This window comes from Oryctolagus cuniculus, chromosome 1 (genome assembly GCF_051225735.1).
Source record: "Oryctolagus cuniculus isolate XC-2025 breed Fujian yellow rabbit chromosome 1, ASM5122573v1, whole genome shotgun sequence".
Lineage (NCBI taxonomy): Eukaryota > Metazoa > Chordata > Mammalia > Lagomorpha > Leporidae > Oryctolagus > Oryctolagus cuniculus.
The window spans coordinates 124212374-124335866 of NC_142867.1; the positions used below are offsets into that span (position 1 = coordinate 124212374).

Here is a 123493-nt window from a genome sequence, read left to right on the forward strand (position 1 = left end):
CCTCCACGGCTAAATAATGTTAACCCCTTCGGGCCGTCTCCGCTCTCCCACCGTGCTCAGGTCCAGGTCTGGGGAGGGGGCTGCTGGCGTGCAGAGCCCCCCTCTTTGCACTCTTTGGGAGTGCTGGAACACCAAGAACACCCCCACCCCCACCCCACCCCACCCCCACGGGAGCCGCGGAGAGCCTGACTCTGAACAGCTCGCGTTTCCAAGCCTCATCGCCCACACAGAGAGGCAGGAACTGAAGTGCATGTTTGAAACATTAAGTGTAGGGGCCGGTGCTGTGGTGTACGGGTAAAGCCGCCGCCTGCAGTACCGGCATCCCATATGGGCGCCGGTTCGAGTCCTGGCTGCTCCACTTCCCATCCAGCTCTCTGCTGTGGCCTGGGAAAGCAGGAGAAGATGGCCCAGGTCCTTGGGCCCCTACACCCGTGTGGGAGACCCGGGGGAAGATCCTGGCTCCTGGTGTCAGATTGGCGCAGCTCCAGCCATTGTGGCCAACTGGGGAGTGAACCAGCGGATGGAAGATCTCTCTCTCTCTCTCTCTCTCTCTCTCTCTCTCTCTCTCTGCCTCTCCTTCTCTCTCTGTGTAACTCTTTCAAATAAATAAATCTTAAAATAAAAAAAAATTTAAGTGTAACCTGGCATCCAGACCTCCATTACTGAGGACCCATTTCCGAGAGCTTTCTAACCCTATTTTTGCGAGGCCGAGAGAAAGCGCTCCCATCATCTGGTTCACCCTGCAAATGCCCACAGTGGCTAGGGCTGGCCTGAGCCTGAAGCCAGGAACCCAATTTCCTGAGCTATTGCTGCTGCCTCCCAGGCTCTGCATTAGCTGCAGTTAGGAGCTGTAGCCGGGACTCGAACCCTGGAACCTGGATGTGCGCATCTTAACTGCTTTGATGTCCAGCATCCTTGTGTTCTAGGCTACCTGCTGCTTACTGCATGCCAGGCGCTGGGGCTGCGGCGGTGAGCACACAGTAATTCAAGGAGGCAAGTGAGGACAAGGGAGGGTAAAGAACCCCAAGGAGGAGTTCCCACCACACCACGTCCACACGAGCCCCCGGGTCTGGTCTGCCTCCATCCTCCTCCGGGTTCGGGACCCTCTGCTTTGAACCCTGGCTGTTCACTTCATGTAGGGCTGCACTGCTTCTTTATCAACCCACTCAAGACGCTCTTAGGATGCCCCGTGGGAGCAGCAGGCTCCAGAGGGTCCAGGCCCCAAAGGTTCAGAACTGGGATGCAAGTGGTGTGCTTGTTGGAGCTGGTTCCCAGTGCAGACGGCTGCGTGTTCCACCCAGTCCTTCCACACACTTTCCATGGGAGGGCGAGGAAATCCACTGGCACACTGCGGGGTTGGGAGGAATTGGGGACTGCGGGGGAGGCCTGAATGGAGACAGAATCCACCAGCTGGGAAAAATCCTTCCACATCTGACACCTGCAAGTGGAGGAAAGTTAGGGGCTGGAATATTTGGCTCCGGGATGGGGACAGTAAGGGTGTGGTTTGGGAGGCTCAGCAGGGAGCACACCCATTTCAGAAAATGTAAAAGGGTCCTCGGGGCCTCAGGAGTGAAGGTCCAAGACCCTACAGTCCTAGGCAGGGAGTGGGCACTCAGGGCCACAGGGAGGACTGGGGTGCGTACGAGCCCCGACTAGGGAGGGCTTCTTCATCTTCAGTGGTCCTTGCTCTGCACCAAGAGAAACGTTGCAGTCTGGAGCAGGTGCACACAGGTCTGTGTGTCCCGGGCACTCACCACGTGCAAAGCAACCTTTAGATTTCATGCCCGGGGCCGGTGCTGTGGTGCAGTGGGTAAAGTCGCTGCCTGTAGTGCAGGCATCCCATATGGGCACTGGTTTGAGTCCTGGCTGCTCCATTTCTGATCCAGCTCCCTGCTAGTGTGCCTGGGAAAGTACTTGGGCCCCTGCACCCATGTGGGAGACTGGAAGAAGCTCCTGGCTCCTGGCTCTGGACTGGCCCAGCTCTGGCCATTGCAGCCATTTGGGGAGTGAAGGAGTGAACCAATGGATGAAAGCTCGCTCTCTCCTAACTCCCTTTCAAATTAAAAGAACAAAACAAAAAAAATTGCCCCTAAAGCTGATCTCCTGTCTCCTCCCCCTAGGACCACAGGCAAAACCTTATGTCCGACAGTCTGGGTCCATACAACAGACCGTGTTCTCATGGGTGTCTCACGTGGGCATGGGGAGGGGACTGGGGCCCCCGGAACCCCAACCCCGGGGAGAAGGCATGAATGTCCTGGCACATACTGGGTAGGAGTGGATGTACCCAGTGCTCAGCTTTCCCAGGTGGAGGCGCATTGCCTCCTGCCTAAATCTCACCCCCCAACACCTGCCCAGTACAGCTCTGTGTGACTCCCTCCCCCAACCCTGACCAGTCACGGATTCCTGGAGTGTGGGGAGCAACTGGGAGCAACTCTGGACTAGACTAAGTTACTGGAATTAAGACTTATGCTATGCATCTGCTTTCCCACAATATGGCGCTGAGAAGGGAGTAACACCTTCTACACAGCTGCCTCCAGTTCAACCAATAAACTGTAGGACTTGCTCCTGATTGGAGGAGAGCAGCGTACTCGGCGTGTGGGTAGCAGAGTTGGGATTGGTGGAAGAGGACTATAAAGGAGGAGAGAGACAACATGCACCAGGGAACATCTATCTGAAGGAACACCTGTGCAGCCCCCGAGAGAGCCGGCCGGCGGTGTGCCGCTCCCCCGCGGAAGTGGGGAAAGTGGAAGGGGGAACCGCCCTTCCACGGAGGTGGAAGGGACGGTAGCCAACCCGGGAAGAACCAGCAGCAAACCCAGGAAGGGCCAAGCAGACAAAAGAACAGCGCAGGGTCCTGAGTCGTTCCTCCACGAAGAGGGGGAGCGACATAATGGTGCCGTGACTCGGATATGAAGCCTAGGCAGGGTTTAGTGTCGTTCCTCCATGAAGAGGGGGAGCGACATAATGGTGCCGTGACTCGGATATGAAGCCTAGGCAGGGTTTAGTGTCGTTCCTCCACGAAGAGGGGGAGCGACATAATGGTGCCGTGACTCGGATATGAAGCCTAGGCAGGGTTTAGTGTCGTTCCTCCACGAAGAGGGGGAGCGACACTGGAGGAGAGAATAAAAACCACTGCATGTTTATCACGTGGACGGAGTGCATCTGGGTAAGTGGCCATTGGTGTGCTGTCAGCCAGTCTCCCAGGAGAAGGGCTGCCTAGGTAGGTGTTTGACAGGCACAGGTCTTTGAAATGGCATTTAAAAGGCTCCAAGAAGCCAAACACTGGGATATGCAGCCTGGGTTCATATCCTTAAAAAAAATAAATCAAAAGCATACGGCGGCTGCTGCTGGTGCCTGGCTCTCCCCCAGAGCACCCCGCTCTGTGGTGCTTGCTGGGGAAAAAGGGCCCCTCCGTTTGTCCAGGAAGACATCTCTTCCGCCCGGAGACAAACCTTCAGTTTCTGTTTCTTCTCTCCGGCCTGGGTGGGGTCCTGTGCACTGCCCTAGAGCCCCTACCTCCTCCTTCAGCCATTTCTTCCCCAGTGGGCCACCAGCACCCCCTCCCCCTGTGGCTGCTTTTCTGCCTTTGCCCTTCCGCCAGGACCCCCGATTCATCCCCTACCCCTCTTCGCTCCCCCACCAGGCATACCTGATCCAAGGGCAAGGGTTCTGTGCCTTGCCTCGGTCAGTCACTCACGTTTATGAGAGGCGGGATGGCAGGCAGTACAGACAATCAGAACAAGATACGTCTTTGTAGCTTTCGACCCTGCCAGCCTGGCTGAGAAATGGAATTCTACTAGAAAGCCGGTAACCAGCAAAGTTAATGGAATTTGCAAAGCTCAGCCTCTCAAGTGCAATTCTTGAGCCTACTTAAAAATTCACCTAATTTTTACCCTGCATGCTCTGGGGCAGAGCTCCACTTCAAAAACAAAGGGGAGGCTGCCCACCCATTTCAGTCACACATGCATGGTCAGACCTCAGCATACAGTGGGGGAGTGGGGCTTGGTTTAGTGGGGAAGATGCTGTTTGGGCTGCCCACATCCCATATTGCTGTACTTGTGTTCCCTACTCAGCTCTGGCTTCTGACTCCAGCTGTCTCCATGGGAGATGGCAGTGATGTTCCTATCACCCACCTGGGAGACCTGGAAGTTTGTGACTTTGGCTTTGGCCTAGCCACAGCCAGTGGACGGTGTGAACCAGTGGGCTGGAGTTCTGTCTCAAATTAAGAGAAGATACAGTAGGTATTCACTACTGTCCAGAGACGAGACCAGGACTTCAGCTCATAGGCCCACTTTTTTTTTTTTTTTTTTTTTTTAAGATTTTATTTTATTTGAGAGAGAGAGAGAGAGAGGCAGAGACAGAGAGGTCTTCCATCTGCTGGTTCACTCCCCAGATGGCCCCAACAGCCGGAGCTGTGTCAATCCGAAGCCAGGAGCCAGGAACTTTTTCTGGGCCTCCCACATGGGTGCCGGGGACCAAGGATTCGGGCCATCTTCCACTGCTTTCCCAGGCCATAGCAGAGAACTGGAGTGGAAGAGGAACAGCCTGGACTAGAACCGGTGCCCAAATAGGATGCCAGCGCTTCAGGCCAGGTGTTAACCCACTGTACCACAGTGCCGGCCCCAACAGGCCCACTTCTCACCCAACTCTCCCCAGCCGCAGCCATGTGGGCACCAATGCCACAGAACATTGATCCCACCTGCAGCCAAGTCTCATTAGCTCCCTCGGGGCTCTTACCTTGAGGGCTGACCGACTTCTCCCGGGACCCAGTTAAGTCTGTATGCATTCCCTTTTCCTGCTCTCGTCCTCAATCTGTACCTAGAGCTCTGATCACGTTCCAGTGCCTGCACGCGACAGCTGTCTACAGCCTACGACGCGCAGTTCCAGTCCTCAGGCCACCTTCTCTTCTGGCCCCATTCTCCCGCTCCGGGGATGCCAATGACGCCACCTGCATTCCCTCAGCAGTCACCTCTCAGCTGTGATGGCTCCTGGCCAGCCTCCCCCTTGGCCTCGTCTGCTTCAACCCCACCTCTTCAAGCAAAAACCCAGCTCAAGTGTCTCCTCTCCCTGGGCCTTCCCGGACCCGTCAGTGTTTTCGATTTCCAAAGCACACTTTTTGGGTGTTTCTGTCGTGGCAGTCTGTTTTTTCTGTCGGTTTCAGTCTTTACTTCAGAAACCACAAACTCCTTAGGACAGACTCCAACGGCCCTGGACCTGGGGACCCCTTAGCATGGCAGACAGGCGGGGCCCCCGTCCTAGGGGAGCTGCTTCTCAGGAAGCAGCTGTCCTGTTCCCACGGGACTGCTGGTGGAGGTGGTTCTGTGAACGTCCCAGGAATCTCGGCCTGGGGGCTCTGGGGAAACGCAGCTGACAGGATCCTCAAGGAGTCTAGGGACATTGTCGCGGGGGACAGCAGTTGCTACTCCTCCCTAACTCTGCCTTACAGTCCAGTTCCTCGCTTTTGATATGACTCTGATACATAGGCAGTGACAAATGGTGGTCCCGACCTAATTCTAGGATGTGAGACCTGAAGTTCTGTGATCAACACCTCTAAACTTTACAGTCTGAGCTCACAACCAATTCCGGGCAACATCCACTTGTTTATTCGTCAGCCTTCTCGGCTCAACTCCTGTGGCAGGTGCTGCAAAGGATGGGTTCACTCTGTCCTAACAACTCAGTTAGGTGAGGGAGACAAACCAGTGTGACGCCAGACTTGTGTCCACACACACAACTTCAAAGTGGTTACTGCACACCAGGTTCTGTTCTAAACATTTAACACAGAACTGATTTAATTCTAACTCTATGAGGCAGATTTACAACAATGTCCCCGAGAGGCGGCTTGGAAGAGCTGAACAGAACTGGTGACAGGAGTAACAGGAGGGGTTCTGAACTCAGAAGGCTGGAGGGGCAGGTTGGGAAGGGGATCTGAGGGTGAGGGAGACAGGGGATTGGAGGTAAGGTACCAGCAGTGGGACAGGCTAGAGGAGGCTCGAGTCAGGAGGGAAGAGCGCGTAGGCGGCTATTGGTGTTATCAGGCCAGAAGCAACAAAAACTAGAATTAAGCTAGGAGCAGGAGGGATAGAGTTCATGGAAAACAGCAACAGGGGAGGGAAAGAGACCCCAGTGGAGGTACTACCCAGCTAAGAGCACCCAGAAGTAATCAACCAGGCCACACTTTGAGAAACAGGCCATCAGCAATTCCTTTCACACAGTAAGAACAAGAACTAGACCCTGCATGGAAAGACATAATAAGGCCCATCCACGTAGCAGTCTCGCCCCAGAACTACCCTCCCTCAGGGGTCACACAAAATGCCAGGGTCCAGGAGGGAGCGTAATGCTGGAGCCGTCAGGGCTCCACAGTCCCTGGCTTCTCTGCCAGTGACTGCTGGGAGAGCAGAGTCCACGCAGACGTGATGGATGATCCAGCTGGAGTGCGTCATACATTCCCTGCTCATCTCAGCGGGTTTATGCACATCAAAGTGCTAGCGTTTTATAAACTGTAAAACCCAACGAACAGGAATCTTTGCTCGCTGTCAAAGTAGATTCATTTGCACTCAATACAGAATTTCGTCCTTGGACAAGTTACCGCACACAGGCCCTACTGGGTGTACCGCTGTTTAGATTGCCAAGGAGGACATTTCCGCCTCCAGCCCTAATTTAAAATGGACTACAAAGTACTTGGCTGTGATCTTTTCCTGTTACTGTCTACAGCAACCCAATGCAGGGTCCCTAGACAGCAGCAAGAGTCACCCGAAGCAATTCAAGGGAGGGTGGTGTTGCAATGGGGTGGGGGAGGGGCTCTGAGCCTGTGCAATTTTTTTAGGTCTTTGGTGAATGGGACTCACACACTCAATAAATGACTTCTAGTCAAATGCAGCCAGAAATGTCAGTTGTGGAAAAATTCGGCGAGGATGGAACACAGGGTGTGGGGTTACGCATGGAAGCTCCGAGATGGTTCTAATGTCACTTCCCCTCACAGCGGCTGCAGCGACTCGTTCCCTTATCTGTAAAGTGAGCAGGATTGAAAACCTCGCTACTTTTTGCAGGGAAAGTCAAGCAAACCAATCAGAATTTAAGGAACCAACAACAAAAGTCTTCCCTTTGTAACCAGGGGTGTTCAGTCCCTAGGCAGAGATCAGTTTGCTGAAAAAGAGCCTCTGTCCGGGTGGAGTATGCCCCATCTCACCCAGTTTTTCCATCCGAGTTTACTCATATGTAAGAGAATTACATTCATGTATGGAATTTTGTTTACAAACAGGTTCCTCTGCCCCCACCTTAAACTCTTGGTACTTTAATCGATCGATTGTGGTTAACTTTCTCACCTTAGTACTTGGAACATTCTTGATGAGATGTAAAAAAGCTCAAACTATTAATTTCAACTCGATCAGTTGAGGAGATACGTATTTTTTGATTATTACTTCTAGTATCACTCTCTGAAAGGAACTTTCCTGGTACATAATTCATATGCAAAGCAAACTGTGGGATAGGATTTCATTCTTTAAAGCTTTTTATTTACGGGGTGTGATGTGGCAAAGTGGGTTAAGCCCGTGACACCAGCATTCCATACAAGAACACCAGTTCAAGCCCCTGCTGCTCTGCTTCTGATCCAGCTCTCTGGGAAAACAGCAGAAGATGTTGCAAACATTTCAATCCCTGACGCCCATGTGGGAGACCTGGGTGGAGTTCCAGCTTCCCAGCTCTGGAACAAACACCTGTGGGCATTTGAAGAGTGAGCCAGATCTCCCATTTGCTGGTTCACTCCCCAAACGACCCCAACAGCCAGGACCTGACCAGGCTGAAGCCAGGAGCCTGGGGCCAGCCAGGTCTTCCACCTGAGCAGGGATCTAAATGTTCATGCCATCTTCTGCCAGAACACATCCCACGTGGTGTGCAGGCACCCAGACACGGGAGCCATCACCTGCTGCCTCCCAGGCTGCACATCGGCAGAAGGATCCAGAGGAGGAGGCGGGACTCTGATATGAGAGGCAGGCATCCCGAGGGCGTCGACCGGTTTGAGCAATCCCTGCACTTACTCTTTCCTTACTTGACCAGGATACTTGACACACGTTTACGTAACATTCTCTAGTCTGTATACAATGGAAGGTCACCTAGGTAATGAATTCATCTGATGACTTTTCTCATCCACTTAACCAAACCAACATCACCAGTTTTTCCTTCCAGTCAACAATAAATAACAACAGCAGGGATTTTTTTTATTCCATAAAGCATTAATAAGATATTTTAATGAGAAAAAAAACAAAACAAAACATAGTCTCATGTTTCTATCCAAAGACACTCAAAACTAGTTTTTCCCTGCCCATCCCTTCCAACTGCAACTTTGTGACCATTAATAAAGGCCAGTTTAAAGTTTTTTTTTTAAAAAAAGTTTAAACCTTTTTTAAAAAGATTAAACAATCAGGCTAGCAAAAAGGTACTCAATACATACTTTCCTTATATCAAACAAGCTAATATTTCAGTACAATGTAACTATACAGAATATATACAATACACATATATTCACAAAGCAAACACTATAGGCTCAGAACAGATTTGAAAAAACATGATATTCACATTGATTACAATAACTCTAAAAATGATTGTAACGTTGAAACGGCACTTAGTTTACAAAAAAGTCACAAAAATATATGTGTGTGTGTGTGTGTGTGCGCGTGTGTAGTCACCAAGAACTATGGTTCCTGTAAAATACTAATAGCCAGGTACTAGTATATAAAACGTGGATTTCTGACATTGTATACATTTTTAGGAAATAAAACAAAATCCAAAACCATTTTTGCTATTGTCAAAAGTCAAACATGCCAAGTAACTTAGCTGTGGCCACTGTCACCGAGGAAAGCCACATTTGAAGGAGATGACGACTGGACACAAAGCTGGTGAACTAGGGACTGGCACAGGGTAAGTACTGCATCTAGGAGGGGCAGAAGACATGAAAACCACCCACTTATGTAAATCAAATTCACATTTTCTCCCCAGAATTACCCTTCCTTGAGGGCGTCACAAGATGCCAGTGCCCCAAAAGAACCATAACGCTGAAACCGGCAGGGTACAAAGGTCCCTCCCCAGCCCTGACTTCCTTGCCACTGGGCAACAGGCAAATATGAAAGCATGCATCAGCTACACAAAGCAGTCACCTGCCCACCTGGAAGAGCCTGGTGCGGGGTTTCCTCCTAGGCTGGCTGCACTAGAAAAGTACTCTGGTTTTACATGGAGCCAGATTTATGTTAGCCCTGTGAAATACTGAGCTACTTAAAGCAGCAAATGTGAAATTATAGAAACAAAACCACAATTTTATTTAGAAATTCATTTCTGTTACATCAAAGCAATTTTTTCCCCCTCAAACTGACTCCTTAACCAGACATCGATGTTTTCCATCGCTGAATTCTGGTCTACTATCTCAAGTTGACTTTCTCATCATGCTGCTCTGGGAAAAGACACTTCCTAATCAGGAAAAGTTTAAATTTACTTTTAAAAATGGGAATACAGGAATTTTAAAGTTTAAAAAAAAGTCTGTTCTAAAAGTATCTTTCACAAATATATATATATTTAAATATTAAAATAGGCTACCTAGGATTTTTTATAAAATGGCTTTTGAAAAGACAGCAGAGGCACCAAGAAGCCATCTACTATCCTCCAAGTTGGACATAAGGTGCCACAGGGGTGCCCTGTAAAGAGGCAGGCAATCTCTATCTGATGCAACAAGAGGCAGCAGTAGCAACAGAAAAATTAAATATATCACTAGGAACTGGGATCAAAACCAAATTTTACCCTACTAGGGACTGCTGCTTAAAAGAAAAAGAAACACAAAATATAAGCATTACAAGCCATTTCTTTGCACAAGGAAGAAAATGATTAAAGTTTATGACCTTACTCCTTCCAAATACCCGCTGTGTCATTCATTTTAGGTACTTGAAAGATGAAAGAAAAGTAGTGCAACTTTCCAAAATGTAATGGACTACTCTCAGTATGAGAGACTTCACACAGCATCTGCCCACTAGAAAACCAAGTTGGTAACTAACAAGAAGAAATCTAGAGCAAACACACATGGCCTAATACAGAAAAGGCTCTCCGTAGCAAGCAGGTGCCTGAGAACCGCACCAAAGGCTTCCCACCTTCAAGGGAAGCCAGCTGCCACTGGCACCCAGGAGCCGACGTGCACTGAGAGGAGCCGACGGGCTTCTCTACAGGCAGGGCTTGAGCCTTCCTCAGCAGGAGATGGACTCTGGTTACCCAACATTCACCTACAGGATGGTTTTTAACTAATTTACTTGAATAACAAAATCTGGAAATGTTTAGACTGGCATTCGGGAAAATGACCACAATTTAACACAAGTCACGACATTAGTGTCACAACTCCCTAAACCATTAAGCAGTGATTTTATTAATAAATCATCACAACTGACCCCAGGACTTCAAGCTGAATCAGTGAAATTAGCCATTTTTAAAGAGAAAGGATACAGCACGATAATCTGATTTTATAAGCCAGGTACTTCAAACTAAAATTTAAAAATTGTATTAAAAAAAAACCTAAAAAGAATTTTCTGGTTTTAATCCATGGTCTGAACTCTTAAATTCTTGTAGGCTATTACATACACAGGAATCTTGATATTAGCTAGGACTGGCCTGGGTCCTTTTCAGAGGGTGCTTACTTAACTAAAGCAGCATAAACATTTCAAGGTAGTTTCATTTTGGATACTGCCAAACCAAGATTCCAGTAACAGCTGGAAATCCACAGAGGCTATTTGCTTAACATGGAACTATTTCTCTCATTGTGATACAGTGGAAATATCTGTGTTTAGGACAAAGTAAAATAAGAAACGAGTATGACTACTGATGTGACTGGTCTCCTGACACAAGGCTTCATCCACCATGAGTATGATGAAACATCTCAACAGATCTGCAGTCTGAATTCAGAAACCACAGGGTGAGCTTCCTTAACTCGAGGCTGGCTCATTGTATTTCACTGTTTAATTTGAATCATTATTGCTCTTGGCTAATTTATCTTGCTGAGGACTTTTCAAATAAAAATACCCTATATGCCACCACATTTAGTCAAGCAAAAATGACACTGAAAGATAAAAATGGGTCTGGACAAAATAAGGAGCAACTTAATTTAAATTTGGTGATTCTGGCCTAAAGCCTATGAGAGTATGCTTAGCTATACACAATTCTCATAGAAACATCTACCTCAAAACAGAGCTTCCCTTGTTCTCTCAATTTGTTTTACTGCTTCAGAAAAGTTTCTATGCATTCTTCTCTCAGTAACTTTTAAGATCTAAATGTACTGTAAGCAAAGCATCTGATGTCAGTAGCTACAGTGAAAGCCACAGTTACTGCCTTTTGGCCATTTTGGTTTCTTCCAAATGTAAAGTTCACTAGTTTTTCTGCCAGTTAATAACTAGAAGGTTATTTTATTCTTCATTTGGATGCATATTTCAGCTATAACATGATATCTTGGAAATAAATGAGTGAAACAGAAAATTTTTAAATTTTCTTGTTCATCAATGTACAAATCTCAAACTTTCAGTGAATATACACAATTTTAACAGTTCATTCTGTGTGTCTACTAGTATAGAATTATATAAAGTAATATACTTTTCAGGGATATAAAGCTGAAAGTGACTAAAACATGATCAGAGTGTCTTCAAAATAAAAGCCACTAAGCTGATAAACTGGTCTCTGTTTAGATTAGGTTAATAAGCAGCGAAAGGACTCAGGCTCGCAGGGAACCATTTATAGACTGGGAGAGTCTGGCTCAGTGTTAGAAGGTTAGTGAATTACTCATGATTAAGTATATCAGATGTGCTGACCAGTCTACTCCATTAGGTAAAATATTTGAACAAAATGGAAGCTTTCCTGTTTGTAAAACCAAAGGACGTGTGTCCCTGCATGCGACCTCCCTGCTATATGTCAGAAAGGTTGCTCAAGTTTTAAAATGTAAGATGGATGAGGATACTTAAGTATTTTACTTTATTCTGTCTCACTGAAACTGAAAACATAAAAAAACTGACAGTGTAACTAACTGTTTAATTACTTAAAATAAAAATTAAGATGATTGGCAATTCAAAATAAGAAAAATACATTTAAATATATTTGAGGATGATAACTTCCATCTGCACCCATTTATAGAAAACTCAGGGTGAAAACACCCGATCCAGTATTGATCTCTTTGTTTCAAATCAGAATTAGTGACATGCTGGATGCTTCTATTAGAATACACCATTAAAAATTAAAGGAATGACTATAGGAGCTATAACATCTAGTATTATGGGTGAACATCTTTGTTTGCTTCTGAAGTATATCACATCTATTTGGCAGTTAACAAATTGAAAATAAAAGATTTTCTTGTATAAAATGCTTGGTTTTAAAAAGGTAACTAATTTTGCATTCTAAAATTTAAGCCCTTTAAATATCACAAAGTTATCCTCTTGGGCCCTAAGGAAATAGCTATCCTTATATATTCTAAAGAAGAGTATTTTAATGTTTGGTTACACAGGTAATTTCTAATGGATGGGATAATGTAACTGGCTCTCATCTCTTTGCAATGTTTTCCCTACGTTCTGATACAAATTATATATCTAGGCATTCCTCATTGAAATGAGTTTTAAATAAATCTAAATACTACTATATATACAATTATCCTTTGCAGCTTTGCTTCCTTAAACAGATCCATAAACTAAACTTCCTTAAATCATATATCAAGAAAAATGCAGAGCCTTAATGAGACAGGAAAAGGCTTTTGTTTGTACAATTTTATGTTAAATAGTCATTAGTCACCTTGAATTGATAGGTTTGGGCAACAGAAAACTTAACCAGACATGTGTTTTCACAGTATATTCAAATTTCCCATAAAACTTGTAGATATGTGAATTTGTTACTACCAATTAAGACCTAAAGTTTGCATTTGGGAAGAGCACCTAGTGATAGGTGGTCTTTCATCCTGAGAATATGATCCGAGTACTTCAGAGCTGCCAAAATTGTGCAGGGCTCCTTCTCATCACAGAGTTCTCAGGACAGGAGATTTGCTACAGCATTTCCAACCAATAAACCTGCTAAGGATTCTTACACTGCTCTTTATTCTTAGGTCTTTCCTTCCTTTCATTCTGTCTTGTTCTTAAAAAAAAAAAAAAAAAGGTAACTCTTGAAACTAAGAGCAACAATGATGCTTAATCACAGATTTTACCTCTTCTTTGTTTTGCCAATACAGGATTTTTAAATTAATTTTGAGATTTATCTATTGGTAAGCCTAAGTTTGCATACACTACCTATGAAATAAAAAATAAAACTTCCAAACCTGCTCAGTTGAGACACAGCAGCACCATAGTACCAGTCTGTTGCAGAAAATAATTCAGCCCTACTGTAAAAGAAGTCTAAAAGGTAGAAGCCCATCACAATCTGCATATGCTGATCCTCTTGAAAGCAACATACCTATGTTTAGGAGGAAATGGGTAAAAAAACCAGGTTCATGAATGAGGTAAAACACTAGAAATAAGTACAGCAGAGTATGGGCAGAGACAGAAAGAAACTTAACTTTAACAAAAAATTCCAATGAGTTCACTTTTGCTTACTTTATATTTTTTGAAGAAAAAAACACCCTAAATTACAGAATTAGCCAATTTAAAAAAAATGAAGTCATTTATCATTAAAAAAACAATATTTAGTAATTCCTGGCACCTGAACCAAATTCAGATCTGTGTTTTATCTAGAGAGTAGTATTTTGTTTCTCTTCCCTAATCTAATCTGATGCTTTGCTTTCTTAATTATTAAGCTCTGGGTAGATAAAAAGAACAAATGTTATTCAAAAGCCTATTATTCACGAACTCATCAGTACTCAGGGTTAGAGGCAGAGATACTTCAATGGCATCAGAGGAAAACGTACCCCAGTCTACAGCATCTGATAAATTTCAACTAGAAAACTACGAAGTTTCCTTTGAGCAGCACAAATGCTGATATTCATTAATTTAGGGTTTTTAGTTTTTTGTTAGTATAAACAATTTTCTTCTTTCCCCCAGATTTATGGGTCATAGATGATCGTTTTATAGCTTCTTATCTTTTAAATTATTGCTTACACTGTGTAAAAACTATAGTAACTGCTTTTAACAAACTTGGCAATGTCTAAAAATATTCTGGAAGAAGGACATGTCACGGTCATACAGGGCTTTGTAAACAATCTTAGTTAAGAATGTCGCCTCAACAGAGAATTATTCTGTCCAAAAAAGCACATTAAAAACATCCCTGACAATACACAAGCCTATATATAAAATATAGAGTATCTCCAATATTTTTCCTTTATATGGTAGCACATCAGTATAGTAAGGTAAAGTACCCCTGATGGAGCAAGGAGAAAACTCATTTGGGTGGTGCCCTAATTGGACAATCACATTCGAAGACCAGATAAACATCAATTTTAGTCAGAAGAGCAGGATTTAAACCATTCCCGTGAAGCTGGGGTTTACCTACTTCAGCTTCCAATGCTGGCCACTTCATCCACTGCTTGACTATTCTCAGTCATGGTTCTTTGCCTTTCGAGTGGCACTGTAATGGTACAAGGAATGTCTACCCCATTCCCACCTTTCATCAAGAAAAATTATAATAGAAATGACAAATACTAAAAAAAGAGAGTATGCTGGGTCTCAGAAGTATTTACCCTAATAATTTTAAAGAAAGCTTACCATAAACACTTCAAAATCAACAGGCTTTACAAAATATTGTACAGCGTCCTGTGTATAGGAGTAAACATCTACTCAGGCCAACTGTCAGGTAATTTGTCTCTGTACACCCATTCATCTCAGGAAAGTTAATAACCACCTCATTTCTTCTTACCGAATGGTCTAGCATTACCCCACTTTTAACAATGGAAGAAGACACTGGTAAATGTTGTAAAAGTCAACTGGTTCTTCTTAATTCTCATAGTTTCTACTGTGTTCCAACATCATGTTATAGTGTACTTACAGAAACAATCTCTCAGTTATGAAAAATAAAATATCAGTTGCAGGGCTTACAAAGTAAAAAGGGAAATTCTTTCCCAAATTCTATTTTTGTTTAAAAAATTAAATTAAATTTAAATGTACAAGACCAAGCACAGGCACTTTCCAAAAACCAAAAATGAAGCCAAACCACAGAATTAGTCAATAGTTATAGAAGACAGCTCTGACTTTGGGGGGTCATCTCTGGTTGCCTCAGAACAAGTACTGGTCTTTGGCTGCTCTGGCACTTCTTCCTCCTTTTCTGCCAGCCCACCAAGAGACCCCAAGGGAAAAGTGCTTTCGCAATTCTGGGTGGAGGAGACCTGTGAAATTACAGGCATTTGAACAGAGGAGTTGCTTTCAAAACTGTGTTCTCCAAGATCATACTGAACAAGGGTCTCTTCTTGCTCCTGGTTTAAGTAGTCCGGTACTAGGAAATCACTAGATGAGAGGCAAAGGATGAAACAGAGAGTTAATTTTAAATCAGTAACAGACAGACTACAATAAAAAGATAGGACCTGTAAAACAAGATTGGGCTTTTTCATTTCACTAATTCTTCCACGAAGATAAAACTCAGAAACTTTCAACTTAGACATTTTCTTAAATATGAACTAAAGCTAGTAATTAGGACCAAGTGTCCCAACTCCCTACCACCAATGCATGAAGTTAATTCCTACGTTCAGTGTCTCTTTAGACACTTAAGCACCCTTTCTTCTTTGCAGAGGAGTACCTATACATGAAGCAAATATAAGCAGCATGCTCACTGTAAGCAATCGTCTGAATCATCAAACGCTTAGCCTTCCTTGGACCACACACTGAGACATATATAAACCCAGTTTCATGTTACTAACTGGATATATGTTAAGTAACCAAGTCCTTATATATAAATGACTTTATACATCATTTACAATACAAAGTTGAGAAATGTAGGAAATAACTGATGTGTCCTGCTATTAGATTAAGTAAATTAAAGTAAATTACTTTTGAGTCAGAATTTGGAAATGAATATGTTGAGATTGGTTATATATGCTAATTCTCTAGAAGTATTTCATTATTGATCTTATTGGAAATATGGGCAGTAGAATACACAGAAAATTTGACAACAGTGGATATTTTCCATGAGTGGTAAGATCAGAAAAAATTTTAATTTGTTCTTTATACTTTCTGTATTTTCTAAAATGTCTATGGATAAGCACTTTTGGGGTATTAAAAGAATAAACTTTATAAAATACATCATCCTAAATGCTTTAAATCATTATTATTGATCTAAAAAAGTTCCTTACATTAGGACTGTCAAATTATAGTTGGTGAGGTTATTTATAATTTGATTGTTATTAATAAGAAATCTGATTATCTGCAAAGGAACTTAAAATATCCTATGTTATATATCCTAAAAAAGTCTTCAGTGATAGAGAAAAGGAGTGGGGGATACAGGACACTTAACAGGGAACATACAGATGATAAGAATGGTTAACCGCAACACTATTTTAATCATAAGCAGGCTATGTTTAACATGATATGTGTAACCAAGATTTAATAATGTGACAACCATACATTCAGAATTAGATGTGATCACATTAAACAAAATGAATGTATGGTTTGATGGGAAAAGATTTATGAAGAAATAATTTGTTATTTATTGAAAAAGTTTCAAAAATACAGGTAACTTACAACATTATGATTTACAAAGATTTCATTTTGTAAGAAACCAAAAATTCCTACAGAGGTACAATATTCATAAAGTATTAAAAAACAGACAACAGAATTTTCTATCTAGGAGACCTTAGAAGCCATCTGTTGAAAGCTTACACTTTATCTTATGCTAAGTTTCAGGCTTCTTCATCTGCAAAGTGACATGCGTAATCAACAGCAGTCAATGGCAGAGCTACAACTAGAACCTGATCGCCTTGGAAACCCTACAGACCAGAAAGGCAGCTCTATTATAAATTATTAAAATTAAAAGCATGGAGCTCTGAACTCAGGAACACAGGAAAGACTTATTTGATCTAAACAATCACATCCGCTACAGCTGCACCTGCGGTTCCTTTTGTACTGCTAATGGGACATTGCTCAGATAGAATTAAAAAAGAGACAGAGAGAGAGTGTGTTTGAGAATTTTAGTCCTAGCCAGAGTCTGTAGTAACCCTGGACTACTGAGTATTATCTGGCATGGTATATTTTCCAGTAAGATATAATGATCTACTATAAAATTATTTAACATTAGGTTTTTTTTTTAAAAAAAAAAACTAAGAGTATACTTCTGTAAGAAAATATTTTTAATACTACCAACTATAAAATATTTATAATTTTATATTCTTAGAAAAGATTCAGCAAAATTTTATCAGATTAGAATACGGACAGTGGGGTTTTAAAATGAAGACTGACTAGCTGGCAACCTGATTAAAAAAAACACAGCAGGCTGCCCTAAAAGCAGGAAGAGAGAGTTCAGAAAGCAGTTTTCCTGGCTGGGTTTTCGCTGTGCACCTCACCTGCTCTGGAAGTAGTTTGCTAGCTCTGATGCTTCATGGTTCAGACTCCTCAGGTGCACGATTAAATTTCCAGAGTTGGTGAACATGGCGCCACATGTTTTGCACTCGTAAATCCGAGGCTTGCGGATAATGTGCCGGGAAACCCTCATGTGGTGTTTATATTCCCCGAAGGAAGTGAAAGTGGCACTACATATCTGGCACCGGAAACAGCGTTTACCTTCATGCTTTAGGCGATGCATCTTTAGCGAGTAAGCCCTGGTGAACTTTTTCCCACAGCGGTCACACTGAAATGGTTTAATTCCTATAAAACAAAGACAAACAAAATACCATCTAAAAACAAAATGAACTAAAAAGTCATAAATCCCACAAATTTCTCAATTATAATTTTGTAGTAATCATTTAAAAAGGCAAAAACGCCAGCAAAATGTATTCTAATGTATTCTACACCATTATCTCAGAGAAGTTACAAAAATCTGAAAAGCCACTAAAAAAAAAAAAGGCAGGACATGGAGAGGCAAACTAGGTGATACATGCTGGAAATGGTTTTTGAATACTCTTCTAAATCACTGATTTTACAAACTTCAAAACAAATTTAAACAAAAGTATTGAAACAGAATCAAAGCCACCGTGTAAAATCACTTGTAGCTTCATTTCACTAACAAACAGGTTTATACTAAAAAGGTGTGAAAATGATCAATACCTCCTTCTCCATTTCTTATCTCAAGGAGTAAAATGAGCGGGAAAAAGCAAAATTCAAACATCTCTTGAATGTAAGGATCATGATACAACGATCACGTGATGAACTGGCTCTTTGGGTATTTAGTACAATACTGATAGAAAATTAGTGAGTTATAAAGCATATTAATGGTCTCCTTAAATTATCAGTTTCTTTTTGGGAAAAAGCAAATTAAAAACCCCATAAAACATAATCTGTGGATTTAACAAAGTCAGAGGGAATTTGTGTTAGGACACAGACTATCAGCCTTATTTATGCACAGAAGGAGAAAGCAGGGCACTAACAAGCTGAAGACGGCAGCGAGGATCTCTCACCCACAGAGGTCAAGGTTTTACCCCTAAGTATCTGTCGCCTTTACACGATCACTGAACTTAAAATTTCACTGAATCTGTTCTACACATTCATTGAAAATCTCTTATACTAAAAACAAAAAGCAAAAACCACAAAGCTAACTAATCAGGGCACAGAGAAATTTAGAAAACAAATTTTAAAAGCTCATTTTTATTTGGAAATAATTTCAGAGAAGTTACAAAGAACACGATACATGCCCTTTTACCTCACTAGCTTTACCATCTGTGTCCATGTCTCCCCATCTCACAGACACTCATCTAATACACCCAGTATCTTAATTTACATATTAACTCTAAACGTCTTAATATTTTAATCTATTTAATACAAATAATGGCATTTTAAAATTTTATTAATTTGAGAGAGAAGCAGAGAGAGAAAGCTCCCATCTGCTGGCTCACTTCCCAAACGCTGCTGGGCTCAGGGAATGCAATCCAGGTCTCCTAGGTGGATGGCAGGAACCCGACCCATCAGTGCTGCCTCCTAGGGTCTTGCAGCAGCAGAAAGCTGGGGTGAGGGGTGCAGCCAGGCACTGAACCCAAGCACTGCGACATGGGATTCAGCAGTCTCAAGCAGGGGCTCACTGCCATCCACTCCTGAGTATTAATCAGAAAATTTAAGCCAGAGGCCAATGCACAAGCAGACAGATTCTAACTGCACCATTTCAGCTACAGACTTAAGCTAATCTACTCATATTTGATTACACTTCTTTTTTTCTTAACTCAAAAGTACCTGTTTTTATTTTAACTAGGATTCCAAAATTAAAATGTTTTAGAGCACTCACTCACTTAACAAGGAAGACAGCATTACCTGAGTGGATGAGCATGTGCTGTTTTAGGTTCTGAATACGGGTGAATCGCACCCCACAGGTTGGACATTGAAAAGGTCTGTCTGGACCATTTGGACTTGGTCGTTCTGTACTGCTGGTGGAAGGAGCAATGTAGAGTTGGTAGGGGTACTGAACATTTTCCAATCTAAAAAAATAGACCAAAGAAGGCAACCAGGCTCTGATTTTTAAGTTGAATAAACATTTCTGCAGGTCAGTATTACATGAACGAAAGAAAAAACACTAAAAAATACTTTTGAAATAGTTTAGCTGTCAGATTAACTGGTTAAAGAACGAAATCCTGTCTTTTGCAACAAAAAGAATGCAACTGGAGACCATTATGTTTAGTGAAATAAGCCAGCCCCCAAAAGACAAGTATGTTTTCTTTGATTTGTGGTAGCTAATATAGAAACTGACATCATGAGATCTGATTATTGTTTATAGCCTTTTTTATACTACTGTGGAACAGTGGTCTTTCTACTTTCTACTTGTTGAATTCTTTATTTAGTGGAGGATTATGGCTGTGACTACAAAGTAAAATGAAATTATGTCATCACCAAAAAAAAAAAAAAAAAAACCTAAAAGAAGGAAGAGGGAGGGAGGGATGAAAATATCATGAGCTTAAAATCGTACATATGAAATACATGAAATCTGTTCTCATTATATAAACTTAAAAAATACCAAAATGTTATTGTCCAGGGAGTCTAGCATCTTAATTAAGTATGGCCATTTAAACACAGGACATATCATAACCTATTTTACCTTGCTAGCCTTCTCTCTAATCCCTCCCTGATTACCACTGCTTTAATTTAGGGCCTCATCAGTATAAGCCTGAATTAACAGATCTCCCTTTACCTCCACACCCCTCTAATTTATCCTTCTCATCGTACCACAGTGATCTGAATAAATCAGCCACCTGTATAAAGCCTACAGAACTGCTATCTTCAGAATAAATCTAAACTCCTTTGGAAGGCTTGCCAGACTCCTTCTGATCTGGGATCTGTGTCCCTTTCCAGCCTATCCCATAGCCTACACCAATACTTCCCCCAATGTGCCATAATCTCTCTGAAGGCTGTGATTCTGAGCATTTAACTTCACTGCCTACCTTGTTCTAGATGATGATCATTTTAAGAAATCTAGCTTAGAAGTCACCTTGTCCTCTGGGAAGCCTTCTTTGACTCATCGATTGCTTATGTTGGTTCTCTCCTATGCAGGCTGCCCATGAGAACTCCCTGTAGATCGCTTATGATGATGTTTATTTCTCCACTTTCAACCTCTCTCCCTCCCCCCGTAATGAGACAACTGCGTCCTTGGGAAGCGACAGACATCTAACCTCTATCCCCATCACCCAGTACAGTATTTCATAAACTACAGAAGACCCAACTTCATATCTAAAATTAAGAAATGTGGGTAATTAGCTTATGCGTTCATTAATTCACTGAAATAAGTGTAGTTCATAATCTCCTCTCTCAGACTTAACTATTCAGGAATCATATACCTTGTTGAGTCCCGTGATTCCCTCCAGGTTTCAGCAACTAAGTTGTTTTTTTTTAATTTTTTTAATTAATTAATTTTTTTTGACAGGCAGAGTGGACAGTGAGAGAGAGACAGACAGAGAGAAAGGTCTTCCTTTCCCGTTGGTTCACCCTCCAATGGCCGCGGCGGCCGGCGCGCTGCGGCCGGCGCACCACGCTGATTTGAAGGCAGGAGCCAGGTGCTTCTCTTGGTCTCCCATGGGGTGCAGGGCCCAAGCACTTGGGCCATCCTCCACTGCACTCCCTGGCCACAGCAGAGAGCTGGACTTGAAGAGGGGCAACCGGGACAGAATCCGGCGCCCCGACCAGGACTAGAACCTGGTGTGCCGGCGCCACAGGTGGAGGATTAGCCAAGTGAACTGCGGTGCCGGCCCAGCAACTACAGCTTTAACGTTGTTCTGGGCTCTCTTTGAGGAGGCACTTAGTTGTTTAGTGAAGTCTGTATTCAGTGACGAGAGGCATATAAATAGAGAAGATTATCAAAACAGGAGGGTCCAACAGTGATTGGGCATTGCTTTGGACTGGTCAGAAAGGCCTCCTTGCCAACTGACACTAATATGGTGATCTGACGGTCAACAAGGACCCACCAATGTGAAAGTCAGGGAAGAAAGCAGTTCAGGCAAAGGCCCTACAGTGACAAAAAAGGCCCAAAGACAGGAACAAATATGGAATCTTCCAGGGGCTGAAAGGAGGTCAGTGTGGTGGGACTGTAGTTTGCAAGGAGCATGGTCTAAAGGGAGTTCAGAAGAAGTCCTGTCACACAGAGTTTAAGATTTTAAGTGTGAATGGAGAATGTCAACCAATAGCTTAGAACAATGATATATAATCTCACTTTAAGAAGCTTCTGGCTGTTATGCGGAGAATGGAGTACAATAAAAATGAACGAAAGAATGAAGAAGCTGTCAATCAGTGGCCAGTTTGAAGGTTATTGCAGTAGTCTATACAAAAGATGGGGGTGACTTAGACTAGGGTTCCCTTGTAGGCAGACTGGGATTACATTTTTGCAGGCAGAGTTGACAGGACTTAAGAATTAATTTAAATAAAGGGAGGGAGAATGGGGAGTTATATGGGAAAGAAAGATCACAAATAGTTCTGAGATTTTTTTCAGAAACTGGGGGATGATGATACTATTGACTGACATGGGAGAAAGACTAAGATGGGGAATTAGAAATCAAGAGTTCTGTCCTGGCCTTGTCCAGTCTGCAAATGATCTTTATATATCTTTGTGGGAACACTTTTATAGAGCAGATAGATTAATATGAAGATAATGACTTTATGGACACACAGATAAAGATCTGGCAAACACTTTTTGTAGCAGGCTAGGTAGTATTTTGACTTTGCAAGCTATACACTATTTCATTCTGCCATCTATAAACACTATGTAAACAAGTGTGTTTGTGTTCTAATCAACACTTAATTTACAGATAAAGGTGGTGGGCTGGAATTCACCTGTGGCCCAAAGTTTGTCAATACTCAACAGATACCCCGAGAAGTTCATAGAAAATAAATTAAAATAAGTTTGTTTTGGTACAAAGAATGTTTTTGAAATCTACAAGTACAGGGATCTTCAAAAGTTGTGGAAGATGTGTACTGTGAAAACACTAGGCCTAAATTTCAAAATTTTTCTGAAATAAAATAAACTTCTTTAAATTCCATTTATCATGAACTTTTTACCCTCATATTTCAAGCAATAGTATTAGGTTTGTAAATGCCAGGAAAAAACCTGTACAGGTGGTCAAATTTATAATAATGACAATGCTATCTGATTACTCTGAAAAGTATACTCAAGTGAGATCCCAATCAATGGCCTTTACAATTCCTATATAAAATACTTGACTTTTTAAGCACACCCTCACAAGACGACGACATGCTTTGTTAGTACTAACCGATCATCATCATCTGCATGAGTATTCGTGCTGGAAGTGCTTTGAAGTGTTGGTAACCCCTCGGTAACACCTTCGTCTACTGAACCTGTAAACAGGAGAAAGAAGACAGCTGTCAATACTTTGTTGTAAATAAGCCAAGATGTTGATTGTAAGCTATAGATATCCAAGCCTCTAAAGAATTCATATTTTGAATTATTAATCAAAAGTGGTAGGTTTATCTGAATTAAAAACATGTGAATTCAGATAACATCCTTATATTACTATTCAAATTCTTTTCAGGATACAAATTTCAGAAATCAAGTGGAGCAATCCAAATGCAAACTAAACAAAAATAAAATAATTAACAATTAAGGAAACACTGAGAATTCTTCTCTTTAAAAATGTATTTTATTGTAACAAACATTACTGTCCCACTTCTCCATGGAATTTACAGGACAAAGTGAACACCTGGGCAACCTCCACGCAAGCTGTGTGAAAGTACTGCCAGGGTCCTAGAAGTCCCCACCCACCCTTCTCATCCTCAACCTTCACCTTGTAAGCCTGATTTTTATTCAAATACAGGTCCCCATAAACTAGGAACTGTTTTTTGCAAAAACAAAGCACACACATGGTCAGGGCTACTTTTCCATCATGTACAGTGCCAGAGCTGAGTAGCTGTGGTTGTGATAGTGAGTTCAGCCCAAACTATTTACTGCCTGGCCGTTAAGGAAGAGTCTGATAATGCCTGCCATAGACAATCAAGTTCGGTTGTTTGGTTGTAAACTCTATATAAACTGAGTCATACAATATGCATGTGTCTTCCTTCTTTCCTTTAACATCATAGACTTACTCATGCTGTTAAATGTAACAAGTTTATTTTCACTGCTGCATCATCTATCCATTTTACACCCGATGGACAGTTTTAGGCTACTACAGACAGTGCTGCTGTGAATATTCTTGTACAAGTAACTTAATGCACATGTGTAAGATTTTCTCTAGGGCATAAGCTTAGAAGTGGAATTGTGAGGTCACAGAAAACACGCATTTTCAATATTATTCACAAATGCTTAACTCTTCCAAAGTGACTGTATTAAATCTGCATTACTGCCAGCAGCACATACGAGCTGTGTTGTTCTGCATCCTCAACATTTAGTATTGTTGGGATCTTAAACTTTTTACCGATTTGATGGTTGTACAGTAGTTTCACTTCCCTTTCTATTAATGAGGTTGAGTTCCATTTTACGTATTTACCAAGCCTAGTCTGTGAAAAGCCTCTTCAAGTCTTGCTATTGCGTTGTTTTATCTTTGCACCTTATATGGCTTGTCTTTCTAATCTTTCATGGTTTATTTGGAAGACCACAGGTTTTTAATTTTAACTTAGCATGATTTGTAAATCTTTTCCTTTATAGTTACAGTTTTTGGTCTTGTTTATAAATGTAATTCCCTTCCCAGGGTGGGCATCTGGCCTAATGGCGGAGCTACTGCTCAGGGTGCCTGCATCTTTTATCAGAGGGCCTGGTTTGAGGCCTGGTGCTGCTCCTGATTGCAGCTTCCTGCTGGTGCAGACCTCAAGAGGCAGCAGGTGAGGACTCCAGAGGTGGTCCCTGCCACCCATGTAAGATGTGGAGAGTTCTTGGCTCTTGACTGAGCCCAGCTCTGGCTGTTGTGGGCACCTGGAGAGTGAACCAGTGGATACGAACTTTATCTACCTGTCTCTAACTCTCAAATAAATAAAAATGTAAGTTTTGGTAAAGTCTTTCTCAAGAAAGAAGAATCCCCATTTCAAATTATCTCATGAAAGACTGATGTTGTTGCCTTTGGGATTTAAGTCTTTAATCCACCTTGAGTTGATTTTGTGACCAAATGCATTTATTAAGGAATATCGCATTCTCTGCTTAGTAGTGCCATCTGTTACTTATCAAGTGTCCATAAACACCCGAGTTGGTTTCCAGATTTTTCTATCAGCTCCATTTGCCTGTCTGTCCTTGCATAATCTTTGGTTACCGCACCTCTAAAATCAATCATGGTATCAAGCAGAGTAGGTCCTCTCACCTGTTCATTTGTTCCCTGAACATTCTGGCTTTTTCTTGGCCCTTTGCATTTCTATGCACATTTTAGAATCAACTTGTGGAATAGAAGTGGTAACAATCACTTTTCCCTACTTTATTGGTTTGGGATCGTGATATATTCCTTCCCTATCCTGTTTCCCACAACCAGAGAAATTGGACCTATACTTACCAAGTCTCAAGTTAATCAAAACCTTCATTTCCACCTGAATCACAAAAGAATTTTAGAAACTCATTTCCTACCTACTTCCATCCTGGAATGTATGAATTACTGTTTCTTTTTAAAAAAAAGATGTATTTATTTATTTCAAAGTCAGAGTTACAGAGGAAGGGAGAGAAGAGCGAGCAAGCTTTCATTCTCTGGTTCACTCCCCAGTTGGCTGCAATGGCCAAGGCTGAGGCAGGCCTTTAGCAGGGAGCTGGATCAGAAGTTGAGCAACCAAGACATGAACCGGCACTCATAGGATGATGGTGTTGAAGGTAGCAGGTTTACCTGTTATGCCACAACACCAGACCCGTGTCTGATATTTTCTTTGTTCTGATTAAAACCCACAAGCCATTTTTTATACAAGAAATGTTTACTGATAATCTGTTCACATTTCTACCTCTTCCTATAGCTCTTTACATGTTCTTGTCTATGAGATCTTTCCTCTATGCTCACTTTAATTCTGCCTTAAGTCCTTCCCTAAGAATTTTCTTTAGCGATAATTTGTTCATGAAGTCTATTTTTGTTTGAAATGTCTATTTCATCTTCACCTTTTTTCTTTTTTAAAGATTTACTTTATTTATTTGAAAGACAGAGTGACACAAAGGGAGAGACAGAAAACCACCTTCCATCTGGCTGGTTTACTCCCAGAATTACCCAGAACAACTGGGGCTGGGCCAGGCTGAAGTCAGTAGCCTGCAACTCCATCCAGGTCTCCTATGTGGGTGGCAGGGGCCCAAGCACTTGGGTCATTTTCATAGTGTGTCTAGCTTGGCAGTTACTTTCTTTCAGCAAACTGAGGATTCCCATACCATGATTTCTAAAGTTAAAAAGTCATATCTTTGAAAGCTGTAGTCATTTTTAGAAAACATTTCTCAATTTTCTCTGTGCTATGTCTAGTTTGTGTTTATTATTTCTCTGAGATTTGCTGGCTTTAGTAGGCTAGCACCTTTCATTAATTCTGAAAAAATTTCATTCTGCCTTCTCTTTTTAGGACTTACATTAAACTCAGATTTTTCTCTTCCACACAATTCTCATTCATCTCTACCATCATTCTTTTCTGCACAGCATTCAGGCAATTTCTTCTAATTTAGTTTCTGATTCCCCAGTTTCCTCTTCTGCTAGTTCTAATCTCCTGCTAAAATGTTTACTGAGATTTTAATTTTGGTTTTCTTTTGTAGAGGTGATATTTTGTGTTTCTTGTTTTTAGTTTATTGTTCTCTGCAATTATTGTCCAAACTCATTAATTGTTAGAGTTAAGTATAACCTGTTTTACACCTGTGTCTGAAAACTATGCCAATTTATTTCTGTTATTTATTTTTCCCCACTGGTTCTCTCTGCCTGTTCCTTTATGTTCCCTGGTGATTGCTAACAGCGGTTACTGCCCTTGAAGATTATTTGTAGGGGACAGATTTGCCGAGGCTAGGATGAACAGTGACTCTTCCAGGGAAGCTTTATGATTGCTTCTGCTAGGTTTCTGAGAGCATTACCTAAAGCAAATTCATTGCCTCGGACTCCTTGGCTTACCCATACCAGGCATAACCAGAATATAAATCTGAAAGTGGGGACTCAGGACCACAGCTTCTCAGGGATGTGTTTTTCTTCCGTTTTCATTTTCTGTCTGTCTACTGCCAAGACAGTTTTCAACAGCTCTGGAGTCTGGAGAATGAGGGCAGGTTTAATTCTAGTTGTACAGTCCTTCAGGGATCCTACGCAATGTGTGTAACAACTTCTTTGAAATGTCCTTTCACATTCACATCTGGGCTTTGACTTTATTCTCCTTCCATTTTGGTTTGATGAATAAAAGCCCACCTTGTGTTGGCAAATGTTTTACAGGCAAAACTGGCTTTAGCATTCTGATAATCTATTTACCTTTCTTGGTCAGGTGTTCCCCCTAAAGTTACCTGGGGGTTCACTGACCATCTTTTCAGCTTTTCAAATACGTTCAAAGAGACTTTCGAAACGTCTGGTACATGTAAAACAGTGGATCCAAACAACCTAGGCTGTTCTCACTAGATAATGAACTTTGCTAATTTCTTTACTATATGCAAACAAGTTCAACAAATGAGCCAATCTGAGCTTCTGAAATTGTTTAGTTCCTTAATAGCAAACAAGCTTGGGTTATAACATTTTAGTGAAAGTTATGATGAATTTATTTTTAACAGTTTGGACATTATATACATGCGAACATTTAATAACTATTTGTTAATGGAAACATAGGATGAAATTTCTTTTTGATAGAAATTTAGAATCCAAACCTTAAGTTTCCCCTCTTTGGAACTGAATTAGCTGAGACAGGTAAATTTCCCATTTAAGTTTTCCCCCAACAATCTAATCCCTTTTAAGGTATCCAAAATTATTTAATCATTTGTGCTGGAAAATTTGTGACAGTATTAATTTTTCCTTGACTTTTAAAGAATATTAAACATAATTTATTTTTTGTTTATGATTCACAGCCACCATTGTGGACACCAATTCTTACACTGCATCTGAATGCAATGATACGCTCAGGCTCATCAGAGCAGCAGACTGTGTGCATTCACATTTATCCCCAGTGGCACCTCTATTCTTCCTGGACTCCCTCCCCCTCCCCCACAATCCTACTCCTACTGAGGTGTTCAGCATTTCTGCACATGCCTTTTCTCTTTCCCTTACCATAAAATACGCTTTTGCTTTATGTCTATTTATCCAAACTATCCTTGATCTTTCTGATTTGTTTTTAATCTAGACATGAGACAGAAAACCAGATAATGCTGCATTTTATTTCAGAAAGAACTGTTCATTTGTCAGTATCTTCCCATTTTCACTTTTTTTTCCTTCAAGAAAAGGGACTACACACTAATATTTCAGTCTGTCCTAGAATAAAGACTGGAAAATTCCCAATATTTGGACCACTTGACCAACATTGATATAAAAATTTATTTTAATAGCATTCTGAACTTTATTCAGATTACAAGTAATATTAAAGTTTATAGGCAAAGGTTTGCAAAAAACACTTGGACATGTATGATAAGGGCATGTCAGGGAGATTCATCTATTTGACATTTGCTTCTTACTACCAGGCAGGCTATATATGGACTATTTCTAGGAGATGGAAAAAAATCATATCGCTTTGGATTGATTCTAGTTTTGTCAAGGGTTTGTTTGAGGGGCAGGCACTTGACCTAGTGGGCAAGCTGCCATATGGGATGCCTACATCTGATGTATTGCTGAGATTCGAGTCCCAGCTCCGCTCCTGATTCTAGCTTTCTGTTAAAGCATGCCCTGGGAGGCAGCAAGTAATGGTTCAAGTAGTTGGGTCCCTGGCAGTCATGTGGGAGACCTGGATTGAGCTCCTGCTTCCTGACACTGGCATGGCTCAATCTTGGTCATTGTGGGCATTTGGGGAATGAATGAGCACATGATGGCTCTGTCTCTCAAATTAAGAAAAAAAAATAGTGCTCACTTCAGCAGCACATATACTAAAATTGGAAAAAAAGAGCACAAGATACATCTAAAACAAAACACTTTTTTTTTGGGGGGGGGGACAGGCAGAGTAAGACAGTGAGAGAGAGTGAGAGAGAGAGAGAGAGAAAGAAAGATCTTCCTTCTCCGTTGGTTCACCACTCAAATGGCCGCTACAGCTGGCGCGCTGCGGCCGGCGGTCGCACCGATCCGAAGCCAGGAGCCAGGTGCTTCCTCCCGGTCTCCCAAGCGGGTACAGGGCCCAAGCACTTGGGCCATCCTCCACTGCCTTCCCGAGCCACAGAAGAGAGCTGGAATGGAAGAGGAGCAACCGGGACAGAATCCGGCACCCCAACCAGGACTAGAACCCAGGGTGCCAGCGCCACAGGTGGAGGATTAGCCTAGTGAGCCACGGTGCTGGCCAAAACACTCGTTTCTACATGCTAAAATGTCATCTAAACTTTGCCTTTTAGGTCCCCAATTCAGGGGATAGTGAGCACACAAATATTAAAACAAAGGTGCTTTCCCCTCACTCAGGGCTATTAAATGCACCAGAAGCTACAAGTGAAAAACCACTCCAAGCTAAACAAAGGGTTAAAACCAAAGAGATATTTAGAATTCTATCCATGCCATTGATATCACAACACAAAAACAATTTTACTGCTTATGCAATTATTAGCAAAAAGAAATTGTAACTTTTTCTCTCTACAGATGATGGTTTTTTTCTACACAAGTAACAGTGAATTGTAATTTCAACTGAACTGACTTAACAGCAGGATATATAAACAATATTACTTTCCAGGTGTGATATTCACGTTTCTTAAATTATTAAAATGAACTTCTCTTTCGACACTACTGGCTAAGAATTCAGTACAGACCCTTGCCACTGATGAAACAGGAAAGCTGAATTTTAGACAATCTTTCACCAGTCTGGAGTGCTGTATGACAGCTACTGCTGCTGCATTACACACAAGCTGCCACAACCACGCTTCAGGGACTCACAAAAACCCTCCTGGCAGTGACAACTACAGTGGTCATTTCCTACTGAGCATTACCATGTGCCAGGCACTGTCTGATTTTCAGTCCAGTATTTCACACTTAATACTTGTAAAAGAGTTAAGCAGCCCCTAACATTCAGAGACTGGCCTGGCAGTTGTGAATGGGACAGGCACTCACACACAGGCCATAATGGTCTTCTATTGGACATAAACAAGCTCATGGAACACCACTATCAGCACAGGTCACTCTGTGACCCCATATTCAATGGGACAAACAAAACAAAAACCACCATTGTATACACGGACAAAAACAAGGTCACTGTGTATATACTACCAAACATCCCTCTCTTTCTAGCTAATATGACTGATTGCTCTTGTAGGTTCACTTTTTTTTTTTTTTTTTTTTAAGATTTATCTTATTTGTTTGAAAGGCAGAGTGACAGAGAAAGAGGGAAAGACACAGAGAGAAAAAGACCTTCTTTCTGCAGCTGACTCACTTCCCGAATGGCCACAACTATTAGCTGTCACAAAACACACTGAACACTGGAGTAAGGGAAAGGGTTTATTGGGGAACACCCAACAGACCGGACTGATGGGACGGCGAAGGGAAAGAGGGAAAAAGAGAGAAGGAGACTGTAAGAGAGAGACAGAGAGAGAGAGACGAGAGGAGGAGAGGAACCAAGAGAGCAGGAGAGAAGCCAAGAGAAAAGAACCAAGAGGGTTCATATTCAGGAACAGGCCCTTTTAAAACTGCCTGAGGGCGGGCAGGGAAGCAGGAGCAGCAGCTAATCCCATTAGGATGGGGGTAGAGCTTGACCACAGAGGTTGGGCCATGTGGCCACCTGACTAAAGCTGCGCCAGTTTCCTAACAACAACGACTGGAACAGGGAGAGGCAACCTCTTACTGAGCAGCCCTAGTTCTCAAGATATATGATCTCTCTTGTTGCAATAACCTCAATTGGGAAAGCCATCTTAAAATGTCACATGGTGGGGCTGATGTTGTGGTGCAGCAGGATGAACTTCTGCCTATGACGCCAGCAACCCATATGAGTGCAGGTTCGAGTCCTGGCTGCTCCACTTCCAATCCAGCTCCCTGCTAATGCACCCTGGGAAAGCAGGGGAAGATAGGCCGAATATTTGAGCCCCTTCACCCATGTGAAGGACCCTGATGAGGTTCTAGGCTTCTGGCTTCAGGCTGGCCCAGCACTGATCACTGTGGTCATTTGGAGAGTGAACCAGAGGATGGACAATCTCTCTCTGTCTCTCCCTCTAACTCTGCCATTCTATTAAATAAGTCTTAAAAAAAAAAAAAAAAAAAAAAAAAAAAGAAAGAAAACTTCACATGGCGTGGCATGAATGAACCACAGAAGCCATCAGAATAGACCACACATCTATATAATCCCATTTACATGAAATATCCAGAATAGGCAATTCTATGCACACAATAGAGTATATAGAAGTGGTTGTGAATATACTAAAAACCACTATATACTTTACATGGATGAATTTAAGTTGGTGTGACATTTCAGCAAATATGTTCAAAACTTTATTTATAAGGACTTTTTGAATTTTGTGTCTTCCTCAGAACTGCTCTGCTTGATTTCATGTGCCCAGAATCAGGAGGGTGTTCTTGTTTTTCGTCTGTACCCTGATTCACGACAACTGACCTTTAGCCAAGGCCTGGAAACAAAAAAATTACACACTATTCTGACAGACTGCTGCAGTTTTCATGGGTTGTCTCATTCTAAAACTGCGTCTTGTCCAGGCCAAACACCTGCTCCCTTCATGTTTTCCTCACTGTAACACTAACTTGTACACTAATTTCCAGGCCAACCTAAAACGGCAAGTGGCCATTTTTGGAGAGCTTATGACATGAACAAGATTGTGCAACTGAGATGATCAATGCTATCAACATGGAATGATAATTTTAAGTATGGCTCTGGATGTTTCCAATGCATGATCTTCTTGTCAACGTATAGTCTACAAGGGCAGGAACCAAGCACTGAGGTTTTATTTATTTATTTATTTTTATTTTTAATAAGATTATTTGAAAGGCAGAGTGACAGAAAGAGACATAGATCTTCCATCTGCTGGTTCTCTCCCCAAATAGCTGCAATGGCCAGGCTAAAGCCAGGAGACTGGAACTCAATCTGGGTCTCCCATATGGGTGGCAGAAACCCAAGTCTTTGGGTCATTCTTTCACTGCTTTCCCTGATGCATTATAGGGAGCTAGACTGGAAACCGGAGCAGCCAGGACTTGCACTGGTGCTACAATATGGGACGACCACATTACAAGCAGCAGCTTAGCCTGTGGCCCCACACCTCAGCTCCAGCACTGCTGGTCTTTTTAAGTTCCTTCAGGATAGGCGGTTGGAGCTGCTGTTAGGTTCTGCTTGGGATGCCTGCATCGAAGCATACTGGAGTGTTGGTATCAAGTCCCAGTTCTGCTTCCGATCCCAGATTCCTGCTGATGAACACCCAGAGGGGCAGCAGGGGATGGGCTCAAGTATCTGGGTTCTGGCCACCTATGTGGGAGACATAGATGGAACTGTGGGCTCTAGCTGTTCTGGGCATTGGAGGAATGAGCCAGTGGATGAAGATCTGTCTCTGCCTTTCAAATAATAAAAATCAATTAAAACAATAAAACAAAACTCTAGTGAGCTATGTAGTTTGTTCTGGTTATTGTGTATTCTCAGGGTATGCTGAAACTCTTTCAGGCTTTCAAGTCATACTATAAAAGAAGGAAAACAATTGTTTTTATATTTCTCACTACAGGAATTCCAATTTGTTCCTCTACTAATAGGACTACATATTACACAAATATGGTTGTCAAAGAACTCCCTAAGTTTTATCTTTTACACATATTTTCCACTGACTTTATCATCCACAAACTTAAAAAAATTCTAAAACTAAGAGTGGTCTTCAAATAGTTCATAGAATTTGTCTATTTTGAAAAAAAAAAAAAAAAAACTAGGTACAGATTTCAAAATAGTTGCAGTGAAATAAACTTTTAATTTTCCATGAACTTTTTGAGGTACCCTTGTGTAAATATCAAAGTACTTAAAAACTCTCAAATTTACATAGCCAAAGTACTGTAAATCTCTAAGAAGATAAATTGTAATAACTGATAATTTTACTTTAAGTTCAACCCTATTACAAACTAACATAACTGAATACTACAAGAGATGTCTTATATGATGTCTTTGGCACTGTCACAGTCAAGAGCTGTATTTGAAAACATTGATTTAGGGCCAGCGCCATAGTGCACAAGGTTAATCCTCCGCCTGCAGCTCCAGCATCCCATATGGGTGCTGTTTCTAGTCCCGGTTGCTCCTCTTCCAGTCCAGCTCCCTCTGTGGCCCGGGAAAGCAGTGGAAGATGGTCCAAGTGCTTGGGCCCCTGCACACACATGGGAGACCAGAAGAAGCACTTAGCTCCTGGCTTCGGATTGGCATAGCTCCGGCTGTTGAGGCCATTTGGGGAGTGAACCAATGGAAGGAAGACCTTTCCTCTCTGTCTTTCTCTCTGTCTGTAACTCTACCTGTCAAATAAATAAATAAAATCTTAATAAAATAAAGAAAACATTCATTTAATGACTTAAAATTTAGAGTTTTGGTCTTTTGGAAGATACATCAAAGGAAAGGAACTTATCATGTACCATTCACTGAGTTAGTAAAGCTTCAAGGTATAGATCATTGGCTTCCCACTTTCTCAAGTTAAAAGACATACATCTTATCTTCCTGACTAGTCTGTGTCATTCCATGGTACAACCTTAAACTATGGATTCTGAGACATTCCCCAGCAGATCCTGAGCTTCTACTCAAGATAACAAAACCCTATCACTTTCTAATGCTTCAGGACTTTCCTGACCCTTTGCTTTGCTACTATTCTTGCCAACTAGTAGGACCACTCACCTTCATCCTGCTTTTGACTGCCAAAGATCTCCTTTTCTCACTTAAGGAAAAACTCTTAAATGTTTTTCCCCAAAACATAGCAACTGTGCTGAATTTAATAGATCACTGCATCTATTATCCGTCATCTGACCTTGGTGACAGGAATTTAATAGCTGTCCCTTTCAACGTTTCAGAAGGGAGATCTCCTTTTATAGGCCCTTCTGGTTTTAAAGTTTCCCTTACATCAGTAATCCCAACACTCATTCCTGTAAAAATTGGACCTTGAATTCACATCATCAAAATGCTTCTGCTTAAGTCATTACAGTCCTACTGGCAAGACCAATCAGAAAGACACTAATACCAGCGTTATCCGATTATCCTGTTCTCTTCAGAGTTGCTTCAGTTTGCTTTGTAGAAACAGTTTAATTCCTCAAGGAATTTGTCCATGGTAAGGGACACAAAACTGCCTTACTCCTGTTATTACAATTACAGTCCTAACACTTTCACCATTAGAATAAACCACTAGGATACATGTTTCTACTAGAACGTATCCTGTGTCTGTTACTGATTTTCTGATAGTAAATCTACCTTCCCACTGGTTCAACTACAGGTTGAGTCCGTGGGAGTATCTGGCTGGAAGAAATTAACATAATAAACAGGCACAGGGGATCCGCTTCAAGACCCTTGGGTGGACACCTGAAATCATGAATAATACTGAACCATATATATATATATTACACAGTTTTTCCTACACATATATATCTATGATAAAGTTTAATTTATAAATTAGGCACAGTAAAACAATAAAGTACAACAATTAGAACATACTGTAATGACAGTAGTGAACATGGTCTAACTGAACCTCAGAAAGTTCCTTGAACACAAGCACTCTGACAGCCAAGATGGTTATCTGACAAGACACTCTCTGACAACCAAGATGGCTTCTAAGTGACTAACGGGTGGGTAGCATATATAACATGGATATGCTGGAAAAAGAGATGATTCATTTTTCAAGTAGGATGGAGTGGGACAGCAGGAAATTGCATCATGGTACTCCAAAGGGGTGTAATTTAAAACTTAGGAATTGTTTATTTCTGGAATTTTCCAGTTAATATTTTCAATATTACTATTACATTTATGGTTACAGAAACTGGTGAGGTTAAGTGACTTGATCAAAATTACATTAAGTGCCAAAAAGTAGTAGCAGTACCCAGATTTGTTTGAGTCCTGGGCCCGAACTTCTAATCATGTTACATTGCTTTTCCATATGATCATTGTTACAATTCAACCATTCCTCTAGCTGCTCACCTAAACAAGTTTACTCAATTTTCAAATTATGTACCTTGAGACCAGAGCTGTGGCATACTGGGTTAAAGCTGCTGCCTATGGTGCTGGCAACCCATATGGGCGCTGGTTTGAGTCCCAGTTCTTTACTTCTGATCCAGTTCTCTGCTATGGCCTAGGAAAGCAGTAGATGGCCCAACTGCTTGGGCCCCTGCACACGGGTGGGAGACCCAGAAGTAGCTCCTGGCTCCGGATGGGCTCAGCTCTGGCTGTTGTGGCCATTTGGGGAGTAAGCTAGCAGATAGAAGAACTCTCTCTGTAGCTCTTTCAAATAAATAAAATAAATCTTCTAAAAACATTATGTATCTTAACTAACCTTTATATCACTTTAATAAAAGAAGACTTTTAGAGTCTAGAATTCTTTAGCAAATGCAGTAAAGTGCAGATTATCTAGAACTATTTATGTGTCTTCTGGATTTCCTGATAATTGAAAATGGCAAGATAGACAATGAAGTCATTATCATGAAACTGTCTTGGAATTTTTTTTTAAGATTTATTGAAAGGCAGAGTTAGACAGGGAGAGGGAGAGATCTTTCATCCACTAGTTCACTCCTCAAATGGCAGCAACAGCTAGCCAGAGCTGGGCAGATCTAAAGCCCGGAACCAGGAGTTTCTTCTGGGTCTCTTACATGGGCGCATGGGCCCCAGCTCTTGGGCCATCTTCCTCTGCTTTCCCAGGCACATTAGCAGGGAGCTGCATTTTAAGTGGAGCAGCCAGGATGTGAACCAGTGCCCATATGGAATGCTTGGTCAGAGGTACCAGCTTTACCTACTATACCACAGCACTGGTCCCAGACAATTTGTTCTTAAACTTCATCAAAAATTGATGGCCTCATCTTTTGTGTAGTAAGACTCAAGTAAACTCTTATAGAAGTATTCTTAAGGAATACGGAAAAAAGGTACCATGTATAGCTCCCTTTTTTTCTTCTACATTTATTGACTGCCTACTATTAATACCCAAGGAATTAATTTTTTTCTTGTATGACTTTGTTTCAGTGTATAAACTAAGAATTAAGACAGGTTTGAGAGTGGTTAGTATGAGGTCTTCAAAAAGTTCAAGGAAAAAGTGCACAATCTTTAATGTCTTCAAAAATTTGTTGGAGCTACCTTTGTAGATTTGCTACGAAGGCAAGGAAGAAAATTCTATCTAGATTATTTCATTAGATGATATTCCTAATGGAGATATAACTATGTCTGCCTTATAACAGAATCCACATTTGTAGTAATATTATATTGATAGAAAAATTCTACTTATATTAAAGGTTATTCCATTTATGTTCATTAGTTTTTATACAACCATGTAATAAGATTATAAAGGCAAAATTTGAGTGGTGAGATATTTAGTTTGATTAATATTTGGCTTTCTAAGTTCTCAAATAAGCGATCAAAAACTTGGATCATAACAACAAATGCAATGATCTCCTGTCATTAAATATTTTATCAGAAGGGTGTTCACTTACATTCTTTTAAAGTAGCCTGATCTCAATTTAGGAATAGAACCATTAGTGGGTATTATGGGTAGAACTGTGTCCCTCCAAACGGTACATTCATGTCTTAACCCCAACTTCTTATGAAGATGACCTTATTTAGAAATAGGGCCTTTGCAGATGTAATCAAGTTAACATGAGGTCATACCGGATTTGGGTGGGTCCTAAAACCAGTGATTAATGCCCTTATACGGAGCAAGATTTACAGCCAGAGACAAGACAGACACACAGAGGTGGTCATGTGAAGACAAAAGTAGAAATTGTTATGCAGCTATAATCCAAGGAATGTCAAGGATTATTGGCATCTGCCAGAGGTGAAGAGCCAAGGAAGGATCCTTCCCTACAATCTCCAAAGGGAACAGTCTTGCTGACTGACACTTTGACTCTGGGCTTCTGGCTTCCTCAACTGTGAGAGGATCAATTTTTGTTGTTTTTAACAATCCAATTTGTGATTCTTTGTTGCAACAGCCCTGGAAAACTTTCACAGTGGGGCTGACAGAATATATCAACAAAGTTAAGATGGTCTTCTGGTTCCCTGGTCTTCTGAAGAGATCCTCTTTATCATCTATTGTTGACTCTTCTTCTATCCCTTCTCAATCCCAACTACAGGTATTTTCCAAAGATTAGTCCTTTCTTTTAGGCTCTTACATATTTTTCTATTGACACTAAATCTGACACTACTAAAAGAAAAGTACCAAACTATTTATTTACTATTCCTCATTTTTCAAATACTTTGACATGATATTGCTTGGTTACCACTCAAGCACAATTTATACAGAATTGACCCTGTTGATTTACTCTTAAAAGTGGAGGTTCCTACTACCTTACACTGATTTTCATATTGCAGTTACGGCATTATAGACACTAATATATCATCAATTATGATCGCTGTTTTTTCATACCACTAAGAAAGAAAAAGCTGAAACAGTACCACCTGTAAGACAGATCTGGATTCAGGGATGATAAAATATGAAAAACTGTGCCTTAGCACCAATAAATACAGTAAAATGTTATCACTACTTCCTCGTCATCCAGAGTACTTTGACCCTTCCTGTTCTCTCAATGTATTACCAGACTTTATAGAGTTAACATTTTCCATGAACTTTCTGAAGACTCCTCTATACTCAATACTTCAAACAGTATTGTTTCTCCTTTAAAAAGTCCTGAAGTATCATTTTCCTTAGTTTTACTCTTCATTCACAATAATTGTATTGTAACTAGTTTTTAAGCCTGTCTCTGCACAGATAATCCCCCTGCATATCATACCAAACTAATTTTCTTTAAGTACCTGTATGTTTTATTTTTATTTCCTCTAAGGCAGACCTACCTTGGATACTTGGCCACATGTATGTGGCAGACAGTGCTAGTTAAATAATCAATATTCATTCCGTTCCAATTTTGTTTCAGGCAGTTATGTACCCAACTAATATACATTTATCTTTTTAGATTCCCTTGTAGCTAGGAAAGATCACATGACATAGACTGGCAGAAATTATTTAGGGACTTCTGGTGTACTGGCCAGCTTTTCATCATTGTCAACATGTATCTGAGAGAAGTTACCTCTGAAGGCAGGTCTATTTTGGCTCACAGTTTTGGAGGCTCACAGTCCAAGATCAGGCAGCTCCACTGGTCTAGAGTCTCATGAGGGTGGTGGATGGCAGATCAAGTAGAAGGATCACATGGCAAGCCAGGAAGCAGAGACAGGAAACACTTATCTTATGTCTTTGTGGGTCTTTACTCAGAAAGCCACCATGATTAAATCATGGGGCTCCACCCTAGCAACCTAATCCAATCCAACCCTTTTTCAGAGGCCAACTCTCAGACACCATATCTGGATTCAGTCTCCACTCCCTTTAGTTCAATTAACTAATAACTTTGGTGTTTAAACATGAGTTGAGGAAGCATCTGGAATGCTGTGTGTGCCTTCCTGATACAAACACTGTCCCTTTCTAGAAAGAAAAGTTAGATAAAAGGAGCATCTTGTAACCAAGAAGTACACTTAACATATGGATGAAACTTAAAAATTACAGACAGCAGATTATCAGCTTTGGACCTCCTATTTCTCAACATTTTATGTAGTAAAAATAAAATATTAGGTAAAGCCATTGTAGATGGGATTGTCATACTTGTATGCAACTCTAATTTAAACTAGTGCCAAAGGACCTCCCCAACCTGAGCCACTCCTTAATGTCTTCTCTCCCATTCACTACTCCCCAAGCTTGCAGGCATCGCGCTCCATGTACATCATTTTCCATCAGATTCATTGCTTACCAAGCATAAAATGTCCTCTACACTTTTGGGTTTGCATGTATGCCATGCCCTGTGCGTTTATAAAACTTCATAGAAATATCATTCCTTCATTTGGGCAACATACTTATTGTGTGAAACTCAGCTCCTTTGTTGCATTCTAATGCTTTGTTCATACCTCAACCTAAGCACTTGTAAGAGTTCACTGTAATCATTTATTTATACATCTGCTTTTCCAACTAGACTATTAATTCTTTTGTTTCAGGAACTAATGTATCACCAATATTATGGCACAAGGTAAGTTTTCAATAAATATTTTAATGAAGAATAAAACACTAACTGGATCTTTTTTTTTTGGCTTTCATAGTCATTTGTAATTTGTATCTCTGCCTTTGTACCATCAGATACTGTTCAACTATTTCTTTCTTCCCCAATGCATAATTTGTTAAAAAAAAAAAAACCATACTGCCAACAGCATCTTTAAAAAATCCAGTTACTATGTTTTATTCTTCTTTGTATTTCCTGTAAGAACTGAGCACAAAATGTTGTATCTAATAAGAACTTAAAAACTTCTGAGTTGACTTTACAGTACCATGGAAAAATACAGAAGACATTGTACCTATGGAGGAAGACTGTGGGCTAATCAGAAGGTCCTCTTGGACTTGTTCACTTCCTGGCACTGTCTGCTGATCACTCAGGGAACTCTGAGACGCACTGACAGGCTGGGACACTTCCTCATGAACCTCCTCATCACTCAACCTTTCTACTTTGACCCGGACATCTTCTTCAGTACCCAAAGGCAAGGCAGTTTTTGTGCTCTCACAAGTCACATAATCAGTCATTCTTCTACCTGCCTCAGATGGGCCAGGTAATTCTAAAGTCCGGGTATTTTCTGCCTGCTTAACCTTCTCAGGCTGAATCCTTCGATCAATTCCAAAAGGAAAAGTCCAGGGAAAAGCTAAAGAAGAGTCAACTGGTTGACTTCTATTTTCTGAGTAGGAAGCTGTAGAATTCAACACCTGGGGTGAACTTGTTTGTGTGCTACACTTTACAGGGCTTTCAGGAGACATAACAATATAGCTTTTGCGCTTTCTCCGGGATTCTCGGCAGACAGGAATGGTTCGTTCTACCACACTGCACTCTGAAGACACTGGAGAAATGCTTCCATCTCGAGAAGTAAAATTGCAGTTAGAATTATTTTCTTGTCCAGCATCTAGGCCCTTTTCTGGTTGGCTATTGGGTGTATTCCATAAAATGCTTGATTTCATGAATTCCGAACAGGTACTAGCAACACTAAACATTTGCATATAGCTTGCTGCAGCTAAAACATCAATAATATTTTCTGTGTTAATTGACAGAGTGGCTGTATAAGCGTATTCTAAAAGGGGTATAAAGCCAGTCACCGTGACATGATGCAGATCCAACACATTCTTGTTCTCATCCTCTGCTTGGCCTACAAGTTTGGTGCGAAAGAAATCACTGCAAGCTGCTAGTACCACCTTATGTGCCCGGAAGATTTTGTCCTGGACACGAATAGTGATATCACAAAAATGTCCATCATTTCGCAGCATATTTAGCTTTCCAAGCATTTCCTGGCTGTGGGAAGAGGAACTATGAGTAAATGTTTTCACACCCATCTTTTCCTTCCTCTTCTACAGATGCTCTTCAAGGATGCAAATGAATCAGAAATGTCCTAAAAAATACATAAAATAAAGCATTAATTGGCAGTTTAGTAGCTGGAATAGAAGGCGATTTTACATTTTTTCATGTGGCCACTGAGCTGAACAAAAAAGCTAAGTAGTGAAAGAGAAATTTCAAATTAAGAAATATATTAAACTATATCCCCCACCTATCCTCTGAAACTGTCCAATCTGTAGAATCAGTGAACTAGTGTTTTAATGAGCTGCAGTTTTAAATAACAGTTTATAAATAATGACAATTACAGAGTGCTTTCCATGCATCAGAGACTATTCTAAATGCTTCACATCTGAACTTGTTGATTTTCATGATTATCTGTTAGTAGGTACGTTGCTACTTCTTTCTCTAAATGTGAGCATGCAATGGGCAATGCCAGTTCACACATTAAAACAATCCATTACATAATCATCCCTCTGAATGTTCTATGCAAGGGAGAATGTATGGAGAAAAGAAAAAAACACCCTAAAGATTTCAAGATGAATAATAAAAAAAAAGGTAACCGAATATTCTGAGAAGACAAAATGAAAAATCTAGGACTGGTTCCTATCTGATATCACAACTTTAAGGATAAAAGACATTAAAAAAAAAAATCCCTGTACCAAGGCGGCCAGATATAAGTTCACTGAACTATCTTGACCATAATCAGCAAAAGCAATTCAAATATAAACCTGCTCCACATGCCCTTCCTGAAGACATGTATTCACCATGAAACACCGTGCAGCTAAAACTGGTCTAAGCAAATCATCATTAACATATATTTACTGATTTCTCTCACAGGAATGAGAGGAAGAAGGAAATGGGAGGGCTATATATAAAATGTTTTGTTAATTTGCTGCAACCTAGGAAACTGGCATCTGCTTTTCAAAGTCAGGCCATGATGAGTGCTTATTTTGACTGGGGTCCTGTGGCTGAGGGAGGAAACATGCCTTCAGAGAAATTGATACAGCCACAGTCCAGGGACCATATGCACCAACAAAGGTATGAAAGCAAGAAATCATCCTGTTTGGAGAACATGTACAACGAGATGTTAAACCAGTTCCAACTCAATTTTCACGGGGGCTCCAAATTTGTACTACATTCCCAAGTGAGGTACAAGACCACCAATGAAAGGAGGTAGTGGAAAACTATTTTCCAATCTTGTGTTATATCCATCTTCAACAACTTTGAACATTCACAACATTCAAAAAGGATTTTGACTGAGCATAATCAGTGTTACAGGTTCCTACTCCACTCCCTCCTACAGCCCTGCAAAGCAGCAGCATATTTGCCTTTTGTCTCAGGTCTATGAAAAATGTGTCACGCCAGAAAGAACTCTGATGAGTCTGACTTAAACACCTGGCCAGGACCAGGAAGCACTCTAACTTCCAGCAGTACACAAAAGCTACACTGGAGTAGTTGAGAGCACTGACCCTGCAGCCACAATGCTGGATTTGCATATTGGTTCTACCATTTATAGCTATGTGATCTGAGGCAAATCACTTAACCACCTGTATTCTAGTTTCTTACTCAGTAAAATAGGGACACAACAACCTACCTCATAGAGTTCCGGGGTTAAGGGACTCAAGATATATTAAGTGCTTCAAAGGGTAACTAGCAACTTAATTAATGGTGCTATTGGTACTGCTATCACCACTAAAAGACCCTTTCTTCTTTAACCTCTGCCTCTTCTAAACCAATTACGACAGAAACCAGACTCAAAAAATAGAGAGGAGAAAAAAAAGTGCAAAGTGTGGGAAGACAGAAAGAAAAAGGAAGCAAATCAAACCTTACCCTTCCACTGCAAGCCTGCAGTAGGCCAGAAGAGGAGAGAGACCTTTAACTTTGAATTAAGTTAAATGGACAACAGAAGACAAAAATAAAATATGATGAGTACCTATTGCCAATTTATGCTTGCTCAAATTAACAGTGACACAAATTTGGTACACAGTCTGACATGGCTGGAGGAATGACAGGAAGATGAAGATTAGACTGGGAAATGCCTTTCAGGTCATATACTTGTTACATGCATTTCCCAACACATGTCTATGGAGATTCAGTCCCGTGATAAACTTACCACATACTATACACAACACAGGCAGTGAAATATGCCAAAGGATAAATGTTTCATTAAATTTTGATCTGCTAAGTGCCCATACCATTAATTATAAAAGTTAAAATTTGGAGAAAAAGTTGCAACTTGAATTCATAATTTAAAAATTTTAATTAAATATTATAAACTGATAATGCAATTAATTTTCAGCAATGAATATCCCCAGCATCTTTTCCCAGTAAAAAGAACCATAGTGAGTCAGTGCCGTGGCTCACCAGGCTAATCCTCCGCCTTGCGGCACTGGCACACCGGGTTCTAGTCCCGGTCGGCGCGCCAGATTCTGTCCCGGTTGCCCCTCTTCCAGGTCAGCTCTCTGCTGTGGCCAGGGAGTACAGTGGAGGATGACCCAAAGTCCTTGGGCCCTGTACCCCATGGGAGACCAGGAGAAGTACCTGGCTCCTGCCATCGGATCAGCGTGGTGTGCCGGCCACAGCACACCAACCGCGGCGGTCATTGGAGGGTGAACCAACGGCAAAGGAAGACCTTTCTCTCTGTCTCTCTCTCTCACTGTCCACTCTGCCTGTCAAAACAAACAAACAAACAAAAAAACAAACAAAACAAACCATAGTTTTTTTTTTTTTTTTTAAGATTTATTTATTTGAAAGAGTTACAGAAAGAGGGACAGAGCAAGCAAGAAAGTTAACAGCGAGATCTTCCACCTGCTGGCTCACTCACTCCCCAGATGGCTGCAATGGCTGGAGTTGGGCTGAGCCAAAGCCAGGAGCTTCCAGGTCTCAAGTACCTGAACTGTCTTCCACTGCTTTCCCCAGGCACATTAGCAGGGAGCTGGATCTTAAGTGGAGCATCTGGGATTTAAACCAGTGCCCATATGGGGTGCCAGCATCACAGGTGGCAGCTTTACCTACTATGTTACAACACATGGTTCTTTAGAGAGACCATTGATCCTATGTCAGAGGCAGTAAATTTTCACCTGGAGCATCTTGACCAGAGAGCAAGGAAATTATCAAAGATTGCTAGGGTTTTGTCAAAACTCACATCAGGGGCTGGTGTCGTGGTGCAGTGGGTAAAGCCACTGCCTGTAGTACCAATATTCCACATGGGTCCCAGTCAGAGTCCTGGCTGCTCCACTTCTGATCCAGTACCCTGCTAATGCACCTGAGAAAGTACCAGAAGATGGCCCAAGTTCCAGGGCGCTTGTACCCACGTGGGAGACTTGGAAGAAGCTCCTAGCTTTGGCCTGGCCCAGCTCTAGTTATTGTTGACATCTGGAGTATGAACCAGCATATGGAAGCTCTCTCTCTGTAACCCTCCCTTTCAAATAAATAAATAAACCTTAAGAAAAAAAATCAATTTGAGAAGGCTGCTAATGGTAAAAAATTATGATGTAGCACCTAAGATGACTTTTTCGATATCTGCATCCTGTACTGGACTGTATTCAAGTCCCAGCTCCGCCCTGGATTTCAGCTTTCTGTCAATGTGGATCCTGGAAGGCAGCAGGTGATGGCTCAAGTAACTGTCCCTACCACCCACATGGGAGACCCAGAATGAGTTCCTGGCTCCTGGCTTTGACCTGGCCCAGCCTCTGCAGCTGTAGGCATTTGAGGGGATAGAACCAGTGGATGAAAGCTTTTTTTCACTAATACATAAATTAGAAAAAGAAACATATCTAAATTCATGAGGTCATATGCACTAGAAATAAAAATAACAATCCTAACTCATTACCTTTAAAAGATACTATTGAACCAAATAATTATTTTGAAAACTGGCTTTAAAAAGAAGGAAATATAAATGGTACTGAGTCATTCAACAATATGAAGGAGTTCTCTCTCTTTTTTTTTTTTAAAGGATTTTATTAATTTATTTGAGAGGTAGAGTTACAGACAGTGAGAGGGAAAGACAGAAAGGTCTTCCCTCTGTTGGCTCATTCTCCTAATGGCCACAACAGCCACAGCTGCGCTGATCCGAAGCCAGGAGCCAGGTGCTTCTTCCCGGTCTCCCATGCAGGTGCAGGGTTCCAAGCACTTGGGCCATCCTCCACTGCTATCCCAGGCCACAGCAGAGAGCTGGACTGGAAGAGGAACAACTGGGACTAGAACCAGCGCCCACATGGGATGCTGGCGCTGCAGGTGGAGGACTAACACAGTGTGCCACGGCTCTGGCCCCAAGGAGTTCTCTCTCTACAGAACTACTATGGTTAATAAATGAAGGAACATTAGAAGATCACCATTTTGTGGAATTCCTTTCCTCACAAAGAGGGACTGCACATCAACAGTTTATATCTTCATGCACACATACTCTGAAGAAAACCTATCAAGTCTTTTAGATCCAACTACCAATTCACAGTAAATAGGAAGGTGACAGGAACATGTTAAGCTACACCACAGCAAAGCAAACAGCAAAATCTAGACTGAGAAACTCTACTAAGTTACTCTAGCTAGTAAACTGTAAGGTAAAAGATAGGAAGGGAAAACTAAAATAGGGAACACATAGATTAAGAGACTTAAAATATTTTATGAACCAATCATACCCTATCTTATTTGACACAAACATGTAAAAAGAAATCTCAGATGATAGGCTGGCGCCGCAGCTCAATAGGCTAATCCTCCGCCTGCGGCGACGGCACCCCGGGTTCTAGTCCCGGTCGGGGCGTCGGATTCTGTCCTGGTTGCCCCTCTTCCATTCCAGCTCTCTGCTGTGGCCCGGGAAGGCAGTGGAGGATGGCCCAAGTGCTTGGGCTCTGCACCTGCATGGGAGACCAGGAGAAGCACCTTGTTCCTGGCTTTGGATCAGCACGGTTGCCCGGCTGCAGTGCACCGGCTGTGGCGGCCATTGGAGGGTGAACCAATGGCAAAGGAAGACCTTTCTCTCTGTCTCTCTCACTGTCCACTCTGCCAGTCAAAACAACAAGAACAACAAAAAAAGAAATCTGAGATGATTTGGACACGTTTTCACTGAGCATTTGCCAATATCAAGAAATTATTTTTTATGTGGTAACATGACTACACATTTTATAAAACAGCTTTAAGATATACTTCATGCATACGTAATTCATCCTTTTGAAGTCTACAACTTTTTTTCCCATAAAAACAGGTATGTACAACCATGATGATAACCAATTTTAGGATAATTTTTATTACTTCAAAAAGAAATCCTGCATAGTTTAGCTATTACCCTCCTCATCACACCCTCACCTTTGTGCTAGTCATATAGAACCACTAATCTACGCTGTCTATAAATTCCTCTGTTCAAGACTTCCATATAAGTGGAGTAATATGTGGACCTTGGGGCTCACTGTACTTCACTCAGCAAGTTGTAGTAGTATCAGTGCTTCATCGCCTTGTACGGCCAAATCATTCTCCACTACACAGACTGAACACAGTTTGATTTTCCATTCATCAGCTGATGGACACTGGGGCTGTTTCCGTCATTTCCGGCTATTATGAAAAATGCTGTTATAAACACAGAGGTTTTTGTGTAGATGCATTTTCAGTCTTCCTAGGTACAAATGTAGGAGCGTAATTGGTGCGTTACATGGTAATTCTACTTGTTGGAGAAACTGCCAGATGTTTTCCAAAGCAGCTATACCCTTATATTCTTACCAACAGCAAGTCAGGCTGCTGATTTCACCACATCCTCACCAACACTCATTATCTGACATTTTGGTTCTTGCCATCCCAGTAGAGGTGCCGTGGTATTCTGTGGGTTTCCACTTTTTTGATGGTGTAGTCCTTGGAAGCGCATAAGTTGTCAGTGTTAATGAAGTCCAGTTTTTGTATTTTCTTTTGCTTTTTAGTGTCATATCTACAAATTCTCTGCCAAATACAAAGTCATGACTTACCCTCTGTTTTCTTCAGGAGATTTTATAGTTTTAGCTCCTACATTTTAGGTCTCTAATTCATTTTGAATTATTTTGTGAAGGGTCATTGTTTTGCATGTGGCTATCCAGTTGTCCCAGCACCATCTGTCAAAAAGATTTTTTTCTTCACTGACAGGTTTTGGCAACTTCCTGAAAATCAGTTTGACATATCTGTATGAGTTTATATCTGGATCTCTATTCTTATGCTTACCCTTGTAATAATACATTGTTTGATTGGTGTTGCTTTGCAGTAGGTTTTGAAATCAGGAAGCGGGATTCCTACTTTGTCCTTTATCAGTATTATTTTGGCCATTACAGGTCCCTTGCAATTCCATATAATTTTAGAATCAGGTTGCCAATCACCACAAAGAAGTCAGCTAGGATTGTGACAGGGATTGTGTTGAATCTATAGAACAGTTTGGGGAGTCTATTTTTCCATTTACTTTGATAGTCTTTATTTTGTTTCAGCAACGTTTTGTAGTTAGGAGAATGCAAGTTTCATAATTTCTTTGTCAGGTTTACTCCGAGGGTGGGCACTGTGGCATCATGGGTTAAACCGCTGCTTGTGATGCTCCCATCTCATACTAGAGTGCCACTGTGAGTCCCAGCTCCTCTACTTCAGATGGAAGTTGGTCGTAGATCTCTCTCTGCCATTCAGGTAGATGGAAATGAACAATTATTCCTAAGCATTTTATTCTTTTGATGCTACTGTGAATGAAACTGTCTTAATTTCATTTTTGATGGTTCATTGCACATATGTTAAGATATAGTTCTTTTATATACTGTAGGATTCCATTTACTGGTATTCTGCTGAGCATTTCTGCATCCATATTCTCATAGATACTGGTGTATCTTTTTCTGATGTCTTTGTCTAAACGACTTTAACACTAGACTCATAAAATGGAATGGGAAGGGTCCACTTCTGTTACATGGAAGAGTCTGTAAAGAATTGTTATTAGTTCATATGTTTGCTAGAACTCACATGAAACCATCTGAGCCAAAGATTTTCTTTGTGGGCATTAAAAAAAAATTACTCAGAGAGGTGGGGTGTCAGGGAGGGGTCAGGGTAGAGAATGAATATATTCCCATCTACTGATTCACTCTTGAAATGCCTGCAATGGTTGGGTCTGGGCTATACCAAAGCCAGGAGCTATCCAGGGTGGCAGTATCTCAACTGCTTGAGCCATGACCATTGTTTCTAAGTCTGCATTAGGAGGAAGCTAGAATCAGGAGCTGACACTGATCTAGGAGACGGGTGTCTTAAACTCCAGGCTAGATGCCCACTCCTGTGAGTAGTTTTACAATTACTAATTCAAACACTTTACTTGCCATAGAACCAGTCAGATGGTGACTTCTTGAAACAAAGTTTTACCCATTTCATCTATAATCTGTTGGCATGCAGGTGTTCATAAGTAGTCTTTCATTTCCTTTACCTTACTTCCTTTAGCTGTAGTTTGCTCTTCTTTTTCTAGTGTTGTTAGTAAAAAGTGAGGAAAATTAGGTTATTCATTTGAGATCTTTCTTCTGTCTTAATATAGGCATTTAACAATTAGAAATTTCTTTGCACTGCTATTGCAACATACCACACACATTTCTAAATCTTCAATTTTTTTTACCCTAAAATATTCTCAGATTTCCTTTTTGATTCATTTGTTATTTAGAAGTATGCTGCTTAATTTCCACAAATTTTTGAGTTTTCTGAACTTTGCCATGCTATTCATTGCTAATTTTATTCCATTTGGTTTCAGAACATACTCTGCACATTATTTCAACCTATTAAAATTTACTGAAGTCTGTTTTATGGCTTAGCATAGGTCTACAATGAAGAATGTCCATGTGTACATAAGAATGTATAACCTACTGCTGTTGGGTAGAGTGCACCACAGATGTCTGTCAGGTCTAACTAGTTTATAGTGTCTATTTACTTGTTGATTTTCTTGTTCTAAGTATCAGGCAAATATAGTGTTTATTTACTTGTTGATTTTCTCATCCTACGTATCATTCAAAGTGGTGTTACTGAAGTCTCCGACCATTAGTACTGAATTGCCTACTTCTCCGTTTGTCAGTTTTTGCTTCATGTATTTTGGTACTCTATTACTATGTTTATATTATATACATTTATATGATTTATAATCTACGTAATTTGTAAGTAATATGTTTATATATACATATTTATGCTTATAATTGTTACAACTCCTGATGGAATGACCTCTTTATCAGTATAAAATGCCTCTAGTAACATTTCTGGTTATAAAGCTTATTTGTTGGATATTAGTACAACTCCAGGTTTCCTGTGGCCACTATCTAAATATCTATATCAACGTGATTTACCTATTTACATCACATATCAATCTGTTCTTTTCTTCAAATCTAACAACACATAATTAGGTGATTTTTAAAAACCAATTTAACAACCCCTGCCTTTTGATTATCTAATTCATTTACATTTAACATTTGACACAGATTTACACTTGTCATTCTACTTCAATTCTATCTCCCATGTCTTTTTATTCCTCTAGTCTACCTTTTGCATTTTCTTTTGCATTAAGTGAATATTTTCTAATGTGACATTTAATGTATTTTTCATTATTTTTTAAGTTCTACTTTTAAAGTTGCTCTACGGTTTACAATATGCAGTTTGAATTATCAGAAATCAGCTCCAGATTTTTACTAGCCCGATTCAAGGGATATATTTCTATATAGTTCTATTCTTCCTCCTTCTTTCATAGTATTGTTATACATGCTGTTAGTAGTACAGACATAACATGTTGTTATAATTATTACTCTCTCTTCTGTGGTCATTTCCTTAGCCCAATAACAGTTCTGCTCTTACCCACTTTTTGTTTTGGGGTATGTGTGTCTGTGTGTGCTGTTATTGGCAAATATATTTACACATCTATCATATTTCTACATTACAGATCAACATTACAATTCACACAGATGTAAAATAACTTGCTTTTTAAATGAATTCCAACAAGAAAGAAGAAAAAGGTTCACTTACTTTGTTTACAGTAGTAACTGTCTGATTACATTGACTGATACACTTTGTTTTACTGTGTACATTCAAATTACCATGTAGTATTCATTTGCTTTTAGTTTCAGAAGACTCCTTCAGTAGTTCTTGTAAGATGGGTCTACTAGAAACGAATTCTTTTAGTTTCAACTGTGAAAGTTTTGATTTTGCCTTCATTTAAAAAAGACAGCTTTGTCGGGCCGTGGCTCACTTGGTTAATCCTCTGCCTGTGGCGCGGGGTTCTAGTCCCGATCGCTCCTCTTCCAGTCCAGCTCTCTGCTGTGGCCCAGGAGGGCAGTGGAGGATGGCCCAAGTGCTTGGCCCTGCACCCCATGGGAGACGAGGAGAAGCACCTGGCTCCTGGCTTTGGACAGGTGTAGCTCCGGCCGTAGCGGCCATTTGGGGGGTGAACCAAAGGAAGGCAGACCTTTCTCTCTGTCTTTCTCCCTCACTGTCTAACTCTGTCAAATAAATAAATAAATAAATAAATAAATAAAATAAAAAGACAGCTTTGTTAGGTATAACATTTTTGACTAAGGTTTTTTTTTCTTTGATCACTTTGAATATATGAATATGTTTTCCCATTACTCCCTGGCCTCCCCCACTTCTGAAAAGAAATCAGCTAGAAATCTTATCATGGTTCCATTTTAACTAAGTCATTTTCTTGCTGCTTTCAAGATTTCTCATTTTGACTTTCATCATTTTTACTATGATGTGTCTGTATATTTCTTTGTGTTTTTTTTTTTTTTAACTTGGAAGTTCACAGAGTTTCTTGAATGTGCAAGTCAGTTTTTTAAAAATACAGGGAGTTTTCTCTGTACATAATTTCTTTGAATATTTTTTCTGTGGTTACCTCTTCTCTTACTCCTTCTCCTGCTGGTATGCCTGTTATGTATTAGTGTGTGTAATGGTGTTCAGGATGGTATCCTACATTTTTCTGACTGTTCATGTATCTATTCTTTCTTTTTGGTTCCTGTTTGAATAATTGCTATTGATCTATGTACAAATTAACTTCTGCTAGTTCAAATCTATTGATAAGCCCTTCTAGAAAATTTTAAATTTTTTATTCTATTTTTCCATTCAAATATCATTATATGTTCTTTTACTTCTTAATCATATTTTTTTCTCTAGTTTGTGAACATAATTTTGAAGTATTTCAGGCTAAATCTGACATCTGGTATCCCTCTCACAGGCAGTTTGAGTTGTCCTTCCCCTCCAACCCTCAACCTTTTTAAAGGTGTCTCCTATAACTAGTAAGTGATAGGACACAAGGTCAATATAAGAAAGTCAATTATGGCAGCAAGTGTTTGGCACAGCTGTTAGGATGCTGCTTAGGGCACCTGTATCCCATTTCAGAGTGCCTGGATGCTCCACTTCTGATTCCAACCTCCTGCTAATGCACAGGTAAATGACAAGTAGGTGAGGATCTACCACTCTCATGTAAAACCTAGACTGAGTTCTTGGCTCCTAGCATCAGCCTGGCCCAATCCTGGCTGTTGAGGGCATTTGGCGAGTAAACAGGCAGAAGGGAGATCTAACAAGTAAAACTAAAATTTTAAAAGTTAAAAAAAGGTCAATTATATTTTTACATTATTCCAATAAGAAATCTAAGCTTAAACGTAATTATCAATACCAGCTCCAGGAAAAAATGAAAATATTTAAGTATAAATCTAATAATACATGTAGAGAATATGAGTGCATGTATAAAAATAAGAGACAAAAATAAGGGGTCAGCGTTGTGGCACAGTGGGTTAAGCTGCCACGTGCGATGCCATATGGACACAGGTTTGAATTCTGGCTGTTCTACTTCCCATCCAGTTCCCTGCTGATACACCTGGGAAAGCAGGGGCTAGATCACCCAAGCACTTGGGACCTTGCACCCAAGTGGGAGATCCGGAAAAAGCTCCTGGCTTCAGCTTGCCCCAGCCTCAGCTGTTGTGGCCATCTGGGGAGTAACCAGCAGATGGAAGACCTCATCTCTGTCTCTCCCTGTGACCTGCCTTTCAAATTAAAAAACAAACAAAAAACATTAAAAAAAAAAAAAAAGCAAAAATAGGGGCTGGTGCCGTGGCACAGTAAGTAGGTTAATCCTCCGCCTGTGGCGCCGGCATCCCATATGGGCGCCGGTTCTAGTCCTGGCTGCTCCTCTTCCAATCCAACTCTCTGCTGTGGCCTGGGAAAGCAACAGAAGACGGCCTAAGTGCCTGGGCCTCTCCACCCACATGGGAGACCAGGAAGAAGCACCTGGCAGCTGCTTCAGTGCAGCGCTGGCTGTGGTGGCCATTTGGGGAGTGAACCAATGGAAGGAAGACCTTTCTGTCTCTCCCTCTCACTGTCTGTAACTTTACCACTCAAATAAATAAATATAAAAAAATCTAAAAAAAAAAAAAAAAAAGAACCACATGTATCACATATCTATACACAATTATAAACTGTCTGCTAAAAATAAAATGAAACTTTAAAAAATATTTTAAAAAAACAAACATATGTCAAGGAATAACTAAGTAAATGGAGACATATGAGTAAACTTCAAAAAATTAACAGAAAATTGAAATAAAAGTTTGGTGCAAAAAGCTTTTTTTTCTTTTAAAGATTATTTATTTGAAAGGCAGAGTTTACAGAGAGGCAGAGACAGAGAGCTCGAGAGATCTTCCACCTGCTGATTCACTCCCCAGATGGCCACAATAGATGGAACTGAGCTGGTCCAAAATCAGAAGCCAGGAGCTTCATTTGGGTCTCCCACGTAGGTGCAGGGGCCCAAGCATTTGGGCCATCCTCTGCTACTTCTTAGGATAATTAGCAGGGAGCTGGATCAGAAATGGAACAGTTGAGACTCAAACCGGCGCCTATATGAGATGGCACTGTTGCAGGCGGTGGGCTTTACTCGCTATGCCACAATGCTGGCCCTGGTGCAAAAAGCTTTGAAATCCATGCATACAAGGATCTCCTAAAAGGTCACGGAAAACATACAAAAAAAAAAAAAAAGGCATGGATTTCAAAATTTCTTTTGCACCACATAAACAACTTATAATCCCATTTTCTATTAACTTTCAAAAGTATCTTTCTATGAGCATTATGTTTATGAACTGGAACACTCAACAGAGTAAAAGATACAATTTTTTCTCAAACTAAGTTACAAATTTAACACAATTACAATTAAAATTCCAGCAATATTTTTGCTGTTGTAGATATAGACAAGCAGATAACAAAATTTATATAGAAAGGCAAAAACTAGAATGGACAGTACAATTTTTAAAAATAAAATCAGATGAATTACACTAAAGACTTACTGAAAAGCTATAGGAATCCAGACAAAGTGATAGGTGGAACAGAACAGATAACACAAACACACAAGCAAACATGGCTGATTTTTTGGAAGGGTGCACAAGCAATTCCATATAGAAAAGATACAATTTCAATAAATGTTGTTGCAACAACTGAACATCCATATACAAAACAGCTTCAGCTACAGCTCTTTATACTACTGAGAGGTCAAGACAAAATGGGTCACCAAGCTCAATGTAAATGTAAAGTACATACAAATCATTTAAAAGAAAGATAGAAAACTTCTGTGACACTTCTGTTTCCCGCAGAGTTCGAAAAGGTAGAGTTCTTAACCATCAAACCAAAACGCACAGTCAGAAAGAAAAAATATATATATAAATCAGACTTTATCAAAATTAAAACTTTTTGCTGTGTGAAAAACATATTAAGAAGTGGAAAGAAGCTTTAGCCTGGGAGAAACGATACGCAAATCACAATCTGTTAGAGAACTCCTATCTAGGGCATACAGTATAAAGAACTCTTTTTTTTTTTTTTGACAGGCAGAGTGGACAGAGAGAAAGGTCTTCCTTTTCCGTTGGTTCACCCCCCAATGGCCGCTGCGGCCGGCGCACCGTGCTGATCCAAAGCCAGGAGCCAGGCGCTTCTCCTGGTCTCCCATAAGGGTGCAGGGCCCAAGCACTTGGGCCATCCTCCACTGCACTCCCGGGCCACAGCAGAGAGCTGGAATGGAAGAGAAGCAACCGGGACAGAATCCAGTGCCCCAACCGGGACTAGCACTTGAGGTGCCGGCACTGCAGGCAGAGGATTAGCCTATTGAGCCGCGGCGCCAGCCAAGAACTCTTAAACCTTAATAGTAAGAAAACCCACCCACTTAGAGGCTGAACTGGGAGATGGGATCTCTCCCTTTTGCCCACTATTTACGAGGTCTGTTTTATGTCAGGGAAGGCCAAGTGGGAAGCTGGGACTTTCATCCTTGCCCAGTGATAAAGCAAAAGCCCCTTTACTGCCCCCAAGTCAGTGAAGACATAGGTAGTGGTAAAACAATCACCTTTTTGGCCAGAGTGAGTCAGTCCGGGCCAAGTGGAGAAAGGGAACTTGCAACCCTAACCAGCAGTACTGACAGAGTGGTGCTAACAAAAGCCATGTGAGGACCTGACTCTCATCCCTCCCTGGTAGTGAGGAGGCAGCGCTGTGGTTTCAGAGGAGGCCTGCTAAATAACACCTAGAGTTTCCCAACACAAACCCCAAAATGTCCAAATACATCACTAATCATACCAAGAACCAGGAAAATCTAAACTTGAATAAGACAAGATAATTTACAAGATAGGCATCTGGTAAAGTGGATAAAATTTTGTTTGGGGGGTGTGGTAGATGGGTGAGTGTTTGGCATATGGATTATTCATGGGTTGAAACACCCACATCCCATTTTGTGGTACCTGGTTGAGTTCTAGTTACTCTGCTTCCAATCCAGCTTCCTGCTAAGTAGCAGATGATGGCTCAAGTACTTGGGTCCCTACCACCTACATGTGAGATCTGGGTGGAATTATAGGCTCCTTAGCTTTTCCTGCCCCAGACCTGGCTACTGTGGGCATTTGGCAAGTGAGCTGTTTCTCTGCCTTACAAATAAATGAAAGAGACACTGTTTGGGATGCCTTTTGAATAAATACATAAATAAATGAATCTTTAAAAAATAAAAAAGTAATGATGGAGAAATCAAGGCATCTTCAGATGGGGGAAAAAAAAAACCCTAGAGATTTTGTTGCTAGCAGACCTACTCTTAAAAAAAGGGGTTGAAAAAGTTATTGAAATCGAAGACAGAAACACTGGAAGAGTAAAAAAAAAAAAGGTGTTATCTTTTAATCCTATTTTTTCACAAACTTTTTGAAGCCCCTTTGTATTTATTTCCTCTTGCATTTTCTAAATAATATTCCTGCTAATTGAAGCACAATTTGCCACACTGTTAGATGTGGTTCCTAAAATATATAGAGGACAAATTTAATGACAATTATAGATGGGAGAGTCATGAGACTTTCGAGGGAGACAAGGGGCCGATGGTTGGCCTAGCAGTTAAGACACCATGTCCTGTATCAGAGTACCTGGACTTGATATCCGTCCCGGGCTCCTTACTCTAGCTTCCTGCCCAAGCAGATTCTGGGAGGCAGCTGGTGATGGCTCAAGTGGGTTCCTGCTACCCACATGGGAGAGCTGGACTGAGGTTGTTTGGCCCAGTTACAGCCATTGCAGGCATTGGTGAAGTGAATCAGCAGATGGGAGTGCTCTGTGCCTCTCAAATAAATTTAAAAACTTTTTTTTTTTTTTAAACAAGAGAGCTAACCCATGAGGAGGAGTGGGCCAAGCACAACTTGCCATGCCCAGCATCCCCTATTGGTGTACAGGTTGACATCCTGGTTACTTCTCTTTCAATCATCTTCCTGCTAATGTACCTGGGAAGGCAGTGGAAAGTGACCCAAGTACTTGGGCCCCTACCACCAACCAGGGAAACCAAGAAAGAGGGAGTTCCTGGCTCCTCACTTCAGCCTGGCCCAAACCTGGCTGTGGCAGCCATTCGGGGAGTGAACCAGCAGATGGAAGATTTTTCTATTCCTTCTCGTCACTCTGCCTTTCAAATATTTTTTTAAGGGAGACAAGGCTCCTTATATACTCCAAATTTGAAATACTGACATCAGTATACTGTAACTACAGCAAATTCAAAACAATCGAAATAAAACCAATTAAAACACTGGCAGCGAGCACATGTGTACACGTGAAAACATAAACATGAACTACTTACATGTTAACCACAAGAAACTCAATTTAGATATAATGATATAGGTAGGGTAAGAGGATGAATATAGAGCTGCAACATTCAACAAAGTAACTACTTGCCACATGTGATTACTTTAACTAAAATTAAACAGAAAACTCAGTTCCACAGTCACACTTAGCAGTCGTCATTTCAAAGAACACTTAAAAGCCCATTTAGGAGCAGGCACCCGCACAGGGATTAAGATGCTGCTTGAGACACTTACACCTCATGTCAGATTGCCTGGGTTCAAGCCCTGGCTCTACTCCCAATTCCAATTTCCTGCTTAAGTCCACTTTAAGAGAAGGTGATGGCTCAGGTACCTGGGTCCCTGCCATCCATGTGGGAGACTTGGAATGAGGTCTAGGCTCCCAGTTTCAGTCTGGTCCAGTTCTGGCTGTTGTGGGCATTTGGGGGAGTGAACCAGCAGATGGAAGATCTCTGTCTCTCTGCTTTTCAAATAAAATGAAAACTTAAAAAAAATAAGCAGATTAATTAGACAACTCTAGACCTCATACAAGTGAAATCATCCAATATCTGTTCTGTGTCATAGTTCCTTTATGTTGCAGTGTGTAAGAATTCTCTTAAGACTGAATAATACTCTACCACATATACATACCATATTTTGTTTATCCATTCAACTGGCAATGGACACTTGTATTTCTTTCTTTCTTTTTTTTTTAAAGACTTATTTATTTGTTGGAAAGGCAGAGAGACAGGGAAAGACAGAGAAAGAGAGATCTTGCTCCACTGGTTTACTCCCCAGGTAGCTTCAAACAGCCAGGTCTGGACCAGGCTGAAACCAGGAACCAGCAGCTTCATCTGGGTCTCCCATGTGGATGGCAGGGGTCCAAGCACTTGGACCATCTTCCGCTGCTTTTCCCAGGCCATTAGTAGGGAGATGGGTCAGAAGTGGAGCAGCTGGGCTGGGACTTGAACTGGCACTCCAGTACGGGATGTGAGCATCCCAAGCAGTTGCTTACACCCCGCTGTGCTACAACACCTGCCCCCCGCCCAGCCCCAGTTTTTCAAAACACACATTTTCCATTAACTTCTTGCAGACCTCACATAATTATTGTATTATAAGTTAAAATGTAGATTTTTTAAAAAAGAAATTCATTTAAAAGTCTGTTAGATATTGACACAACAGTTTCCCAAACCTACATTTTCTCAGAACAACAAAAAAGGCAGAGTGGACTTGATTCTTGCAAATCTCCTAAAGTATAAGTTTACTGGAAATCAGTTGAATTCTCACATCTGCATCTGTATTCAGTCTGCTGTGATACCATGTTTTGAGTAGCCTCTAGAAAACTCCAAAGTTTATCTAATCATGACAATGGCAAACAACGTCTAAAGACTGCTAGGAAATGATTTTTACAAGGACTCTGAAAGGTTTTGGGGATCCCCAGGCTTACTGTTAAAAGCTAGGAGACAGGAATTTGAAAATAAGAATTTATAGGATAGGGCTGGCTTTTTGGTGTGGCAGGTAAAGTGGCTACCTGCCACACAGGTATCCCATGTGGGCACCGGTTTGAGTTCTAGCTGCTCCACTTCTGTTCCAGTTTCCTGCTGATGGTCTGGGAAAGCAGAAGATGGTCCAAGTACTTGGGTCTCTACACCCATGTGGGAGACCCGGATGAAGCTCCTGGCTCCTGGCTTCAGTCTGGCCCAGCCCTGGCCATAGCGGCCATTTGGGGAGGGAATCAGTAGATGGACTCTCTCTGTAAACCTAACTTTCAGACAAATAAATAAATCTTAAAAAAAAAAAAATAATTTAAAGGAAGTTAAGTAAGGTAAATGGGCTGCTTCTTAGAGTTCTGACCTGGCCATAGAAAGATGGTTCCTTCTCTGCAAAGTTCTATCAATTTTGCACATCAAAAAAAGGAAATAGTATGATATGGAATGTCCAAAGGCTCTGTACAGCCATTTGTCAATTAAGACATTTATAAAGGAAGAATGTTATGTCTGTGCATGGATGGGGGGGACTTAACAAATGTGAACGAAGGTCTAAGCGTTCTATTTAGGTAGTCGAGAAAATATTTTATCTAGCCAAGAAAAACAGAGAGCTTCAGAAGTTAGTTTCTTTACTGATGGAAAAAAGAAGCCTAAGGAAGCCAACTAGGTGCTTTCATATGTGAACTGAAGGTCTAGAATGTGTGTGTCTGGGGCAGGGAGACACCTTCTAACTACAGGAGAGCTAGGCTAGTTGAGAACTTGGTACTGCTGCTGTACTTCAATTGCTGAATTAATCAGTTCTACAGATAGCTTACCCTAGTGCTTGTTTTGGTTTTGTTTGAAATAATATATGTCCTGGGGGCCGGCGTTGTGGTGTAGCAGGTAAAGCCACCGCCTGCAGTGCTGGCATCCCATATGGGCACTGGTTTGACTCCCAGCTGCTCTACTTCTGATCCAGCTCTCTACTATGCTCTGGGAAAGCAGCACAAGATGGCCCAAGTCCTTGGGCCCCTGCACCTGCATGGGAGACCTGGAAGAAGCACCTGGTTCCTAGCTTAGGATGGGCCCAACTCCGGCTGTTGCAACCATTTGGGAAGTGAACCAGTGGATGGAAGACTCCTCTCTCTGCCTCTCTCTGTAACTTTGCCTTTCAAATGAATAAATCTTTAAAAAAATAATAAATGTCCTTATTACTTAATCCACTCCATTCAAGTTTTCTGATACAAAAATGAGTATCCCTGTCGGGTTTCCCCCACCTTTAAAAAAAAAAAAAAGAGTATCCTTATATAGGTTTACCAAAGATATTTAAATAGGTTCAACTAAATTCTCTGCATCTCTTTCACAAACCTGCTCTTCCTTTGATGTTCTCTGGTCAATGACAAAACCAACTCCAAAAAGTCCAGAAAGTCTGTGTCCTAATTCCTCGAATGTGTGAATCACACCTTTATGGCAAACACTTTGCAGATGTGAAGTCTCTTGGAATGGGGAGACTAGTGTGGATTATCCAGCTGGGCCCTAAACACATCACAAGGATCCTTTTAAGAGGGAGGCGGAGGTAGCTCTGACAGCGAAGGTGCTTTCACAGCTTCACTGGGGCTGAGGGAGTGACATGGCACTGTGTAGGAACTGGAACGATGTGGCTACAAAATTAATGCCCACAGCCAACAGACGCTGGATGCAAGGAATAGTCTGCTCTTCCCTTGAGCCTTGATTTTGTCCTCAATACTGATTTTGAACTTTTGGCCTCCAGAACTTTGAGAATAATTTGTTATTTTAAGTCATCCAGTCTGTGACAATTTATTACAGCAGACACAGGAAGCTGATGTAAATTATTTTTTCCTTTTCTTGTCAACACAGCCCTGGTTACTAGGACCCACCTCAAATCCATTCTTTCTCCACTGCCACTATCCTTGAATTAATTCTCCACCTTTATTCAAATGACCTCTAAAATATAATCATCTAACTCCAGACTTGCTCATGCCTAGTTTATCATACCAAATAGCTATAAATAGTACTTGGTACTTTTCAGCACTTTCAAATACTTTGTCACATTTGACACTGATGTCAATATATTAAAATCCTTCACATAAGGCACACCCATCTTGCTGATCAGGTTTACTAAGGTATATCTTCTCTCTCCAAGAATAATCTCAATATATTTATGAAGTCAAGTATATCTGTGATTCCAGCATAGATTGCTTAAAAATCTTTTGCTGTGCTGTAGTAGGTTAGGCCTCTGCCCATGGCACCAGCATCCCATATGGGCACTGGTTCAGGCCTCAGCTGTTCCTCTTCCCACCCAGCTCTCTGCTAGTGGCCTGGGAAAGCAGTCGAAGGTGGCCCAGGTGCCTGGGCCCTTGCACCCACTTGGGAGACTTGGAAGAAGCTTATGGCTCCTGGCTTCAGATAGGCCCAGCTCCGGCCATTTGGGGAGTGAACCAGTGGATGAAAGACCTCTGTAACTCTGCCTCTCAAATAAACATATCTTAAAATATGTATAAAAATCTTTATGAGTTTCACTGAGATACAGTTGATGTGCAATAAACTGTACATATTTAAAGTGTACAGTTTCCTGAGTTACGACATACATATCACCACAATCAAGATAAGCACCACTTCCATGATCCCTGTAAATTTTTCTGTCTACGTAACTGTTCCTTCCTAGGAATCATTAATTTGCTTTTTCATTTGATTAGCTGCATCATTTTCTTCTTCTTCTTCTTCTTCTTTTTTTTTTTTGACAGGTAGAGTAGACAGTGAGGGAGAGAGACAGAAAGGTCTTCCTTTGCCGTTGGTTCACCCTCCAATGGCCGCCGCGCTGCGGCCGGCGCACCGCGCTGATCTGATGGCAGGAGCCAGGTGCTTCTCCTGGTCTCCCATGGGGTGCAGGGCCCAAGCACTTGGGCCATCCTCCACTGCACTCTCTGGCCACAGCAGAGAGCTGGCCTGGAAGAGGGGCAACCGGGACAGAATCCGGCGCCCCGACCGGGACTAGAACCCGGGGTGCCGGCGCCGGCCTAATTAGCTGTGTTTTCTATAAATGGTATCATATGGTATGTACTCTCTTTTATTTGTCCAGCTTCTTTCACTTGACCATAAATTATACTGAGATTTGGGGCCAGCACAGGAATTAAACTTTCATTTTCAATGCCAATATTCCATACTGGAGTGCTGGTCTGAGTCCTAGCTGCTATACTTCTCATTCAGCCCCCTGCTAATGAGCCTGGGAAAGCAGCAACAGATGATGGCCTAATTGCGTGGGCCTCTGCCATCCACGTGGGAGATCTAGATGAGTTCCAGCCTCTCAGCTTTGGCCTGGCCTGCCCTTGGCCATTGCAATCATTTTAGGAGCAAACCAGAGGATTCAGGATCTGTCACTCTGCCTTTTGAATAAATAAATCTTAAAAATAATTATTATTTTGAGATGCATCCATTAAGTCTTTTTCACTGCTAAGTATTATTCCACTGCAGGGATACAGTACAATTTGTTTATCATTTAAGTGTTGATACTTTTGCGCTGTTCCCAGTTTGGGGCTCTAACAAATAAAGCTATTATGAACATTTGTATACATAGGATCTTAATCATTTCTGTTTCTATAACATTATGTGTGTTACAATGCTATCAATAACCTCTCTTACTATAGTACTGTGATTTCTCAAAAGAATCAGTGCTGTATTCTTAGCACAGTATTTTACATATAACAGGTGATCAATGAGTTTACAGATTGTGTTCTCCCACAGACCCTCTTGCAATCTGAGGGAAGAGGATGAGGCCTGACTGTATTCTGTAATTGCCTAAAACAGAGTCAGGATTTGAAATATGCTAAAGTAAATGTCTGTGGAAATATGGTACATATTTTTGCGATAAGCATATTCTTTTATATTCACACTAACCAACTATGTCCCATCATTGTATGTACAGGACAGATGAAAAGACTTACACTGACCAATAAATATACCAGTTATGGTAACTTTCAAATAAATGTCACTGAAACAGTTACAAAATTGAAAACTTAAGACAATGAGAATAAAAGTTGAATGGCAAACAATGAACAAAAGAGAACTCAAGACAAAAATACATGAAGTAAAATGTTTAACATAACATGTAAATATTTCATAGAAAATCTCTTTATACAGCTGGTTTAAGAATGAAAGACCCATAACTCAAAGTAAAAGCTTCCTGTTAAAATTATATGGAAAATTTATGAGTCAACTCAAGCTAGTAAAAACTGCAACTCAAACATTACTTGCCCCCATCCCAAAAGCAAAAACAACATGCTTTTATTATTTTCTTTAGAATTAAGTTTTTTCTTTACAAACATAGAAATACTTCATATTTTAAATGTTCTAAACTGGTCACTGCTGTCAATCTAAGTAAAAGCAAGCATCTGTATTTCTCATGGAAGGAGCCACATTTCTAGAATGAACTCGTATGAGAATTCATATTTGCAAACAGGCTTTTTCTTTCTCTGAACACAAATAACAGTGTATGCAATCTTTATCTGATGATAGTTTATTTCCCAAGGGTCATCCTTAGTGCCTATGTTTAGAGAAAATTTCAAGTTGAATAAATTATCCAAATTTTAAGACCATTCCTTTTTTTTTTTCAACGTATTTGAACCAGCAGGTGGAAGATCTCTGTTTCTCTCTGACTCTGCTTTTCAAAATAACTAAATAAATCTTAAAAAAAAAAAAAAAAGAAAAATGAAGAAAGATAAAAGAAGAGGGCCTAACCATACACTGCTTCCTAGTTTGCCACGTGATCCTTACTCCACGTGTGCTCTGCCATAAACACCCTTCAGTTTCACTAGACAGCCAAACCAGTGAGGTCAGCCTGATCTTGGACTGTGAACCTCCCAAACCATGAGCCCAAATAAACTTCTTCCTTCTGTAAGTATGTTGTCTTAGGTATTTACTTACACTAATGAAAATATGACAAATATATTAGCCCTGTAAGTAATAAAACCAAGATTTGAAGAGTCAATTTTCAGTTTGCCATCCCATCCCCATCATGTTGCCATTTATATGAATTCAAGCAGAGTGCCTGAAGGATATTAGCTATTAATATCGTAGCATCATTATTGGAATGAAATCTTCAAGAAAGGGCCTATCACATTCACTCTTTTGATTCCTCATATGGACAAGTGAAACTCAAGTTTGTTTTTAGACAACTGGCATGTAAAGAGCTCTTTTTTCCCCTAAAGAGCTTTTAAGTCTTTACAGTGAGTAAAGAGTTCAACCATGGGGAGCCAGCAGTGTGGCTCAGCTGGGTAAGTGCCAACAGAGAAGATGGTATCCCATATCAGAACAAGGTGCTTCAGGATCTCTTTCCCTCTCTCTGTTGCTCTGCTTTTCAAAAAACAAAACTTTAAAAAGCTCAATTGTGTACACACTTTAAAATATATCAAATACAGTGCTTTATCTAACATAGCTTTGCACATGCTGTCATCTTTGATGTATTGTGAAGCTGAAATGTGTCCCCCTTAAAATATATAACCCCAGAATCCCCAATACCTCAGAATGTGACTTTATTTGGAGATAAGTCTTTTAAAGAGGTAATGAAGTTAAAATGAGATTATTAAGATATCCTTGTTATAAAGGATAGACACATGGCCACAAGAAAAACACTGTGAGTTATGCTGCTACAGGCACTACTGGAAACAGAGAGTGCTGTGGAATAAAAGATCTTTCCCGTACAGTCCTCAGGAGTCCACTCTGCCAATGCCTTAACTTTGGACATTCATTCGTTAACAGCCACTCAGTTCATCCTATTTTCTTATGCTGCCATAATGAATACATGTCTATTTTCCCAAATAATTTAAAAGTTAGCTATATTAAATTCTAATGGACTAAATATTTTGTTTAAAAGGCAGAGACTGTCAAAGGGTAGAAAAAAGCAAGACCAAATATACACTCTTTATCAGAAACCCACTTAAAAAACCTACAAATTTGTATGGAAGAAAATATACTATATAAACAATAGGTGGCTGGGGTTAGCTTATTTTTATCAGATAAAGCAAAATTCAAGACAACAACTATTACCAGATATAGTGGCAAATAGCAACCAAGAATGTGTTTGCATCAAACAACAATGCTTAAAAAATACAAGTGAACACTGGCAAAACTAAAGGGATAAAGATAATTCCAAAATAATGGCGTTTGAATACACTTTCCCTCTCTGCTACTGGAACTAATGGTACTATCAGCCACCTTAACATCATGAATATTTATAGTGCAGAACACACAATTTTTTTCAAATGCACAATAACTGTTTACTCCATACAGAGCATGTGCGAAGGCACAAAATCAATCTTAATAAATTTTAAAGGACAAATGCACACAGAAAACACAAATGTTTTCTCACTGCAATAGCAAAAGGAAAAGCACAAATAAGGCTATCAAGAAAACTCCAAATATTTGAAAATTAAACAACCATACTTCTAAATAACTATCTATGATTTGCTCAAAGAATGAATCAACAGGTAAACTGGAAAATATTTTTAACTGTATGATACTGTAATGTAACTATCAAGTGGATAAAGCAGTACTTAGAGGAATATTTTTAGCTTTAAAATACATGCATTAGAAAGCAAAGTCTTGGGAATGGTACTGTGGTACAGTGGATCAATCCATTACCTACAATGCTGGCAGCCCATGTGGGTGCCTGTTTGAATCTTGGCTGCAGCCCATATGGGCACCAGCTGCTCCATTTGCAATCCAGCTCCCTGCTAATGTGCCTGGGGAAGCAGCAGAAGATGGCCCAAATCCTTGGGCCCCTGCGCTCAAGTGGGAGACCTGGATGAAGCTCCTGGCTTTGGCTTGCCCCAGCCCTGGCCATTGTGGTCGTTTGACAAATGAACAAGCAGATGGAAGATCTCTATTTCTCCCCTTTCTCTCTCTGTGACTTTGCCTTTCAAATAAATAAAATAAATCTTAAAATAAATAAAAAGGGAAAGACTTAAAATCAGTGGCATACAACTCACATAAAGATGGTTTCTATAAAAAAAAAAAAAAACAAAAACCAAAAAACCAAAACAAACCAACCACATAGGGCCAGTGCTGTGGCTTTTCACTGTCTGCAGTGCCAGGATCCCATATGGGTGCTGGTTTCGAGTTCTGGCTGCTCTATTTCCGATCCATCTCTCTGCTCTGGCCTGGGAAAGCAGAAGACGGCCCAAGACCTTGGTCCCCTGCACCCACATGGGAAACCTGGAAGAAGCTCCAGGCTCTTGGCTTTGGGTCAGCCCAGCTCCAGCCATTGTGGCCATCTGGGGAGTGAACTAGTGGATGGAAGACCTCTCTCTTTCTCTGCCTCTGTAACTTCCCTTTCAAATGAATAAAATAAATCTTAAAAAAACAAAACAAAACAAAACAAAAACAAATTAAGTGCTGGCAAGGTATTGAACTCCTTGTGTTCTGTCTGTGGAAATGTAAAATGGTGCAGCCACTCTAAGAAACAGTATTACTTCCTCGAAAAAATGAAGAATGGAATTATCTTATGATCCAGCAATTCCATTTCTGGGTATATACTCAAAACAATTAAAAATAATTAAAAGCAGGGACATGAACAGAATAGTACTACAGAATAGTAGTACTATTTACAATGGCTAAAAGGTACAGGCATCTCAAATGTCCATTGACAGATGACACATATACACTATGGAATATTACCCAGTATTAAAATGGATGAAAATTCTGATACACCTGTATGCTACAACATGGGGGAACTTTGAAATCACGCTAAGTGAATAAGCCAGTCACAAAAAGACAAATATTACAGGATTCCAATTATGTAAAGTACTTAGGTAGTCACGCTCATAAGCAGAAGGGTGGTTTCTAGGAGATGTAGGAATAGGGGTATGGAGAATAATCATTTAATGATTAGAGTTACAGTCTGGTGATGGCTGTATAACAACGTGAATGTATTTAATGTCACTTAACTGTACACTTACAACCTGCTGTGATGGTAAATATTATGTGTATTCCATCACAACTTTTTAAAAAAAGCTATGATATAGAATTCTACCTTACGAAGTCAGAAAAAAAGCAAAGGAAGCCCAAAATAAATATAAGGAAGGAAATAAAGCTCAGAAAGGTAACTCAAACTATAGGAAAAAAAAAAAGTCTAATTTAATTCTATGAAAAAAATTAAGCAAAAATAAGGAAAACGAGGAGAAAAAAGGGAAAAGGAAAGACAGCAGAAAGAAAACCTGAGAAAGAAACACAGAATAAACAGGATGGCAGGATATTTCAGAACAAGAGTATAAGGTATTTCACAGAGTGGTGGCTAACAGTGTCAAATGCTGATGGGTAAGATATAAACTAAAGTTTATTTGACTTGATTATACAGGAATCACTGATGACCTTCTAACAGCACATAAGACAGAAGTAGTAGAGATTCGAGACTACAATAGACAAAGATAAATACACAGTAATGAGGAAGTGAAAACTGAGTACAGGGACCAGTGCTGTGGCGTAGCAGGTAAAGCTGCAGCCTGCAATGCCAGCATCCCATATGGGCACCAGTTTGAGTCCCAGCTGCTCCACTTCTGATCCAGCTGTCTGCTATGGCCTGGCAAAGCAGTGGAAGATGGGCTAAGTGCTTGGGCCCCTGTACCCATGTGGGAGACCTGGAAGAAGCTCCTGCCTCGTGGCTTCAGATCAGCCCAGCTCTGGTCATTGCAGCCATTTGCGGAGTGAACCAGCGGATGGAAGACCCCCCACTCCTGCCTCTGCCTCTCTGTGACTCTGCTTTTCAAATAAATAAATAAATAAATCTTTAAAAAGAAAACTTAGTACAACCTGAAGTAGTTTGGTTCTAAAGATAAAACAAGGGGGTTAGCTGGAAGGAAATACAGGTTCAAGAGAGAGGATACTGATATCACTATAGAAGAGAAACCACAGAATTTTTTTATTGTGCTAAAATAAAGAAAGAATGTTTTGATTGTTATTGGGAAAGATTCAGAGAAGAGGGAAGATTTAAAAAATAGAGGAAACAGATAACAAAGGTCCTAGCATAGGGAGAAGGAAATGGGACTCAAGGCTATGAATGAAAGGATTAGTCTTCCACAGGAGGTCCAGGGATGGGAAAAGAGAAAAGCAAGGCTGGCTGCAGTTACAAGTGAGGCAGAGGGAAGCAGCAGGAATCCTTATCTTACAGTTTTGTCTTTCTGAAATCTCTACCTGCTGAGAGGGAAGAGATGAAGGAGCTGGTTTAACAAATTTCACTTCCTGGTTTATGGAAAATGAAATATGAGAAATAATGTAAGCAGAAGGAAAATCAAACCAGAAGGACAGGTGGGACTCACTGAAGACCCAAATGAAACTGGAGAACGCAAATTTGTAATGGCAGTGATCCATAGCTTTAGAGTTCAATCTCAGTAACTTAAAAAACCCCAATCAATGGCTTTGAAATAACAATAATCACTAGTTAGTAGTTTATACTTACTTGGTATTCAATACATGTCAAGTACTGTTGAGAACCTCTGACACATTAGTCTTCACACAACTTTTTGAGATAGGTTATCACATAACTTCATTTTACCAGTGAGGAAAATGAAGCACAAAGTAGCCCAAAGCCACACAACTTGTAAGAAACAGAGTCAAAGGTGAACCCAGGTGATATGCTCAAGTGTTTGGGCTCTTAACACTGTTCTATACTGCCTCTCAGACTAACTCAAACCTATTTAAGAAAGGAGGAAGAAACAGCATAATGTGGGTCCCAAAAGAAAAGCAGTGATCTATGTAAATATGAATTCTCATAGAAGTATGGTTTTACAGTTTTATACCGCACATAAAGGGCCCCAAGATAAAAGAAAATGTCCTCCTTGATGTGGTTTTGAAAAAAATTAATGGAAAATGCATATTATGGAAAACCATGTATGGATTTAAAAAACTTCTTGGACCAAAATAACCTTATCTTCTAATTTTTCCATGCAGTTTTTTGAAGTACCCCGTATACCAATGGAAAGCCACAACAAGGAAACGTGCAGTGGGAAGCTGCAAAGCAGAAAGGAAGAAAAGCAAAGAGCAACCTCCCACTCCAGCCCTGTGAAGAGTGAAACCCAGATGATCAAAATATAAAATGGAGGGGGGAAAATGAAATTAAGAAAATACGTATCAATAAAACAGTAATATGGAACAGAGACAAAACAAGTACAAAATGTCCAAGTCCTGAAAACGCTCATACTTTGTTTTCTTTGGGCCAAAACAATTCAACTTTATTGATCAAAACATAAAAAATTTTAACATAGTACTGAGTATGCTTGCTTGTCAAAAGCAGGTGAGGTTCAGATACGTAGTAGGCTAAGATCTGAATAAAATGAAATTATTTTTAAAAGGATTTATCCAAAGCTGTTTCAGAAGACAGACAATAAAAATTTCACAAATAACTGACCTAGTTTTTATCACATTACCCTCAAAATGTTTGTATTTATGCTGAATGCATCAAAAACCTTTATCACCAAATTAATAGCAAATGATTCAAGCACAAATACACACATACCATTTAATAATACCTGTAAAAAGACAGCAATATCCTAAAGTAACAGGATGCCGAAATTGCCAAAAGACTGGGTATAAAGCATTTGAGATTTTCGTTTTTTATTTTTTTTTATTTTTTTATTTTAAGCTATACAAGGAAAGTATTAAACGGAGAATACTCAATGTGAAGATAATGAAGATGTTCTCCAGGAAGAGAGATTAATAATCATTTTCACTCTTAGAAGACAGAGTTACCAGTGTAAAATACCATGGCAATACAAGTCAGTGATTTACTCCAGGATAAGTTATGTAAAAACCAAGATCATGGTTGCACTAATAATAATATTACTGAAGAAATTAATGGAATACTCATGTGGCTTCCAAGCAGGAATCTACACTATGTTTTCAAAGGCACATATATAACCACTGGTTTAGATCGCATGTCAATAATCTGAATATTTCCAGCTCATTACCTAAAATGTGCTAAAATGTTTCTAATATAAAGTACAAAGAACTAGTATCACTTTCAGCTTCACAGAAATCAATCATCTGAGATTCAAGATCTACTTTAGTCATGAGGTGAAATTTAAACCAAACACTAAAAAGTTATATAGCATATACTGCACTTAACAGCAGTCCTACAAAATGTCAGGAAACCACAGGGGGAAATTATAATTGATATATGTAATATTTACAAGAGTATTAAAAAAAAAAAAACTAGAGTTGGAAGGAGCCTCATTAATTAAGAGGCTCCAAACTAATGAGGGAACCCCCTTTACAAGTTTTGACACCTGACCATTTTTAGTGGCAGGTGTTTCATCCTTTACAGGGTGAGGAAGCCTTACTAAAACATAGAGGGTCATCACAGTAGACACAGACGTGGAAGATGTTACACTGTACCAGCCTAAAACACAACCGCCAACACTGTTTCATAATTAAAGTACCTTTTTAATCATTCCTTCCAATATTTTCTTGTGAAAGTTTTCATCCATCAGTCCATCTTGATTTTTGAGACATTACTTTTTACATGCCTATTAAAGCAGTATCTAAATGCATCAGGAGGCGCCGCCACTGTGGCATAGCGAGTAAAGCCGCCACCTGCAGTGCTGGCATCCCATACGGGTGCTGGTTCAAGTCCTGACTGCTCCACTTCTGATCCGGCTCTCTGCTATGGTCTGGGAAAGCAACAGAAGATGGCCCAAGTCCTTGGACCCCTGCACCCGCATGGGAGACCTGGAGGAAGCTCCTGGCTCTGGATCGGTGCAGCTTCAGCGGTTGTGGCCAACTGGAGAGTGAACTAGTGGATGGAAGACCTCCCTCCCTCCCTCTCTCTCTCTAATTCTGACTTTCAAATAAATAAATAAAATGCATCAGGAACTTACACACCCTTTGAAGGGGAGAGCTAAGGATGTGTAATAGACATGACAAGCCCATGTGACTCTTGGCATACAATCTTCAGTGCTGCTATAAGATAAACATTGGTCACGGTGGTTTCTTATTCATGGTAACTGAGAATATATTCAATGTTTTGACTGGTTACTTTTAATTGTGAAGTGCAGCAAAACAGTTAAGGGTTAATCTGAAGAGAGACTTGAGGTTGGCGTTTTTTGTTTTTGTTTTTGTTTTTTTTTTTTTGACAGGCAAAGTTAGAGAGTGAGTGAGAGAGAGACAGAGAGAAAGGTCTTCCTTCTGTTGGTTCACTCCCCAAATGGCCGCTACGGCTGGCACGTTGTGCCGATCCAAAGCCAGGAGCCAGGTGCTTCCTTCTGGTCTCCCATGTGGGTGCAGGGCCCAAGCACTTGGGCCATCCTCCACTGCCTTCCCGGGCCAGAGCAGAGAGCTAGACTGGAAGAGGAGCAACCGGGACAGAATCTGGCGCCCCAACCGGGACTAGAACTTGGGGTGCCGGCGCCGCAGGCGGAGGATTAGCCCAGTGAGCCACGGCACTGGCCAAGACTTGAGTTTAAAACCTGGGTCTGCCACTTACTAGCTATGACAACACAGGAAGTCATTTAATCATTCCATATACCATTTCTTTACTTGCAAAATAAGATACTAGTAGTATTATCAAAAGGCGAATGTGAAATTTAAATGAGATGATGTACAAGATGTTCATCACAGCCCACATGTAGAAAAGGCACAACAAATATTAGTAGTCACCATTCCTGTGAGTTCAGCCTTCCACTACAGCCTCCAGCTGCCATGCAACTGTTTACACTTTCTCAACACTTCTGTGTTCTAATAATCATATGCAGTCTATTTTACTGAGATTAAAGCCAGAATCAGAATGATCAGATGCAAAGCACAGGCATTCTCCATTCTCCACAGTCTTCTCTGAAGGAAAGATGTTTTGGCTCTATCAACAAAAGCAGTGAAGAACACGAAGAACATACTATGGGCACAACTCTCACTTTTCAGCACCTGGTTGACATGAGGTTGATGAACTGCTTACCTGTGCTTTGCCTACTTTGCTCTCCCTCAAAACTTCACCTGAACACAATATTTCAGACCACACAATTAGGAATTTCTATTAAATTTGTTCCAAAGAAATTATACTATCTTTACAAATGACATGTCCAAATACATTTCTTTATATCTGCAGATGGCTTAAGTATGGCTGTTTTGTTGTGTGGCATATAAGTAAATGGATTCACAAAACCTATATCAACTATATGCCTTTCTTAAAGAAACAGTTTTCAAGTAAAAACTGCAGTTCTAAGTATTTTCTTTAAAAACATGACATTTGCAAAAGCCAAGTTTGAAATCCACTTCTCCACTTTTAGTCTTACTGCTTTCTCTTTGCTATAGGAATCAAAATCTAATGGTAAAATTTGTAAGTATTCCTTTTTTTTTTTTTTTAAGATTTATTTGAAAGTCAGATTTGGGGGTGGTGGTGGAGGGAAAGAGAGAATCTTCCATCCACTGATTTACTCCTCAAATGGCCAGGAACCAGGAGCTTCATCCAAGTCTCCCACGTAGGTGCAGGGGCCCAGACACCTGGGCCATCCTCCGCTAATTTCCCAGGCACATTAGCAGGGAGCTGGATCAGAAGTGCAGCAGCTGAGACGTGAACCAGGGCCTATACGGGTGGGGCAGACAGCAGCTTAACCCACTGCACCACAGCAGTTTTTTAAAATAAGTGATAAATCTTATCCACTGCCAATCCTTCTCACTTAATGAGAACAGACATTAAGAACAAATACTTCATTTTAAAAAGCTAATTTGGATTGGGTTTCTTTCAAGTATAATTTTAAAACCTTATTTTGACTTTTGAATCATAAGATTCAAAATATATTACATATTAATATGATCATAAAGATGAAACCAATGAACCATATAAAATTGTCAATTTAACCAGAAGAGTATTTCAGGTGATTTCTAAGCTTAGTACTCTGATTATCATCCTTTCAAACAATATATTCTAGGGACAAAAATAAGTGTAAAGAAATATTAAACTTTGTTCAGAAGTTTTCTGATAGTAATACTTGAACTTTCAAGATGATTTTATGTATATACAAGTGAATTAATTTTATTAGGTAGTAAGATTTTGGGACAAATATTTAATCAAATACAATTTAATCAAATACAATTCAAATAAATTTGAATTGGATATATCACTACAAACTCATGATTAAACAAAAAGATGTTTACTGTTCTCTCTTCAAAGCTCCTAGAAGCAAGGACACCACAGCAGCAATGAATATGCCAAATATCCAGATTTTGGTTTCTATATACCATTTCTCAGTACGAAGAACCAAGCCCCCTTGAAATAACTGCCCTCTCTAGGCGTAGAGCAAAGCACAAGGCCAGGGTCATCAATGGGTGCCAAAAATCTCTAAGCAAAAGGTATTCAGAAGGGCTGGCAATGGGGTGCAGATGGTTAAGCTGCCGACCACAATGCCGGCATCACACACAGGCAGGGCTGCTCTACTTCCTATCCAACTCCCTACTAATGTGCCTAGGAAAGCAGCTAAAGATGGCCGAGTGCTTGGGCCCCCGTCACCTACGTGGGAGACATGGATGGAATTCCAGGCTCCTGGCTTTGGCCCAGGTCACTTCAGCCACTGGGGAGTAGACCATAAGATTTTCTCTCCATCTCTAACTCTTTGAAAGAAATACATCTTGTTTTAAAGGTACTTGGAAACTTGGTGTCAAAGTATTTGCTTGCTGTCAAAGTATTATCCCAGGTATTATACAGGAAATGCAAACAGACAAACACATCTTTATAAGCGATCCAGCAGCCACTGCTTTAATCAAGTGGTGGTCACATTTAGCACCGTTAAGCATGGCAATCTAGCACCATACACTTCCTATATGTGATATGAGGTACACAGCATCACCTATTAAATATTCTTGCCACAGAAAGTCACATATTAAGCTAATCAAACCCTTGGTCAGACCTAACTTCCAGTTAGGGAAGGGGGGGGTAATTAAGTGAAATTGACACTAGGACACAGACAACTCCAAGAGGTGGGTGTACTCTGTAATACAACTGGTTTGGTCAAATAGGTATCAGAAAAATAGTAGGGAGAATGGGTACTTTTTTTTTTTTTTAACAAAAGGGACTAAAGAATCACCCAATGCAACGCACGAATCCTTACTAATTGCAGCTTAACGAGGGGTGTGAGAACCACCAGAAACACTTCAGAACAATCGAGGAAACGTGAATCTAGACCGGAATTTTGATAGGTATTGATGCTACTGGGTTAAAAGAAGATCCTGATTGTTAGGAAATGTATACTGATATACCTGAGGGTGGTAGTGCTGCAACTTACTTTCAAAAGGATACACACAGAGAGAGAAAGAGAGAGGAACAATACTGCAAAATTGTTCATTGTTGAGTTTTGGTGTGGAGGGGGTATACATTGTATTTTTTCCCCCTGAAGTTCTATAGACTGAAACTTCTCCTAATAAAGTTTTTTAACAAAACCAGCACATCCATTAAGAAGTACAGTATAAAGCACATTTAAAGGCAATTTTCTCTAAGGCAGGTTAATATTTCTAAGTTAGTTTCATCTATAAAATTAGAGAAACAGTATCTGTGTCATTGGATTGTTCTGATACTAAGACTACATATGTATACAAGGCCTAGCAGTGTTGCACAAAATAAGCAAACCTGTTTTTCATAATTCATGTAATCACCCTAAAATACAAGACTAAAGGGAAACAGTCATGATCTTCACATCCAGCAAGAGATAAAAATTAAATACAGTCAGTCCACTGGAAGTCAGAGCCAAGTGGACAGGGAAATTGAGGACATATTTCCAAATCCAAGAACCCCAATCGAAACCCTAAACAAAAGGACATCAATCTTGACCAATCCAAACTCTGGCATCTATCAAATCGCGTAGGCTGCTCATGGCATTAGACTATCTCCCAATACACACTAAGAATATGAGTGGAAGTTAAAGAGACTCTTGTCCTGACCTAACAGATAATCTCCTGGATGCAATAAAAAAGAAATTAAGTTTCTGTCTCCATTTCTGTAAGTTACAATAAAGAACTCGATATTGGGGTCTCATTCTCAACGCTGGTTAAGGCTCCTAGCACTCGCACGGCTGCAATTTCCTTTCACCCGTTCTAAGGTACTTCTCATTTCACTCACTGAGAAGCCCTTTTTCTGGCTAGGCCGGCAGTCAAAAGAGTAGATGTCCAGAGACCGCCCCCCAAGGTGAGGAAGAAAAAGATTTTTTTTTTTTTTAAATAAGTGCCATCTTTTCTTTCCAGGACCAAAGAAAAAGCAGCAGGAAAAAGGCGGCTAAAAAAAAAAAAAAATCAGAAACCAAAAACAGGTCTCGGGCTCGCCGGGCGCACCAGGTGAGAAGAGGGGGGTCCCACCTGCGCCTGCTTCGGGGCGATGGGCGTGCAGCAGGCGCGGGGCACCCCGAAAGCCTGGGGGGCTGCGCGGCCCCCAGAACGCCACTCTGAGAGGGACGCTGTGGGGTGTCGCCCGGCGCGGACGGGGGTGACAGACCAGGCGCCCCTCTCGCGTCAGCGGCCAGGTGGCGGGCGCTCCCGGGCGCGCGGGCGGCGGCCGCGTCCCCCCCGCTCGGCCTCCCCTCCCCATTACCTGCGGGCGGCGGCGCGGGGGCCCGGAGGCCTGCTGCTGCTCCTCCTCCTCCCCGCCAGGCTGAGGCGGCGAGGTGGTGGCGGCGACAGCGGCGGCGGCGGCGGCGGCGACAGCCCGGGGGGAGGGGCGGAGCGCCCGGCTCTCGCTCCCTCTCCTCCCCCGGGAGCTCAGGGGACCCTATCTCGGGCCGCCGCGCCTAGGCCCGTGAGCAGCCTGGGGCTGGGGCATGGCGGCCCAGCCCACCGGCGCGCCTGGGAGGTGCAGGAGGGCCGGCGGCGGGGAGGAAGGCGCCCCCGGCGCTCGGAGGGGGCTGAGGGGAGGAGCAAAGGGGCGCGGGAGCCGCGCGCGGGCGGCCGTTGGGGGCGGTTGGCCGCGGGCAGGCGGCGGTTTGCGGAGCGCGGCGGCCGCTCGCGTGTTCCCGGCGGGGCGGGGTGGGGAAGGGGAAGGGGAGTGAGGGGAGGGGAGGGGGAGGCTGGGAGGGAGCCGCCGCCGCACGCGTGCGGGCCGCCGCCGTGGCCGCTCCTCTCACTCCAGCCTGTTTGGGGGGCACTTTGTTTGTGTCCCACAATGCTCTGCGCGCAGAGCCGGGTTGGGGAAAGGGAGGGGAAAGTGGGCGGTGCTACCTGGGGGCGGGGCCCAGAGTGGGGGGGGAACGCGGCTGGTGCGCAAGCGCAGAGAAGACCCTTCTGGTGGTAGGGGTTTGAACTGGAGGCGACTGGGTCTCGATGTGGGGTGCGAGGGCGCCCGCGTGACGCAGACGCCGCCGGGCCTGGACACCGGGTATTTCTCCTCATGTGCACACACGTGCGGGTTCATAATCCGTATTCTCCCTGAGCCCTGTCCGATCTGCCGTCCGCCTACCCTGAGAGAGCCTGTTTTCCCTCAGCTCTCACACTTCTCGCATTTTACGGAAGAAACTCCGGTTTTTTTTTTTTTTTTTTTTTTTTTTTGAGTGGTTTCTAGAGCAAGGCCGAAACCGAAACATCCCAAGTGCGCTCTCGGCGAGGGAGCGTGGGTTGGTCGCGTCCCCATTTTTCGCGCGTGGAGACTGAGGCCTGCCAGAGGGGCGGCCCCGCCGACAGGTGCGGGGCGCGCGGAACCAGGCGTTCTCCCGCGCCCACCGCCCCCGGCTCTGCCATTCTCCACGGCGGGAAGGGGCTTCTCGCATTTTCCAGGGCGACGTGGCCTAGAGAAATCGGCTCCCCGAGCGCCTCCTGCTCCCACCGCCGCCCCCCACCCCGCCCCCCTGCACCCCCAGCTCCCCCCACCCCCCAGCGGCTCCAAAATCTATACCTATTCCTGGGACCACCGAGAATGGTGGACTCCCCCCTCGCTTGGCTGCCAGGGCCTTCCGGGGAGGGAGCCTGCCGGCCACCCGGAAGTGACCGGTACTGTCTGGGGGGTGTTGGAGCTGCAGGTCAGCGGCGGAATCGGTCGTACAAAGTGCAAGGGCGCAGGACCCGAGCGCTGCCTCCCGCCGCCGGGCTGGCCTGCGGGGCGCCCCGGGCGGCTGCAGGTGGGGCGCCCCGGGCGGTCTGCCTTGGCTGACTTGGTTTTCCCACACCTCCAAGCTTTAGCACAGAAGGGCTTTTTTTTCCAAAGGGCTTTGTGCAAGGTGGCGACGCTGACGTCCCAACGAAGCCCGGTGGATTTTTTTTTTCCTTCCGAAACACTTGGCAACGTCTCCCATTAATCCTCTCCCGGAGCTTGGGCGAGCAGCCAAGCACCCGAATTCCGACAACTGACATCTACTTGAGAAGTGAACGCAATCAAAACGACTTGTTTGTATAGTCCGTGGTCGTTTCCAACAAGTTATTCTGTAATGTTAGTTGGTCCTCGCAGCACCTGGAATCTCTAGGCGTCTGTTGTTATTACCACTTTTTTTTTTTTTAATTATTCCCATTTTGGAGTTGAGGAAAGACAGACGTAAAACTAAACAGTTTTGTGCTGAGGTTTGAAGACCAGGAAACGCAGGCGTAGTGCCCCGTGGGGCTCCCGCAGGTGCCTGGGGGAGGGGGGGCACCCCGGGGTGGTGGAGGGGTGAATGTTTGCACAGGCTGAACAACTGGAGAACAATCAGGGTGCTAATAAGGTGGTCAAAATAAACCCAGTCCACCTTGCCTGGGGCATTTAATAGGCCAGTCAACAAAAGCCCATTAGGCAAGTATTTACCAAGTGTTTCTCAAGGTGGCAGGTGCCTTTCAAGGCAAGAGTGGCAGCTGGCACAAAAACTTAAAATTTTCCTTGGAGGATTCTTCTCTGGTCTCATCTCCTTGTCCCTCCCTTTTGTGCTTTGTTTTTTGTTTTTCTTTTTCATTCTCCATTTAGACTGTTTGCTCCTTGTCTCCCCACCCCCAGGCTGTTGGGCCCTTTTGGGGCCAGTGCTGGGTGCTTGAAGAGGGTGTGAGAAAGAAGTCCTCTCCTCTGCTTGGCTTGGGCAAGGTCAGTTTCTGTGGCTTCTGCAGCCTCCCACCTTTTTTTCTTCCTGAGCTAGTAGGGACTTGTCTTTGGGTTGCTGGAACACAGACACCTCTCTTTGACACTGGGTTAAATAACACTGCTGGGTGGATTTTGTGAAATCAGAATCCTGCACATAGGTGAAGCAAACAAACGTAGACAACATGAGGAACCTTTAATTATTAACTCAGGCTGGGTGATTCTGAGGCATTCAAATTCCAGGATTTTTGTTTTCTCAGCCATGAGCTGTTTTGGGGACCAAATTCTAGAAAAAAAATGACCTTTTCCTATGGTAAATCATTAGTGCTAAATAGGACCCGAGTTATTTAGCCCAAAACATACTGTAGAGCAAGAATGTTTTCCTCAGAAAGATCTCTAGTCTGACTTGAACAATTCCAATGAGGAGAGCCCGAGCTGCACAAGTCACCCTGGTTTCTTATTAGATTATTCTAAACACATTTTAAAAAGTATTGTTGCGGGGGGCAGTACTGTGGCATAGTGGATAATCACATATGGACGCCAGTTCGAATCCTGGCTTCTCCACTTCCCATCCAGCTCCCTGCTAAAGTGTCTGGGAAAGGAGTGGGGGATGGTCCAAGTGCTTGGGCCCCTGCCACCCACATGGGAGACCTGTAGGAAGCTCCTGGCTTCCGTTTGGCCTAGCTTCTGCCTTTAGGGCCATTTGGGAAGTGAAGCAGTGGATGGAAGCACTCTCTCTCTCCTGCTCCCTCCCTCCCCATAACTCTTTAAAAAACTAATGTCGCTCCCTCACCCCAAAACCTGCAGCTCTTCTTCAGTTCCCATTTCACCATCCACGCGGTTGAGCAAGCCGACTTTGCTGCTTTACCATTGTGCTGCATCTCAATCCCTGGCCATCCGCAAATCATTCCCATCCTCCGCCCCCTAAAACAAGAGGATCACTTGTCTGGAGAACTGGAATACCACTTACCTCGTTTCCCAAACATATTCTACCTTCTCCTCCTTCTCTGTGGGATATTCAGAGCTGTAAGGCGTAGTGATCATATCACCCAGCTCAGGCTTCTGATGGTTCTGAAGTCTCAAACACTTTAGCCTGGCTTTTACAACCCTGGACATTCCAGGCCTTTTTCAAAATCTTTCAGTTTCAATTCTCACTATACAACTTCAAGGAAACACCAGTTGCAGGTGGGTTTCCCTATCCCTAAAATGCCATGCCCAGGGTCAGTGTTTAGTGCTGTGGTTGACACTGCTTGGGACACCTGTATAACATATTAGAGTGCCTGGGTTTGAGCCCTGGTTTTGCTTCCGATCCAGCTTTCTGCTACCGTGTACCCTGGGGGGCAGGAGGTAAGTACTTTGGTCCCTGCCTCGTGGTAGATCTGGATCGAGTTTCTTGCTCCTGGCTTCAGCCAGGCCCAGTACTGACTATTGGAGGCATTTGGGGGGTAAATCAGTGTCTGTCTGTATCTCTCTGCCTTTCAAATAAAATGAAAATAAATAAAAAATATTAAAACCTCATGCTCTTTCCTCTACTGCAGAGTATCCCCTCTGTGTAGAAATGTTCCATCCCTTGACTAATTTCCTCTCTGTCTTTAGATCTTTTCTTTTACACACACTCACACACATACACACACAAGGGTACTTCAAAAAGCTGGTGGAAAATGTAATTAAAAGATAAATTTATTTTGACACAAAAAAGTTTTGAAATCCACACAAACCAGGAGCCTTCAAAATGTTCATGAAAAATATGTATTATGAAGACGGTATGCTTGGATTTCAACTTTCTGGACACTAAAATAAACTTATCTTTTAATTCCATTTTCCATGAACTGTGCATGTGTGTGTGTGTGTATGTATGTATACATATGCCAACTTTACTGAGATATAATTTAGATACCATAAAATTCACCATTTAAGATATACAATTTGGTGGTTTTTAATATGTTCACAGAGTTGTGTAACTATCACCAAGATCAGTCTTTTTAAAACATTTTCATCATCCCAGCAACCCATACCCAATAGCAGTCACTCCCCATTTCTCCCTAACTTTTCAGCAGTAGGCAACCCCTAACCCATCTGCTTTCTGTCTGTACAGACTTGAAGTATGATATTTTACAATTTGTTTCCATGAGGAGCTGTTTTAGTGTTTGATTGCATCTTTCATTTCAGTCCTCTGCAATTTCTCACACATTAAAATTAAATATTTCATTTTAGTTGCAAGGCAGAGAGAGAGAGAAAGATGTTCAAAGACAAGCGGACAGAGATCTTCCATCTGCTGATTCACTCCCCAAATGTGTATCACAGCTGGAACTAGGCCAGGCAAAAGCCAGGAGCCTAGAACCCAAAACAGGTCTCCCATGTGGATGAAAGGGACTAAATACTTGAGCCCTCATCTGCTGCTTCCCAGGGTGTGCATTAGCAGCAAGCTGGAATGTGAAGCAGAGCTGGGGCTCAAACCCAGGCATTTTGAGGTGAGATGAGCATCTTAACTGCTATACCAAATGCCTACCCCTTCCCTTGTATTTTTATCCCCCAGAAACCTTTTATTTAAGGAATACAAACTTCATGTATTTCATAAATACAACTTTAGGAACATAGTGATTCTTCCCACCGTATCTCCTGCATTTTTAAAGTACATTTTGAAAAAGATTTATTTCATTTATTTGAAAGGCAGAATAATACACACACACACACACACACACACACACACACATAGATCTTCCATTCACTGCTTCACTCTCCAAATGGCCAGGGCTGGGCGAGACTGAAGCCAGGATCCAGGAGCTTCTCTGGGTTTCCCATGTGGGTGCAGGAGCCCAAGGACTTGGGCCATCTTCTGCTGCTTTCCCAGGCCACAGCAGGGAGCTGGATTGGAAGTGGAGCAGCTTGGACTCCAACTGGTGCCCACTTGGGATGCTGGTGTCTCAGTGGGTGGCTTTTCCCTGCTAAGCCACAGCGCAGGCCCCTTCTGCATTTTTTAAAGGGCTAGATTGTCTGTCTTTAGTGTTTGCCATCATCTAGGTTTCATCTGTTGCTTCACTGTGGTCTGTTTAACCCCTTCCCTTGTCCTGTGCATTTTCTGAAAATTGACCATAGGATTAGATGTTTTATCAGATCAAGTTTAATTTTTGGCAAGATTGCATGATAGGTGACAGCGTACTCTCCTTTTAGGAGACACACAGTGTGGGATTTTGATATTAGCAGCCACTGATGAGTAATGCCTGGATCAGTTCATTCATTAGTTTCAAAATGATGAAAGAATTCTGTCATTCTTCATTCACTAGTTACAATGTTTCTACAAAGATCTTCCCCTTTCAGTGATTCCATCACCTAGTGGTAAAGCTTTCATAAAAAAGAAAAAATGTTTTATTTTCTTCGTTTGATCAAGTTGTCTCCTATCGCTGTCCACGTCTCTCGTGTTCATCTATGAATATCCTGATCTGAAGCCATCAACCTGACTCCTAAGCCCTTCAGTCTTCAGGAGCCTCCTCGTCGTGCAAGATCCTGCATGACTGGGGCCTTCCAGCCTCACTCCAGGCCACGGTCCTTGTGCTGCACCACATACAAGGCCATTCTGGCCTAGTGTCATTTCCTGAGTCACCCAGGTCTTTCTCATATCAGGGCCATTGCACATGTGCCCTCTAACTGGAAAGGTTTCTCCACCTCCTCTCTTTCCCCTAACTCAACTGGTGTTTTATTTATTTATTTATTTATTTTTATTTTTTTATTTAGTAAATATGTTTCCAAAGTACAGTTTATGGATTACATGGCTTTCCCACTCGCACCCCTCCCATCTCCCGCTCCCTCTCCCATTCCATTCACAACAAGATTCATTTTCAATTATCTTTATATACAGAAGATCGATTTAATATATATTAAGTAAAGATTTCATCAGTTTGCACCCACACAGAAACACAAAGTGTAAAATACTGTTTCAGTAATAGTTATAGGATTACTTCACATTGGCCAACACATTAAGGACAGATCCCACATGAGAAGTAAGTACACAGTGACTCCTATTGTTGACTTAACAATTTGACACTCTTGTTTATGGCGTCAGTAATCTCCCTAGGCTCTTGTCATGAGTTGCCAAGGCTATGGAAGCCTTTTGAGTTCACTGACTCTTATCATATTTAGACAAGGTCATAGTCAAAGTGGAAGTTCTCTCCTCCCTTCAGAGAAAGGTACCGCCTTCTTTGATGGCCCCGTTCTTTCCACTGGGCTCTCACTCGCAGAGATCTTTCATTTAGGTCTTCTTCTTCTTCTTCTTTTTTTTCCAGAGTGTCTTGGCTTTCCATGCCTAAAATACTCTCATGGGCTCTTCAGCCATATCCGAATGCCTTAAGGGCTGATTCTGAGGCCAGAGTGCTATTTAGGACATCTGCCATTCTATGAGTGTGCTGTGTATCCTGCTTCCCATGATGGATCATTCTCTCCCTTTTTGATTCTATCAGTTAGTATTAGCAGACACTAGTCTTGTTTGTGTGATCCCTTTGACTCTTAGACCTATCAGTATGATCAACTGTGAACTGAAATTGATCACTTGGACTAGTGAGATGGCATTGGTACATGCCACCTTGATGGGATTGTATTGGAATCCCCTGGCACGTTTCTAACTCCACCATTTGGAGCAAGTCCGATTGAGCATGTCCCAAATTGTACATCTCCTCCCTCTCTTATTCCCACTGTTATATTTAACAGGAATCATTTTTCAGTTAAAATTTAAACACCTAAGAATAATTGTGTGTTAATTACAGAGTACAACCAATAGTACTAGAACAAAACAAAGCAAAAATACTAAAATGGATAAAGTATTACATTGTACATCAACAGTCAGGACAAGAGCTGATCAAGTCACTGTTTCTCATAGTGTCCATTTCACTGCAACAGGTTTCCCCTTTGGTTCTCAGTTAGTTGTCGCCGATCAGGGAGAACATATGATATTTGTCCCTTTGGGACTGGCTTAATTCACTCAGAGTAATGTTTTCCAAATTCCTCCATCTTGTTGCAAATGACTGGATTTCACTGTTTTTGACTGCTGCTTAGTATTCTATAGAGTACATGTCCCATAATTTCTTTCTTTTTTTTTTTTTTTACAGGCAGAGTGGACAGTGAGAGAGAGAGACAGAGAGAAAGGTCTTCCTTTGCCGTTGGTTCACCCTCCAATGGCCGCCGCGGCCAGCGCATTGCAGCCAGCGCACCGCACTGATCCAAAGACAGGAGCCAGGTACTTATCCTGGTCTCCCATGGGGTGCAGGGCCCAAGCACTTGGACCATCCTCCACTGCACTCCCTGGCCACAGCAGAGAGCTGGCCTGGAAGAGGGGCAACCAGGATAGAATCCGGCACCCCGACCGGGACTAGAACCCGGTGTGGCGGTGCCGCAAGGCGGAGGATTAGCCTATTGAGCCGCGGCGCAGGCCCCCATAATTTCTTTATCCAGTCTACTGTTGATGGGCATTTGGGTTGGTTCCAGGTCTTAGTTATTGTGAATTGAGCTGCAATAAACATTAATGTGCAGACAGCTTTTTTGTTTGCCAATTTAATTTCCTTTGGGTAAATGCCAAGGAGTGGTATGGCTGGGTTGTATGGTAGGGTTATATTCAGGTTTCTGAGGAATCTCCAGACTGACTTCCATAGTGGCTTTACCAGTTTGCATTCCCACCAACAGTGGGTTAGTGTCCCTTTTTCCACACATCCTCTCCAGCATCTATTGAATCATCCCTGCATACCAGGGATAAATCCCACTAGGTCTGGGTGGATGATCTTTCTGATGTGTTGTTGCATTCTATTGGCCAGAATTTTATTGAGGATTTTTGCCTCTATGTTCATCAGGGATATTTTAATTCTCTTTCAATGCTGCATCTTTTTCTGGCTTAGGAATTAAGGAGATGCTGGCTTCATAAAAAGAATTTGGGAGGATTCCCTCTTTTTCGATTGTTCTGAATAGTTTGAGAAGAATTGGAGTTAGTTCTTCTTTAAATGTCTGGTAGAATTCAGCAGTGAATCCATCTGGTCCTGGGCTTTTCTTTGTTGGGAGGGCCTTTATTACGGTTTCAATTTCTGTCTCAGTTATGGGTCTGTTTTGGTTTTCTATGTCTTCCTTGTTCAATTTAGTTAGGTTGCATGTGTCCAGGAATCTATCCATTTCTGATAGGTTTCCCTGTTTGCTGGCATACAAGTCCTTGTAGTAATTTCTGATGATTCTATTTATTTCTGTAGTGTCTGTAGTTACGTTTCCTTTTTCATCTCTGATTTTATTAATTTGGGTCTTTTTGTTGTTGTTGTTAGTTGGGCCAATGGGGTGTCAATTTTGTTTATTTTTTCAAAAAACCAGCTCCTCGTTTGGCTGATTTTTTGTAATGTTTTTTTTTTTTTTTGATTCAATCCTGTTGATTTCTTCTCTGATTTTAATGATTTCTCTTCTCCTACTATACTTGGATCTGGTTTGCTGTAGATTTTCTAGATCCTTGAGATGAATTGAAAGCTCTTTTATTTGGTGCCTTTCCAATTTCTTGATGTAGGCACCTATTGATATAAACTTTCCTCTTAACACTGCTTTTGCTGTATCCTGTAAGTTTTGGTATGTTGTGCTGTTATCCTCATTTACTTCCAGAAAGTTTTTTATTTCTCTTTTGATTTCTTCTATAACCCAGTGTTCATTCAGGAGCATGTTGTTCAATCTCCATGTGTTTGCATATGCTCTAGGGATTCCTGAGTTGCTAATTTCCAACTTCATTCCTTTATGGTCTGAGAAGCTGCATTGTATGATTCTAATTCTTTTGAATTTGCTGAGACTTGCTTTATGGCCTAGCATGTGGTCAATCCTAGAGAAGGTTCTATGAACTGCTGAGAAGAATGTAAATGCTTTATGTGTAGGATGAAAAGTTCTGTAGATATCTGTTAGATCCATTTGGGCTATAGTGCCGTTTAAATCTACTGTCTCCTTGTTGATCTTCTATCCTGTTGATCTGTCTGTTTCTGAGAGTGGAGTATTGAAGTCCCCCAGTACTATTGTATTGGAGTCTAAGTCTCCCTTTAAGTCCCTTAACAAATTTAAATAAACTGGTGCCCTGTAATTAGGTGCATATATATTGATAATTGTTATATCTTCCTGTTGAATTGATCCCTTAATCATTATATAGTGCCCCTCTTTGTCTCTCTTAACAGTTTTTGTGTTAAAGCTTATGTTTTCCGATATTAAGATGGCTACGCCCGCTCTTTTTTCATTTCTGTTGGCATGGTATATCTTTTTCCAGCCTTTCACTTTCAGTCTGTATGCATCTTTGTTGGAAAGATGTGTTTCTTGTAAGCAGCAAATATGGGTTTTATTCATTAACCCAATCAGCCAATCTGTGTCTTTTAACTGGACAGTTCAGGCCATTAACATTCAATGTGACTATTGGTAAGTAGTAACTTTGCCCTGCCATTTGCCAAAGATATTTTCTAATATATGCTTTGAATTCCCTGTGATCTTTTGCTGTGAGGTTTCCTTCCTTTACCTTCTTTCATATTGATGACCGTGTTTCTGTGTTTCTGTGTGTAACACATCTTTAAGCATCTTTTGCAGGGCTGGACGAGTGGCGACAAATTCTTTCAATTTCTGTTTGCTATGAAAGGTCTTTATTTCACCTTCATTCACAAATGATAGCTTTGCAGGATATGATATTCTGGGCTGGCAGTTTTTCTCTCTTAGTACCTGGGCTATGTCTCGCCATTCCCTTCTAGCTTGTAGGGTTTCTGATGAGAATTCTGCTGTAAGTCTAATTGGAGATCCTCTGAGAGTAATCTGACGTTTCTTTCTTGCATATTTTAGCATCTTTTCTTTATGTTTCACTGTGGTGAGTTTGATTACAACGTGTTGTGGTGAGGATCTCTTTTGGTCATGTTTACCAGGGGTTCTATGAGCTTCCTGTACTAGGATGTCTCTGTCCTTCTCCAAACCTGGGAAGTTCTCTGCAAGTATCTCACTAAAAAGGCCTTCTAATCCTTTCTCTCTCCATGCCTTCAGGAACTCCTAGAACCTGAATGTTGGGTTTTTTAATAGTATCCTGTAGATTCCCAACAATATTTTTTAGATTTCTAATTTCCTCTTTTTTTCTTTGGTTTGACTGTATACTTTCCTGTGCTCTGTCTTCTAAGTCCAATATTCTCTCTTCTGTTTCTAAGGCTCTTTAATGTGTTTGTCATTTAATCTATTGAGTTCTTCATTTCATTTTGATTTCTCTTCACTATCACTCTTTCCTTTTCTACTAGTTTCTGCGTTTCATTTTAATTCCTCCTTAATATTTCATTTTCTTGCCGGCGCCATGGCTCACTAGGCTAATCCTCCGCCTAGCAGCACCGGCACACTGCGTTCTAGTCCCAGTCGGGGTGCAGGATTCTGTCACGGTTGCCCCTCTTCCAGGCCAGCTCTCTGCTGTGGCCCGGGAAGGCAGTAGAGGATGGCCCAAGTGCTTGGGCCCTGCACCCCATGGGAGACCAGGATAAGTACCTGGCTCCTGCCGTCGGATCAGCGTGGTGCACTGGCCGCAGCGCGCCGGCTGCGGCGGCCATTGGAGGGTGAACCAACGGCAAAAAGGAAGACCTTTCTCTCTGTCTCTCTCTCTCACTGTCCACTCTGCCTGTCAAAAAAAAAAAAAAAAAAAAAAAAGAGAGAGAGAGAGAGAGAAGATTTCATTTTCTTGAAGGAGATTTTCTATCCTGTCCAGTAAGGAATTCTGTACCTCAAGCATTTGTTTTTGAAAACTTCTAATTGTTCTTATTTTTTTTAATTTTTATTTATTTATTTTTTGACAGGCATAGTGGACAGTGAGAGAGAGACAGAGAGAAAGGTCTTCCTTTGCCGTTGGTTCACCCTCCAATGGCTGCCGCGGCCAGCGCGCTGCGGCCGGCGCACCGCACTGATCCAAAGGCAGGAGCCAGATACTTATCCTGGTCTCCCATGGGGTGCAGGGCCCAAGCACTTGGACCATCCTCCACTGCACTCCCTGGCCACAACAGAGAGCTGGCCTGGAAGAGGGGCAACTGGGACAGAATCCGGCACCCTGACTGGGACTAGAACCCCGTGTGCCAGCGCCACAAGGTGGAGGATTAGCATAGTGAGCCGTGGCGCCGGCTCTAATTGTTCTTATCTTAAATTTTTTGAAATCCGTATCTTGCATTTCTTCCATCTCATCATTTTCATAATCTTGGCCTGGGGTGTCTTGTTCATTTGGGGGTGTCATAATGTCTTCCTTGTTCTTGTTTCCTCGGTTTTTGCGTTTGTTGCTTGGCATTGTGGAGATATCTTTGGATTCTTCTTCCCTCGCTGTGGTGTTTTTTCTTGTTATACTATGACTGTATTAAGTGGACTGTCTGCTTTTGATGGAGCCTTAGAGGCTTGAGATGGGTGTGGCCTGAGAGCTCTGTTTGGTTCCTCAGGGTTAAGGGTGTGCCAAAGGTGACACTCCCAGGTTAGGCATGGTAAATCTCTCCTTCTTCCTTCCTTCCTTCCTTCCTTCCTTCCTTCCTTCCTTCCTTCCTTCCTTCCTTCCTTCCTTCCTTCCTTTCTTTCTTTTTAATTCAAAAGGGAAGTAATTCTGCACAGCTCGCGTTCCAGCGCTGGTGTGTTGATTCTGCCGCTGGTGTCTCGAACTGTGGGCTCCCACGCTCTCCACGCAGGTCCACTGTGAATCACTAGTTCTGGAAGAGTTTCCTCTGCTGTTTCTTCCCCTACTCTTCCTTGAACCTGTAGTACCTCACTTTTATTAAACTGTCTATTCCTGGACTATCAGTGTGCTCCCTTCCTATTCCGCCATCTTGCCGCTCTCTCAACTGATGTTTTAATCATTGCTTTGTCAAGGAAAACGAGGTTCATATTCCTTTTATATCCTCTTAATACCACCTTCTATCTTTCCTTCATAGCACTTCTTAAAGTTGATGTTTATGCTTATTGAATGAGTTTTTGTTTGATGTCTGCCTTCCCACTATAAGTTCCTCATGGTAGGAGACATGCCTATTTTGGCACCATTTTTTTTCTCCTAAGTTTAACTTAAAGCTTGGAATATAGTATGTGCTTTAGAAAGAAATGATGAGTTGAATTGAATAACATTGAAATTAAGTTATAGTTGGGGAAAATAAAATACTTTGCCTCAATTTGTAAAGAATAGACAACTAAAATTTACTGAGTTCAAGGAATTTTTTGTATGTGCTTCTGGTATTCACTATAACTATATGAAGTGGAAGCTAACTTGATCTCCACCTAGTAGGTAAGAAAACTGAAGACATTTGTCCAAGATCACATGCTAGTAAATGTCAGAATCAGGATTCAAATATAAGTTATCTGGTTCCATAACCTAAGGTATCAGCTGTAGTCTAGAAATATACCATGCAAATGTATATGGAGAACTGATCTCAAGGTATTCTTTTCTCTGCTATGTGACTATTTCTCACTATCTCTTCCTTTGAAAAAAGAGTTATTTATTTCTTTATTTGAAAGGCAGAGAGAGAAGGGTAGAGGGAGGGGGGAGAAAGAGAGAGAGAGAGAGAGGGAATCTTCTATCCACTGGTTCTCTGTCCAAATGCATGCAACACCTGGGGATGCCAGGAGGCAAGAACTCCATCCGGGTTTCCCTCGTGGATGGCAGGGACCCAAGAACTTGTGCCGTCATCCACTGCCTTCCCGGGATGCATTAGTTGGAAGTTGTATTGGAAATTGAGCAGCCAGGTAGCCAGGACTCAAACTGGAGCTCCAGAATGGGATGTGGGCATCCCGAGTGGCCACAGTGCCTGCGCCTACCACGTCTTCTTCTGTGAGACCTCCGAGACCCTTTCTCTACTCTCTCTTTCAACTCATGACTGCCATAAAACATTGCCACAAATGGAGTACCTTAAAACAACACAAATGTACTATTGTGATTTGTGGATCACAAGTTGGACTCTGGTCTCCCTGAGCTAAAAATTGAGGTGTTGGCAGGGCCATGTCCCTCCCAGGAAGGCTGAAGGAGAAGCTACTTCCTTGCCTTTTCTCTCACCTGGAGGCCACCCACACTCCTTGGCTTAGGATCCCCTTCTTCCATCTTCACATTGGCAGCTTCCTACTGCTTTGACTGCAGTTGTAGGTTTCTCTGACTGCCTCTTCCTTTTTTTTTTTTTGTTAAAGTTTTATTAAGATATAATTTGAGTACCATGGATCTGAAGTGTACAATTCAATAGTCTTCAGTATATCTATGGAGTTAAGTATTTATCACCAGAATCAGTTTTAGACCATTTTCATCATCCCCAGGAAACACTGTCCCCTTTAACAGTCAACCTTTGTTTTCTCCGCATGTTCCCATTGCTGGTCCTTGACAACCATGAATCTGCTTTCTCTGTATGGATTTTCCTATAATGGATATGTCATATAAATGACTTACTTTCAAGGTTCATCCATGCTGTAGCACATATCAGTACTTCATTTTTCTTTCCCACATTTTTTTAAAAAAAGATTTATTTATTTGAAAGCAGAGTTACAGAGAGAGAAAGGGAGAGACAGAGAGAGAGAGAGAGACAGAGAGAGAGAGAGAGACAGAGAGAGAGATCTTCCATCTGCTGGTTCCTCTCCAAAGGGCCACAATGGCCAGGAAGCCAGGAGCCTAGAGAATCCTCCAGGTCTCCCACATGGGTGCAGGGGCCCAAGTATTTGGGCCATCTTGCACAGCTTTCCCAGGAGCTTTAGTAAGAACCTGGATCAGAAATGGAGCATACAGAAGGAGGGTGGGAGGGAGGTAGGGAGGAAGGGAATGAATCCAGCAGGAAGCTGGATTGGAAGTGGAGCAGCTGGATCTTGAACTGGTGCCCATATGGGATGCTGGCATCACAGACAGGGTCTTAACCTGCTACACCACAACGCTGTCCCCCACCCCCAACTTTTAAGGACACATGTGATTGGATTGGGCCCACCCAGATACTCTAGCAGAATCTCCCAATCTCAAGATCCTTACCCTTCATCCCATCTGCAGAATCCCTTTGGCCGTGTAAGGTAACATTTGCAGGACTTGGGACATGAGCATCATTTAAAACATTTATTTTCTTTGAAAGTGGGGGGGAGGGGAGGAGAGAAGAGATACAGATCTCCCATGTGCTGGTTCGCTTTCCAAATGTCTGCAACAGCTAGGGCTGAGTCAGGCTGCAGCTAGGAACCAGGATCTCAATCCAGGTCTCCCATGAGGGTGCAGGGACCCAAGTGCATAAAGCCATCAGCTGCTGAGTCCCTTGGTGGGCATTAGCAAGAGGTTGGAATCTTGAACAGAGCTGGAACTCAAACCTGGGCAGTCCCATATGAGATGTGGGTATCCCAAGTGGCATCTTATCCATTGGGCCAAATGCCTGCCCCAGGCATGAGCATCATGGAAGGGACATTACTCTCCCGTGATAAGCATTGTCCCTTTTTCAGAAAGAAAGTAAAATACTCAAAAGAGAATTTGGACAAACTGTCACCACACTCCTCAACCCCTGCTGGCATGGGGAGCTGTGTGCTCTGCTGAGCCTTCCCTCCTGCAGGACAGTTGCAACCCTCGTGTGCCCAGTACCCCTCTCCAGAGAGTGTGCCCCTCTCTCTGCTGCCAGCAAAGGCCACTTGCCATCTGGCCCCTCCTCCTCTGGCCCACGTAGGGGCATTGCTGCAGCTGTTCCCCTACCTCTCCTCGGCATTATCCTGTGTCTCCTGGATCACTCCGATGGACATAAAACAACTTGTAAACTACCCTTCTGAAAATCTGTCTCCACTCCTCTTCTCTCTCCCACCACAGTCTCATTTTATTGCCACTTTCTTTACAACAAGAATTCCTGAAATACTTGCCTGTATGATTTTTGGTTCTTTTTTTTTTAAATATTTATTTATTTATTTGAGAGGTACAGTTACAGACAGAGAGAGACGTTTTCCATCCTCTATTTCACTCCCCAAGTGGCCACAACAGCCAGAGCTGGGCCAATCCAAAGCCAGGAGCTTCTTCCAGGCCTCCCACATGAGTGCAGGGGCCCAGGCACTTCGGCCATCTTCCACTGCCTACCCTAGCCATTAGCAGAGGGCTGGATTGGAAAAAGATCAGCGGGGACATGAACCAGTGTCCATATGGGGTGCCAATGCCTCAGGTGGGGGCTTAGCCCACTGCAGGACTGGCCCCTGATTTTCATTCCTTTTCCAATTGTCTTATAGTGGTTAAATACACATAACATAGAAATGTGCATAAAACAGGAGTTATCACTTTAATCATTTTCAAGTGTACAGTTCAGTAGCACTAAGTACATTCGCAGTGGTGCACAGCCATCACCACTATCCATTTCTAGAAATTTATCATCATCCCAAATGGGATTCCACCTTTATAAAATAGCTCCCATACCCTCCCCAATCTCTGGGGCCATCATTCCAATTTTTGTCCCTATGAATTTCCCTACTCCAAGTACCTCACCCAAGAGGAATGCAGTATCTGTCTGGCTTATTTCACTTAACATGTTTTCAGAATCCATTGTGTTGCAGCATGTGTCAGAATTTCACTCATTTTTTTTTAATTCACCAGAGAGAGAGAGAAAGAGACAGAGAGGACTCCCATTCTCTGGTTTACTCCCTAAATGCTCCCAACAATCCGGAGCAGGGAACTCAATGTAGGTCTCCCGTGGGTAGCAGGGACTCAACCACTTGAGCCGTCACCTGCTGCCTCCCAGGTGTGCATTAGCAGGAAGCTGGAATTGAGAGCAGAACTGGTACTTGATCCCAGTACTCTGATAAAGGATGCAGGCGTCTTAACCTCAAGGACAGATGCAAGGACTCATAGAATGGCAGATGTCCTAAATAGCACTCTGGCCTCAGAATCAGCCCTAAAGGCATTCGGATCTGGCTGAAAAGCCCATGAGAGTATTTCAGGCATGGAAAGCCAAGACACTCTGGCAAAAAGATCTCTGTGAGTGAGATCCCAGTGGAAAGAACAGGTCTTCAAAGAGGGAGGTACCTTTCTCTGAAGGGAGGAGAGAACCTCCACTTTGACTATGACCTTGTCTAAACAAGATAAGAGTCGGAGAACTCAGAGGGCTTCCATAGCCTTGGAAACTCATGACTGGAGCATAGGGAGATTACTGATGCCATAGACAGGAGTGTCAATTTGTAAAGTCAACAACAGGAGTCACTGTGCACTTACTCCTCATGTAGGATCTCTGTCCTTAATGTGCTGTACATTGAGGCTTAATGCTATAACGAGTACTCAAACAGTATATTTCACTTTGTGTTTCTATGGGGGTGCAAACTGTTGAAATCTTTACTTAATGTATACTAAACTGATCTTCTGTAAAAAAAAAAAAAAAAGAAAAGAAATTATCAATTCCCAACTTGACTCTCACTGGGATTAAACATGACAATAGGTCTGATCTGATTTCAGCATCATTTAAAAAAATCATCTATTATTTTTCACTTTATGTTTCTGTGTGGGAGCAAACTGTTGAAATCCTTACTTAATGTATACTAAGCTGATCTTCTGTATATTAAGATAATCGAAAATGAATCTTGATGTGAATGGAAGGGGAGAGGGAGTGGGAAAGGGGAGGGTTGTGGGTGGGAGGGACGGTATGGGGGGGGAAGCCATTGTAATCCATAAGTCGTACTTTGGAAATTTATATTCATTAAATAAAAGTTAAAAAAAAGGACAGATGCAAGGCCCAGAATTTCATTCTTAATATTGCATTGTATGTATATACCTCATACACAATACCATCATTCATTCATTCTTCTACTGATGGGCACTTGTACTGTTTCCACATTTGGGCTACTGTGAATTATAATTTATACATACAAGTATGAGTTTTCAAAGAGTTAAGGGAAAATGCATATCACAGAAAATCTGGATAAATTAAAAAATTCTTGCATCAAAATAAACTTATATTTTAATTCATGTTTCCATGAAATTTTTAAAGTTCCTGCATATCTGTTGAATCATTTCTCTTAAATCCATGTTAGTTAATCTTTCATTCTCACTGCTCAACCTGAATTTCTCTTGTCTAGGTCACTAATTACCTCCAGATTGTTATGAGCTGTGGTCTCTGACCTCATAGTACACAGTCTCATGCCATTTGACCCCTGAAAATCCTTTCTTTGTTTGACGTCCAGGGCACCAATCAAATGTTTCCAATTTTCCTTCCACTTCCCTAGCCACTCCTCCTTAGCTTCCTTTGCTAATCATCCTTTTGGATAGGACCTGAATGTGTCACCCAAGTGCTTAAATGTTGGAAGCCTGGTCCTCAATGTGGCAGTGTTGGGACGTGGCACTAGTGTAGTTCTTGTGGGACCTCAGTCAGTCCTGCAAGAGGGGTTGTTAAACAAGAGCAAAAGGGGTACCACCCTTCTCTCTGGTTTCCTGTCTCACCATTTGGTCTCTCCTTCTCTCATGCATGCCCCCCAGCCCCACGATACCATCAGCCATGTGACACAGCCAAGGGGACCCTCAGCAGAGCCTGTTTGGTGTCAGCACCATGTTCTTGAGCCTGCAAACTAGGAGTCAAATAAACTCATTTTCTTTATAAATATCCAGCCTATGTCTTTTGTTACAGCAACTGAAAAGGGACAAATGCACACCCTCCCTGCTCCTTCCTCAGTCTTTGGATCTATTCTCTCTTCTATCTGCATTTACTCCTTCAGTGATATTATCTGGTCTCTGGCAACTCCAACTATTTTCTTAACATGCCCATTTAGATGCCAAATAGGCATCTTACACCTAACATATCCAAAACTGAATTCCTGATCATCTCTATCCTCCCCACCACAACCTGCTCCTCTCAGTGTTTCTCAACTAACTTTATGGGATCAGTATCCTTCTAGCTGCTTAGGCAAACATCCTACAACCATCCCTGATTCCTGTATTTCTGTCCCACTCCACGCCCAGTCCATTAACAAGGACTGTTGTCACTTCCTTCAAAATGCATTCAGAATAGGACCATTTCTCACCACCTTCACCGCTTACTGTCTTGACGGAAGTCACCAACATCTCTTGCTGGATTTTTCCATAACCTCCTACCTAGTCTCCCTGAGCTGCTGTTGCATTTCTTCAGTCAATACTGGACACAGCAGCAGAATTATGACATGAAGCTGTAAACTTCTCAGAACACTTCTCTCTCCTGAATCCTCTGAGACCTGTCGTTCTCACAAAGTGAAAGCGCATATCCCAGGAATGGTGTGCAAGGCCCTACACAATCGGACCCCTCCTTAGTTCTCCCACTTTGCCTCCTCTCCCCTCCCTGTGCCTCGTCAGCCATCTGGGCATCACAGCTCTGCTCACACATGCCCTGTACATTTCCACCTCAAGCCGCTGCACTTTCTGGTTCCTTACTCCCTCCTCATCTTTGTTAGATGCCAGCTTTTCAATGACAACTCTCTAGATGCCCCTATTAAAAAAATCACTAGCCTGCCAGCATTTTACTTCTCTTTTTATACTTATCCCTTTGTAAGATACCATGGAATTTACTTAGTTATACTCTTTATCACTTCTCTTCCCAGTGGGACACAAACTATAGAGGGCCGTGATTTTTCTTTCTTTTCCTGGTGGTGTATTGCCAGGACTTAGAACACCATCTGGAACATAGCATGAATTCAACCATTTTTTTTGTGTGTGTGTGAGATGGAAGACCAAGCTCATTGCAAGTCACTCACGGGGCTGGTAAATCACTGGTGAAGGTACTTGATACTCAGTGTTTTCATTGAAATAGAAAGCAATGGTACTTGCTGGGAGCAAGGTCAGAACAGGGGGAGATAGCTTGACGAGAATGTGGCAGATCTGCAAGCATCGTCAGGATTGAGAAAATAGCACGTGGAAAGGTTCCTAAGAACAACTGAGGGTCTTGCTGAGGTTGAGGGAAAGCTATTCGTTGAGTTTCAACCTGGAGATTTTCTTCAGAATCCAATCTGGTCTACAACTTATTGAATATATCAGGAGCTGTGCTAAGTGCCTTTGCCTTCAGAATTTTATTTTATTCTGGCAATAATTTTGAGATAAATATTGTTTCTTACATGTTACTGGAGGCTTATGTGAGTTAAATAACTTGCCAGTGGTTACTCAGCTAGTAAGTAGCAGAGCTGAGATTCAGATTCAACTCTGGTTTACCCCAGCGTCTGTGTTTGCACTATTCACCATGTTTGTCACAGGTTTGGTTCAAGAGAGACAGCATTTGGATAAATCCAATCCTGAGCTTTTGCAAGGTGGGGGAGACAGTATAAAAAAAGGACAACAATGTTAGGTTGTAAGAGTAGTTGAATGGTACAGTGTGAGTTCTAGGCTGTATGGAAATGGTGCTACAGCCATCTATGGAGTTCATGGCAAAATGAGCCAGCAGGTACCTCTGCCTTCCCTCCTCCATTGTAAAGACATGGAAAGGGTGTTGGGTGCCCAAATAAAAGAGGAACCAAAACCCAGAGCAGTAAACCTGCTGCATCAACCAGGGAAACATCAGAGCAGGATCTATACTCCAGAGGATAGGTACTGGGCTTCTAGCACCTGCTGGAAGAAATGGCCTGTGACAGAATAAGGCAGGAAGTTGTGACTGAGCTCCCTGAACCATTCTTTCATGACAGAGCACTAGAAAATTCTCAGGGAAGTTACGAGGAATTATATTTCTTACTCCACATTCAGATTTTTAATGTGAAATTGCCCTATACTTTGTAATGTGAATAAGAGGTAATAGTATAAAAGCTGTTGCTAATGTGAAGAAGTAGTATTAGTATAAAAGCTGATGCTGAGCAGTGAAATCCTTTTCGTGCTTTTGTGTAAGATGCAAATATAAAACCGTGATGCAACACACATCTATAACCCAGCAGACTTTCAAAGGCAAGACAACTGCTACTGGAGATGAACCCAATCTAAAGACCAAGCCACATGGGGAAATGATCCACCATGCAAAAATGTATCTGATACAGTACAATTAGAACTCATTTATATGCAACAGTCTTTAAAAGATTATAAAATATGTAGTTTAAGTAATGGTTAAAGAGATTAAAGAAAATACATAAATCACCATGAAGATTTGAAAAAGAGCCAAATAGAACCTCTTGAAATGAAAAGCATTTTTACTGACATTAAAGCTGAATAGGGAGTCCAGGATAGTGGCACAGCAGGTTAAGCCTTGGATGTTCTGTTTCCGATCCAGATCCCTGCTAATGCCCCTGGGAAGACAGTGGAGGAGGGACCAAGTACTTGGACCCCTGCCCATGTGGGAGACTGGGATGGAATTCAGGCTCCTGCATCAGCCTGGAAAGTCTCTTTTTTTCTCTCTGTCTCTGCCCCTGTCTCTGTCCCTCTGCCTTTCAAATAAATAAAATAAGTCTCTTTGAAAACTGAGTAGGCGAGTTAAACCATGGATTAACACAGTTAATAGATGGATAGTGAACTGCATGCAACCTAGTTACAAGATTAATTATCCAGAGGATTGCACAAAAAGAGGAGATAGAGAACTGAAAGAAAAGTTGAAACATGGAGATTGATAATCTAACACACATCTAATAGAAGTTCCTAGGAGAAGAAAGGGGAAAAATGGAGGAAAGTCAATATTTAAGAAGACAAAAGCTGGCAAACTATTCTAGCCTTTTCTTATAAACCAATTCTAGATGGTGCTCCACATCTTTTAGTTGATAGTAACAGTTCAAACTGAAGAAAGCTGACTTAATGAGTAGAATCAATAGCAATCCTTATCTCACTGGCAAAGATCTCAGCGGCCCCTGAAGCTTTGACATAAGCAGCTCCAACAGTAGCTTCTGGTGGCAGACCTTGGCACAGTCCATATGACCCTTTTGGAGGCATGCGGAATGCAAAAGTTATGGGGTCCTTCTGGCTTCCATTGAGATTTCAAATGAAAGCCTAGGAGGCCAAACAGTTTTTGCTGCAGGCCTGGAGCCCCTAGAGAGAGCAAAAGCATAGTGAAGCTGTGAGGGTGAAGCTACAAAGGAGATCCCCAGAAGAGCAGAGATGTCAGCCATACAAGATACCCATCAAGGAATGCTGCGAGCAGTGAGCCAGGCAGACCCGAGAAAGTCACAGGCATTCACAGGCAAAGACTGACAGAACCCTGGAGACATGGAGGTCCCCTCCTGGATTTCAAAGGATGTTTCAGACAAACTCGGGGCCCAGAGATTGGTCCCAAAGGTGCAGTCACCGCAAAGAACCTCTACAAGGGAACATGGAAACATGGGGTTGGAGTGGCCGCAGGGAGTCCCTACCAGGGCAATGCCTAGTGGAGCTACAGAGATGAGACCCCAACCTGTAAGAACTGAAGCATTGGCTATAACCAGCAAAACAAGGGTGAGGCTGCCCAAGCCTTTGGGAGCCCACGACCCAACACAGTGTACCCAGGATGTTGGATGTGGAACGTTAGGGCTTCATGTTTGCCCTGCTGGTTTTCAGTTTTGCTCTGGTATGATTAATCTTTTCCATTTCCCTTTCTCTCCCTTTTGGAGTAGAAATGTATACCCTTTGCCTCTCTCACTCTTGTCCCTTGAAAGAATGCAACTTGTTATTGATTATACAGGTTCACACAGCTGGAGGAGTTTGCCTTGAGTCTCCAATGAGACATTGGACTTCTAGGTTAATGTTGGACTGAGTTAATATTTTTGAACTTTTATGAATGGAATCACTCTGTGCTGTATGTGAGAGGGTCATGGGTTTTGGGGAGTCACAAGTGGAATGTTATGGTTTGACCAGGATTTCGCTCTCCAAACTCATGTGGACTTTCAAACCCCAAAGTCTTATGTTAATGGTTGATGGATTAAAGGTGGTAACTTGATCCAATTATGACATCTGGGCGCTAGGTTTTGTGAGAAGTCTTTAGGTCACTGGGGCCTTCACCTGAGAAGACAGTACACACGAGAGGGTGGGTTACGTAGGCAGAATCTGCTTCCTGTGTCTCTGCTACCTAGTTCACCATGCGAACATCCCTCTACAATCTTCTGGCCTCACCAGAATTCTAAGCCAAGAAAACCATGCAATCTTGGGCTGTAAACCTCTGAACTACAAGCTGATATAAACCTACCCTCTCCCTAAATCGCTCTTCTCCCATGTTTAGTTAATGCAACAAAGAGCTGACTCATACAGTGGTCCTTTACCCACAGCTTTTGCTTTCACTGGACTCAGAGGACTTTTCCTTTTTTCTTGTGGTTTAGATCCATGAGTGGTAACTGACCTTTATCACCATTTTGAGGTACTGTTGAGAATAATGTTCTGGGGGACTGGCACCGTGGCATGGTAGGTTAAGCCTCTGCCTATGACGCCGACATCCCATATGGGTGCTGGTTCAAGACCTAGCTGCTCCACTTTTGATCTGGCTCCCTGCTAATGTGCCTGAGAAAGCAGTAGAAGATGACCCAAGTGCTTGGGCCCCTGAACCCATGAGGAGGCCTGGAAGAAACTCCTGGCTCCTGCCTTTGGTTAGTCCCAGCCTGGCTATTATGGCCATTTGGGGGTAAACCAGCAAATGGAAGATCTCTCTCTCTCTCTCTCTCCTGATCTCTCTGCAACTTTGCTTTTCAAATAAATAAAAAATAAATCTTAAAAAAGAATAATTTTCCACGTATCTTCTATGTTTTCACACATCTTACAAGGAAGATACTAACAGTATTTCAAGGATAATTGTATACTGAGTTACCTGGAAAAGTAAAGAAAGTGTCTCCCTCTGGAACAATAGACAGTCATACTCACTGTCCAGTGTAATAAATATGATGTCTGCCTCTGGGATGTAGGGCACACATGCTTAGTGTCCATTATAAAAGATTGGGTTCCCTAGGCGTAGGGCATCTTCTGTACCTCAGCCCACTGCATGCACAGACATTATGTGTGGCTCTATTCATGTCACTCCGTGGGAATTGGGACTTGGGGAGCTAGAACATCAGTGCTGATACTCTGATTACTGAGTTTTTTAAATAATTATTTATTTTATTTATATTTGAAAGGAAAAAAGAATTAGAGATACAGATAGGGGTAGAGAGATAAATAGACAGATAGACAGTCAGACAGACATATAGACAGACATCTTAACTAGCTCACTACCCAAATGCATGCAACAGCTGGCTGGACTAGGCTGAAGCCAAGAGCTAGAAACTTCATTCTATTTGGTTAGTAGGGACCTTGCTACCTCCCAAGGTGTGCATAAGTGGGAAGCTGGAATTGGAAGTGAAGCCAAGACTTGAAACCAACTCAACATAGACTGCAAACATATTAGCTATTGAGATAAATGTCTGCCTCTTTCTGCTATTTTTTTTTATTTTTATGAGTAATAAACTGTCCATCATCTTTGATCCAGGAAAGCTGTGTCTTCCAATAGTATTCATGAAACTATAACAGGCTATCTTGTTAGTTTTCCAATAGCGTAAAATCTCAGATCCTTTATATTTATTTCTTTCTAGGTAAGATTCATTTATTTATCTGAAAATCAAAGCTACAAAGCAAGAGTGAGAGAGATAGACAGATAGAGAAATCCTCCATCCACTGGTTCATCCCCTAGATGTCTGCAATGGCCAGGGTTGAGCCAGGCAGAAGCCAGGAACCAAGATCTTCCTCCAGATCTTCAGGATGAGTAGCAGGGCCCCAAGAACCTGGGCCATCCTCTGCTGCTCCTCCCAGGCCACTAGCAGGGAGCTTGATTGGAAATGCAGCAACTGGAACATGAATCGGCATCCATATGGGATGTCGGCATTGCAGGTGGAGGCTTTACCTGTTAGGCCACAAGGCCAGCTCCTGTGTTACATTTCTTGACAAGTATACTTGAATCTCATTTTCCTCCTTGAACCTGATGACACCTCTAAAAATTGTCCTTTAGTAAAATCTATTTCAGTGAATTTTGCTTCCTGTTGTGACCCTTCTCTGATATATCTAGATAGTCTGAAATATAAAGTGATATTTACACCTAATGATGATTAGGTGTGGTGCTCAGTTGTTTGGTCAAATACCCATCTAGGGGTAAGTGTTGTGGTGTAGCAGGTAAAGCCACTACCTGCGATACTGGCATCCCTTATGGGAGCCAGTTCATGTCCCAACTGCTTCACTTCCCATCCAGCTCTGTGGCAGTAGCAGAGCATGGCCCAAGTCCTTGTGCCCCTGCACCCAAGGGGGAGACCTGGAAGAAGCTCCAGTGGATGGAAGACCTCTCTCTCCCTCTGTCTCTCCTTCTCTCTCTGTAACTCTAACTTTCAATAAATAAATAAATAAAATCTTAAAAAGAGAAAAAAAAAAACCAGTCTAGATGTAGCTATGAACAAAAACTGGTATTTCCCCAAAGAAGAAGGAATTCTGCCTTAAGACTGCACCGTAGAAACCCTGCCTGAGTTTCCTGTCTGCTGGCCTGCCATGCACACTTCAGACTTGACAGTCTCCATAACTGTGTGAGCCAGTGCCTTAAGGTGACTCTCTGTGTATGCATATACCCACTGGTTATATTTCTCAGAAGAACTCTGACATGCACAGAATGCTACTGAATTTTGAGAAGAGCCCATGGACACAGTGTCCCAGGCTTCAATAATGAGTACCCTGGGAGTTTCCAGGGCAGAGGGTGGGGGACAACAATAAGATGAAAAAGAGACATTCACCTGAGAGGATACTTCCAGAGCTGTGGACAGCGAGGGGAGTGACTCATTGGAACCCCTAGGCAACACGACAGGTAGAATGCACCTGATCCCATCTTGCATCACCCGTCTCTGTTACTTATGGAGCTACCCAATTGCCCAACCATCAGAATTGACTTGGAATTCCTGGAACCCAACTCCATACTAACTTATGCTTTCTTCTCTTTGATTTTGTAACTCTACCAGGAATGCCACCCACCCCCACCCCAGGGCCCTTTAGCTACTCAAACTTCCAACTTTATCTGGCAAATACCTTTTACTCCTTCAGGTCTCAATAAACAACTCCTACCAAAGCAGAGTTAGGTCATTATCTGCCCCACTCTTCTAATACTGGCATTATTCTACAATTCTGGGATTGTAAATTTCCTCCTCACTGGTTATATACAAGAACTATTTTTTTTTTTTTTGACAGGCAGAATGGACAGTGAGAGAGAGAGACAGGGAGAAAGGTCTTCCTTTACTGTTGGTTCACCCTCTAATGGCCTCTGTGGCCGGCACACTGCGCTGATCCAATGGCAGGAGCCAGGTGCTTCCTCCTGGTCTCCCATGTGGGTGCAGGGGCCCAAGCACCTGGGCCATCCTCCACTGCCTTCCCAGGCCACAGCAGAGAGCTGGACTAGAAGAGGGGCAACTGGGACAGAATCTGGCGCCCCAACTGGGACTAGAACCCAGTGTGCCGGTGCCGCAGGCGGAGGATTAGTCTGTTGAACCGCGGCACCGGCAAAGAACTATTTGTTTTTTAAAGAATATTTATTTTATTATTTTATTTAAAAAAATTTAAAGGTGAACACATTTCTTATATTTCAAATATACAGGTTTAGGAGCATAGGGATACTTCCTACCTTACCCTTCCACCTGCCCATGCTCCCAACCTTCCTCCTCCTTCCTTTTTTTTTTTTTTTTAATTTTTACAATGATCTATTTTCAGTTTCTTTTATACTCATAAGATTAACCCTACACTAAGTAAATAATTCAACAAATAGTAAGAAGGGAAAAAACACTTTTTTCTCAACAGTAGAGACAATGGGTGTAAACAATCATTGAATCTCAAAGTGTCAATTTCACTCATATACATTACATTTTTTTTGTACTCTATTAGTTACCACAGATCAAGGACAGCATGTGATATTTGTCTTTTTGTGACTGGTTTATTCACTAAGCAAAATAGTTTCCAGTTGCATCCATTTTGTTGTGAAAGACCAGATTTCATTCATCTTGTGGCTGAGTAGTGTTCCACAGTGTATGTACACCACATTTTCTTTATCCAGCCATTAGTTGATGGATTTTTGGGTCGAGTTCATATTTTAGTTATTATGAATTGAGCTGCAATAAACATGGGGGTACAAATAACTCATATGATGATTTCATTTAATTTTGGTAAATTCTTCGGAGTGGATGGCTGGGTCAAATGGTATATCTATTTTCCGCTTTCTGAAGTGTCCTCATATTGTCTTCCACAATGACTGTATTAATTTACATCTTCATCAGCAGTAGATTAGGATACTTTTCCCCCACATCCTTGCCAGTATTTATTGTTTGTTGATTTCTGTATGAGAGCCATTCCAACTGGGGTAAGGTAGAACCTCGTTGTGGTTTTGATTTGCATTTTCCTGATGACTAGTGATCCTGAATATTTCTTCTTGTGTCTGTTGGCCATTTGAATTTCCTCTTTTGATAAATGCCTGTTCAAGTCCTTTGCCCATTTCTTAACTGCATTGTTTGTCTTTTTGTTGATGAACTTCTTGAGCTCTTTAATCCTGAATCACTTGCATAGCTTGCAAATATTTTCTCCCATTCTGTCATTTGCCTATTCACTTTTCTGAGTGTTTCCTTTGCAGTGCAAAAGCTTCTTAACTTGATGTAATCCCATTTGTTTATTTTTGCTTTGATTGCCTGTGTTTCTGGGGTCTTTCCCAAGAAGTCTTTGTCTATTCCAGTGTCAGAGTTTTCCTCTAGTAATTTGATGGAATCAGATTGTAGATTTAGATCCTTGATCCATTTTGAGTTGATTTTTGTATAAGGTATAAGATAGGGATCTTGTTTCATACTTCTGCACACAGAGATCCAATTTCCCCAGCACAATTTGTTGAAGAGACTGTCCTTTCTCCAGGGATTGATTTTAGCTCGTTTGAAAAAGATTAGTTGGTTGTAGATGTGTAGATGGATTTCTTGAGTGTCTACTCTGTTCCATTGGTCTACAAGTCTAATTTTTGTGCCAGTACCGGCCTGTTTTGCACTATGTCTTGAAATTTGGTGTTGGCCGGTGCCGCAGCTCAATAGGCTAATCCTCTGCCTGCAGTGCTGGCACCCCGGGTTCTAGTCCCGGTAGCGGCACCAGATTCTGTCCCGGTTGGGGCACTGGATTCTGTCCCGGTTGCTCCTCTTCCAGTCCAACTCTCTGCTATGGCTTGGGAGTGCAGTGGAGGATGGCCCAAGTCCTTGGGCCCTGAACCCACATGGGAGACCAGGAGAAGTACCTGGCTCCTGGCTTCGGATCAGCGCAGTGCGCCGGCTGCAGCGCGCTGGCTGCAGTGGCCATTAGGAGGTGAACCAATGGAAAAGGAAGACCTTTCTCTCTGTCTCTCTCTCTCACTGTCCACTCTGCCCTGTCAAAAAAAAAAAAAAAAAAGAAAAAAGAAAAAGAAAAAGAAAAGAAATTTGGTGTTATGATGCTTCTTGCTTTGTTCTTGTTGTTTAAGATTGCTTTAGCTATTCAGGGTCTGTTGTGTTCCCATATGAATTTTAACATCTTTTTTTTCTAGATTTATGAAGAAGAATATCATTGGAGTTTTAGTTGGGATTGCATTGAATATGTAAATTGCTCTGGGTAGTATGGACATTTTGATGATATTAATTCTTTCAATCCATAAATATGAAAGATTTTCCCTTTTTTTCTATTTGTTTCTTTAGTGTTTTGTAATTTTCATCATAGAGCTCTTTCACCTCCTTGGTTAAACTTATCCCAAGATATTTAAATTTTTTGTAGCTATTGTGAATTATACTGATCTTAAAAGTTCTTTCTCAGCCATGGCATTGTCTGTGTATACAAAAGCTATTGATTTTTTTTTGTATTTTTTAAGATTTATTTATTTATTTGAAAGTCAGATTTACACAGAGAGAAGGAGAGGCAGAGAGAGAAAGAGGTCTTCCATTTGCTGGTTCAATCCCTAGATGGCCACAACAGCCAGAGATGCACTGATCTGAAGCCAGGAGCCATGATCTTCTTCTGGGTCTCCCACACGGGAGGACTTGGGCCATCTTCTACTGCTTTCCCAGGCCATAGCAGAGAGCTGGATTGGAAGTGAATTTCAATGTGATCAGTGTTCAGGGTTAGCCCACAGTACAACCCCAACCCTTCATGGCCCATGAATGACACAAAGGGTCTGTTTGGTCCTCAGTGTGAACAAGGGACCCTCTGCAATTACCCATCCCATGTCATCAAGGAGTTCTGAGCCTCTGATGCCAGGCACAGTGACTGCCCAGAGAACCAGCTACACCCTGCACCTTATTGTGCAGTCACAGAATTCCCACAGTCACAGTGTGCAAGTCTCCTACAGTCACGGGGTGCAGAGGATCCTCTCAGCTCTGAGAGCCTCTGCTGTTCACAGAGAGAGCAGAGATGTTCCCAGAGCCAGCTGCTTATGGATACTCCCTTGGCAGTTTGAGCCCTGGAGCCTGTGATATGTTAAGAGGATGGGGGCACCTCACAGTCCTATCTGAAAATGTGGATTTTTCCTTCTGGTAAAATCCCTTGGTCACATGCACACATGAGAGCTGCCGTAGCCTCTTCTGGAGTAACGATGGTGCCTCTTCCTTGCTGGTTGCCAGGTGCCCTTGTCAGGGGATGGGGAGAAAGAAATGTGTGCTTTTCTTTGGCTGGATTAGGCATGCACCCTGCCCCCTGCTAGGGCTCCAGGCTGGACTCAAAGTTCAGTGGTACCGGCTGCCGCAGCCTGTTCTCAACTTAGTCCCAGATGCTGTCTCCTCCCGGCCTGGGCTGTGGGAGTCCTGTGTGCTGTCCCTACTTGCTGTTGCACATCCATACCTTGCATGATGCTCCACGTTGTCCCTCTTCCTTCCACAGAACTTCTACTGCAAGCTGCTCTCCAATTCTCCCCTGGCAATGCACTTCCTCTGCTTTTCTTTAGCTATTTTCCCCTGGTCAAAGCAGCACATCTTCTCCCTCTTCAGCCAATTTGGAATCCCCCTATTGCTTCTTAAAGTTTATTTATTTATTTCTATATATTTGAAGTGGGGGGATGAGAGGAGAGAGAGAGAGAGAGAGAGATATCTTCCATTTGCTGATTTACTTCTCAAATATCTGCCTACAACAGCTGAGGCTGGCTCAGGTCAAAGACAGGATCCAGGAACTCCATCCTGGTTGCCTACCTGGGTGGCAGGGACCCAAGTACTTAAACCATTATCTTCTGCTTTCCAGGGTGTGCATTAGCAGGAAGCTCATTGAGAAGCAGACCTAGGACTCGATTCCAGGTACTTTGATATGGGGATACAGGGATCCCAACTGGTGGCTTCACCACAATGCCTACTACAGGAGCTATTCATTTTAATTCAGTTTTATATGTATAGGATAAGACATATCGTATAAAATGTGCTCCATATGTTTTTGTTTCCAGAATACAGAACTGAATGAATAAGTGAATTTGTCAATGACTGTGCACATGATGGAACAGGGTTCAGACTGAGGATTTCTTACTCCAAAGCCCAGTCTTCTTCCATAGAGGATGTGATTTGGTTCCTTAGGAATTCTGCGAATAGAATCTACCTGTGAGGAAGAAGAATTTCTGTCAGCAACAGAAGGCAAGGATAGTTATGCAAAAAGATCAATGATGAAGGCTTGTTCAGAAAAAGAATAGAACACACTAACACTTGTTTTTATTTTATTTTTGCTTATTATTTACTCTTTTCTGCCTTTTGACAAGATCCCAAAGGATTGGTCTAAAATGTAAAAAGAAAAGTAGGATTTTGATCTGCCACAGGCAAGATACATGTTAGAAATCTCTCTGTGCTTCAAAATGAAAACACAATTTGGAATACTTCCAGGTCCATCCATAGTTAGTTTACACACAAGTTGAATGTGCAGCTGCCCACATGGTTAGATTTTGATGTCATATAGAGGAAGCGGCTACTCCATTCCTTAGATCATCCTGTAGTGGAAGGGGTATACCTACTTCTCCTAATGGGGTTCTAGATTTAGACATAAATGTCTCTTCAGACAGATCCTCCTTTCTGTGCAGTGGACACCAAGCCCTGTTCCTACCTCCACACCTAAATAGCAGTCTAGTTCTGCTTCACAACCACCTCTATCACATTTCCAAACACAACTGATTATCCCTTTCACTCCAGACCTATTGAGTTTCTCATGGCAGTGAATTGTGCCACCATCTGCCAAATTCCCTCAGCTAGAGAACCAAGCGTCTTCCTGCCCTGCACCCAGCCAGCCATGAATCTTCCAAGTCTTCATTGTGGACATTTTCAATTCTCTTAGTCTCCCTGACCATCTTAACTACCTTAGGTCAGGCTCTGTTTGGGTTCTCACTGATGAATGGGGAGTCCAGGCCCTCTCCTGTGCGTCTCCACCATGTATCTAATGAGCTGACTTCTCTTTCTGAGACTTTATGGTTTTTTTTTTTTTTTGATAGGCAGAGTTAGACAGTGAGAGAGAGAGAGAGAAAGGTCTTCCTTCTGTTGGTTCACCCCCGAAATGGCCGCCATGGCTCGCGCACCATGCCGGTCCAAAGCCAGGAGCCAGGTGCTTCTCTTGGTCTCCCATGGGGTGCAGGGTCCAAGCACTTGGGCTATCCTCCACTGCACTCCTGGGTCACAGCAGAGCTGTGTGGGGAGCAATTCGGACTAGACTAAGTTACTGGAATTAAGACTTATTCTATGCATCTGCTCTCCCACAATATGGCGCTGGGAGAGAAGAAAACAGCTTTTACACAGCTGCCTCCAGTTCAACCAATAAACTGTAGGACTTGCTCCTGATTGGAGGAGAGCAGCGTACTCGGCGTGTGGGCAGCCGAGTTGGGATTGGCAGAGGAGGACTATAAAGGAGGAGAGAGACGGCATGCACCAGGAACATCTAAGGGGAACACCTGTGCAGCCCCCGAGAGAGCCGGCCGGCGGTGTGCCGCTCCCCTGCGGAAGTGGGGAATGTGGCCAGGGGGAACTGCCCTTCCACGGAGGTGGAAGGGTCAGTAGCCAACCCGGGAAGAACCAGCAGCAAACCCGGGGAGGGCCGAGCAGACGAAAGAACAGCGCAGGGTCCTGTGTCGTTCCTCCACGAAGAGGGGGAGCGACAAGCTGGACTGGAAGAGGAGCAAATGGGACTAGAACCTGGCGCCCATATGGGATGCCAGTGCTGCAGGCGGAAGATTAACCAAGTGAGCCACGGTGCCAGCCCCTCTGAGACCTTATGTAATGGTCATTCCTTGCTCTTAGGATAAGGTAATTTTTTTTAAAATATTTATTTGTTTATTTTACAAGTCAGAGTTGAGCGAGAGAGTGAGAGAGTGAGAGAGTGAGAGAGCGAGAGAGAAAATTGATTTCCACCCATTTCACTCTCCAGATGGCTGCAACAGCTAGTGCTGGGCAGGTCATAGCCGGGAGTCAGGAATGCCATCCAAGATTCCCATGTGGGTAGCAGGGGCCCAAGCACCTGGGCCATATTTTGCTGCTTTTCCCAGGCCATCAACAGGGAGTTGGGTCAGAAGTGAAACAGCCAGGACATGAACCAGGGCCCATATGGGATGCTGGCGTTGCAGACTAGGCTTCACCCACTACGCCACAGTGCCAGCCCCCAAAGTATTAGCTTTCCGAACCTTGTCATGCTCTCAGATAGTCATCTTCCTCTGCTTACCCTCCACCCCAATTTCATATCATATATTATCATATTTGTTCAATCTTCTCATTACTCTTTATTGTTCTGGCTAACTCACACATGCCCTAGGGCACTCAGCCCAGTCACTAACATCCTCACAAAGTGCTCCCAGGTAGTTCTCGCTTGAGCTAAGTGCTCCCACCCATGTGCTTCCCAAAGTCCCAGCACTTGCCAATATACTGATGGTTATTGCGTGCTATGAACAGCGTCTGCTCATTTTACTGCTGTGCCTTTCCAAGTCCTTGCCGTGCCTTTCCACAGTCCTTTACAACCAAGACTATTTTATGTATTTTTGAAAGCTGAGGACCTACCAGAGAGCTTTCATTTGGTTAATGTTTACTAAACTGTGGTTGAATAAGGGGAAAAAAAGGTTGAATGACCCTTAACAAGTGGTTTGAGAGAGCTATGAATACACATTTTATCTTCAACATAAAAATTAAAGTTTTAGGTTTTCTTGCTTGGGTTAAAATATAGATAGCCTAAAATTCACCATTCTAATCATTTTAAGTGTGAATTTAGTGTCATTAACATTTCAAATTGTTGTCCAACCACTAAAGCTGACTCTTTCTGGAACTCTTTCTTCATCTCAAATAGAAACTGTATTCGTGAAGCCAGAACTCTCCATTCCACTGCCTTGGCCTCTGGTAACCTCTATTCTGCCTTCTGTTTCTAGGAATTCGCCTCTTCCTGGTAATTCTGATACGTGGATTCATCCCTTTGATTCTGCCTTATATCACTTTGCATGTTGCTGCTGTTCATCCAGGCTGTAACATGCACCAAAATTTCACTCCTATTTAATGCTGGGTAATGTTCCATTGTGTGTACCTACTAAGTCTTATCTGTTCCTGCCTTAATGGACATTTGGATTGTTTCCACCTTTTGGCTATGGTAAATAATGCTGCTGTGAACACTGGTGTACAAGTGTCTGAGTCTCTGCTTTCAATTCTTTACTGTGTACACCTGGAAGTGCAGTTGTTTGATCACGTGCTGAGTTTGTGTACCCTTTTGAGGAACCACTGTCCTGTTTTTCAGAGCACCTGCACCATTTTACTTGCTTATCAGACCATGCACAAGGGTTCCAATTTTGCCACATCCTTACCAGCACTTGTTATTTTCCTTTTTTTATAAAAAGATTTATGTATTTATTTATTTGACAGAGAGAGAGAGAGAGAGAGAGAGAGAGAGAGAAAGAGATCTTCCATCCACTGATTCACTCTCCAGATGGCTGCAATATAGCCAGAGCTGAGCCAGGTTGAAGCCAGGAGCCAGGAGCTTCTTCTGGATCTCCCATGTGGATGCAGGGGCCAAAGCTATTGGGCCATCCTCCACTGCTTTGCTTTTCCAGATGCATTTGCGTGGAGCAGTGGAGAAATGAACCAGCACCCATATGGGATTCTGGCATTACAGGCAGCGACTTTACCCACGGTGCCACAACTCTAGCCTCATAAATGAGTTTATCTTTGAAATTTGCCCCCAGAGATCTTTATTTCTTCACACAGATTTGAAGCTACCAACATATTTTAATTTCAATACCAAACCCCCATCAGCATTTCAAGTAGGACAAATCTAGATATTAATGAATTCTGTCAGCCTTTCTTTTGGGGAGGGTGTCTTAATTTTGCCTTTATTTGTTAAAATTATTTATTTTTACTTAGTTGAATGAGAGGGGGGGAGGGGAGAGAGAGAGAGGGAGGGAGGGGGAGAGAGAGAGAGAGAGAGGGAAAATCTTCCATCTGCTGGTGCATGCCTCAAATGCCTAAAACACCAGGGCTGGGCCAAGTAGAAGCCCAGAGCCTAGAACTCAAATCCAGGTCTCCTACACTGGTGGCAGAGACCAAATACTTGAGCAATCACTTGCCAGCCCTCAGGGTGTTTATTAACAGAAGGCCAGAATTTGAACTGGAGCCAGGACTTGAACCCAGGCTCTCCAAAATAGGATGTGTGTATTCCAAGCAGTATTTTAAACACTGCCCAAATGTACTTTCCTCTCTTATTTTTTTTTTTTTTTACTTTTGATTGATTTATTTGAAAGGAAAAGAGAGATGGATATCCCATCTACTGGTATACTCCCCAGATGGCTGCAGCAAGCAGGGCTAGACCAGGCTGAAGCCTGGAGAACAGAGCTCGATGTCAGTCTCCCACATGAGATGCAGGGACCTGAATATTTGAGCATCCCTTGGTGCTTCCCAGGGTGTGCATTAGCAGAAAGCTGGATCAGAAGTGGAGGAGCTGGAACTCGAACTAGGCACTCCAGTCGGGGTTGTGGGCATCCCAAGTGGCGTCTCAGCTGCTGTGCCAAATGCCTATCCCTACTTTATTTTTGATGGAGTTTTACCAGTTACAGAATTCTTGGTTGACAGTTTTTTTTTTTCTTTCAGTACTTTAAATGTAATCCCACATCTTTGTTGCCTTGAAGGTTTCTGACAAGAAATTGGGTGATACTCCCACTGATGATATCTCATATCTCGAGTCACTTCTCTTTTACTATTTTCTGGATGATTTCTCTATGTCTTTGAACAGATTGATGACAATGTGTCTTAGTGTGGGTGTTTCTGATGTTGTCATAACTGGGGCTCATTTGGTCCCTTGGACTTGTAGTTATGTGTCTTTTACCAAATTTGGGATATTTTGGCTATTATTTCTGCAACTAATCTTTCTACCCCATTCTTTTTATATTCTCCTAAGACTTCCAAAATACGTATTTGCTCCACTTCAGGGTATTCAATAGGCTTTTGGTCCTGTGTACTTTCTTTCATTCTTTTATCCTTAGGTTGCTTAGACTCCATAATTTCAATAGTCGTATTCTCAGGTTCACTGAGTCTCTCTTTTGCTTTCTCAAATCTTCCGTTGAGGGGATGTTATTGTGGCATAGTCAATAAAGCCTCTGCCTGTGATGCCTGCATCATGGATCCGGTTTGAGTCCTGGTTGCTTCACTTCTGATCCAGCCCCCTGCTTACAGCTTGGAAAAAGAAGTGAAAGATGGCCCAAGTGCTTAGGCCCCTGCCACCCACGTAGGAGACCCAGATGAAGCTCCTGGCTCTTGGCTTTGGCATGGCCCAGTCCCAGCTATTGTAGCCATCTGGGGAGTAAACTAGCAATTGGAAGACTCTCTCTCTCTCTCTCTCTATAACTCTGACTTTCAAATTAAATAAGATAAATCTTTTAAAAAGTATTAAAAGATCTACTGTTGAATCCATGTAGTGAATTTTTCATATCATTTATACCTTAAAGCTCCAGAATTTGGTTTATTTTTATAATTTCTATCTTTTTGAAGATATCATTCTGATATTATGTTTTAGTCTATTTGGATTACAGAAATAGAATATCATAAGAGGATACCTCATAAACACAGAAATTTCTCATAGTTCTTGAGTATGAAAACTCCAAGATCAAGATGCCAGGAGACTCAGGGTCTGGTGAGGACTCCTTTCCTAGTTCTCATACAAACACCTTTTGCTCTGTCTTCATATGGAAGATGGGTAAGGGGTCTCTCTTGGCCCTCTTCTATAAGGAAAGAAATCCCATGAGTGTAGAGCCCTCATGACCTAAAGATCTCCCATATGTCTCACTTTCTAGCACCATTACCTAGGAGGTTACAATTTCTTTATTTGGAAGTCTCTCTCTCTCTCTCTCTCTCTCTCACACACACACACACACACGCACAGATGTAGATAGATCTTCCATGTGCTAATTCATTCCCCAAATGCCCACAACAGCCAGGTGAAAGCAAGAGCCTGGAACTCAGTCTGGGTCTCCCATGTGAATAACAGGTGTCCAGGTACTTGAACCAACACCTGTTGCTTCCCATGGTGTATATTAGCAGGAAGTTGCATTGGAAATGGAGTAGCTGGGATGCAAACCAGGCACTCTAATATGAGACACAAGAATCCCAAGCAGTGACTTAATTACTGTGCCATGCATCACCCATGGAAGTTAGGCTTTCAACACATGAATTCTGAGTAAACACATTCAAACTCTAGCACCCTTTTCCTGATATCTTTTAGTTCCTGGTCTGTGTTTTCTTCTAGTTCTTTGATCATAGTTAGATTTTTGCCTTGTAAGTCTGATATCTGAATTTCTTCATTTTGTTCCTTTGAATGAGCCATGCTTTCTTTTTTCTTTGTATATATAGTGATTTTTGTTGTTGTTATTGAAAACAGGGCATTTGACTATATAATATGGTAACTCTGGAAAGTATATCATACCTCTTCCTCTGCATTTGGTTTTTGTTTTTGGCTTTTTGGTTGTTGAAGGCTTCCGTAGTCTGTTAGTTATAGGAGTTTTCCTAACTATTTTTACAGAGGCTATTCTTTGTTGTGTTTGGTCACTCTTCCTTTAACTCATGTTTAAGTTTTTGACAAAGATTCCCTTAAGTACCAGTTGTTTTCCCAGTATATTTAGATGGGCTCTGTGCCAGGAGATTCCCTCAACACCTACTAGGGTTGTTTTTTTACGTAGGGATCAACCAAAGGTTAAGTGTAAAATCTTCCCAGATCTTTTTTGAGCGTGCATCTTGGTGAGGATGTGCATGGCTTCCTAAGTTTTCTCATATATGTGGCTTCATTTGAATGTTCTCATTTCCCTCTCATGCTGACAGTTCTTCTTTGGGCCTAACATGATCTTTTGTATGTCACCACCTGTAATCTTTTGCCCCAGGGGCCTGTGGGTCTATTGTCATCTTGCAGATTTTGTGAGTAAGGCTAGACATTTTTAAAAAATTTTTTTCTTAATTTTTATTATTTGACAGATGGAGTTAGGCAGTGAGAGAGAGAGAGACAGAGACAGAGAGATAGAAAGATCTTCCTTCCGTTGGTTGGTTCACCCCCCCCAAATGGCTGCCACAGCCGGAACTATGCCAATCGATCCGAAGCCAGGAGCCAGGAGCCTCCTCCTGGTCTCCCATGAAGGTGCAGGGCCCAAGCACTTGGGCCATCCTCCACTGCCTTCCCGGGCCACAGCAGAGAGCTGGACTGAAAGACGAGCAACAGGGACTATAACCACTAGTCCAAGTTCACGCAGTGCCTGTGCAGGCCATGGCTTGGGACCAGGGGGATGCTGGAAACCACACCTCTGGAGCCACCTGGGGGCGCGGCCGCCGCCTGCCCTGGAGCCCCGTGGGGACCGATGGTGCTCACGACTCTTCCTGCGAGGGGAACCTCAGACCTCCACGCTCGTGGCTTTTCAACAAGACAAAGGGCAGCCACACTCTGAGCTGCCTCTGCCAGCATTTTCACCCTTTGCCTTTCACGGGGTCGAAGCCCCACGGAAAACTCGGGGACGCGGGGCCAGCCGAGGTATCGCCCTGCAGAGCAGGGGCGAGGCGTGGAGGGCCCAGGCCGAGCGTTTTGCAGTCGGGCTGTGTTGGTAGGTGTACGTGTATGTAGTAGTCTGGGTGCGTCTAGACCGTAGCATCTCCGAGCGGACGTGACGGTGCGGCGCGGCCCGGGGACAAGAGAGGTAACGAGCTGCTCTGCTCTATGCCTTAAGCCAATACTCACTCGGCGGGCGGGCGGGCGGTCGTTCTTACGTTCCATGCACGGAACAGAGCGACAGCGAGGGGCTCTCAGGCTTGTGTGCGGGGTGCACAGCCGCGGGGGGTGGGGGGCGTCTGGGGTCTTCCATGACCGAGCTGTCGCGCTGCCCAGGTGCCCAGCTTGCCATAAAATGGTGGGTTTGCATTTGAGTTGCAACAATAAATTTGTTTTTCTAAAGATAGGATGCCGGCACCAAGGCAGAGGATTAACCAAGTGAGCCATGGCGCCGGCCCTGGGCTAGACACTTTTTTACATCAGAGTTCTGAGACAAAAAGAGACAAACTTCTTGGGTCCATCCTTTAGATAGCCACCAGACAGTTTAGAACTGATGTACACAATAATTTGCAAACAAGATCTGCTATGCCTTGGCTCCGTGGAGAATACTGGAAACTGGGATGCTATCACTTAGGAACAAAACTACTGCCATCCTGGGGATGGGTGAGGTAAGGGCAAGCAACAATGGCACAGAACTTCCCAACCATTTTCAAGATGGCTTTTTCCTGATGGGGTATTGGCTTGGTGACTGTAAACTTTGACTGCTTTCCAGGGCTCTGACAAGACTGGCTCAAATAATCCTCCCCGCCCCCACCAATAGGTTTCTGTTGGGGAATGAGAGCTGGGAACATTCTAGTTGCATTCTGCCAATGTCTTCCTCTTCAACACAGTTCTGGCTTCACTTGGCCTTTGGCGAAAGGGCTTCAGAGGACTTGGACTGTACTCTGAATGAAGGGATCTGCAATCTGCTCCTTTGAGTAGGAACCGGTGGAGGAATTAAAATTTTATAGATGCAGAATCTATGAGGATACTGACAGCTGAGAACAGATAAGCTTGTAAAACCAAGTTCTGTCCAGGTAGTAAATTGCTCAGGCAGCTGGTTCTTGCTGACATCACGGGACAGCTGCAATTACATGCTACATCTGCTTGGGTTTGATTTCTGAATGTAAATTAATCCCAGCTCATAAAGACAATGCCAAAAATGACCAAGTAGGAGAATATGTGAAAAGAATGGGAAGACTTGTGCTGGTATTGAATCCGGGCCGCCCCTCAGGGTTACCTGAGTCATTCACTTCATGTGCATCGGCACCTTCCGTGTCAATCTGCCTAATGCTGACTGTGGCTTACAGCTGTGATATGGCTGGAGTGTGGTCACTCCCTCTCAAATGCGTGTTGAAACTTGATTGCCACTGTGATGGAGTTAGGAGATGGGGGGGTCTCAGGTCACTAACAGGGATTATGTTCTACCTCTCACAGGCCTGGATTAGGTAACGCCAGAACAGGTTGTTATAAAGCAAAGTTGCCCCTCATGTTTAGTCTCTTCCTCATGGGCCCACTTGCCTTTCTACTCTTCTCCCATGTTATGATCTAGCTCAGGTTCTCTCTCTCTCTCTCTCTCTTTTTTTTTTTTTTTTTTTTTTTGACAGGCAGAGTGGACAGTGAGAGAGACAGAGAGAAAGGTCTTCCTTTTGCCATTGGTTCACCCTCCAATGGCTGCCGTGGCCGGCGCGCTGCGGCCGGCGCATCGCGCTGATCCGAAGGCAGGAGCCAGGTGTTTCTCCTGGTCTCCCATGGGGTGCAGGGCCCAAGCACTTATGCCATCCTCCACTGCACTCTTGGGCCACAGCAGAGAGCTGGCCTGGAAGAGGAGCAACCGGGACAGAATCTGGCGCCCCGATCAGGACTAGAACCCAGTGTGGCGGTGCCGCAAGGCGGAGGATTAGCCTAGTGAGCCGCGGCGCCGGCTGCTCAGGTTCTCAAAAGCAGCTGAGTAGGTGCTGGTGCCATGCTCTTTGACTTCTTTGCCTCCAGAGCCATAAATCAAAATAAACCTTATTCTTTATCCATCATCCAGCCTCAGGCATTCTGTTGTAACAAGCGGGAATGGAGCAAGGGAAGCTGTATCTCAACAGTGACTTAGGGAGGTGATGTGGTCTGAGTGTTACCCTTTATGGTTCAGGTGTTGGAAGCTTGGTCGCCAGTGCGGTGATGTTGAGATGTGGTAGAATGCTTCAGAGGTGGGGCCCAGGGGGACATAATTAGGTCACTGAGGGTATGTCACCCTCAGAAGGGGTTAGTGTGGTTTTCATAGGCCCTCTGTTAGTTCCTGTGACAGTGTCAAAAAGGCAAGTTTGACCCCTAAAGATCTCTGGCTTCCCTTCACCAAGTCATTGCTGTCTTCCTCTTCGTGTGCTCCTCCAGTTACCATGTTGTGATGTAGCCAGGAGGCCCTCATCAGAGCCTAGCAGACGCTGGACAGCAGGAAATGGACTTAGACAGGAAGTATGCCTTTGGTCATTACCTCCATCCCTGTATCTCTGCACTTCCCCTCTCTGGTAAACCCCTTACTTCCCCACCTCAGCTTTCTTCTCTTTCTCCTCTTTTGCCCCCTTGCTCCTTCAGTGAAAATATGTTCCAAGGACATAATCCGCTAAATGAATTCACATGAAGGTGGACATGGCTGATAAAACTCGGTGGATATCTCCTGGGTGGCTTTTTGCATTTGAACAGAAGCTTATATTCAAATTAGAAGGAAAAAGGTTCTAATTGTGAGACTCTAAGTGTTAGTGGTTAGAGGATTTGATCCCAACCCAGAATATTTTTCTGTTTGATGAGTGTAATTTAATCTAGATAGTTAGTGTAAAGAAATTCCAAGTCAAAAAAAGAGCTTCAGGAAACCAAGCTCTTTCTCTCAGTATAAAAAGAAGTTTTGTGACTGATTTAAGCTGCAACATCCTTGGATAATGTACCTTTCTGGACAAAGACACAGGGGATAAGCCAAGACCCTTGACCCTATGGAGGGGTTAAGGTTAGGGCGATTTTCACCTTGGTATGAGAAAAGATGGGAAAAGATGGCAGATGAATAAGAATACAACAGACTGAATTTAGGGTCTTGGCTATTTTAAAAGCTACTAAAGGGGCCGGCGCTGGGGCTCACTTGGTTGATCCTCCTCCTGTGGTGCCAGAATCCCATATGGGCACTGGGTTTTAGTCCCAGTTGCTCCTCTTCCAGTCCAGCTCTCTGCTGTGGCCTGGGAGGGCAGTGGAGGATGACCCAGGTGCTTGGGCCCCTGCACCCGCATGGGAGACCAGGAAGGAGCACCTGGCTCCTGGCTTTGGATTGGCATAGCTCCAGCCATAGGGGCTATTTGGGGGGTGAACCAACGGAAGGAAGACCTTTCTCTCTTTATCTCTCTCTCTCTCTCACTGTCTAGCTCTATCTGTCAGGAAAAAAAAAAAAAGCTACTAAGCAGCTTTGTGCACCCTTTATAGCCTTTCTTCCTAGTTGTCATCAGAGAATCTTCTTCAGGATGCAGTGTGCAAAGTGGGGATGGGTACCAGAAAATAAAAGCTACTGAGCTAGGTGTGGTGAACACCTTATCACTGTGATTGGATTTAACAACTCCCAGCCTCTGCTTCTTCATCTGTCATGTTGAACAAAATCTACTGAAGAGAATGGGAACTCTTTTAATTGCAAATTACAATAAGCCATATGGAACAAGGTTAAGAAAAAAAGGCACTACACAAAAAGAGGACTTTCAGGCTTTCATTTCTAGATGTTCAAGGGACAAGGCTGAATCCAGAGATGTGAGGATGCCGCCAAGTTTCTGGCTCTCCATTTCTTGGCTCTGCTTGTTTTTGACTTTATTCTCTGTCAGCTAAGAAGACCTAAAAAATCTCCTAGTTTAACATTTGCAGCAGAAAATTTTTCTTTATCATTCAAATTTCATTCCCAGGGAAGATTATATTGCCTTGCTGAAGTCGGATGTCTGACCATTATCCAATTACTATATGGTGGATTTTTTTTAATTTAAATATTATTTGAAAGGTAGAGTTACAGATTGAAAGAGAGAGAGAAAGATCTGTTATCCACTGATTCACTCCCCAAATGGCTGCAATGGCTGGGGCTGGACCAGGCCAAAGCTAAGAGCCAGGAGCTCCATCAGACCTCCCAAGTAGGTGTCAGGGACCCAAGGAATTGGGCCATCCTCTGAAGCTTTCCCAGGCACATCAGCAGGGAACTGAATTGAAAGTGGAGCAGCCCGGACTTGAACCAGTACCCGTATGGGATGTCAGGGCTGAAGGTATTGCTTTACCTGCTACACCACAGTGCCGGCCCCAGATCTTTGACCCAGCAATTCTGCTTTTTGGGAATTTATCCTATTGAATGGTACATAGTGCTTTTAATTATTTAATACTAAGAATTAGAAAAAAAAATGAACATCCATCCCTGTGGGCTTGTTTAAGAAATGGTGAAACTCAAAAAAAAAAGCAACACTGTTTAAGTTGAATATGGAAGAATCTCTAATTTAGAGTTAGTGAAGAAGGCAGCTGAATATCAGAGTATATTATATTATATGTTACCTTTTACATAATAGAATATATTTGTATTTGAATCTTGAAGGATAAGTAAAGTAATGAAAATAGTTTGGAGAGGAGGTTGCTATGCAGTATATGGGACATGTAAGGATAGGGAATGGAGTGAGACCAAGACATTGTATTATGGTATTACATTAAAATGTTACACTACATCAACATATTTACCTTTTCAAATACTTAAAAGAAAACAACAAAATTTAAAAGCAAACCTAGTTAAAAAGCACTTGAACATTCAATTCATTAGACTTCGAAAAATCATTGCTAAGCATGCACCGTGCCATGCTATGCTGCAGGAACTGTTTTCGGAAGACAAGTTATGTGAGTCATGGTGTAGAGTTTCTGTCTTCAACCACATAAACCACCCTTCAAATGCCACATCTTCTGCGATGTCACCCAACAGTTCCCTGTCATCCTACTCAGTCTCACAACCTCAACACGGCATCAATATCCCCAAGGCCACGAGGGTCTTGTAGTAATGTAATGTTTTTCCTCTCTGTGTGTGTCTCCCATCTTGCTTGTCTTTCTTTTTGAGTGTGTTGTTTAATCTGCTTGGTAGAAGCTGATATTTAAAAGGTCAGGACTTTAATTTTATGGACTATTTAGCTTCATTTGGAGTGACAATAAAGCTCCCACAATCACAGATTGATCCATCAATCTGAACCAGAGACTTAACAAGTGTCGGCCGTGTCCTTGGTCACCGGAGGTCAGAGCAAGAGACCAAACTGGTTTATTCCATTCAAACCTACTATCACGACCTTTAGGTACTTTGGCAGTGGCTTCTGTTCATAAAGAAAGCTGTGTGTGTGTGTGTGTGTGTGTGTGTGTAACACTTTGCCATCTTCTGGAGGCCAGCAGAAACAATGCTTACTGTAAACTCACATGCATAATCCTGGTCACGAACAAGGGCCACTCCCTCCTGTCTCCTTAGAAAGCCTCTCCCGGGCAGCACCAGACTGTAAACTCGCTGGGATTTTTGTCTATTTCGTCATTCTTGTGTTCTCTTTCATCCCAGCTCCTACAGCATTCTTTCTCTTTTGTAATTGTTTACAACATGGTGCGCTCCTTAGAAGGGAGGTTCTGCACATGTGTTCTGTGGCTCCTCCCGTACGGGGCACAGCACCTGGGTGTGTGGAAAGGCTGCTGGGGACATCCCCACTGCAACGTTGCAGGTGTCTCTTACACTGGAGGGAACTGGAGTCCACCAGGCATCATGTTTTGTTTACCCTTTTGTTGGGCTGGCATCCTGCTGGGTATTCTTGGTAGATGATAAGATTTCTTCCCGCCCAGTTAGCCTACAGTCTGCATGCAAGGCAACTGGCTCGGCTTGGAGGACTGTGACACTCCCAGCTCCCTGCCAGCCTGTGCGGCTCTCCTATGTGTCCCGGCATCCCCACAGCTGCTGATCTGATAGTAACTCAATCTCTTCCTTAGATTTCTCTGATTGCCCAGCCTGTGTTGTCCTCCCCTCTGTCCCTTGCTGTCTGGGCTACTCAGACAGCCGTGTGTGACTAAAGCAAGAGTGAGTTCATCTGTAGAGCATGTGCTTGGGCAGCCAAGTCCTCCAGGTTTGAATAAAATGACCCAATCTGTTTGGTATTCGCTGGGCAGTCACACAGGGACATGTCCATTCTGGGATGTCCCTCACTAGGGCCAGATGCTGCCTCAGCCAGATTTGTCTAAGGTCCTTGTCTTCTGGTGGGAGAATTTTGACCTCATAGGAGGTCAAACTCCACCTTCCACCCTGCCCCCTGCCCTCACCCCTCCACCAAACTCTTCATTCTCCTGGCCATTGGTTTTGTCTTAACCATGAATTCCAAAAGGAATTCCCATTTCCACTTCCATTGGATTCTCCCCAAATTGAAAGTCCATACCTGGTCTATAGCTGGAAATTTGAAAGACTCAAATTACAGCTTTCAGAGACAATAGACTATTTTATTCCCAGGAGTAGTAAATTGGCCTGGGCTAATAGTTCTATTGCAATGCACAATGCCCTCTGATTGTGTATTATATGTTAGCACTCTGGACTTGAAAGACACAATTGTGTAATGTTTATCCATTAATTGAGAATAATCATCTCAGCTGCACAGTACCGCAGACTAGCCAAGGTTGTCTTTCTCATATCCAACAGCTTTTAATTGTGGTGTTGTCTTTGAATGGGAAGCCTTTCTCAGAGTGCGGGGAACAAAAACAGAGACCTACCCAAATATCAGTTCATTCCCACTCCGAGAAAAAAGAATCCATTTAGGTGGGAAGGAGTTGAGTTTTCTCATCCCCAGAGAGTGATTTCAGCAATTTCCATTATCCATCAAGTCTAAACGTTACACTGTGGGATTTCTTCTTCCTAATAAAGTTAGGAAATGTATCAGACCAGAGGGCTTATGTGACTCCACAGTAAGCTAGAGACTAAAATAGAAGAAATGCCTTAAAAATCATTGTCAAGACTCTTTTGAATGTGAGTCCCAGAGAATTTAACTCAAACTGTCTTAGGCAAAAATTTTTATTGGCTCATATAACTGAAATGTCTCTGGATAGAATTGCTGCTATGTGTCTAGATTCCAGGGCTGGAAAATATCCCCATGACCTGGTCCCATGCTGCCCATATCTCTGTTCTTCTTTCCTCTGTGGCTGCACAAATCGCTGGACATGGAATCTCTGTTCTTCTTCTTGCTCTCTCAGTAGCAAGATGGCAGCCAGTGACTCAGCTCCAGGCCTCCGTCCCTACTGGCAGTCCGGATGTTGAATCTCACGGGCCAGTTTGGATCCTGGCCTTGATTTTGAACTGGTAATGCTGAGTAGGGGGAATGGAAGCTTCTGGGTGGTCAGGCCTGGATCACTCTCACTCCTGGACCATGAAGGCAAGGGTGAATCCATTTACCTGAACCACAGGAACAAGAAATGGAAGGTGGTAGTGGTTCTCCAAGAAAATCCAGGAGCTGTTTTTTTTTTTTAATTTTTTTAAAGATTCATTTATTTATCTGAAAGTAGAGTTATAGAGAAAGAGAGAAAGGAGAGACACAGAGAGAGAGAGAGGTCTTCCATCCGTCGATCTGAGGCCAGGAGCCAAGAGCCTCCTCCGGGTCTTCCCGCATGGGTGAAGGGCCAAAGGACTTGTGCCATCCTCCACTGCTTTCCCAGGCCACAGCAGAGAGCTGGATCAGAAGTGGAGCAGCCAGGACTTGAACCAACATCCATAAGGGATGCTGGCACTGCAAGCAGCGGTCCTACCCCCTATGCCACAGTACTGGCCCCTAATTTTAAATTTTTTAAGATTTATTTATTTATTTGAAAGTTGGAGTTACAGAGAGAGAGAGAGAGAGAGAGAGAATCTTCCATCTGCTGATTCACTCCCCAGGTGGCTGCAATAACCCAAGGCTGGGCTAGGCCAGGTCTCCCACATGGGTGCAGGGACCCAAGCACATGAGCCATTTTCTGCTGCTTTCCCAGGAACATTAGCAGGGAGCTGGATTGAAAGTGGAGCAGCTGGGACTCAAACTGGAACCCACTTGGGAGGCTGGGGTCACAGGCATTGGCTTTACCGGCTACAACACAACACCAGGCTACAACACCAACCCAGGGGTGGGGGAGCACTGTACCTTCTTCTTATCTTTGGGCATGGATGTCTTTGTAGGTTGGTAATTTAAGCTTCATGTATTTATCCGAACCCTGCCCATAGTAAAGATGACCACCTACCGCGTGCCAGGCTTTGTACCAGATGTTTTATGTGCACCCTCTCACCTGATGTCATGGACTACCCTGGCAGGGAGAATGATTACCGCCTTCTCTAAACAAGGGAAGGAGGCCCAGCGAGGCTAAGGGACATGCTTGAAGCCACACACTGTGAAACACTGAGTCATTATTTATCCCCAGCCTAACTCCAAAGCCCATGTTTACTCTCCTTTTGTGCATTTCCCAAACTTGCCCTGCACAAGACTCTGGATGTTTATTAAAAATGCAGGTTCTCAGGCGCTCCTCCCGGGAGGTTTGATTCCACCAGCCTCGGCTGACGTCTGGGGAATCTTGTTAGCAAAGATGCTTGGTGATCCGTACGAGCAGACGAGGTGGAAAATGTGCAATAGCATGCTGCCTCCCACAGGTTAAAAAATACCTGCAGGTGGCAGCTGTGCACACACACCAAGGCCTTCTCTGGTTCCTCTTCCTTGCCCCACAGAGGATCTGAGGGAATCGTTTTAGCATGCTCGGCCACCTGTAGAGCAGTGGTCTCCGAAGATAGGAAGCACAAAGGGTTCTACCGGCCCCTCCCTCTCCCTGGCTTCCTGTCTCACCATGTGATCTCCCCTCTGGTGTGAGCTCCTGCCGCGATGGCATCTACCGTGTTGTGTTGTGACAAAGCCAAGTACCCTCAGAGAGCTGAGCAGGTGCTGGTGTCATGCTCTCAATTCTTAAGAACGTGAGCTAAGTGAACCTCTTTTCTTTATACCTTATCTAGCCTTAGGTTTTTTATTATAGCAACAGAAAATAGACTAATAGACCGTAGGAACTCAGTATTTGGCCATATGCCTCTAGTTCATTTTTCTTTTATTTTTTTATTTTTTCGGGCGGGCGGGCGGGCCCCCTCGGCTTCCGTATGCCATTCGCCCGCGGAGCCTGCTCAGCCAGCGCTGCCAACTGGCCCCAGGTGCTAGCTAGAGGCAGCGGCCAGCCTCGGGAGCACACCTGCGGGCGTTCCCGGGCCGCACAACCATTCTCTGAGGGAAGCTGGAGCCCCTGGCAGCGTCCTCCTCTGGCTCTCTGGCTCGCCGGCTCGGCGGCTCGCGCGTCTCATTTTTCTTTAAAGATTTATTTTATGTATTTTAAAGGCAGAGTTACAAAGAAAGGGGAGGGAGGGAACAAGGGAGGGAGGGAGAGAGGGAGAGAGAGAGAAAGAGAGAGAGCGAGAGTGATCTTCCATCTGCTCCATCTCCCCAAATGGCTGCAATGGCTGGGGTTGGGCCAGGCCAAAGCCAAGAGCCAGGAGCTTCTTATGGGTCTCCCACATGGGTGCAGGGGCCCAAGGACTTGGGCCATCTTCCAATGCTTTTCCAGACACATTAGCAGGGAGTTGGATTGGAAGTGGAACAGCTCTGACTTGATCTGGTGCCCATATGGGATGCCAGCATCATAGGCAGCCAATTTAACTTGCTATCGCACAATGTTGACCCCTAGTTCTTTTTATTTTATTTACTTATTTGCATTTTATTTGAAACGATGACATGGGGTGGGGGGAGACATATGCACACACATACACACACACACAGATCTACCATTCACTGGTTCTCTCCTCCAATGCCAACAACACCCAGGGATGGACCAGGGCAAAGCTAGGAACCTGGATCTCAATCAGGGTCTCCACATATGTGGCAGCACCCCAAGTACTTGAGCCATCCCCTGCTGTCTCTCAGGGTGTTGGGTCAGAAAGTTGGATCAGAAGTAGAGTAGCTGGAACTCAAACCAGGCACTCCAATACAAGATATGGGCATCTCAAATGATGGCCCAACTGCTATATCAGATTCTTTCTATTCTACATCAAATTCTTTCTATTCTTCTTAGAAGAAAACCTCACAATGGCAAAGACTCTTTCATAGCCCACAAGTAGCCCACAGGCTCATCTCTGTCCTTTGTTCAGATAAATTCTCAGGATGTGGAGTCTCCACGGTGCTTGCTTGCTCTGTCCTCCAGCAGCTGCCAGCCAGTCCCTCATCCTTTTAGATTTCTCATGTGGCAGGCTCCATCTGCTTGGTCTTTTATGCTCCAGGACACTCAACGGGGGAGCAAGTGCTCAAGAATACTGCATTCCCCTTTTAAAAGGAAGACAATGAGACTTGTATGAGATTTAAAGATTTATTTATTTTTAAATTTTTAAAAGATTTATTTATATATTTGAAAGGCAAAGTTACAGAGAGACAGAGGTAGAAAGAGAGAGAGGGAGACAGACACAGAGACAGAGACAGAGAGATCTTCTATCCAATGATTCACTCCCCAAATGGCAGCAATGACCTGAACTGGGCAGATCTGAAGCCAGGAGCCAGAAGCTTTTTCTGGGTCTCCGACACAGGTGCAGGTGCCCAAGGACTTGGGCTATCTTCCACTGCTTTCCCAGGCCATAGCAGAGAGCTGGATTGGAAGTGGAGCAGCCGGTACTTGAACAGGTATCCATATGGGATGCCATCTCTACAGATGGAGTCTTTACCCACTGTGCCACAGTGAGATGGAGCATGAATTGGAAAATGAAACCAATAGAATAGGCTAGAATGCCCAGAAACACACTCCTGTATATTAAGATACTCAATTTGGGATAAAGATAGAATTACAAATCCATTGGAAAATTATACTTTGCTGTCTTCCACAGGTTAGAAAATATCTGAAAAGGACCGCTGTGCAAACCTACCCCACTTTCTTTCCCCCACAGAGGATCTGAGGGGGTTGTTTTAGCAGCAAATCATGCTCAGTGCAGTCTCTAGAGCAGTGGTCTCCAAACATGGGATGGATAAGGGTTTCTACTGGTGTATTGGAGCAGTATTTCTTCTTTTCTCTTTATATCCTGAAAAAAAGAGAAAGAAAGCTGCAAATAAAAAAATCCTTTTCATTTATTTGAGAAGCAGAGGGAGAAAGGGAAGGAGGGAGGGAGGGAGGGAGGGAGAGAGACAGAGTGACAGAGAAAGAGACAGAAAGACAGAGAGAGAAAGAGACAGAGAGAGACAGAGACAGAGGAAGAGAGAGAATCCTTCACCAGCTGGTTCACTTCCCAAATGTCCTCTACAGCCAGGGCTGGGTCAAATTGAAGCCAAGAGCCTGAAACACAGTCCAGGTCTCCCATGTGGGTTGCAGGGACCCAACTATCACTGGCTTCCTCCCAGGAACATGAGCAAGAAGACGGACTTGGGAGTATTGTACCAACAGATAACTGACTATATAATGGACAGTTGTACCATTAATAAATGTTACTTAAAATTTCTTTATGGAAAAAGATACAAAATTGGATCCCCATCTTACATCTTCTGTGGATCAAAATCCTGCAAGTGAAATGTTAGATATAGTAGAAGAAAATAGACAATAATGAATCTTTTTACGACCTTTGGATAGAGAAAGATTTCCTAGACCATACACCAAAACTCAAACTGTTGAGGAAAAATTAAGGATAACTTTTTACTACATTACCATTATCTTCAATAAAAAAAGATATCATAAAATGACAAATTGCACTCATTTGGGGAAAGATATTTAAAGCGCAAAATCTGGCCAAAAAAATAGTATCCAAAGTACAGAAAGAATTCCTGCAAACTGATGATGAAGAGGAAGAGGAAGATAGCCATGTACAGTCTGCAATAAGACCTTGGGATACTTATTGAATAATTTATTCCTTCTATGTTCATGTAAGGGATTTATTATCTCCATTTTGCAGATGCATACAGATAGGGTTATATACTTTGCTTGAAGTCACCCAACTAGTAAGTAGCGGGGCTGAATCTGAATCTAGAAGTCTGGCTCCAATTCTTGTGGCATTACTCCTGAGTTTGTTCCCAAATTTAAAATCAGCTGAAGTAGCCAGCAACAATGTAAGAAAAATCTCAACCTCACTAACAATAAGGAAAGTACAGATTAAAATGCCAAAGAGAAATCACCTACACCCACGATTGGACAAAGACTAAAAAGTCTAATGATACCAAGTTTGAGAGAAGACGTAGGAATGCAGGAAATTTTATATGCTGGTGGTGGGAACAACCATTTTGGAGAACAATTTGGTAATTTTTAACAGATTGAAGGTGCTCATATCTTATGTATGAGCCTACAGTTTCACATCTAGAATTTTATTCTAGGAAAAGCCATGTTATGTGCAAGATGTGGTCACGAATGTCCACTGCAGCATCATTTCTAATATCAAAATTAGGAAATCTGAAGATTGATTAATAGAAAAAAATTGTGGCATATTCATTCTATGTAATAACATGCAGCAATCAAAATGAACTAGCAATATGTCTACCAATACCGACCATATACATATATACATAAATACAAGATATATAATACTGTAGAGCAAAAAACTGGTGGTGATAGCATACTGTGATGCAGTAACATTCTGTAGCATTTAAACATCTGCAAAACAATAGCATTTCATTGGATTTGTGTATATAAAATACAACATAAAAGAATGAAGACCCGAACAAGAATAGTGAGTACTATACCCACGACAGGGCATGTCTCCATCAGAAAGGAGAAGGGCAGTGAGTTGAGAGAGCCGTCTGCACAGGAAGTGTCAGTTACGTAGAACTCTTAGTTTCAAAAAGAACAACCTAGGTCTTTTATTTTTCAGCTTTTCATGCCAATGATCAGGCAAAGCTGACTGCGGAAATGAAGACATCAGGAGCTCCCCCTGCTCCCTTGGCCCTCCAGGGCGGGAAGAGGAGGGAGGAGATGGTGGGAGCTGAGGCTATGGGAGGGGAGGGGCCCGGTTTAGTGATACAAATGGAGAATCCTCTA

The 123493-nt window shown here is 42.5% G+C and overlaps 1 protein-coding gene and 2 long non-coding RNA genes across 11 annotated transcripts; 2 read left to right on the forward strand and 1 right to left on the reverse strand.

The window, feature by feature from the left end:
- Positions 1–2500: 2500 nt before the first annotated feature.
- On the forward strand, positions 2501–13546 carry LOC149128610 (uncharacterized). Its single transcript, XR_016221971.1, has 2 exons — positions 2501–3166; positions 4823–13546. It is a non-coding gene; the product is annotated as an uncharacterized LOC149128610 (long non-coding RNA).
- Positions 7490–74605, reverse strand: ZBTB44 (zinc finger and BTB domain containing 44). Of its 9 annotated transcripts, none has more exons than XM_089314369.1 (6): positions 74470–74605; positions 39084–40157; positions 22802–22886; positions 19365–19528; positions 17471–17771; positions 7490–15422 (listed from the first exon to the last, which is right to left on the reverse strand). In XM_089314369.1, the coding sequence occupies exons 2-6, from the start codon at positions 40099–40101 to the stop codon at positions 15140–15142; spliced, it is 1851 nt and encodes a 616-aa protein (XP_089170495.1). In that variant the 5' UTR covers positions 40102–40157; positions 74470–74605; the 3' UTR covers positions 7490–15139. The 9 variants fall into 9 exon arrangements, with proteins under 9 accessions (XP_089170495.1, XP_069921747.1, XP_069921745.1 ...); XM_070065646.2 differs by lacking the exon at positions 74470–74605 and adding an exon at positions 73177–73700; XM_070065644.2 differs by lacking the exon at positions 74470–74605 and adding an exon at positions 73177–73695 and having other exon boundaries at positions 19365–19474.
- Positions 73825–75618, forward strand: LOC103348879 (uncharacterized). Its single transcript, XR_011385072.2, has 2 exons — positions 73825–73956; positions 75535–75618. It is a non-coding gene; the product is annotated as an uncharacterized LOC103348879 (long non-coding RNA).
- Positions 75619–123493: the final 47875 nt, after the last annotated feature.

Bases quoted from the DNA above. Each gene is read 5' to 3' on its own strand.
- ZBTB44 (XM_089314369.1), bottom strand. From the start codon at position 40,101: ATGGGTGTGAAAACATTTACTCATAGTTCCTCTTCCCACAGCCAGGAA. The intron at 22,887-39,083 runs GTACAATGTCTT...TCCTGTTTACAG, and splicing joins CCCACAGTCTTCCTCCATAG to GTTCAGTAGACGAAGGTGTT. The intron at 19,529-22,801 runs GTTAGTACTAAC...CTATTTTTTTAG, and splicing joins CATGCAGATGATGATGATCG to ATTGGAAAATGTTCAGTACC.